The sequence below is a fragment of the Colossoma macropomum genome, unplaced genomic scaffold, assembly GCF_904425465.1.
Source record: "Colossoma macropomum unplaced genomic scaffold, Colossoma_macropomum, whole genome shotgun sequence".
In the NCBI taxonomy this organism is placed as follows: domain Eukaryota; kingdom Metazoa; phylum Chordata; class Actinopteri; order Characiformes; family Serrasalmidae; genus Colossoma; species Colossoma macropomum.
Window position 1 is genome coordinate 20096936 of NW_023494798.1, and position 144179 is coordinate 20241114.

Below are 144179 nucleotides of genomic sequence, written 5' to 3' on the forward strand. Positions count from 1 at the left end.
GTGAAAATGCGACTGTAAACAGGGCTGCAAATACATTTTCGTTTTGGCAGAGCTGGAGCACCATAATGAGGAAATACAATTGCAAATGGGCGTTTTTTTATTCCAGTCATACCATTAAGACATTAAAAATGAAGTGTCAAAAGGACTTTGCTTTTCCATATTTAATTTTCCAGTCATTATACACAGAAATGTAATTGAAAATACATGTTTTTTTGCATTTGAATTTGAATTGTGTCTTAAAAGATGCACACTCACATGGGAAGAATACAATTTAATGAGCACTTTCAAATATGATTTTGTATTTGAATTTGAAAAAAGTCCAGAATATGCTGCGATATGACTGGAAGGGGCATGGTTGTGCATTTTAACAGGCCCCTTGTTTTGCTGGCCCAGCAGACTTGCATGTGAATATACACGGCTAACAAATCAGGCAAAGTAAAGGAAAGCAGAAAGGCTAGTTTAATTCTAATAGTTGGACTAGTTTTAGTTTTATTCTTCTATTTGGACACATGCCCTGCGATAGACTGGTGACCTGTCCAGGGTGTCTCCTGCCTTCTGCCCATTGACCGCTGGGATAGGCTCCAGCTCCCACTGCTACCCAGGAGGATAAGCAGCTTAGAAAATGTGTGTGTGTGTGTCTACCTGGACACAGCCTAAGACAAAGCTGAGCTAATTGCTGTTACGGGCGCATAGCAGCATTTTCAACAGTGTTTTGGGGAATTCTCCCATCCTGTTGGCATCATCAATGTGCTCCGCTGTAAGCCCTACTGACAGTTTTCGTGAGCCATTGTATGTATAGCTTATAACCAATAAGATATTCTTACTAGAAGTACTGAATCTAGGGCTGGGAGTCAGTTCCAGGCATTTGGGAATCAAGAGTTTCCACACATTGTCATTTTAGTTATGTGTAATTCGTAACAAAAAGTGTCATACAATCAAACAGCATTGCGAATGCTGAAACATCTACCCACCCAAAAGCGCTGACAGAGGATTCTGTTTTGTTGATTTAGCTAGCATTAACTCCTCAGATGCTGCCTTGATAAGATCAAATAGATCATGTAATTAAAGTGATGTGTTACTGTGGATCCACTGAGGTGGGAACATAATAAGTTAATATGTTGTGGTCCCCTGGCATTCATAACATCAGTCATGATAGTGTATTAGGTACTTCTTGCATATTGTTTTTCGTTTTTCCAAATCTCTTCCTATGTCTTCATTTTTGGAGTCAAGAAAATCGAACAGTCATAACTGAATCTGTTTTGTCCACTGTTTATGTTTATAGTTGTATCTTTAGCTTGAAGACCTTTGAATTCTGTGTTCCCAGTGCTTATAGGTTATTTTAAATCACATGAAGTATATTAATATGAGCTACTTTTAGCTGGGTTGAGAGTTTAGGGTTTCATTTCGTCTTTGAGGGTTTCCCTTCTACATTGCTTTAAATTCTCAATTTTAATAATCCTACCCAAGGTTTGGACCCTGACCCCTAAACATACTCACTCACTCACTCACCCACTCACTCTCTTTTCCCCAGGTGTGCCTGCTTTCTGCCATCCGTCCTGTGGAATCAGAATCCTGACGTGTGTAATTGGGGGAGGAGCCTAGGTCTTAAAAGAAAGCTGAGAGAGAGGGGACTGCTGCTACATGTGTGCTGTGGTTTAGCTTGTTTGTGTTTTTCATCTCGTGTGGTAGGGGTGTGCATTTGTTTTAGGTGGTTTACCAGTACTCCTTCAACTTAGTATACATGAATTTGTCTCTTGTGTTGAAAGAGTTCTTTGATTTTGGCATTTTACCTGCACACTTATCTCTGTTTTACAAGAGATTGCAGCTTTTGTGTTAGGACTGTTTTAGTTGGAGGATTTATCAGCAAACTCCCTAACTCTGTTTACAGGGGCCTGTGTCTCTTGTGTTAGGGGTGTGCTTATGTTGGGAGTTCACCAGTGCACTCCCAACCTGGCTCCCAAGGCTACTTGATTATTTGTACCGCCTGGTGTTTCAAACAGGTAAGTGGGATGTGCCTATATATTTGCACCATGTAGGAGTCTGTTCAGTTCACTGAATCAGATGGCAGGCGAGTACTGTCCCTTTTCTTTTGGTTACTGGCCAGGGAAGTGTAGTGTATTCAGCTTTTGGTTCAGTTTTTGTGCCTGTAGCTTACTTTCTATTTAGTGTGGTCAAGCATGTTGTTTTCCTTTTCTTTTCTCTGGTGCCATGCGCAGTTTGATTCTTCCACTCTGAGTGCCATGGCACAGCACTGTTATGGCTGGTTTAAAAAAATGGCATCAGAAGCTCAATTTGTCTGTTCCCCATGCTTTTTATCCCTTTTTTGTCAGTTCAGTGTTTTAATGCGACATGTTACTGACCCCTCAGCGCCCTAGACAAAACATGGAATCATAAAATTTGGGGGCTCAATCGGGATTGCAACCCGGGACCTCTCTCACCCCAGTTGAGAATCATACCCCTAGACACTTGCAGAAAAGTTAATTAAGATGATAAATTGGTTTAGTGATAATCAGAATCAAATTGGTGTCCTGCAAGTTTAAATAAATACTTTCATTTTCACTCCTTCACAGGTGCAGATGGACCTTGGCTTTTTTTAACCATCAGTTCTTTTACTTCCACCCATCACCTGCACTTTTAAGGACAAACTGAGCAGTCACAGCTCCTCAACTGAACAGGTGTTGAGAAAGGAAACAGCAGTAGAACACAGACATCCCATTACTTTGCAGTCTCAAGGAGCCATAGAGAGGTACAGTCATACTCTAGACATGATGTACAAGGCCATCTAAAAGTAATGTCTTGTACGATGTGAAAAGGTCAGCTCTGGTCAGCTGCTAAGGAAAAGAGCAGATATTGAAAAAGAAGTTTGACAAACCAGCAGTGCAGAGACCTTTTGCAGTGGGAGATAAGGTACTGATGCTTATGAAGGGTGACAATCATGCTACCCCCTCCTGAGGATCTTATGCTGCTGAGATGGAGAGTGGGGACTGCGACAAAATGGTTAGCACTGCTGAATATAGAACTATCATGTGAACCATTTAGTCTGTAGTGCACATGAATATAAACTGAATTGTTACTGGCACTAATCAGACTGACTGACTGGATTATACAGCAAATGAAGGCCTTGATTATGCCTATCTAGTGATTACAGCAGAAGTTTGCATGTGGTACCTAGCAGCACTTTTGCATCTGTAGCAAGAAGCTGTTGCATATCTACTGCAGTACAGCCAAACATGGCCAGCAACCAAACTTGGTTTACTATTAATCATTTTCAGTTCGTATAAAATAAATGGTAATCTCTAATTTGATTCACCTACTGAATGGATATTGCTGACAGTTAAATAGCTGCTGATTAGTGCTGATCTTTCATGCAGCAGAAGAAATTAACCTCTGTCTCTTGTGCTTTAAAATAGATCGGCCAGTACTTCTGGTTATTAAAGGCTTATTGAAATGTGGGGATCAGTGCCAGCTCTTTACTGTTAATTAGCACTAGTTTATTCACAACAGATGTCCTTTAACTTTTACAAATTCAAAATAACTGGCTTGGAGAAATAAACACTGCAGTGCATATTCATGCCAGCAGTGTTACACTGTGTCCTAAGGTTTGTAGACACCTGCTCATCTGGGCTGTCTTATAAAATCAAAAGTATTAATGCATTTGTGGCCCCTTTGCTGCAGCAACAGCCTCTATTCTTCTGGGAAGACTTTACACTAGATGTTGGAACATTGCTGTGAGGATTTGATTGCATTTAGCCACAAGAACATAGTGAGGTCAGGTACTGATGTTGGATGAAATGCCTCTCTAGGTCAACCCAAAGGTATTCAGTGGTGCTCTCACTCCAGAGAGCAGTTCCACTGCTCTACAGCCCAATGCTGGGGGGCTTAATACCACTCTAGCCAGTGGTTTTCCTAGGACAGGGTGACTTTAGGCTCATGTGTGGCTGTTCCAGAGCATGCTGTTCAATTGCCAATGGTTTCTATGGAGATTATGCAAGCTGTGTGCTCAGTTGAACGCCTGTGTCAGCAATAGGTGCACCTCAAAATAGCAGATTTCACTGATTATCGCTGCATACTTTTGGAAGCAAATATGCAACTCTGCTTAAATTCTGAAGACAGGCCAGAAGCTGCTTGGTTAACTCCACTTATCTCCCAAATGCCTCCTTTTTCACTGTGTACGCTGTAAACAAAGCAATCTGCACTCTTATTCTTAGAAGGAGAAATTAAGCTGCCAGGGCATGTAATTCTGCAAGTTTAAGCATGTCTTCCCTCAGGCTATGGGAAAAAGTTTAATTTATTAGGCTTGGCTGAGTTTGTGTTCATTGTTGGCAAAAGATAGCTGTAGATGTCCTGACAACCTGACTGCTATAACAGAAGAACAAGTCTGATTTCTTAAAGGAAAGGGTGTTTCAGTGCCCTTGCATGCAGTGGTCGGAGATAGATAATGTCAAAGCCCCTAGGCAATTCAGCATTGTTTAGACCAAAATCTGATACTGAGATTACCTGCTAAACATGCCTTGTCCTCTCTGCCAGACTCTACATCTCATCTCTCTACATGTCAAATTACAAGTATGAATTGTAGACATATATTGAGTGGATCTGTGTGTGGCGAGGTGGTTTTGTAAACAACTTTTTGACTTGATTGTGCACACTTTATATTCATTGAAGTCCACTTCATGGGGAAGTTAATGTTCAATTCTGAGCTATGTGTATTCAGTCTTATCCTTCCTCTGCCTCCTCCTTTATTTCAGACTGCAAATGGGCTTCGTAATGAGCAACATGGATGTCAGTCTACAATGGGAATAATATATTTCATTTCTGAGTGAAGCACTCACCCAAGCGAGTCACTGATAATGCCTTGCTATAAACTGCCAGCGCCTTCCACCTTCTGAACTCAGTTTTGGAAACTTGGAAGCAGTTTTGAGGATTCATTGTAATGAAGAATACCACACCTCTCAAATGTTATGCACATTTTTTTAAAAAAATACAGATCGTCTAATGGGTATTTCCTTACGGTTTTAGTTTTGTTCCCTTTGCAGTCCATTCACAGTTGTAATCTATATTTTATGATTATGACATTTTGGCACCAAGTCGAGCTAACATTAAGTATTTTCTCTTTCCCTATAATCATCATAACTCTAACTTTACAACAATCTTGACCTTAACATTTGTACACTCAACAGTTTCCATAGATGAATGTTGTTTTTTTTTTTAAACAGGTCATTCCTCTGTATAATTTAAACAGAATTTTCCTGTTTCTGCATTTCACGGTCACTTCTCTGTATTTCCATGCATGCGTTACACACAGGATATTTCACCTGTTATTCTACTGCTTACCTCTGCAGCAGAGAGTGCACCAATCAAATGAGTCAGCATATACTACACTTACCCACAAATGTTAATGCTTTGCCCATAAACTAGGGGTGAAATGGGTTCAAGTACATAAAAGCCAACTAGCTAAGTTAGCTAATGTCAATTAACAGTGGCTAATTAGCCTCACTGAAAAACAACTGATGAGCATTTCCTGTTAAAGGAGGAAAATGTCATGAGAGAGAGAGACAGAGACACAGACAGACACAAATACTGAAATGAGAAAATTATTTAATTGTAAAGAATCTGTTTTATCTTTCATTTGTAATGATGGAGAGTTTACCCCAGGTACTGTTTCCAGTGTATCACAGTGCATCCAACAGTAAAGGAAGGCTCAAACATCTGTTATACAGTGATAGATACATGGTAGCACACAAAGTGCCGATTCTATACACTGTTTAGACATTTCTAAATTAAAGCAAACATCTTCATATGAAGAGATTTGTGAGATTAAGTGGTCTTTCTCTTCAGGGCCGCCATAATAACTCCTCTGGCAGCAGATTTCAGTGGCTATAAACTGTCATCAAATTCTCAAAATGGAGACACTCAGTTGCATAGGGTTATAGTGTTATCATGCTTATTGTAGTTGAACTCTCTGCAAGTCTTGTATTAATGCTCTGATATCATAATTAAGTTTTGGATGGAAATAAAATAGTTTAGATCTTAAATGCCCAACAGACAATTGTCCAATCATGGTATCTAGGTAGGTACAGCTGAGGAACTTCTCCCATTAGATAGGACTTCAGGAGCCGGACTGAGGGTCTTACTGGTTAGATTACCAACATAATTAGGAAGTGAAAGTGGATTCAACCAATCATGTTTTGATTTACAGTAGGTGGAATCAATTTTCTATAAAAAAAAACCTTCAGTCTAGGCCTTCTGGATACATCTCATCTAATCTTATGTGCTACGACCATTTCAAGAGTTTCTATCACTGCTGTATAGGCACTGAAAAGCTCTTAATATCCAGCTTTAAGTACTTTGCTCCTGATAAGTCTCATAGCCAAATCATCTGCATATCATCTTCTGTGTGGTGGTTTGCTGATGGGAATCCTCCATATCTACAAATTGTCTTGAACCTGTACTTTTGCTAGTTACACATGGCAGGAACCGTCAAAAAGCATTCCAAAATACTGTCACTTTTCCTTCCCCTTCTATCTCCTGCAGTCGAATTAGATCAGATTTGTCACTTCTAGCTATTCTGTCATCCTTAAATGGTTATTTTTAGCTGATGGTGAGAAGCACGTGGATGACAGCGCTGAGTGATTGGTGTGGGGTTCTCTTTGCCCTTTCTGCATGACTTCTCATTTTTCTGAGCACCATCTTGAACTCTGAGTTTCAGGCTAAACTGAAAGTGTTATTCCCTTGCTGAGAGAGATAAACCACCTGCCAGACTCAAATCTCTCCCCGGCAATTCCATCTTTCAGATTAGATTCTCTAGAATATGATCAGAAATCACTACAACTGTAGAATAGTTTTTGGAAACAGTGACAAAGCCTTCAAAAAAACTCATGCTGCAATACCACGACTGTTTTATTTATATTTACCAAGCTGTGCATTCATAAACCAAGAGATGACTGCTGAACATGAGGTGACTCTGAAAGAATAGACCTTTACAGCCTTACAGAAGACAGAATGAACAGATTTTTAAAGCCATAAACGGCCCATACACATACAGTGTTTAAGTAGAAAGCAAATACTGTAATGCCAAACACATTCAATGATGTTGAGGTCTGGACTCTGGAGAGGTCAGTCCATGGTTCTGAGAACACCAGCAGCTTCTTTGTTTGCACATTTTCTTTTTTGTCCATTTCTTTTCTTCAGTAACAGCTTCTTGACAGCTACACATCCTTCCAGACTTATAGTGTTGTTGTCTTCTCACAGTGGAAGGATGGACAAACACCTGTGGACTTAACCTATATCTTTGAAATATAACCTCTCAGATGGTGTACATTATATAAGATCTAGATGAATCAGGTGGAAAAGATGTGAAACAATCCGAAAAATAATAAAGTATGTGAAATGCTTAGAATAGATCCATGTGCTACTGTAGGTGTGTGTGTGGTGTGTTTGTGGATGAAAGGCCTTGCACAGCAGTGCAATATTGGTCTTTGGAAGTGTCTGATCTTCCCTTTAGCAGAGAGACACACGTACAGAAGTCTTTCCTGATATTCAGCATGTGAATCACTACTGTCTGTTATGTCACCATGTGATATTCATCTCAGTTTGAATTAGATAGATAAAGATGTTGAAAAGAGATTGATGTCTTCTGTTAGTCATGAAGGATGATTCACTGTCAGCTTTAAAACTCTTACTCTCATTTACTCTCATATTAACAGTGTGGGCTGCGTATTTACATGTCTCAATCTAACCCAAAGCTCTATATCTCTTATAGGTGCAGTGTACAGTTGTTCTCTCACTGTTTTTATGATGTGCTATGGACTAATCTGATGTGGTGTTTTTATCGACTAATCTAAAAATTAAGCAAGTATGAAAGAGCTTTCTGTTCAATTTATGTAATATTTCTCACTTTAAGACTGTTGTTAAAATATTGATTGTTGTTTTTACTTGTTTTAAGTAATTTTGTCTAACGCTTTTCTCTTATCAACACGATTTTGCATGTTTCAAGAGAGCTTTGCCTAATTTGTGACACAAGGCAGATAGTTTTGCTTCTTTGTCATAATTTCATGTTATAAGCAAAAATATCTGCCAACAGAATAACAACTTCACTAGAAAAAAGTTAAATAACCTTATCTAAAAGTGAGAAATAGATATATATTGACTAAAGATGAAATTTAAGATGAAATTTGCCAAAATATCATTTTGCAGTGTTTTAAAGCAGTTATTAAATATACTGATAGCCAGTGGAATAGGATGAAATGAACTTGTTTAAATGGCCTAAATCATAAACAGACTTTCCTCCTTTTTTAAATGAAAAAGTTTGATATACTGAGTAAGTTCCATTGATTTCTCATGCCATGCAGGCCATGTTTGAAAACTAATTTTAAGTTGTTACACTTGTACAGCCACTTATTGAGCTGAAAGAGGTTTGGCCCCACTCATTCACACAAGTTGTAAGTAGTTATAATCAGAATAGAGCTCATTAACATACATCAGTCTTAAAGGCACAGTAACAAAAACAGCCTGTAAGAAAAAAAAAAGTTGGAAATAAATTATGATTGTTTTTGGTACATAAAGCTCACACGGATGTCATATGTGAACTTAAGGGGAAAAAATACTAGATAAATGTAAGCAAGTACACTATATGGACAAAAGTATTGGGACACCTACACATTACACCTACAGGAGTTTTCATGACATCCCATTCTAAATCCACAGGCTTTAATAAGAGCTTTGTCCCCCTTTTGCAGCTACAGCAGCTTTCACTCTTCTGGCTTTCTACAAGATTTTGGACAGTGTGGAAATTTTTGCCTCGTTCATCCAGAAGAGCATTTGTGAGGTCAGAGACTGATGTTGGACGAGAGGGTCTGGCTCTCAATCTCCGTTCTAGTTCATCCCAAAGGTATTTGATGGGGTTAAAGTCAGGGCTCTGTGCAGGCCAGTCAAGTTTTCTACACCCAGCTCACCCAACCATGTCTTTATGGACCTTGCTTTGTGCACTGGGGGAGTCATACTGAAACAAAAAAAGGCCTTCCCCAAACTATTCCCACAAAGTTAGAAGCATACAATTTTCCAAAATATCTTGGTATGCTGACGCATTAAGATGTCCCTTCACTGGAACTAAGGGTCCTAGGCAAACCCCTAAAAAAACAACCCCATAGCATTACCCCTCCTCCACCAAACTTTACAGTTGGCACAATGCAGTCAGGCAGGTAATGTTCTCATGGCATTTGCCAAACCCAGACTCGTCCATCAGACTGCTAGATGGAGGAGCGTGATTCGTCAGTTCACACAAAGTGTTTTCACTGCTCCAGAGTCCAGTGTAAGCATGCTTTACATACCGCTTCATGGCTAAGCTGTTGTTGCTCCTAGCTGCTTCCATTTCACCGTAATAGCACTTACAGTTGACAGGGGCAGATCTAGCAGGACAGAAATTTTCACAAACTGACTTGTGGCAGAGGTGGCATCCTATGACAGCACCATGTTTAGCCACTAAACTCTTCTGTATGCCCCATTCTAATGCAAGTATTTGTCTAGCGAGATTGCAAGGGTATGTGCTTAATTTTATCCATCTGTTTAGCAATGGGTGTGGCTGAAACACCTGACTTCAATAGTTAGGAGGGGTGTCCCAATACATTTGTCCATATAGTTCATATCCCCATTAAAGTACAATGTTTCCAGTTATGTGCACATGATATTTTAATGCTCAGTTGCATTAATCCATTGCCATGTTGTTAATCATCGTATGCGTATTATTTTGTGATATTTAAAGCCACTGTTATGCAGACTCAACCCATAATTCAGGTTTGTGTTCGTGTTTGTTATTCTAGAAAAAGCATTTCGCTTTTGGCTTTATCTAGGCTGGCAGTCTTGTTCAGTCCTTTGAGAGGACTCCATGCAACGTGTCTGTGCTGATATCATCACCATACAGAGAGCACGGCTAAATCCCATTGCTCTTTATCAAAGTTCATCAGCTCACAAATAAGCACTTGTCTTTGACATCATGGCAGAGAGAGGAGGCAGAAAAGTGCAGGTAAACAAATGTGCTCTACCCTGTGCTGATGCTGTGAAGATGAGTTAATTTGGCTTCACGAGTAGAGTCTGTTTATTTCGTGATAAATTTAGGAATCCAAAGCTTTGTGTTTCCATAGCAGTGAAAGAGAATTGGGCTTCTATGCTTCTATGCCTATAGACTTTCAGTATTAATGGAAAAGGTGGGTGTTAAAAGCTGGCAAACAGTTATGGACGAGTTGGACTGAAACAGTTCACTCACTGATTTACAATGTGTATGTAACAGACTCGTGATCGCAGTCCAAGCAGCTTTTCTGCCCACGTCAATGAAAAAATTATATGAATGAAATGAATCTCTTTCTACCCTTTTTGTCTATACACTCTTTAAAAAGAGCTTCTTCAAGGGTTCTTTATTCAATGAAAGTGGTTCTGTATAGAATCATGAACACTCAAAGAACCATTTGCATGATTAAAGTGTTCTTTGCCTCATGAAACGTTCTTCAGATGGAGAATGTGCTGTAGATGGTTCTATATAGAACCTTTTTGAAATGAGTTTAATATAGCACCAAAAAGGGTTCCACTATTGTTAGAAGCCAAAGAACCCTTTGTGCCAAGAGTGTACTCTTAGCAAAAATGGTTCTATGACTTAGTGGAACCTTTATTTTGCCCTATATAGAACAATTTTGTGAAAGATTCTTTAAAGAATTCTATACAACAGGTTATAGAGAAGAACTATTTAACCATGCAAACTTTTTAAACTTATTAGTTGACCATTGCCTTTACTGAAGAACCCTTGAAGAACACCAGTGAAAGAAAAGAGTAAAGTTTCAGTAAAGGGTCCTGGCATAGAGCTGCCCCCTCTTTTCATTTCTAACGACTGACTGAAACCTGATTAGACTACTGCGCATATTCAGTCAGTGATGTATCCAGGACTTCCAGAAGGCCTAGAGTCATTTTTTTTTCCTTCAACATTGTTCTTATCCATTGTAAATCAAAATGTGATTGGTTGATTCCACTGTCAGCTTCTAATAAACGTTGGCAGTTTATTTAAAGCCTTCAGGTAAGTGAGACCTGGCTTGGCTATATCTACATGGATACCATGGAGAAAAAGAATCCTGATGGATAATTTTCCACTGGGCGCTTGAAGAATTTAACCCTTTTGTTTTTAAACAAAACTTTTAACCCTGAAGCTGCACCTTGTAAGACTTTGGGGATTTGGACACCTCCCTGGTGGAAATATGTATTTACATGCACCATGCAGAAAAGCGTTTTGTAACTTCAGTTGTGGATGAATCTAATTATTGTGAGCGTGTTGAAAGAGTATTCAAAGAGGACTCGGTCAAAACGTTGTGAAGTGAATTATCTACTAATCACCATATCTTCATTAGTGTAATGTTGACTTTACATTTGACCTAAACATGGAGCCAGACCTTCCTTTTGACTGTGTGTGTAACGTTAATGCATGAAGACACATGATGTGGTCCAAAAAACTCCTGCATCTATTTGTTTTTTTTCTCTTAACTCAGTAATGCTATTTCTTTGTTTTAACAAACAAATATTGCATAGTGCTGGTTTAACAGTGAAAGAAGAGTATTACTGCAGTACTTGCAGACTTTAATTTCAAACTTTAATTTCAACTTTTAATTTCATGTTTGCTTTTATTTCACAGAAATTATTAGGTCTTATCTGAAGGCCTAGATGGCCCTGAAGCTTCCCTACTGGAGTATAAACATATTTTTGGATGTATTTTTAACATTATTGAAGGATATTTAGATGTCAGACCTCAAAATTATTACACACACAGTTAATTCATTCTATGAATGAAATTCTGCAGTCACACTATAGTATATTTTTTCTTGGCCTGTTTGGAAGCCATTTTCCAAACATCAGCAGATTGTACTGAGGTTGGGCTCCTCTGTACCCCCCTGATGTTTGCTGTACCTTTTGCAGTCCATAATGTGACTCGCTGAGCTGAAGGTCACAGTGCCATCAGAATTCTAGTCCATGCAGCACTATAATACTCCCCCAGCCCACCCCCACATGCAAGCCCTTGGGGCTCTTTTCACTCACACTATTGTTTCAGGGACTTCTGTAAAAGAGAGGAGTAGGTGAAATGCACACAATTCATCAGTCGGAGACACTTCACTGACTCAGTCCACTCACAACCTGGTGTGAATACCATTGAGCAGAGCCAATGAGAAGAAAAGTGCAGTGAGACAGAGGATGAGAGACTGAGAGGAGAAAGACTGGTAATGATTTTGTCTAGTGGCATTTGGGAGTGGTGTGGTGAACGTATTGAAAACTTTCATTTTTGAGCATTGATCTGTTTTGTTTTCCCAAAATACATTGCACTCAATGGCTACTGTATTGAAACAGTTTGTAGGTTCTCCTTGCTGGTGTACAGTGGAGCTTATAGCCCAAAATGCTGTGTATCCATTTGTTACAATTTTGGATATAAGAAGTTTGAAAAGAATAACACATTTTATTTCTCTCATGAATGTGATATTAGTCATAATATAGCATTGGTATTTTATTGTATGTATGTAAAGTGCACTCAATGTTAGTCATGAAAAAAGAGATGGTGATACTGGTGATTAATACAATTTGGAATGTAACACTTCATTTGTTGTGCCAATGTAAAAAAGTGTTTTAACCAAAAATAACCTGGTAACGTCCAAATTGAGTTTATCAAACTTTTGATAGTGTGCTAACAAAATAATGATCTGTGTTATATATTCTATGAACTTATTTGAAGTTTAATTAAATCAAATTTAAGGTAACCGAGTTATGAATGTTTTTGCTTAAAACAATTTTTTACAGTGCATGGGCAGTTTGTGTTAGCCGTTCATCACTTTTCTATTTCTTCTCACAGATCTCTGGGCTGGATATTTTTGGGTGGTCAACTGAACAGTGACACTGACATGCAAAAACTCCAACGTGCTGCTGTGTCTGATACACTTGTAACAGCGCCATACACACTACTATGGCACTACCATGTACACTCACTGAGGACTTTATTAGGTCCATCTACCTTGTATCTACACTCATTGTCCATTTTATCAGCTCCACTTACTATATAGGTGCACTTTGTAGTTCTACAATTACAGACTGTAGTCCATCTGTTTCTTTGTGTAACTAGCTGGTATGAGTGGATCAGACACAGCTGTGCTGCTGGAGTTTTTAAACACTGTGTCCACTCTACTAGACACACCTACCTTATTGGTCTGCTTTGTAGATGTAAAGTCAGAGACAGTAGCTCTTCTATTGCTGCACAGTTTGTATTGGTCATCCTTTAGTCCTTTATCAGTGGTTGTTCTGTGGTGGTCCTAAGGGGGGTAGGTGTTTCTAATAAAGTGGACAGTACTTGTAATAGAAACAGCTCATGCGTCTGCACACCTGCATTTGAAGAATATTTATCCTTTTTTTATAAAGGCAATTTTTTACAGGCAAATATAAGAGCCTGTAGAAGAAGAAAACACCTACAGCCTCTTATGGATGACAAAAGCAATGTTATTTTTACATGGATGCTTTCAAATCAACTGATCTCAAGGAGAAATATGAAAACTGAGTTTTAACTTCAACACAGATGTTCCTCGATCTTGTGAAAAGGTTTTGTGAGACAATTTCCCTGAAGATTTAAGGGCAACACTTTACTTGAACCCTGTTATGTAACATTGATATAACCATGCCATAAACATGTCATGGCAGATGTCATATAATATGAGCTGTCATGACTAGTTTTGTTCAGTAACAGTTGTCATGATGTTTGCCACGCCAGCTTATGTCACATGCTAATTTTTAAAGTACACTCTAGTTAACTCTTAAAAAGCAGGGGGCGTAATCACAATACTCTTAACCTTTTTTCAGACTTCCACTTTCTCACACTTTAGTTTTGTTTTTGACATTTCTTACAAAAGTAAGCACTTTCTGTGAATAGAGGTCATTTCAGGCCTCAAAACTTTCTTTTTTTCTTTGGTGTTTGGACAAAGCATTAAAGTGCTTATCCTTCAGAAAATGTTGTTTTCCCACCTCAGGCTGTCAAATCAGGTATGACATATGATGTATGTGCTTTTTTGAACTGTACAGCATTTTCTCCAACCCTGTTACCAATTTTTAGGGAGATGTAAATGGCATTTAAAAGCCTGAGCCAACTGAATTCATTATTTTCAAGCAAGAAATAGATATTTATGGAAGGCTTTTACAACTTTTCAAATAAACAATCAAAAATGCAAAGCTTTCTTGTGTGTTCCATGTTTCTGTATATATTAATTCAAAGCCTTTTGAAAAAGCAGTGCATTTTTCTTATATTAGACATTTTAACTAATGAATCTCATATTGACACTTATGGAAAAATTATCTACAAAAATTAAATGATTTAAAACTATTTTCACCAAAAATGACTGAATAACAGATTTAAAACCTGGGTTGAAGTAACAGTGTTGAACACAGAGATCATATTCCCCACTAAGTTGATATGAATACAGTAAAAAAACAAAGTATGCAACACTAGAGCAGAAGGGAAAGTTGAAAAATCGCTTAATCAGAATGTTTTCACTAAAATAATTGTTTCATGTTGTTTGCATTTTATTTTCATTTTAAAATAATTGAAGGTTAAAAAATAATGCCCAAAAATTGAAGAAAAAAAGAAAAAAATTAAGGTGGGCACAGACAGTTTGTGTGTTTTGTGATCATTTAAATGCTAATTTTACTAGTTTTAAGTTAAAGTACAGGATGCTTCATCTTCATATAATAGAAAAAACAACAACAGTCACTTTATTGCTTTTGAAAATGTAGTGGGACATAAACTGAATTCATGGAAAGTGCCAGTTTTGTTACTTTGTGTTTACATTTCAGCTGTGTATGTTTTGAAGAGTTGCTTGGTAACAAACAACTGATTATCAATTTCAATTGAGTAGCTTTCCTAACCTTAGATAAGATGCTGTCATATTAGATATAATTGAATTTGTGAAAAATCGTATCTTGGCCTTACCAGATCTGTCATGACAACTCATAATAGCATATGACAACTGCTATAATATGTTTATGTAACACACACACACATATATAGTGATGTGGAGTTAGCATTGTTATGCTGTTTCTTCCATCATGCTAAACATGGTACATGTAGTGTTGCATTGATGCTCGTTTGCTGCTGGAGGGTTTTATATTCCTCACTTTTTGTTTTTGGTTGCTCCTCAATACAACAAAACCCTACATGAAACTGACAAACGGAGGCTGAAGTGTCAAGGGCCAGAATGAGGCTGGAGACACAGTTCATCTAAAGAAGGACTTGTTAATTAGTTCATTACTTATATCAGCTGTGTTTGGGAGCTGGGAAACTCTGTAGTGGTACTCCTAGGATTGAGGACCCTGAATAACTCATGCATCATAAGAAAGACAGTTACAGACCAGTTATAGAGAGCCAATAGATATTAACAACCAGTACAATGGTTTTCATCAAATACAATGGACTCATTGTTGTCCATAGACTTCTTAAAATGTGACTTGTGTACTGTTTTGACGTACATATCATGTATGTTGAAAATATTGCTGAGTATCACAGTGTTATATTTGGCCTACCTTTAGTTGGACTCTTTCCTCAACAATTTAGAAGACAAACTGAGTGGAGATTTTTGTTCTTGTTCAAATGAGGTCGTCCTGCTGAAGGCAGTGAATCACAGACTCTGCACAGAACTTTTATACTGACCTTTTTACACAAGTACAATAGAGCAAGCAGGGCTAGGCTTCCTTTGGAGGAGAAGCCTGTTAATCTGAAAGTAATCACGCTCTCTGTGGATTTCCCTGTGTTTAGTTCCGCTGTGTAATCTCCCTGTCTCGTGTATACTCATTACGTAACTCTGACCTTTGCACTGTAAAGACACAACATCTGTTCCTGAGGCTACAAACACACAGTAACTGAACCAAACACACCACCAACAACATACACACTCTGGGGAGAGAATGTATGGTCAAAATCAATGGTGTTTGTCTTTAGTAAATGCCAGGTCCATTTGGCCTTCACTGTTTTCTCTGCACAGCATGTACTGAATCACAATTAGAGTTATAGGACTTTGTGAAATGCAGCCTTGCTACCATCTGTATTACACCGACCAAATAACCATCTGGTAAGTTTGAGTGCTCAAGCTTTAATTTGCGAGTCTCGGATATCAGGGATGTTGGTGATGGACAGCGCTTTGGCAGGCTCTCTATGACATGAGGGGAGAGAGGTCGGAGAAGGATATTGCAGGGGTCCAGTTACTTGTGCTTTGTTCAAGTTTGCATACATTGTAAAAGAAAATATGCTCACTGTCATAAAATATCATAACTAGTAATTCTTTTTTTTATTTATTAATTTAATTTAATTCCATTTTCACCAGTTGAAAATGCCAGCTGCTCTTTACACTGTGGACCAATAGAAAGGTCCAAAATTTCTTGAAATAAATCTCTTTACATTAACATAGCTCAAAGTTAAGAACATTCTTTTCTTTCTATTATAAAGTTACCTTTTTGCAGTTACATAAGTTTCTTATGACAGCGACAGTATGGTTTCCTGGAGTCTAATACCAAGCTTGGTGTTTGAACTGTGCCTCTCTGGAGGCAAAAACAGGAACAGAAGCAAGTGTAGTAGTATATTTGGATCCTCCACAAATTCATGCTTGTCACTGGCAGTTTTATGCTTAGCAAGTAGCAGCCCCAGTGGTTTAGAACCTGCTTTAGAAGCCGTTGCTTTCCTAGCAAAACCTCTCTCTGTCACACCATTTACGCAATCCATCAGCTATACTTTATAAAATAATCATAAAAATAAAGGTTCCTAAAACATTCTTGGCTTGGTCATACAGTTCTCGGGACAAGCTTTAATTGGTGCAGAGCATTTGCATTATGTGGGGTTCCTTAAATGATAGAACCATCCTTCGAAAAGTCCATTAGGGCCCCAAGGTGGTTTTATATCATTGCTTCAGTATGTGCAAATGCAAATAATAAAAGCTATTTATAAATCTACTTTGACCTATTTTTAAGATATTGACTGTTCTACCTTACCAGCTTCACTGTTTTTGTATGTACATATAAGCTTATTCTGAAACGGATGCCTGGAACACATTTCTAAAAAGTTGGGACAGGGGCTAGAGCTGTTGTGAAATGCTTAGAGAACAACTTAACAGTTGATGCAGACATGGTTGAGTATAAAAGGAGCATCCAGAAGTGGCCTAGTCCTTTATGAGAAAGGATGGGTCAAGGCTTGACACACACCAAAAATGCTTCAGTGAACAATCCAACAGTTTAGGAATAACATTCCTCCATGAGCAATTGCAAGAATTTAATGTATTTCACCCTCTACACTGCATAATATCTTCAAAAGACTGAAGGAATCCATAGAAAAATCTCTGCAAGGCTGAAAACCACAATGGAATGTCTGTGACCTTGGAGCTTTCAGACAGCTCTGCATTAAAAACCGATGTGCGTCTGTAATGGATATCGCTACATGGGCTTGGGAACCGTTGTCATTAAACACTGTTCGTTGCTACATCCACAAATGCGAGTTAAGGCTGTGCTATGCACAGCAGAGGCCAGAAACATGTTGACTTCTCTGGGCTCAAGCTCATATGAAATAGACTGATACACAATGAATATCGTGTTCTCCAGGCCAAAGAAGAAAAGGATCGTCCAGATTGTTACCAGTGTACAGGTCAAAAGCCAGGGTCTGTCGTGGAATAGTGGTGTGTTAACGCCATATGCAACTTGTGCATCTGTTAAGGCACCATTAACACTGAAAGACATATACACACTTTGCATTAACATATGCTGCCATCTAGTTGACATCTTTTTCAGCAATGTCCATGTTTATCTCAAGATGACAATGCCAAGCCACATTCCGCACACACATTACCACATTACAACAGCATGGCTGCTTAATCAGAGAGTGTGGATGCTTGATTGGCCTACCTGTCCAGACCTGTCTCCCACTGGGATAATTAAACAATGGCAAAAAAAAATCCACTTTCCAAACTGGATCAATTGGATCAATTCAGTTCCCAGATGATTAGTAAGTATAGTTAAAAGCCAAGCTGATATAAAACAGCAGTAAACATGCTCCTGTCCCAACTTTTTTTTGTAATTTTTACAGGAATCATTTGACATGAGCATATCTATCTATCTATCTATCTATCTATCTATCTATCTATCTATCTATCTATCTATCGATGTTCGTGAAGTACATAGGGTAAAACATCAAATATCATATTTTTACACTGTTTTTATTGTGAATAAACCATCAGTTTATGTTTGTTGTCTAGTTTATAACAATTTGATCTACACTTCGTAGGTTTTTATTGAATAACAATTATTACGTGACAAGTTATTCCGAACTTTTGAACAGTAATGTAAATACTATACTAGCACACTGCCTGTGAGCACTCTGAGTACTTTGGAAAGCGAGATGGAGATGGATGCAGGAACAGCTGTGTGGCCGTGGCAACTCATGAATATTTGAGCAGGGACTCGATCTCTCATTGTAATTCTGGAGTACAGTAACATTGCTAAGTTTACACTCCTGCGAGCATGCACTGCCAGTGAAGGTGATATTGAAGTATAACTTTTCTCCTGCTCAGGAAAGACAAACCTGAAAACGATGCTGCTTTTCTCTGTGCACCCCTTCTCAAACCTGACAGGTGGGGGCACGCCTCACAAGGTTGTTAAGTTCACCATCCTTTGAAATGTGAAGAGAGGGCCACGGACACTCGAGCAGTTTACAGTTCGACTCAAAATAGCCTCTGGTTTCTCATTAGTGGTCATTTACACATGAAAAAAAGTGTGCACAGATATTTTTACAGTTTCTGAAACCCGGTAAATGAGTCAAACTGAACCAAATCCAGCAATTTTATAGTTGCAGTGACAACTGTTTTATGCAGCTTCAAACAAATCTTCCTCTCTGATTGGTCCACTTGGCAGGTCTTTTGAATATAAGTGTTCTATAGCACATCTGCTAAAGTGGCATGCCATATGCTGGTAAAGAGCCACATCTGCTCATTCAAATTCAAAGCAGAGTGTAGAAAGCCATAAAATCTAAACAAAATTCAAATGAACTGCAGTTGCAAGGTGCTTGCTGTGCTTTTTATTTTTTATTTGTATAAGCCTATGGCAGGGCATTTCCGAAGGCAATGATATCAAAGGCTTTGAAGAACAAAAACTTTGAGATAGATTCGGTCTCACTTAATGATTCTGGAAAATGTAATCTAATGAAAATCTTCATGCAAATGCAATCTTGATTTGTTCCACAGTTACAAGTGTATAAGCCTCATACAAATGTATTCACACAGCTTCCTTTATTTACGCATTTCATTTCTACATTTCTGTTGCTTTACCAGCCAGAATACCTAAATGGCATTATGAATGAGCACCAACAACTTTAATTACGGATTTCAAAATTGATTGGTCATGGTTCACTCCTCTCCGCCTAAAAATAATAGCATCGTGAAAAGTGTGGGCTTTACACAGTGAGAACATTTGCAGAGTGACTCATTCAAAGTCTGTGCCCAAAATGCCAGGACCAGATAGACCTGCATTCATTCAACAGATTTCCTTCTATTTTGTATCGCATGTAAAAGTAGCATTTTAAATTTAGATGAATTAATCATGAATCTCTGTCACAGTTGCAAAAAGACATCTGCGTAATTCAGCATCAACATGCAGAAAGGCATCAAACAAAAAAATCTGGTTGACAGACTTAAATGTGAATTTTCAGCATTGATTTAAAGTTCAAGTTTCTATGAATCTACCTCATATTGAGCTAATATCAATGTTTAAATAGGCTTTTCAAAGTTCAAGGTTTGTAAATCTTGTAGCAGACATTCTGATTATAGCTTTAAAGAAGCTTTGATCGTCAAGCACACGACTCCTCAGGTAATCTCAGGTTCATCTTGTTTTACACCTCGTCAATTATAAAGCGCTCAGTGTCTAGACCTCACTATTGCATTACTCCTTCAAGGACAGTGTGTGTCAAGAGGGAAACCAGGCTGTATGACAGCATGATATTTATACCTCTGTGGAAAGATGGATAGAAGCTACAGACAGATCAAATGTTCATGGTTTCTCTAGGGGAGAATATTTTGTGTTTGTGTGTGTGTTTATATATATATATATATATATATATAGTATGCGTACAGTTGGGGGGTTGGGGGCGGGGGTTGAGGTCAGGGCTCTCTGCAGGCCACTGGATTCCCCAAAACCAGGTTCTTCACATCATTTCTTTATGGATCTCGCTTTGTGCACAGGGGCACAGTCATCCTGGAACAGGAAAGGGCCTTCCCCAAACTGCTGACACAAAGTTGGAGGTATATAATTGTCTAAAATGTCTTTGCATGCAGTAGCATTGACATTACCCTTCCCTGGAACTAAGCGGCCTCAACCACACCCTGAAACACAGCTCCAGACCATTATCCCTCCTCCACCAAACTTTACTGCTGCCACTATGTATTCTCCTAGGTAGCGTTTTCCTGGCATCTGCCAAACCCTAACTGCCAGACAGTGAAGCGTGATTCTTCACTTCAGAGATCACATGGTATATCACTCCAGCCGATGCTTGGCATTGCACATAGTGATCTTGGGTTTGTGTGTAGCTGCTTGGTCATGGAAACCAACTTCATTATGCTCCCAATGGGCAGTGCTTGCGCTGATGTTTAAAAGGCAGCTTGGATCTCTGTAGTGAGCGATGCTAGAGAGGATAGACAGTACATGCCTCAACACTCGGCAGCCCTGCTCTGTGAATTTGCGTGGTCTACTGCTCTGTAGTTGAGTTGTTCTTGCCCTAGACACTTTTATTTCACAATTATAGCACTTAGAGTTGACAGAGGCAGATGTAGCGTGACAAAAATTTGACAAATTGACTTGTGACAAAGGTGGCATCCTATGACAGTGCCATGTTTAAAATTACTGAGCTCTTCAGTATTAATCATTCTGCTGCCAACGTTTGTCTATCGAGATTGCAAGGCTATGTGCTTGATTTTTTTGAGTTAGGCTGAAACACATGAACTCAATAATTTGGTGGGGTGTCCAATATATACATATATTATTATGACTACCTGCCTAATATGCTGTTAACCTTTCAGGACAAAGAACAATACATTTTTAAATAAGGTAATGACAAAAAGCTTTTATTCGAAGCAGTTTTGGACCATTTATTTTGGTATGTTCATCACGAGACCTTAACAATCTGTAAACAGCAACTGGTGTTTTCAAATTATGACAATAAAAAGAAAAAATGGAAAAACAAAAATGGAGGTAGAAGGTTTTGTTCTGCAGTGACATTATGCATGTGGATCTTATATTTAATCTTGTCAGAATGATATTCCATATGTGATATAGCCACGTTAGTGAAAGGGTTTATTTTTTTCCTCTGGCATTTCTTTCACTGGCAAATAGAATGTTGAAGGTCTTTGTGTTTGCAATGGAGACTGACGTTGACCTTAGCCACTGTTGTGGCCACCACTGACATTGATGGACAGCCATAAGCAACATTTCATAACAGTTCTCATTATAGAAGAGAGAACATTGCAAATACTGCTGTTTTTTGAACTAGGAATAGCAGCAGTCTTTGGGATTTGTGCTGCATAGACAGTAGTAATAGTAATAACCCTCCTCCCACGTCATGACCATCATAAAATGCTGCATCTCTTAAGTCCATAATCTCCTGCTGTTTCCCTTCTATCCATCTCTCTCTATCTCTCATTCACAGCTGCCTGCCTCTCTTCTTTTCCTCTCTTACTACACATCACTACAGATTTCCTGACTGCCTCTGATTGGTCTATGTGGGCAGGAGGAGATTAGGGGGCGGTCCCTCATCAGCTGGAGGGCAAGAGCGGAGGAAGGGAGGGAGAGAGAGGGGGAGAGAGGCAGAGGTGCTGTCTCTTTAAGAGTATTTTTAGGCTGGCAGTTAGCAGTGGTCAGTGGTGGGGAAAATAATCGTTAGTGGTGGCAGTGCAGTAGCAGTCTGTGAACATGGCCGAAGAGGACAAATCCACACTGATGGAGATGTGGATTTAACAGCTTCACAGCACAGTACACACCCTCACATTGCATAGCCTGGTGGTCTTAGGTGTGTTTTTCTTCACCCTTTCGCTCTTTGGGGAATAAATAAAGGTAAGTGAGCGTTATTCATAAATAATAATCGCCGTTTTCACTGAAATTGGAGTTATGTAGTGTACAAGTTAAAGAAAATAAAAGGTTTTAATAGGGGTTTGATTAAACTCAGTCCACCGTTCGATCCGATTCATGGGTTCATAATTCAATATTCTGACAATATCTGAAGTGAATTTCTGTAATAATCATGTTGTTGCACACCTGGAGTGAGATGTTATTTGAGGCTGATTGTTCGCAAGCTTTAGTTTTCATACAATGCAACTGCATTAGATGGCATACTAGTACAAAATGCAATAGAATGCATAGTGTCACAGTTTCGCAATATCACAATGTAATGATGCATTGCTACACCTTTTACATATATATATATATATATATATATATAAGGTGTAGCAAATGCATCATTATGTTGTGATACTGTATATAAATTTCATGATGAATGGACCAAAAGAAATGGCCCAAAATAATTTGGAAAAAATTCTGGTTCCATTGACTTATATTATAAGTAAATCATGTTTTTTGCTTCTCCTATAAAGTTGTCATTTTGGAGATACAAGGTTTTGTTCCGACAGCGGCTATATATATATATATATATATATATATATATATATATATTATATATATATATATATATATATATAAAACATATATATGGACAAAAGTATTGGGACATCTACACATTCCACCCACAGGAGCTTTCATGACATCACATTCTAAATTGGAACTAAACTTTGTTCTTCAAACTAGTGCTCAAGACTTCAGCTACATCTTTCAAAACAAGAAATTCTTGTTGTTTTTTACTGTGTTTGTGGCTCTACTCTGTTCTAATGATATACACACTAACTGCCTGTATCACGTATATTTTTAAGCAATGTGCTTAGATGCCTCTTGCACAGTTGTTGTGCTAGTCTATTTATTTTCTGCAGCCTATGTGAACTATATACAGGTATTGTTTCTGGATGGATTGCAGGCTGAGTTTTATACCTCAGGGCAGGTATTTAAATTTAATGAAACTGGCAAACAGTGTGTGATCGGGTTACTGGATAGATTACAACCTGACCCTCTGCTGTACTCTACACTCTTAAGCTGCGTGTATGTGTGTGTGTGCACACTATGAGATGTATAAGCTCTTGTACAGAGTGTGAAATTGGACTATCACAAGGCAAATTTAGGAACACACAGGGGTTCATAAATATTCTGGGTGTATGAGTACTGGCTGAGAAGACTGTGTGCGTGTGTGTATGTGCAGGCTAGTCCATCTGTTTTTGTATTTCTGTCTTGGAACAGGGACAGATTTGAATGTGAGGGCTGAATGATATTAGGGGAGAAAATCACATTGTGAAATTTTCTGTTTTTGTGATTATTGTTATTTAGTGCAGTTAAGTAACTTCTGACTCCTGGCAACCATTTGGATGGTGTTTCTAAATACTGCAAGATTTGGAAAAATAAAAAAGGAGTCAAAAATGTACCCAGGTTAACTGTTTTCTATTGGGGCTAATTTTAACACTAGCAGTGGAGACTGTGTGTTCAGTGGGGGGAATTTAGGCAGTAGTTCAATATTAAATATTTTATACTACTTTCTATTATTTCTACCATTAGACAAAATACATAAACACATGGGGTTTTTGCTCACAGGAAATGTGCAGGAAAAAAGTGTGATCATATGAAATGTCCGAGCATATGTGCCATTAAATGTCATATGTAATCACACATTATTCACGTGTTTACTTGTAAACATGTGACTTTTTGCAGTTCACATTTTACATGTGAAATTCATGTGTTTTTTCTTTAAGGATGCTCATTGTGACTGTGATATTCTTTCCATTATATTTAAAAACATATTAGTCAGATTGGTTCTCATTATTTTGATGAAAATTATTGGTTTGTTGGATCATGTGAATGCCTTGATTCGTCCAAAGAACACTGTGATTGGTCAGGATGCTTACAGCACATAATATTCCATTCAGTGACTGGTTAGATGGTAATTTGTGTAGTACACAGTTCTGTGATGTCAGTATTGCGATGGCAATGTCATGATAATGGCTATCTATTGTGTGGCGCTAATGCACAGCATCCATTCGTTTATTCGAGTATGTTTGTGTGTCTGTGTGTGTTTTAGAGAGAGGAGGAGAGAAAGACATGGTGACCGTAGAGACTAGATGACAAATGTCTCGAGGTTTATGCATGCTTGATGAAACAGTGTGTCAAGGCCAGTGGAGCGGCAGAGCTTTCAGACAGGAGAGTAGACATGGCCTTACATCCCCTGCAGCAAGTTTTATTGTTTTAGGTACCATACAAGTACAGTACAGTGCAGTTCTTACTTATAGATGCTCCAGTGAACAATATATATGTTATATATATATATATATATATATATATATATATATATAACTGTGTGTGTGTGTGTGTGTGTGTGTGTGTGTGTTTTACACTATATTCCCTATATAAAACTGTTCATATAGTGCACATCCTTACATACATGTTGTAAATGTACTGTAGCCTATACATTCATTAATTTAATCACAGTGGAATATAAATACATATATTCGTGTCAATCGTTCTCTGTATTTTTGGTGATATAAAAAACAGTTATATAAAACAAATGTGGAGAAAAAACATTTTGTTTAAATCTTCATCATTCTTTGTTTAAATCTTCATCATTGCAATTATGCAGATACTATGATAAATTCTCTTTTTAAAAATGAATTGCTATAGGTGACAGTAATATATGGAGACCCAGCAATAGAAGAATAAAAATAAGCAAATTACATTCAGAGACAGTTTAATCTCAGAGTTAAAATGTAGCTGTGTGATTCAGTTGAGTCAATTCTGGGAGGCAAGCCACTGCCACTGTAGGCCGGCAACCACCTTACAACCTTACTACCTCCACTCCTCCTCTTCTCTTATAAACTCTGATGAGTGCAAATGCTAACTGGTGTAAATGAGTCAACCTGCACAGCTAAATCCATCCTGGCATCTTCACTGACATTCACCAGAAGTATATCTGAAACTTTTAAATGTCAGGGAAGTTACAAAATGTTATAATTAAGTTATAGAAAAATAGACATGTGGAGTTGATGACAGGACTGTGAAATTTATAGGTTAAATTATACAGGAATGAATGATATTCATTCTTATATCATTATCATTTATCATTGTTGATAAATTACATCACATTATGTTACAATATGCTTTTGTGGTCATATCATGGATTAGGCCTGTGCCAGTCACAGAGTCTTCATATTCTTGCAACCATGTGGAAAATAATCATGGAGTATTTTATTTTCTTTGCTTAACCATGTCGTCCTGTAATTTTCTGATGGTCCCTTACTCTGAAGAGGACACAAGAGAAAACACAGTGATACCATTTTAGTTGAGTCTTAATATTTGTCAGATAAAAGAACACAATAAAGTGCATTTCAATAAAAGTTGGGGTTGTAATATACTTACATCTTCAATTTGGCCACAAAACTGTAATTAATCTAGTACAAAAGAAAGGAATTGCAGATGGCATACAATTTTACTATCTGTGAGATTGTTGCCACTTTGCTCAGCTCAGTCCAGCCCTTTGCTTCCTTCTCTGAAATCATTTTGCCTGCGATCATTTGAAATGATCCTTTTTGCCTGATGAATGAGAGGTGAGGCATTATTTTCACTCATACATTTAACTCATACAATTTCAGACATCAAGTTGTTTTTCAGTCTGAAATCTAACTGTGGAACCATGCTCTCTGGAGTGAAGGATCACGCTTCACTATGCCAGGAGAACGATATGTACTGGAATGCACAGTGCCTAAAGTTTGGCGGAGGAGTGGTAATGGTTAAGGGCTGTTTTTCAGGATTTGGGCCCCTTACTTCCAGTGAAGGGTAATTTTAATGTTACTGCATACAAACATATTTTACGCATATGCTTACAGCTTTGTGTCGACAGTTTTGGGAAGGCCCTTTGCTGTTCCACTGTATTCAAAGCGAGGTCAGTAAAGACGTGGTGTGAAAAGTTTGGTCTGGAGGAACTCCAGTGGCCCACACAGAGCCCTGACCTCAGCCCCACTGTACACCTTTGGCATGAACTGGAACATCAATTACGAGCCAGGCCATCTCCTCCAACATCAGTGTCTGACCTCACAAATGCTCTTTTGATTGAATGGGCACAAATTCCCACAGACACACTCCAAAATCTAGTTGAAAGCTTCCGAGGAGATTGGAAGCTGTTATATCCTCAAAGAGGTGGGCGGTGTGTGTGCAACTCCATAGTAATGCTCATGTATTTTCAGAATGACATGTCCAGCAAGCTCATATAGGTGTGATGGTCAGATGTCCACATACTTTCAGAATGTAGTCCATCTGTTTCTCTGCATATTTTTTTTTGTCCCCTTTCACCTTGTTTATCAACGGTCAGGACCCCCACAGAGCAGGTATTATTTGGGTAGTGGATCATTCTCAGCACTGCAGTGACACTGACGTGGTGGTGGTGTGTTAGTGTGTGTTGCGCTGATACAAGTGGATCAGACACAGCAGTACTACTGGAATTCACCCTCAATACATATCCTGACCTCTTCTTGATGCCCTCAGCCACCACACAGATCTGTTCAAATCTATCAGCAGTGCACCTGATTTCATTTATGGAATTGATTAGTCAAAGCCATTTGATGATAACTACAAATAATACTGGGCTGCCACTATAAGATTGTTGGAAAGGGTTAAACGAACACACTACTTACTATATTGATGCTATTTGTATCTATTCTAATATCAGTGTTTTTCTGCGCAAACAAACACTTACTGCCCAGTAAAATGACTCTTTTTACATATTATTTTCTCAGGTGCCTAAGAGTTTTGCACAGTACTGTGTTAGTGTTAACATGGTAAATTATTAACAGCACCAATTTTTTTAACGTTTGGACGCTCCTGTTCAAATGACATATTTGGTTGATTTTCTAAGTGAAAATAAGTAACATTATCCTCTCTTTATTTTAACGCACAATTACTGAATTGATATATTAGGAAAAAAATGAAATAAAATGTGGCCTATGGAAAAGTTAGAGCATGTTTTACAGTCTGTTTTTAAAAAATAAAAAATAAATGTTTTTGCCCTTTCAATTTTAATACCTGTTTACAAGAACCATTTCTTTGCTCCTGACACTGTAGGTTAACCCGGTTTGTCTCTGGTCAGGACATTTATGTCCTGAAAATGTATAAAAACAAAAACATACACACACACAGGCAAAGAGAGAGTGATTCCAGCTTCCTCCTGTTCACACAACCCCACGCGTGACGCAACAAATGACCATCATCGCCCACAGCCTCCCCCAGCACATGACACACATGCCAAGTAGGAGTGGGGCGTGTGGGGGCTTCATATCCTGCACGACTCACAGCCTCCTCACACACACACACACACACACTCACTCACGAGTAGTGTCGCAAAAGCACGTCTCTCTCTTTTACTCACGCTCTCTCTTTTAATGGCTTTCAGCATCCCTGCTCACTCGCAGCCTTACAATAGAGAGCAGCCTCCCTGTTCACATTCAAATGCTACTGCACCAAGAGCTGGCAGTGCCCTAAGCATGGCTGCTGCTTTGCCATTACACTGAGAGATGAAACTGAGCTCAGCTATGTTCGTGTGTATATAAACATGAGTACACACACAAGCAAATGCAGGATTTTCACTACAGGACCATAATCTGAGAGGATAGAGCACTCTCTCACAGCTTATGTAAGTAATGGCATATATTACATCATGAGATTTCTTTTGACTAAGGTCCAAATGGCTTTTCTGTAGCTGTGGCTATTTCAAACGCACTTAAAAAAGGCGATACAAAAAATTACATTAGTAAAAATAAAATACCCCACAAAATGGTTTCTTTAGAGTAATGTCATAGTAGAACTAGGTTTGGTTCCCTAAAAAATAATTCTTTAAATAACCATTTGTAATAAATGCGCCACGTAAATGTGAAAAGTTTAAAAGTTGAAGGATTTTACATCAATAACAATCATATCAGTAAATAACAATACAGTACAGAGGATCAGAATACAGCGGAAGAGAATAGACATGATGGCTACATGCACTTATAGTACTGTGCAAAAGTCATACACCACCCTTTGTTTGTTTCCAGTCAAAACAGATCAGTACAAAATAATAATTTTTCAGCATCAGGAAAAAAACAGAAACATATTTAATAGAAAATTACACAGAAGCCTCAATAACACATACAATATCAATATTTTCAGTATTTAGTGTGTCATTCATTCATTCATTTGTTCATTCATTCATTCACCCTTATTATTTTTTACTACAGCTTCTATTCTTTTTAAAAGAGACTTGCTTTCAGTTTTTCAAAGAAATCTTCAGGTACAAATTTCCACAACTCCAAAGTTCAGTCTTAGACGTTGGTTGCATTTTCTGTTTCTCACAATCCAAATAATCCCAAACACATTCAGTGATAAGGTCTTGACTCTGGGGTGGTCAGTCCATTGTTCTGAGAACACCAGCAGCTGCTTTTTTGGATTTGTAAATCTTCTCCTTCTTAGTAACAGCTTCTTGACAGCTACACTTCCTTTCAGATTCATAGTGTTGAGTTGTCTTCTCACAGTGGAAGGATGGACGGAAACACCTGTGGATTTTTTCAGATCTGAAGTAAGAGTGGAGCTTGATTTTCTGCTCTCTCTCAGAGATGAAGCTTTAAGTGTTGTTTATCTGATGGTGACAGTTTGGTCTACCAGGTCTGTTACAGTTGTTAGGAGTCCCATTTTCTCTATAATGTTTAATTTTTTTGGTGTTCCAAACTCCAGGTAATTCCAAACTGTTGTTTTATTGTTGTTGTTTTTTTTAAACTTATTTTCCATTGACTTTCTCCTTCCTTCTGCAATAGACTTGGTTATTACATACACCTATAGTACTGTACCACCCTTCATTAATTAATTTCCAGTAAAAAGAGTTAAATACACCCTTATTATGAATAATCTATGAATCCTGAAAAATGAATAACTGGAATAACTGGAAATTAAATAAATGAAAGGTGGTCTCTGACTTTTGCACAGTACTGTATACAATACAGTATAGCTCTGCATTTGCGGCAAATGTGTTAGCCAAAGCTTCTTTCAATTTGACAAGATTGAATGTGTGCTGGAAAGGAATACAGTAATGGTCTGATTTGTGCCCCCAGAGGGATACTACTTATGCAGACTGTAGCACACTTGCCAGACTGTTTGGACTGTTCTCGTTTTCGCATTGCAGGGTGACAGGCTCAAGCTCAGAGATCTCTGAATGTTTACTTTGATCTAATAGGCCTTTTAGGAGAAAAACTCATCTGGGCTGCGAGCCGACAGCCAAGAGCCACAAGCCAGGCACTCACCATCCAGTCCTCTTAGCCAGTATGCATCCACCAGTTGTCCACTGGGAGTTTGAGAGCTCTAAAGACATCCTCAGGGACAAAGAAACATGAATGTGTCCATAGGTGGTGTTTGATCCTGGCCTTTCCATGCCCTGTCATAGCGTTTGATCAAACAGATGAAAGATAAAAGACGAGTGCTGTCAGCCTCCTCAGGATTTTTCACAGATTAGCAGGCCTCTTGAAGGGTGTTTCCACTCAGGCTGGAGAAATGAAAATTATTCAAGACTGCAGCCAGTTTTGCTCTTTTTATCAAACATTGCACATGAAACATCAATGGTATGTTATGATTAATATAGTATAATGTTAGTATAATGTTTTTCACTATACATTAGCTATTTTTTGTTATAAATAGGTATACAGCATTTTGGAATAAAACTCTTCAATTATAATTGGATAATTGGAAAATATACTTATTTACTAACAGTACTTTGACATGGATGTGAAGTGGTTTGCTTGAGTTTCTGAAGAGGAATGTTTGAAGAACTGCAGAACATTCCTAAAAACAAAGATGTGATTGATCACATCATTGGGAAAATGGGAGCTCCAATTCAGCCAATGCCACATCTGTGGCCAGATGTTGAAAAGAGCATAATTGGCCTTTACTTTCTCTGGGTGGCTAGGACTGCCACCAATGGGATGCTGGCCAGTGTGTCTGTTATCTGACATAACAAAATTTAGACTTAGCATTCTCCTCCAAGCACGTTGAGGTGGTCAATGACGCTGCATTACCAGCAGTTCAATAAATTGAGGTGGCTTCACGTGTAGAGCATGCTAGTCCTCACCCTCCCAGCTTGGTAGCAATGCAATAGGGGGAGACTTAACTAGCAGGTGGAATTTAGCCACAATTAAACTGGGTGAGAAAAACTGGGTAAAAAAAAGGCACTAAATGGAGCCAAAAAGGGTTCTTTAAAGTGATGCCATGGAGGAACTTATTTTGCTTCCCTGAAGAACCTTTCAGTGGATCATTCTTTAAAGAATCTTTTTTGTAAATTAGACTCTAGAACCATATATCCAAACTAAGAACCAAAAGGAACAATGAGAACATTTCTTTTTAAGACTGTAGCTCAGGTTCAGTGTACTGTGTGTGTGTGTGTGTGTGTGTGTGTGTGTGTGTGTGTGTGTGTGTGTGTGTGTATTCTCAATAATGACTTTTCTCCATCTGTGGAGAAAAACTCACCACACAGCCTATGAGGGAGGCAGGATGTTGTTTGGAAGTGCTCAGATAATGTCAAAAGGCACAGTATAGTTCATGGCTTTTAATATATTGACCATTAGCTGAAGAAAGGCACTCATTAAATTTCTTTCAGGAACGTATCTGACTAATACCAGGCAAGATCATTCAAGCGTGGAGAAGCATGGCACCCTCCACTGGAAAAATGACTGGTGTTGTCTTCTCACACTATGTGTGCGAGAGAAGGAGAGAACTGATTTGTCATGCATCATTAACGTTCACTATAATCCTCAAGGTGAATTGGCTGAGGCCATTCCCACTTGCTCCGGCTTAAAACTTGGAGCAGGTGACCTTGGGAGAGGAAACGAATGAATAAATAAATCAATCAAACAACATAAAGAGTGCATCAAATGCTCAGCATCAAATCGCATAAAATGCTTTTACGGAATAAGATCATTTTCTTTTTTTCTTCTATTCGTAGTGTTATCTGAGCACACCAGACGCGATTTGGACGCCAAAAAGACATCAGCGTAAAATGCAATAAATTAAATATACTGATTAATAAGACTTGCCCGAGCAGTATAGCGTTCAATTTGCCCTGCTGATTATGAACGTATTCGCGTACAAAAGACGAATCGTTTAGTCCCTTTAACTTCAGTTTTCCTGGGGTGATGTGCTGATCACCTGTCATGTGTCTGAGCATGCGCTGTAGCGAGAGAATCCGAGACGCGGCACGTTTTCTGGCGTTATTTTCTTTTTTCACACCCGCATTCCGGCAAGACCCGCCCTGCTGCGCTACGATTGGCTAGTGGCTCGCACTCACAGGCGCTACGAGTGTGCGCCACTAGCCAATCCTGAGGGAGGAGGCCGGCTACTACTAGCCAATCCTGGCTCAGCAGGCGGGGCTTGTCGGAATGCGGGTGGGGGGAAAAATAACACGGCTTTTTTCGTAACCTCCATCCACTACGGACCTCAGACCAACCAACACCAGAACACAACCGCTCCAAATGGGCAAGTAACTAGGGATATCCATGAGGTAAGCGACTGTCTTCTGTGGAAATGTAGTCGAGTTTCTAGCATTTCACACCATATTTGCCGACAGCTTTACGGTAAAAGATGCTGTGCTTGAGGAACAGGGAAGCAGTAGGGATTTTAGACTGTCTGAATTGGATACTTCCCGTGTCGGTTAGCTTGCGGCTGTTGAGGGAAAGAGCTATAGGAAGCAGCCAGCCACAGTTAGTCTTCTATAAATGGTCAAGGGCAAAGGCACAACCACCAGGGTGAAGGAAACCTCAAATCTCAACGGCACAGTGGTAGCGTAAGCCATATTTCCATCTCTCTTGTTCGCTCTCTCGTAGCCAGCTCCCCGAGGAATCCCATCCATATTAATCGAAGTAGGCTTACATGGCAGGTCGTGACTGTAGCCTATCGCATGTCCAATACCGAGTTGATATATCAAAGCTTACAAGCAGGTTAATGTAGCCTTTGGATTTATAAGTTCAGTAGTACCCCATAAACAACTCGTGGTATCGTTTAATCGTTCCTAATGGTAAAAACGACACCGCACTTATTCAACCAAGACTTTGTCTTTAACGTGAGTTTGTGCTCGTACCTGCCTCGTACTGTGTGGAGCATCCTAATTAGCGTTGTGCACATGCATCTGTGGAGGGTTTCCTACCCGGATGTGCCCAAGGAAGGTCGACACGGAGTGTTTTAGATCGAATGTGTTTCTCTGCAGAGCCATTTTTCCTCTTCTGTCTGTTTCTAAGGTTTTAAACAAACAATATGAAAGAGAACCGAGCGGTTTGGTAGAACACTGTGGTCATAAAACTCAGATCATTTTTACAAAGCACACTGGAGGCGAACAACATGAGGTTAGGGCTGTGTGTAGATCAGATGTCTTAAATATAATACATTGTGGTAACATGAATGAAAGAAGCCGTGTAACACTACGTGTTGTGCCTGAACTGGAGGTGTGAAATGCGCTAAATTCTGAAAAAAAGACGTTTTCGTCGTAATATCTGTAGCGTTACATAGTTAGGACTGTGAATGACGGTGCATTCACTGCACGCCAGGTCCGGTTGTAGGTTGTCCGTTTTGTATTTCACGCTGAAAAGAAGACATCTGAATACGTTTCTGGCATGAGAAATGAAGAGACGTGATCAATGGCCCTGGTGTGGACCGCTGTCCAAGGTGCTGAAGGAAAACGTCGAAGCGCTCAGTGTATTAAATGGAGAGGCAGCCATCCTCTTCACAGATATTAGCCTCTAAAACAGAAGGTGCTGTTGCCTATTAAAGATCTGCCTTATGTGGCGTTATGTTTTATACGATATTGTACATATTTGTCATGTTTGTTTCTCATCCATATTAATCGAAGTAGGCTTACCTACAAACATGGTTTGTAAGTGCCTCACATGTTTGTCTTGTGAGGCACTACAATGCAAATGTAAGTAGTAAAGGTATAATTCCTTCGTGATTAATCATCAGTAGTACATCTACACATCACATTTTATATCTATCTATAACTATTACCTATTATTAATAATAATAATAATAGCAACAATATTAGTGCTGTTATTATAATTGTTGTTATTAGTTATTGCTGTGATTATTGGCATTAATCTTTATATTTATATATAAAGCTATTAAAGATGTCACTGTGCATCAACACACGTGCAGACTGCATCACTACATTACATAACACTAGAATAAAAAGATTTTTTTTTTAAAAATTGATATCTTGGTTAGAAGAACACATGATTGGTTCCTGACTTCTTGGTGTTCTCCAGCCATATCATTTATTTGTTCAATTCCATCAGGCGCACACCTGATTTAATGTAATGAAAGATTGATTAGTTGAAGCAGATATTGGATGATAACTGTAAATACTGGACTTCCTTAAGGTGAGGTTTGGAAATGGTTAAGCTAACACAGTGACAGACAGACAGACAGACAGACATAAAATGACTATGTATTTTTTTATTTGTATTTATTCTATTGTTAGTGTTCTTTGAACAGATGTTTGCTTACTGCGCAAATAAACAGTTCTTTTTTTATACATTATAGCATATATGTATATAAATGTGTATGGTTGTACATTTATGCCACATGTTGTACTAGATATTTTGAGAAATTGAGTTGTACTAGATATTTTGAGAAATTGAGTTGTACTAGATATTTGAGAAAAACTGTGCATGTCCCATTTTGGAAGGACATCGCATATACTTTGATATGTATATTGCTGTTGTCGGAAGAAAACCTTGTATCTCCAAAATAATAACTTTACAGGAGAAGGAAAAAAAAATACTTTATTTTTAATGTAAGTCAATGGAACCAGACTTTTTCCAAGTCATTTTGGGCCATTTCTTTTGGTCCATTCTTCATGAAATTTACACACAATGTAAAGGCCAACAGGTATTTTCAAATTATGTAAAAACTCAAAAATGACAAAAATGGAGATACAAGGTTTTCTTCCAACAGCAGCGATATGAGACTTGTTTTTTATTCATTTAGAGGGCTATCTTTTGTAGCTTTCTCACAGACAGGCATCATTCATGTGGTGGTTGAGTGGTTAATATGTACGGCATGGTTTAAAAAGAAATAAAAAATAAAAATAGTGCTAGCTTTTACCTTTGCCGTGCTCTTACTCTTACATCCTAAAAGATCCAAAGAGATTTTCATAATGGGATGTCGTTTTAGGCTTGTAATTTTGTACAAGGGCAGGAACTACAATTCCTTTTAAAGGGATCATTTTCACAGTATTAGAATTAAGTGTCTAGAATTTCAGTGGCTTTTCCATTTAGTTTGAAATGATCACCCTTTGGGGAAAACTAGTGGTGATTGAATAGTTTAAAATGGTCTAACAAGTCTCCCTCTCTCTCTCTCTCTCTCTCTCTCTTGTTCTCTCTCTCTCTCTCTCTCTCTCTCTTGTTCTCTCTCTCTCTCTCTCTCTCTCTCTCTCTCTCACTCTCTTTCACTCTCTCTTTCTCTTTCTCCCTTTCTCTCCTCCTCCCCTTTTCCTCTCTTTCCTCTTTATCTTTCTCCCAAGGGATGTAGTGGCAGATGAGAGAGATACATAAAATTGGAGAGAAACCCTCCCCTGGACTCCAAGAAAACTGGAGCAGTTACTATATTGATGCCCTCACTGCACCACCTACTGGCAGCTAGGGCCCCCCAGCCGTGAGCCCCCCATTCCAACCCCAACCCTCCCCTTTAACCAGCTCCTAGAACCCTCCAGACACCATGTTCTCTTCCAACTTCTTGAGTGGGGGGAACCCCCTGAGTGCCATGTCTTCTGCAGTAAACAAGTTCAGTCTGTTTGGGGATGAGCCTGATGAAAAGCAGCAGCAGCAGCAGGGTCCTCCGAAGCAGAAAGGTGCTGAACAGCAGGGGAACGGACAGCCTGCTTCACAAGGAACTCCAAAGCAAAGTAGGCAGCAGCCACAAGGAGCGGGTTCTGGTGTTCCTCAACAGCAAGAAATGGGCAGGGGTGGACCTCAGCAGGCTGCGGCTGGTAGGGGTGGTCCTCAGAAACAAGGAGTTGGTAGGGGAGGACCTCAGCAACAAGGAGCGGGCACGGGACGACCTCAGCAACAAGGAACGGGCAGGGGAGGATCTCCACAGCCTGGAAAGGGAAGGGGTGGACCTCAAGGACCTGCAGTCCACCAAGCAGAAAGACCTGCCGGCTCTGAAACGGGGGCAAAATCCTTCTGCCCAATCTGCAAAACCACAGAACTCAATTTAAAATCCAAGGAACCACCCAACCACAACACCTGCACACAGTGTAAATCAGTCGTCTGCAGCATGTGCGGGTTCAGTCCTCCAGATGCCGATGTAAGTAATCCATATGTTTTACTCATTTGTCAGCAAATGCCATTTCTCTCCCTGTGCAGTGGTGCATTAATGTACACATGCATTAACGGGATACATGCAGCCATGCACATACTGCTTGCTTTACCTACACTTAGAATTTAATTCTAACTAATTGTTGAAGTGGCTGGTCCTACAGCTTACAACTAGGGGCTACAGACTGTCTGCAAATAGTTAGTCTGAGAGAAATTAAATCAGTTTGAGCCTGGTCGCAAATCTGTAAACAATTCTGGCTCTCTGTAAAACTGTGCCACAGCTGCAGAGAAGAATAAAATGGCTGCATGGTTGTGGAGCTGTTCCGTGTGCATGCAGAGACATGTTCCATCTGTATAATTGTTCATTCTGATTCACATGCAAATATAATTAAGTCTACAGTGGAGATGAATCCGAACACAAGAATGATGAGCCCTTATTCACAATGTTAATTTAAAAAAAGAGCAGAAGATTTTTGGAGACTCAATGAAAAAGTTAATTTCTTGAATTGTAGGCCCATTGTTCAGCTATTAATTTTGAGACTTATTATTCAGTAAGTACATTACTGTGCAAATGTCAGAGACCACCCTTCATTTATTTAATTCCCAGTTAAAACGGCCATTAAGTCCAAGTTATTAATTCTTCTGTATTGGGGAAAAAAAGCAGAAAACCTATATTTAATGGAAAACGACACAGAAGCCACAGCAACTACATCTAATTTCAGTTTTCTTAGTAGTTTGTGTGTCCACCTCTTGCCTTTATTACAACTTCCATTCTTTTTGGGAGGCTTGCATTAAGTTTTTCAAAGTAATCTACAGGAATATTTTTCCACACATGCAAAGTTCAGTCTTAAAAGTTGGTTGCATTCTCTGCTTCTCACTATCCAGGTAACTCCAAACACATTCAATGATGCTGAGGTCTGAACTCTTGGGTGGTCAGTCCATTGTTCTGAGAACATCGGCAGCTTTTTTTTAATCTAGTTCCTTTTCTCAGCAACGGCTTCTTGACAGCTACACACCCTTTCAGCCCCATAGTGTTGAGTTGTCTTCTCACAGTAGAAGGACGGACAGAAACATTTGCAGATTTTTTTCAGATCTGAGGCAAAAAAGGAGCTTGATTTTCTCTCAGAGATCAAGCTTTAAGTACTGTTTATCTGATGGTAAAAGCTTTGGTGGTCTGCCTGGTCTTGCATGGTTATAAGGAGTTCCATTTCTCTATATTTTGTAATGTTTCAGTTTTGGAAACTCCTGTTTTTTCACTTATTTTCCTAGAACTTTCCTCTGCCTTAGACAAGAGGATTATCTCATATCCAATCTCCCCAGAAATACTCCTGAAAAATGAATAACTGACACTTTATGGTCATTTTGACTGCTAATTAAATAAATGATGGGTGACTTTTGCACAGTACAATAAATTGTACAATAAATTTATCACAATTACTATAAAACTAAAATGTACACTATGCAGTAATGTGAGTCAGGACATAAAATATGGGCCCACATACAGACCCTTGCAGTTTATTGGGTCAAAAAATGCTCACAGAGAAGCTTAGGCTACTTCAAGTAACACCTCCCTGTTGCAAAATGCTGTTCTCTTCTGTAGCTTTACTGGAACTGACATTACTGTATATTGTATTATATACAACAGATGTTAGTAAAACTTTACATTTAACCGTTGACAATACTGATTCTCACTGTTTCTCAAATTTGGCCAAATGATCCTAAGTGTTGATCCTAACAACACTTATCTCCAAAAATGTATGTAAAATGTATTTGTGCCTTCTTACCATATGTTTTTGCAACAACATGCCACTAGTTATTGGTTATTTCTGGGTGACATATTGCATTCTGAATTCATTTTATGTACTGTTGTATAGTATTTAGTGAGTTATAATTCAAAATGACCATCTACTCATGCGTCTTTGGGAGAAAAAAGCCCATTCAGCATTGCTGACTCTGATCAATGATTATAGAAAAAAAATCTCATAGAGCCTTTGAGACAGAAATGCTGAGTCTTCAGAAGCACCCAGTGTGGTGATTCTCTTCAGAGAGATGGGTGTCTTGTGTTCAGCATTCATTGAAACCAATGGAAGTACTGCATACTAATAGCACAAAAAATGAGTTTGCTCTGGTGACCCCCACATTCAGACAGGGGTGGGGAACTCTGGTCATGGACAGCTGGATTTAGTTTGACAGATGTTCTTGTTCGATCAAACCTCATCAGTTAAATGCCAGGTTTAGTTGCTGCACAAACTGTGTGGGACTCCAGCCCTCAGTTCCCCTGCCTTGAAATAGTGGAGCCTGCCACCTAAAGTTTTAAAACACACTCCCCAGTCTATACGGTCAATTTATGGAAAATGAGCTGTAAAAAATAGCCCTTTCTGAACGATGTCCCACTGATTCAGCCTAAAGCAGTTTGGCTTCACCCATTCATTTTGAAGTTATAAAAAAAGTTTCAGGACCAACTGCTTTTTAAATTAAGCACAGTACAGGGCAGCCAATCAGAACAGGTGTTGTGCAAAATAAATTATTTCTATTTGTGACACGTATACCCATGCAAATGTTATAAAGATGCAACTTAAGAAATGGTCCCCTTAAACTGAGAAGGACTTAAGTACAAACATGAAATCAATTTTAAAAATAAGAACAGGACTTAATATAATTCCAACAAATGTATTCTAATTTAAACAAACAAAACTGCATGAACTGTCTCAGAATTGTGGTGGTGGAATCTAGATATCTGAAATTATGTCATATTTTGTGTGTTGTGAATTTCGATGTGATCTATGTATTACTTCTTGCAGGCCAAGGAGTGGCTTTGCCTCAATTGCCAGATGCAAAGGGCGCTTGGAGGTGCAGAACCACCTGGACCCCCCATGATGAAACCACCATCTCAGCCCAGCAAAGCACCCTCACCATCCCTAACACAAAAGAAGGACGCTCCACAGAATAAAGTGTTACCCCCACCTGCCAATCAGCAAAACAAACCTTCAGAGGGCCAGAAAGCTCCAGAACAGTTCAGCTCATCTGCAGCAAAACAAGCCAGTGCTATTGCAACTCCACCTTCCCAACAAAAGCCATCCCAGCAGCAGACAGCAAAAGGTGGCCCCTCCCCTGCCAAGTCTGAACCACCACCAAAGGCCGAACCTCCTGAGGAGCAGTCTGGTTTCTTTGGTTTTGGTTTTGGTGGTGCTCGATCTCGGTCACCGTCTCCTCAGCCTGCTGTCTCTGCTGTTTCTGGGAAGGTTTTAGGTTTTGGCTCCTCATTTCTCAGCTCAGCATCTAATCTGATCTCATCAGCTGTTCAGGATGACCCTTCCACAACACCTCCAACTTCTCGTAAAGGCTCAGCTGTTTCGCAAACCTCTGCTAAGGCTGTCACCACACCTTCTGCATCCCGCAAAGGATCAGAACCTTCGAAGGAGTCTCCCAAGCCTCCTGCAACCCAGAAACAAGAAGAGATGAAACCAGAGCAAAAGAAGCCTGAAGAACCTCAGCCAACCAAAGCAACTGTAGCCCAAACAAAGAATCAAACAACCTCTTCTAAGCCTTCAAAACTAAATCCAGTAAGCCCAAAACCCATTCCCAAAGCCTGCCTGATCTGCAAAGTGAACCTCAAGAAAGATCCTCCTAACTACAGTGCCTGCACTGAGTGCAAAAGCACTGTGTGTAATCAGTGTGGTTTTAACCCAACGCCTCATCAGTCAGAGGTAAGTGAAACAGACAAACTGCATTGTGTATCTGTAAGTTCACATTACCGTTTCTACTGTGAGTTGTGGAGCAGGTCTGTTCAGAGAAACTGCAGAGGGGATATTCTTTATAAGCATCTTGGTTATGTGTTAAATGCTGAATGAATTTTCATTTTGGTTGACATGCAGGCAGTGTTTTAGAGGCTGACTATAAATGGCTGTCAGGGAGATAAAATGTGCCTTGATTCTAAATGACTTCTGTCTATTCTTTGCATACACGTGTAGGTATGAACACTTTCAGTTGTCACACTGCAGTTCATCTCCATTCATAATACTGGTCATAATATTGCCAATATATAAATGAAGTTGTGGAACGTTAAGAATATTACACTCAGATTTTTACGCAAACTTTTGGGCTATACTTATACAATAGTACCTAATTACCCTTATCTCTAGAAACTTTATCTGATATACTGTATATATGGTTAGTTAACTAGCAGTATGTAGTGTCTAGCATCTTAACATGAAAACGTCTAATTCTGCCATTTAATCTGTTCTTTTCTGATAATTGTGTGAGAAATCATGTGGGAAAGTGCTGTTGCATTTATTTGATATGTAAAGAATGTGATCTAACAAAGCTGAAAATTCACAAACTACATCTTTGAACTAGAAAATGCATGAAAAGGAATATGTCACACATTACTGTTAGTCTGTTTAGATAAATCAATAATATGCTCTTACTGAACTGAACTGCACTCTGAATGAATTCGCACCTCACTCTGAAAAAAAGCAGTGCATCCAGCAATAAAGGAAGCTTTGTGTGTCTTGTATACAGTGCTAGAAACACCATAGCACACAGAGAGCTCTGATACTACATACTGATACATTGTACTATACACAGCATGGACTATACTACTTCTATGCCCTGTAACTCCTCTGGTGGCAGATTTAAACAAATTTATGGCACCATCCCTGAGTTCTCAGAATGGACTTGATGGGGTTAATACCAGCCTGTGTCACTGTGCTGACAAGTAGCACAGTGTTAAACAGATGTCATGACCTGACATTCACTGTCAAATCTTGTAGGTCAAACACACCTTTTATGCCACTGAGGACAGAAGCTGCCACAGCTTATGCAGCGTTCCTTTTTTTGTAAAAATCTAGTAAGAGTTATACAACTGTTTATACATTCATACATGAAACAAATCTATTTTACAAATGAGTTTTGTAGGTTTTTCGAAAACAATAGTGAAATGGCTGGTTAAATAGTAGAATGTCAATGGTCATAGGTTAAAACAGTGCCATTGTTATGGTTCCAATAGTGTTCTCGAAATGTGAAACTCATTATTGCCTTTACTGTTTTTGTACAGGAGAATTTTGTAAGATGTAAACATTCAGAGTGGTTTGTGTGCCATTCTAGTGATACTAACCAAGTCAGAATTGAACAACTAGAAAGAAATCGGAGTTGGTTTCTATAAAATGAATTTCACATCAAACTACTCTGAAATGCTTTGTTTACATCTCAGTGACTAAACTGTAGTGAAATTTTGGTGGACTGTCCCTTAACATTTAAAAAACTATCAAAATGACATCTTCTGACAACATCTTTTCAACTTTTCAATTCAGTGCTTCCTCAGCTTAGACAATAAGGCATTCTAATTCACTGTTGTTAGTTATATAGACTGAGCACATCGGGGACTCACTTTGAAGTTATCTGAACAAGGCGTAGAAAATTCACAGGCTGTACTTTGCATTGGTTGGTTGATGCTATTGTTAAACATGTCACATCTCTTTTTTTGTACACACATGATGTTAATGGGCTAATTCTCCCTGTTGCTGAGTTTTGTATGTTAATTTTCTTGTTCAGACAGGACCTTATTCTAATATTTCAGTAGTGGAATTTAGAGAAGGAGAAAAGTGGATATATTTAAGGTGCAACAAATATAACTATCATGAGTTCTGCATCTAATTTCTGTACAGTTACACTTCAGAACTTAAATTAAGTCTAGTTGTGCACACCACATGCAATTCCCCATCGTTCCAGTGCAGTATCTTTGCTTGTTTGATTTGGAATGAGAGCATGCATGTATTTGAAACACACTACCCCTAATTCCTCTGTGATGGCACCGTAGAGGATACTGAGGCTACTGCTCCCTACAACATATGTAAAGTTCTAAGTGGGTCAGACGTTAAAGAAACATGGGAAGCTCTTTCTGTTGTGTCGGCCAAACTCACAGTCAGTACACTGCTGTCAAACCCACAGGAGACGAAAATCGAGCTGAGCACCGCAAGGGAGAAAAGCTAATGATGTCACTAAGTAGGCTTGAGTACAAAAAAAATTTAAAAAGGATCTTTGCTTCTCTTCTGAATTGAAATATAGCATTCTTTTGCCACAGCCTTGAAGAGTTTTATCCCAAAATGCTTTATATCTATTTGTAACCATTTTGGACATAAAGAGGTTTGAAAAGACTAACTGATCTAAATGCAGTTTTATTTCTCTAAAAAAGGTGGTATTAATCATAATATAGCATGTATACTTAATTTATGCATAAAGCCCACTCGCAACAACATACATTATTAAAAAAGAAAATTAAAGGGTACATATCTTACATTTTTCTTGCAATAGATTTTTTTTCCCCTGAATTCCAATTATGATATTTTCATTGCTTTATGCACCATGCCTAATTATTTTTACATGACCTGAGACTGTTTTTATTACTGTTTCTTTGAGATAGATATACGTAAATGACCCCTATTCTGATTGGCCGCCCTCTTTTTGGCCTCATTCAAAAAAGCAGTCCAGGCTGAAACACTTCTAACTTCAGAGTGAATGGGCAAGGCTAAATTGCTGTAGACTGAATATGCAGGTAAATGTCAATATATTGGCTTTTATGACATCAGAAAAGTAGTAAATTCAATTCATAAAAATATTTCTGTCTGAAAGAACAAATACACTCTTAAAGATAAATGCCAAAGCAGGTCAGGTTCTGCCAAATGCCAAATAAGGACCACTTTTGGTTCCCCAAGGAGCCTTTTAGTGTTTCAGTGTTTACAGTTTAGTTTTTAAATAACCATCCACTGAAAAGTTCCTTAGGGAGCCAAAAGTAATTTTTCTTTGGTATTGCTACAAAGAACCCTTTGTGGTACCTTTGTTTTTAAGGGCGTAGTACAAATATTTCAAAAATATGAAATTTCAAGGCAAAAGTGTCATTGATCAAAATATTTGCAGTTGATTAAAATAATCTGCAAATTATCCAAATTTACTAACACATGTATCAAGGCAATAGTGAATATGACAGTTTGATTCAAATAAGCATGTCATCTTTATTTAGTAAGTAAAGCTTGACATTGAATGCCCTTATTTTACTTAACTACATCTGAGGGAGAGCAATAGTAGTAATGAGTGTTTACATTTGAGTGGGGGCGGCGGCAGTAGCACGTGCTTGGCATTAGCTCAGAATGTGCTGTGGAGATGGAAGCACCCTAGGGGAGCCCCCAGCACCTACAGAGTCATCATCTGGCAGGCGGGAGCATGTTGGGCTGGACCTTAAATGGCCGTTTCACATTTTAGGGAGTCTAGAGCACAAAAGAGTTGACACTTGACGCTGTAATTGAATTCTCATGCTTTGGGCGCAGCTTGGCAAAGGACATTTCGAGGCTATTTGATCACATGTGCAGACACTGGTGATCAGTGAGAACATGGCAGGCAGACGATCAGTGCGTAGCCCAATAAGATCTAAAGAATCTAGGGCTCCTTTATAAGAGATCAAACACATAAGGTATAATTTACAGCTGTTGATCTTTTTATGTAAGTATAGATTTAAAAATCACTAAAATGTTCAAAGCATGAATAAAAATACAAAGATCACCTTCATCCATAACTACTGTTGTATAGAATGCCCTCTCACTCAGGATTTGCACTCAGTGATTAAACACATTGGGGTAATAATAGTAAAATGCAGCCAGGAGCATAAGATTATACTAGATTATTTTGCAAGCAATAAGTATACTTGTATCTACTTTACTACTACTTCAAATGATCTTTAACACTTATCTGCAATGTTGCTGCATTTGTATCCCTTTAGAAATAAATCTTATGTTTCTTTGTAATACTTCTCCAGGTGGATTCAGTTCCAATTTCTACATTTTATAAATGTTTATTGGCATCAGCAATGCATACATTTAAAAATATAGGATATTAGCATCGCCCCCAATTCCCATTAGTGCATCCTGTCTACTGCTTTGTTTAACTGAGGCAAAAAATGAAACATTAGGCTTCTCTAGTCCTTTATAACACCTTGTAAACAGTGTGCGAACATTGCAGTTAGCTTTCTTGAAGGTGGCTAAGCTGTACTCTAGGGATGGAGCATAAATATAAAAACACATTGAGACACAGTGAGGAAATTATTTAAAGCTTGGCTCAAAAGTGGTTTAATCAATATTGCTGTTTAGGTGCAGCTAAACAAAACAACATTCCAGGACACTTGGCAATTTATTTTACAAGGCCTTATGCTTGTGTTATACTATGTACATATTTAGATTTGGTTGTTACCAATTTAATAATAAAACTCTGCTGTCTGAAATGACAAGCAAAAAAAAGTTAGTTTTGGTAGAATAAATTTACCCAACAAAGAGGTATTCCTGTCTCCTGTGAACCAACACCTAACTTATATAACACCTTCAGAATGCAGGTGGCTAAATCAGACAAAAATGATGAAATGTGTCATTCAGACACAGAACACAGTGGAGCACAGGAAGTGGGTGCCTCATCTGAACAAAACCATCATTAGCTTCACAAAACATCTGGATTCAGTTGACTGTAGAATTTAGTGGAGTGAGTCTGACTGATTGCTCAGAATACTTATGAAATAGAAAGCAATGAATTCCACCATGTCATATGTTTATAATGCATTCTGGTCTACAGCTTACTCCCTGATGTAGGTGTATGGGTTGTTACAAGCATTTTCAAAGGCCTAACATCTAAAATTGAATCACTCAGCTTATATTTAAGTGTTTGTAAAAACAGTAGAGCCAGACGTATTGATTTTTCAGTTTTATTTTCCTGCGTGTAGCGTATAAACAAGTGGTGGTATGGTTCATTTTGGCTGTTATTAAGAAAAGAAGAATTAATTATATTCTGTTGTTCTGTTGTGGTATTGCTGCAGGAAAAACATTGGGTTTGTTTAAACTGCCAGACGCAAAGAGCGCTAAAAGGAGTAGAACCACAAGGACCTCCAACACTGAAACCCCAACCACAGCCCAGTGAAGCCACAACACAAAAGAAGGATTCCACTGCAGGTCAAACACATAAACAGTCCACAGCCCAACCTACAAAACCTAGTTCTGCCGACCAGACAGTTACTCCGAAAGAAACACTTAAACAACAGCCCAGTTCAACAGGAGCAAACCCACTGAATAAGCAGAAGCCTCCTGATCAGCAGACAACAAAAAGTGGCCCTCAAACTGCCAAGTCTGAACCATCATCAAAGGAAGAACCTCATCATGATGAGTCAAGTTTCTTTGGTTTTGGTTTTGGTGGTGCACGATCTCGATCACCATCTCCTCAGCCTGCTGTCTCTGCTGTTTCTGGGAAGGTCTTAGGCTTTGGTTCCTCCTTGTTCAGCTCAGCATCTAATCTGATCTCCTCAGCTGTTCAGGATGAGCCTTCCACCACACCAACAACCTCTCGTAAAGGGTCTACAGTGTCCCAAAGCTCTGCCAATACAACCAGTACACCTCCTGCATCACACAAAGTGTCCTCAACAGGGACAGAGACTAAACAACCAACTGCACAGAAAGAGAAGACAGACAGACAGTTAAATGATCAGAAGGCCAAGGCACCTTTATCTCAGTCAAAGATGCCAGAACTCTCCTCACATATGCCAAAAGTAGATAAAGATGCTCACTCTCTCCCTAAAGCTTGCCCACTCTGCAAAGCTGAGCTTAAGAAGGATCCTCCCAACTACAATATCTGCACTGAATGCAAAAAGACTGTTTGTAACCTTTGTGGATTCAACCCGATGCCTCACCAAACAGAGGTAATATTAACTGATACAATTCTATGAATGTTATGCTTTTCCTTAAAGTCATAAACAGGAATTTGCAAATCTCTTTCGTTTACACCATAGATGTGATATATTCTCATTTATTCTCGTAGACATTGTTTTGGTTTTACAGCTTCAGTGTAAGCTAAAGTAACAGAGGTTTTGCAATCTTGGCTTATGGCTTTAATGATTGTTTTGTAAAATGTGCAAGTCTTTGATAAATCATTGTTCAATTGTATTATTTTGACAAAAATATGTTGATTTAACCATATTTTAAGCTTTTTTTTCATTAAAATTCTAACATATTTTTCAGGTACTAGAATGGCTTTGCTTGAACTGTCAGACCCAGAGAGCCCTTGGTGATGAATTAATGATTCCCCCAAAGAATCCTGGCCCACCACAGTCTTTAGGAAAGGGGGATAAGGCTCCTTCATCACAACAGATCGGAGCTTCTGTAGTGGACTCTACAAAGAAAACAGCTAATCCTAAAGCAACAGCTCCACAGGAAGACAAGAAAGTTGATGTCGTTCAGAAATTACAAGACCAGCAAACTAAGGCACTGAATGGAACACCCCCTGTACACAAACCTCAGTGGCAAGAAACTGACAAACCCCATGTGGACAGTCAAAGACAGCCAAAGACAGTCAAATCAGAAACCCAGGAGGAGTCAGGATTTTTTGGCTTTGGTTTTGGTGGTGCTCGATCTCGATCGCCGTCTCCTCAGCCTGCTGTCTCTGCTGTTTCTGGGAAAGTTCTAGGCTTTGGCTCTTCCTTCTTCAGCTCAGCATCTAATCTGATCTCATCAGCTGTTCAGGATGAGCCTTCCACAGTGCCACCAACTTCTCGTAAGGGTTCATCAGTCTCCCAGACATCACCCAAAATAACACCACCCACTTCCCGCAAGGTTTCCTCAGTTTCACAGACATCTCACAAGCCTGGATCTCCAGCCTCCACGCCAGCTGCTTCCCGCAAAGGGTCTGAAGCTTCCCAGGATGTAATGAGAATGCCATATTCAAAAGAGACCAAACCACCCTCTGATCAACAGTCAGGAGAAAAGAAAGCCCAGCAAGTACAGCCATCCAAAACTCCATCCACACAAGCAAACAGGGATCAACCATTGATAGAGTCTGCAGCAGTTGAGAAGTCAGCTCAGCATCTTCCTAAAACCTGTCCACTTTGCAAAGCAGAGATCAAAAAAGACTCTCCTAACTACAGCATGTGCACTGAATGCAAGAGCACTGTATGCAATCTCTGTGGATTCAATCCTATGCCACATCAAACAGGGGTAAATATGTTTTAATAATTTACAGAGGGACACAGTACTGTGTAAAAGTCAGAGACCACCCTTCAATTCATTTAATCTCCAGTCAAGACTGCCATTAAGTACAGGCTATTCATTTTATCAGCATCAGGAAAAAACAGAAAACTTATATTTAATAGAAAATTAAACAGAAGCCTCAACAACTAAATATAATTTTTTTCTCAGTGTTCAGTGTGTCCACCTTTTGCCTTTATTACAGTGTCCGAACTTACTTTCTTTTGGTTCATTTCCTTTAAGCAATAGAATGCACAAAAGTATAAAAAGGCCAACTTGAATACTGATAGATTTTATATTATACGTAGTGTTAGCTTTTGTGTATTTTTTGTTAAATATATGTTTACCTTTCATTCCAGACCATGAAAAATGATTGACTTGTATTTAATGGCCGTTTTAACTGGACATTGAATAAATGACAGGGTAGTCGCTGACATTGGAATAGTATGTATGTTGAATTAACTGTATAAATATTATACCAGAGCCTTTCTGTGGTTACATGTCACTTTTGTTAAACAGAAAAAAATCACTAACAACACCACAGTTATCAGTATTATGTTCTTGTAGTTCTCAGAACCAATTTATTATAAGAACCTCATATATATCATATATTCTAAATATATGTATTCATGCAAGGCCTGTTAACAATTAATCAATTTGGTTTAACTGCAGGTAAAGGAGTGGCTTTGCCTGAAATGCCAGACACAGCGAGCGTCAGAAGCATTATCTGTACAGTCTCAACAACAGGCTAAGAAAATTCCTCCACCATCTCCTCAACAAAAGAAGGCTGCTACATCAGAAGGCCCTCAGAAGAAAGAAGAAGGTCTTCCTGATGAAACCATTAAAAAAGGCCAGAAAACTGCTGCTGTAAAAAAAACAGCAGACACATATGCTGTAATACAGGAGAAGCAGCTGAATCCTACTCCCACACAACAGCCCAATCAGCAGCTGCCAATTAAACAACAGGATGCTGAAAAGCCTCAAAGTCAGACATCGAAAAATGGGCCCTCTCCTGCTAAAGCTGACCCTTCTCAAGAAAGCTCAGGCTTTTTTGGCTTTGGTGGTGCTCGATCTCGATCACCATCTCCTCAGCCTGCTGTCTCTGCTGTTTCTGGGAAGGTTCTAGGTTTTGGCTCCTCTTTGTTCAGCTCAGCATCTAATCTGATCTCATCAGCCGTTCAGGACGAGCCTTCTACAACACCACCAACTTCTCGTAAAGGTTCACAGGTCTCTCAGAGCTCCATTAAGACAACCACCCCACCTTCCTCCCGCAAAGGCTCTGGAGTTTCTCAGACATCTCTCAAAACCACCATACCACCCCCGACTTCACAGAAGGGATCTGAAACATCTGAAGACTCTCAGAAAAAACAAACAGGTCATATTAAATCACAGACTAAACAGAACCAAGAAGACATTACACATGAGAAGACAAAACCAGTAATCCATCAGGGAAAAGAGTCCTCTCAAGGAGCTGAATCCAAGCCAGAGCTATCAAAATTGAAGGAATCCTCTCAGCTTATTCCCAAAGACTGTCCGCTCTGCAAGCTGGAGATCAAGAAGGAACCTTCCAACTACAACACATGCACTCATTGCAAAAACATCGTGTGCATACAGTGTGGATTCAATCCCACTCCACACCAAACAGAGGTAAGAAGGCCATATATACTAAATAGTGATACACCAAAATGAAAATTCTTGGCTGAAATCCATTTTAGAACAACCTGGGTTGAAAACTGAAAACCAAAAAAGCTGACAATAATTAAAAACAGTTTACATAAAATGAACATACCAAACTTACTTATTTACAAGAAATCTAGAAAAATCTCTGCAAGGCCAAAAACCACAGCTCAATGCCTGTGGCCTTCGATCCCTCAGATGTCACTGCATTAAATGCTGGCAAGCTTCTATGATGGATATCATCACATGGGCTCGGGAACACTTTAACAAATCGTTTTCAGTAAACAGTGTTCATTGCTGTGTCTACAAATGCAAATTAAGACTGTACTGTGCACAGCAGAAGTCGTATGTCAACAATGTCTAGAAACAAAGCCGACTTCTCTGGGCTGTGTGTGAAATAGACTGATGCATAGTGGAAACATGCATTGTGATCTAACAAGAAAACCTTTCAGATTCTTGATGGAAATAATGGGCCAAAGAAGTTAAGGACCATCCTGATTGTTACCAGTGCAAGGTTTTAAAATCAGGATCTGTCATAGTATAGTGGTGTAGTAGTAACTAGCACATCTGAAAGCACCATTAACTCAAAAATGTATACACATTTTGGAGCACCAGGGGCTGCCATTTAGACGCTGTCTTTTTCTGGGATGTACATGCTTATTTCAGCATGACAACACCAAGAAATATTATAATAATACCAATAATAATTTACCAATAAACTTCTCACTTTTAAAATCTTTAACTAACAACCTGTGTTGGTTCCATAGGTGAAGGAGTGGCTCTGTTTGAACTGCCAAATGCAGCGAGCACCAGGACCTCCTCCTGCGCAGCCTAAGCTACAGGTTACAAAAGTACCGCCACCAGTATCACCCCAGAAGAAAGAGGCTTCAGCTCCAGAAAAGGATAAGAAACCAATTGCTCATGGGAAACCAGAAGACAAACAAGTTGAAGCAGACAAAAAGCAGCCTTTGAACACCCATAATACAAAACCGTCCGCTCAAGACCAGCTTCCTAAGCCCCAGCAGACAAAAGATGCCATCTCTGAACGTCCTAAAGAGGAATCAGGCTTCTTTGGCTTTGGTTTTGGTGCTCGATCTCGGTCACCATCTCCCCAGCCTGCTGTTTCTGGAAAAGTATTAGGTTTTGGATCCTCTATCCTCAGCTCAGCATCTAATCTAATATCTTCAACTGTCCAGGATGGGCCATCTACTACACCCTCAACTTCACGCAAGAATTCTACAGTTTCTCAAACATCAGAAAAGACTACACCAACACCTCCCACCTCTCGCAAAGGTTCTGAAGCTTCTCAGCCATCTTGCAAGCCCACTGCCTTACCACCTGTTTCCCATGGGGTACCTACCCAGGAATCTCAAAAGATGAATCCTAAGAACGTAACAAAACCACCAAATGAACAGAATCAAAAGGAAAACTTAGAAGAGAAGAAACCAGAGGTCAGAAAACCTTCACCAACACCAGAAACAATTGCAAAGGATACACATACAACAAAAACAGATACAACAAAAGCAGTAGAATCTACTCAGCCTCTTCCCAAAGTCTGCCCGCTTTGCAAGGTGGAAATCAAGAAGGATTCACCCAACTACAATGTCTGCACTGAGTGCAAGAATGTAGTTTGTAACCTTTGTGGATTTAACCCAGCACCTGACCAGACAGAGGTAAGGACATTTGAATGTTAATATTTATCTTCTATTATGGCTTCAGTGGGTTTTTTTTTAGTGGAAGTATTGATTCATGTTCCCTGTTGATTGATTAAACTCATACCCAACTCATGATTTGAGTCCAGTCAAGAAATGCTCTTTGTTGAAACTTCTCTGCATAGTTCCAGTAAAGAGTTCCTTACATAATGGTAGAATATTAAAATTCCCATAATGGCTCAAAGCAGAATGCATTTTATGTGAGCATATTCCTAAATCATATTCATTGTCATTACAGGTGAAAGTGTGGCTATGTCTGAATTGTCAGATGCAGCGAGCATCCGGACCTCCTAAGCCAGCTCAACCAACCAAAGCACCTTCCCCAGCATCACCACAGAAGGATGTTCAAGCTCAAGGTTCCCTGCAAAAGTCCCCTCAACCACAGGAATCAAAAGGCACTCCTCTAGAGCAAGGATCAACAGTAGATGCCACAAAGCAAGATCAGAAACTTCATGTTGCTGGGAAACCAGATGATAAATCCCTTGGTGCCCAGTCCCAGAAACCCACTTCTACTCGTTCATCACCAAAGCCTTCTCCTGCAAAATCTCCTCCACCACCAAAGGCTGAGCCTGCAAAGGAGGAGTCGGGTTTCTTTGGTTTTGGTTTTGGTGGTACACGATCTAGGTCACCATCGCCTCAAACTGCTGCTTCTGCCGTTTCTGGAAAGCTTCTAGGTTTTAGCTCATCAATCATCAGCTCTGCATCTAATCTGATTACTTCAGCTGCCCAGGATGAGCCCTCTACAACACCACCAACATCCCGTAAGGGCTCTACTGTTTCACAAACATCTATAAAGACTGCACCAACGCCACCAGATTCTCGGAAGGACTCAGTTCTGCAAACGTCTCCAAAACTTGCCTCCTCTGATGAGACAAAAGCATCTGCTACTCAGAAAAAGGAAGAAAAGAAACCTGCAGATGAAGCACAAAAGGCTCAGTCTGCCAAAGCACCATCTGCTCCAGTGAAAGGGGATGAAAATTCATCAAAACTTCCAAAAATGTGTCCACTTTGCAAGGAAAAATTCAAAGAACACCCTCCAAACTATAACACTTGCACTTCCTGCAAAGCCACTGTGTGTAACCTGTGTGGATTCAACCCCATGCCACATCAAACAGAAGTAAGAGAATTATTAATGATATTAATAATAATAATAGTAGTAGTTGTAGTAGTAGTAGTAGTAGTATTTTTCAATAATATAAAATTGACAATATTATGTGGTGTCAAACTGCTGTAGTGATTTTTCTTTCCTTTGTCATATGAAATGATGCACCATATTCTCATTTTCTAGCCTAAGCCTTAGGCTAAGTAGTATTTTTCCTGTTCTTACAATGCCTTACTACCATTAGTTTTTTGTGCCCCACAGGTAAAGGAATGGCTGTGTTTGAATTGTCAAATGCAACAAGCACCAGGACCCCTCCCTGCACAACAAGACGCGAACAAAGTATCTCTACCAGCACCAAAGAAAGAGGCTCCAACTGCAGGTCCTACACAGAAAGCAAGCCCCTCAGGAGGTGCCACAGAGAAAGATCAGAAACCTGCTGCATCAGAAAAACCAGATGCCAAACCGATTTCTGCAGAACCCCAGAAACCCACTACTGCTTCTGCAGAACAGAAGCCCTCCATTGCCGAATCTGTTCCACCACAAAAACCTGAACTTACCGAAGAGCAGTCTGGCTTCTTTGGTTTCGGCTTTGGTGGAGCACGATCTCGATCACCATCTCCTCACTCTGCTGCCTCTGCTGTTTCCGGGAAGGTTCTGGGCTTTGGTTCGTCCTTCCTTAGCTCTGCATCTAATCTGATCTCATCAGCCGTTCAGGATGAGTCTTCTACTACACCACCAACGTCTCGTAAGGGTTCTACAATTTCTCAAAATCCTGAAAAAAATGTTCCAACGCCACCTTCTTCTCGAAAGGCATCTGTAGCACAGAAGCAAGAAGAAAAGAAAGAAGCAGAAAATAAATCAGAAGACCATGTGGCAAAGGCTCCAGTTTCTCTCATGAAGAAGGATACACCTCCCTTAGAGATTCCCAAAGCTTGTCCACTCTGCATGGTGGACCTCAAGAAGGATCCACCCAACTATAACACGTGTACTGAATGTAACAACACTGTGTGTAACCTTTGTGGATTCAGCACTATTCCACAGAAAACTGAGGTAAGAGGCAATACTTAGCACAAAAATCTTTAAGGTTGTCTTTTTGTGAAGAGACTTAAAAAGTTAGGTAAGTCAGATATAAGTTATATAATTATATATGGTTATATAAAAGTTATATATTGTTTTAATCTAATAAAAATAAATAACAATAATAAAGAAAGTATCAAACAGCCATGTGTCTTGAGCATTTTAGGCAAAACAAGGCAAGTTTATTTATATAATAGTGTATCTGTTTACTGCTTTGATTTCTAATCTGTTTGCTTCTTTATATAATATAGTAATTAATGTTTTTAAATAGGTGTAGGAAAAAACCTAGCATGTAGGATAATCACATACTGATATCATAATATCCTATTTGTATTAAAGCCACAATCAAAATCTTAAGAAAAACCATGAATCGTTAGGGTTACGGACAACTAGGCATTTGTTACTGTTAAAGAAAAAGGAATTTGTACCATATTTAGAAATTAACACATTTGTTTCATATTATGAAATTATGAAACATGTCAAAATTGTCTCTTTTTTGGCAAAGTTTAACTAGTCAAGATACTTTGTTTTGCAAATTTTGTACTAATACTCAAGTAACTGTCAGTATTTTCACCAATACTCTCTTTCATGGCGGCACAGGTGAAGGAGTGGCTGTGTTTGAACTGCCAGATGAAGAGAGCACCAGGACCTCCTCCTGCACAGCCACAACCACTGGCTAACAAAGTGTCTCCACCAGCATCACCACAGAAGAAGGAAGCTCCAACTCCAGGTGTTCCACAGAAAAAGCAAAGTCTTCCAGTAGATGCTACAAAAACAGATCAGAGGCCAACTGTGACTGAGAAACCAGAAGACAAAACTATTCCAGTGGAGAAATCCACTGCTGTTCCCTCAACACAACAGCCTGCTCCAGAGGGTCAGAAAGCACCAGAACAGTCTATCTCAATTACAGCAAAACAAGCCAGTACTACTGCAACACCTTCACAACAAAAACCATCCCAACAACAGACAGCAAAAGGTGGCCCGTCCCCTGCCAAGTCTGAACCACCTCCAAAAGCTGAACCTCCAAAGGAGGAATCAGGTTTCTTTGGTTTTGGTGGTGCTCGATCTCGGTCACCGTCTCCTCAGACTGCTGTTTCTGCTGTTTCCGGAAAGGTTCTAGGTTTTGGATCTTCTTTTCTCAGCTCTGCATCTAATTTGATCTCATCAGCTGTTCAGGATGAACCTTCCACCACACCTCCAACCTCTCGGAAAGGTTCTACAATATCTCAAAGTTCTGTAAAAAATGCTCCGACACCACCTCCCTCCCGAAAGGGATCTGTAGCACAGAAAAATGAGGAAAAGAAAGAACCACAACATAAATCCGAAGAGCAGTTGACAAAGGCACCAGTTTCTCAAATGAAAAAGGATGAGCCTCCCTCAGAGCCTCTTGGAGATTGTCCACTCTGCAAGGTTCAGTTTAAGAAGGATCCATCTAACCATAACACCTGCACAGAATGCAAGAACACTGTGTGTAATCTTTGTGGATTCAGCCCTATGCCACAACAAACTGAGGTAAGACACCATATTTAGCATAAAGGTACTTGCTGTAACAGATTTTTCCTGCGACAGGTAATTAGTGATGGACATTTTTGGGGGTTCATTTTAATATATATATATATACAGTTGATGTTTCATCTCTTGTTACACGTAGAGTGCTTCATTAAGAGTGGTGGTGTTGTGCATTCTATTTGTGACTTACAATGAGGGTGAAGAGCTAACACAGCTGACTAACCTTGGAAAAAATAAGGGAAAGCTTATTTATTGTCACAGTATCTGCCTTTGCAATACTGTTGTTGTAGATGATTGCAATATGCATGTTTTAAGGACATTTTTATGAATTGAACCATTCATATGATCCAACAAACAGAAATAATTTTGGTTACAATTATGTAAGCCAGTCATTATTTGTGCCCTAATAAAGAGTTTTTAATGTATAACAAGTCATTTAAGAATTGTAATGTGGTATTCTGTCCATATCATGTAGCTCTAATGTAAATAGACACTGCCTAATGTTTTATATGAGTTATGTAATTTTTTTCTGTAATTTGTTTACAAATACATATTAGCTAACACAATGAGTGTCATACACTCTGAAATTAAAATTAAATAGATGCTGGGTGCTGTTATCATGTAGTATTACGTAAGCCCTCACTCTAACCATGATCCATTATGGAGGAGAAATATCTTAATAAAAACTAGTATTTGTCTCAGTTCAGTTTTATCACATGCTTTTAAATGTTAAGTCTATGGGGCTGATTGCCTTTTAGGTTTCACTCAGTTCTTCCACCTAATGTCATTTTTGACATTATTCTATTATATCTGATTAGATGCTTGTACAGCAGGTCTTACTATGTTGTCTACTTCCTTACACTGAGCAACTTAATACATGAATTATTCGATCCATTCTCAGTTTTTTTTTACCAGTACTCTCTTTAATGGCTGCACAGGTGAAGGAGTGGCTATGTTTGAACTGTCAGATAAAGAGAGCACCAGGACCTCCTCCTGCACAGCCTCAATCACAGGCTGACAAATTACCTCCACCAGTATCACCACAGAAGAAGGAGGCTCCAACTCCAGGTGTTCCACAAAAGAAGCCAAGTCTTCCAGTTGATGCAACAATGAAAGATCAGAAACCACCTACAGCTGGGAAAAAGGAGGACAAACCTAATCCAGATGAGTCCCAGAAATCCACTGCTGTTCCCTCAACACAACAGCCTGCTCCTGCCACACCTGCTGTCCCACAAAAAGTTGAACCTCCAAAGATGGAGTCAGGTTTCTTTGGTTTTGGTGGTGCTCGATCTCGGTCACCGTCTCCTCAAGCTGCTGCTTCTGCTGTTTCCGGAAAGGTTCTAGGTTTTGGATCTTCTTTTCTTAGCTCTGCATCTAATTTGATCTCATCAGCTGTTCAGGATGAACCTTCCACCACACCTCCAACCTCTCGGAAAGATTCTACAATATCTCAAAGTTCTGTAAAAAATGCTCCGACACCACCTCGCTCCCAAAAGGGATCTGTAGCACAGAAAAACGAGGAAAAGAAAGAACCAAAACATACATCTGAAGAGCAGTTGACAAAGGCACCAGTCTTTCAAATGAAAAAGGATGAGCCTCCCTCAGAGCCTCTTGGAGATTGTCCACTCTGCAAGGTTCAGTTTAAGAAGGATCCACCTAACTATAACACCTGCACAGAATGCAAGAACACTGTGTGTAATCTTTGTGGATTCAGCCCTATGCCACAACAAACTGAGGTAAGACACCATATTTAGCATAAAGGTACTTGCTGTAACAGATTTTTCCTGCAACAGGTAATTAGTGATGGACATTTTTGGGGGTTCATTTTAATATATATATACAGTTGATGTTGCATCTCTTGTTACACGTAGAGTGCTTCATTAAGAGTGGTGGTGTTGTGCATTCTATTTGTGACTTACAATGAGGGTGAAGAGCTAACACAGCTGACTAACCTTGGAAAAAATAAGGGAAAGCTTATTTATTGTCACAGTATCTGCCTTTGCAATACAGTTGTTGTAGATGATTGCAATATGCATGTTTTAAGGACATTTTTATGAATTGAACCATTCATATGATCCAACAAACAGAAATAATTTTGGTTACAATTATGTAAGCCAGTCATTATTTGTGCCCTAATAAAGAGTTTTTAATGTATAACAAGTCATTTAAGAATTGTAATGTGGTATTCTGTCCATATCATGTAGCTCTAATGTAAATAGACACTGCCTAATGTTTTATATGAGTTATGTAATTTTTTTCTGTAATTTGTTTACAAATACATATTAGCTAACACAATGAGTGTCATACACTCTGAAATTAAAATTAAATAGATGCTGGGTGCTGTTATCATGTAGTATTACGTAAGCCCTCACTCTAACCATGATCCATTATGGAGGAGAAATATCTTAATAAAAACTAGTATTTGTCTCAGTTCAGTTTTATCACATGCTTTTAAATGTTAAGTCTATGGGTCTGATTGCCTTTTAGGTTTCACTCAGTTCTTCCACCTAATGTCATTTTTGACATTATTCTATTATATCTGATTAGACGCTTGTACAGCAGGTCTTACTATGTTGTCTACTTCCTTACACTGAGCAACTTAATACATGAATTATTTGATCCATTCTCAGTTTTTTTACCAGTACTCTCTTTAATGGCTGCACAGGTGAAGGAGTGGCTATGTTTGAACTGTCAGATAAAGAGAGCACCAGGACCTCCTCCTGCACAGCCTCAATCACAGGCTGACAAATTACCTCCACCAGTATCACCACAGAAGAAGGAGGCTCCAACTCCAGGTGTTCCACAAAAGAAGCCAAGTCTTCCAGTTGATGCAACAATGAAAGATCAGAAACCACCTACAGCTGGGAAAAAGGAGGACAAACCTAATCCAGATGAGTCCCAGAAATCCACTGCTGTTCCCTCAACACAACAGCCTGCTCCTGCCACACCTGCTGTCCCACAAAAAGTTGAACCTCCAAAGATGGAGTCAGGTTTCTTTGGTTTTGGTGGTGCTCGATCTCGGTCACCGTCTCCTCAAGCTGCTGCTTCTGCTGTTTCCGGAAAGGTTCTAGGTTTTGGATCTTCTTTTCTCAGCTCTGCATCTAATTTGATCTCATCAGCTGTCCAAGATGAGCCTTCCACCACACCTCCAACCTCACGTAAAGGTTCTACAGTTTCCGCAAAAATCACTCCAACACCACCTGCTTCTCGCAAGACATCTGTAGCACAGAAAAAAGAAGAAAAGAAAGAAATGGAAATGAAATCAGAGTACCAGTCAAAGGTGTCAACTTCTGCTGTGAAAAAAGATGAGCCCATAAAACAGTGTCCACTCTGCAAGGTGGATATCAAGAAGGATCCACCCAACTATAACACCTGCACTGAATGCAAGAATGTTGTGTGTAATCTTTGTGGGTTCAGCCCTATGCCACAAGAAACTGAGGCAAGTTATTTAACCTGAAGAGCTTCATAACAATTCTTATTTCTTGTGAATGAACCATTAACCCTGAAGAAGTAGATAATTAAATAAGATCCTTGGAACAGATTTTTTTTTAGAAAAAAAACAGACAAAAAAGCAAATCTGATTGCACATTTCTTAATTGTAAAGCCATAATGCAATCACACAATAAATGTAAGAACATCTTATCCAAAAATAAAAATAATTCAAAATAAAATATAAAAAAGCTAAATAAATAAAACAACAAATACTGATTTGCACTATATTTTTCTGCATCTTTGTTTTGTGATATATAATCAGTAACATTTATTTTATGCTACTGTGAAAATGTACATTTACATGTAATAAACTACAGTTGTTAGTACTTTCAGTATAAATCAATATAGTTAATTATTATTATTAACCACTATTTTATGCACTGACAGGTGAAGGAGTGGCTGTGTTTGAATTGCCAGATGAAGCGAGCACCAGGTGCTCCCCCTCTACAGCCTCAGCAAGAACCAACTAAAGTGCCTCCACCAGCATCACCACAGAAGAAAAAGGCTTCTCCTGTTGGGAAACTAGACACTCAAACAGACACCAAGAAACCCATTTCTACTCCCACATCACTACAGCCCTCCACTGCTGAATCCGCACCACCATCCAAATCTGAAGCTTCAAAGGAAGAGTCAAGTTTCTTTAGTTTTGGTTTTGGTGGTCCTCGTTCTCGACCACCATCTCCTCAGCCTGCTGCTTCTGCTGTTTCTGGAAAGGTTCTAGGTTTTGGGTCCTCTATCTTTAGCACAGCATCTAATCTGATCTCTTCAGCTGTTCATGATGAGGCCTCTACAACACCTCCACCTTCTCGTAAAGATTCCACAGCATCTATGAAGACACCATCTTCTCCTGCTTCTCGGAAAGGATCTGCAGAGCCTGAAAAAATCCCACAAGGTACAAAAACCAAAATTTCAGCTGAAGAGACAAAGACTTCAACTACAAAGAAAGAACAGGAGAAAAAACTAGATGAAATAGTAGCAGATGACTCTACAAAAGTGATGGCACCTTCTAAAGCACAGCATGCAGCCTGTCCAATCTGTAAGCAGGAGCTTAATGTTGACTCAAATGAAGTACCCAACTACAATACATGCACAGATTGCAAGAACACTGTGTGTAACCTCTGTGGATTTAACCCCGTTCCTCATCAGGCTGAGGTAAGATATTTGACAATTTGCTTTCTCAATATGTTTTTTTATTACTGTCTTAGGATGTTGAATCAACTGGTTCTTAAAAAAGTTTAGGAGTATGAATTGTACATTAAAAGCTATAGAGCCATGTTTTGCTCATTAAAATCTTCTTATTGTTCTGATAATACAGGTTTTTGAATGGCTTTGCCTAAACTGTCAAACACAGAGAGCATTAAAGGGAATGGAACCTCCAGTTACAAAGCCACAGGCAGAACCAGACACTCTCTCCACCTCAGTACAGCCTCCAAAAAGTGTAACACCTAAAACCAATGCTGGTGAAACCAATAAGAAGGAGCTAACTCAGGTTCAGGAACCTCCAAAAGATGTATCTGCTTCAGCTATGCTAGATGAGAATAAAGCCCCAGTTCCACCCTGTGTCCAAAAAGAGAACATTTTGATTACAGACACGAAAAAAGTAGAAGAAGCTTTACCCAAGGTTGAAGATAAAACAGCTGAGAAGAAAGAATCACAGGTTCAGGGGGTTTCAGGACAGAGGCCATCTTCTGAAACAGTGCCTGTAAAGGAGGATCAAAAGGCTGCAGGTCCTCAGAAACCTATAATTGAGCAGGAAGCTGTTGGGCAAACAGCAGATACAGGAGCAGAAAAGGGCAGAGTTCTGGAAAAACCTGAGAAACCTCAAACCAAACCTTCACCACGAGAACAAGAAACTTTGAAGCAGGAGTCAGGATTCTTTGGGTTTGGCTTTGGCAGTGCTAAATCTCAGCCTGCACCATCCAAGCCTTCTGAGACAAGCACTGGGAAGCTTTATGGTAGTTTGACAGAGACACCCTCAGCACAGTCTGTCTCTGCTGTTTCTGGGAAGGTTCTAGGTTTTGGATCCTCCATCCTCAGCTCAGCATCTAATCTGATCTCATCAGCCGTTCAGGATGAGTCTTCTACAACACCACCAAGTTCCCGTAAGGGCTCTTCAGTTTCCCAGACATCTGTCAAAACTCCCACACCACCTACATCTCGTAGAGGTTCTGCAGTTTCCCAAACCTCTGTCAAGACACCACCAACTTCTCGAAAAGGTTCTGCAGCTTCCCAGGCCTCCCTAAGAATGCCTCCTGCTAGAGATACCAAATCATCTGGTGCACAGAAGTTAGAAGAGAAAAAACCAGATCAGAAGTCAGACGTCAAATTAGATGGGACACCAGAAGCTACCAAGCCTTCTGCTCCTTTGCAGCCAGCTACTAAACCAATCCAGTCCAGCTGTCCTATTTGCAAAGTAGAGCTAAACATAGGCTCTGTGGATCCACCTAATTTCAACATCTGCACTGAATGCAAGAACAGTGTGTGCAGTCAATGTGGATTTAATCCCATGCCTGATCAGACAAAGGTGAGAAATAACCTACTCTTTATCCTCACACTACATACATACATGACACTTTGAAAATTCAGACTAAGAAAAAAATGCTTGTGCATTAATAAGCACTCACATGAATGATATTTTTTTTGTTTATCTCTGTACTTGTGCGCTCCAAGTGCACTTTAATTCCATTGACTGAGTTAGTCAAGTGCACTCAGATTACTCAAGTACATGGACAGAAAAGCAGCTTCATTTAACAGTTTAACAGTTACTAATCTATTCAGTGTGAGCAGGCACCCCTAAGCAATAAGAAGGAAACAACAAAAACTATTATTAACGGCATACTGTTGAAATAAATAAATATTGTTCATGTGAATTCAGTCTTCACACTTTTCACACTTTTGAGATTCATGCTAATTCACTGAGCTACTTGTATGGATTCTGGGTAAAGTTATATTTGCATGCAGGAACCCACAGACAGACCGTGAGCACAAAATCTGTTAAGATTTGATACCTGTCTATTGACCACATGAAGGTCTTTTTTCTATGTAAACCTTATTTGATGTTTATTTTGAACCACAACACTTTCCCCCATATTTTTGCCTTTGGTTTGCAAGATAACATACAAGAGCTTAGCCAGTGTTCATTCTTATGTAACACATATATACATATACACACAGTGCATGATAGTTGTGGATTTTGACAAAGCTATTCCAATGACCATAGAAATAAGAAGTATGGCTTGTATAAAGTTCATAAAGTATACAACTATTATAGGAAGTGAACACAGTTTTCCTCACCTGATGAACTGTAGTAATGTATCTCCAGTTCAAATGTATTGTCAATATTTTCTTTAATCAGTTTTTGGCACAAACTAGATAAAGAAATAACATAAAAATAACAACTGCTCTAAAATTATTATAGGTGAAGGAGTGGCTTTGCCTGAATTGCCAGATGCAGCAAACTGTAGGAGCAACAGAACCACCAAGAACTCCCATGCAGAAACTGACGTCTTCTGAAAAGGATAGCCAAGCACCACCTGCAGCGCACACTTTACCTGAACCCAAACCTGGCGTTTCATCCCCTACACCTGCCAGTGAAATAAATTTCCCGTTCCCATCACCATCAAAGAAAGACATCCCAGCTCCAAGCACTGCGCAAACAAGTACAGACTTAAAGCAACCACCAAGTAAAGAGCTCCCCCAACAAAAGGCCCCAGCCCAGGAGAAGCCTACAAAACCTCAGCCAGAAATTGCCAAAGGTACTGCCTCACCAATCAAATCTGCTCCACCACCTCAAGCTGAAGCTCCAAAGCAGGAATCAAGCTTCTTTGGATTCGGATTTGGTAAATCTCAACCTACTCCTGCTAAGACATCTGATTCTATGACTGGGAAACTCTTTGGCTTTGGTGGATTGACTGAGACAACATCACGGTCGCCCTCACCACAATCGGTGGCTAATGTTTCTGGCAAGGTTTTGGGATTTGGATCCTCCATCTTTAGCTCTGCATCTAATCTGATTTCATCAGCTGTTCAGGATGAGCATGCTTCATCTCCGCCAACCTCACGCAAAGGTTCTACAATATCTCAATCCTCTGGCAAGACTTCAACACCACCTACCTCTCGCAAGGGTTCTGCAGCCTCTCAGGCCTCCCTCAAGACGCCTCAAGGAGAACCCAAAGCTCCTGCATTCAAGAAACCAGATGAGAAGAAGACAGAGGAACCTCATCTGACCAAGGCACTACCAGTTACTGCTAAGCAAGAAGATAGTACACAGCCTGATAAAGTGGCAGCACCCTCTGAGCCTCCTTCCAAAGCAACCCCATCCATCTGCCCACTCTGTAAAGTGGAGCTTAATGTGGGCTCAAAGGACCCTCCCAACTACAATACCTGTACTGAGTGCAAGGATGTGGTGTGTAATCTCTGTGGATTTAATCCCATGCCTCACCTTGCAGAGGTAAGTGCTTTTCTTGGTGACTACTTATTAATTTTGAGTGGAATTCTGTTTCTTTTTTAAAGGAAGTATCGTAATGTTTGAAGTTGACCATCTCCTGATTCGGACCATGTAGTATGTGAAATATGGAGCAGCAACATTCAAGTCCCTGCTGTCCAACGTTTACATAGCGCTAGAGGGGGAGAAAAGCCTGGTGCTGAAACCCCCAAATACAAACTTGATTTAGATCATCATAGTCCTGTCCTGCATACCTTGAATCAGGAAGTGTGCAGTACTGATACTCTCTGGATCTAAAAGCTCATGAAGAAGCTCTCTAGAGAATGGTGGCAAATAACCTAGACCATTTATTTTCAGTTCTAAAATGCCAGTTTCAAGTTGTTAACACTTTTCAAAATATTTTACCAGCAGTTCTTTGTTTGAGGGAACAGCTTAATCAAACACAGTTTAATAAGATACAATTGTAGCAAGATCTCATTGCAATCTTGGGAATGCTGATACTAAAATGGCATATGCATACCTAAATTTGACAGTCTAAATTTTAGAACAAGCAGTTTATTTGCAAATTTGCATTGCCTCAAGAGTGTGACCATTTTTTCTTGCTTCTACTTGCTGTTGTCTTGATTTTTCACATAGAAATGACCAGTGGCCTGATTATTTCACCTATTATCTCCAGTTGTTGTGTTCTTCATTGGTGATCTTTTGAGCCTAAGCAAGGAAAGACTTTGAGTGAAGGCAGCCTTAACTGAATGATGTATTGTCGGCTCTGTGGAGGCTTTAGCTTCGGAGTATATCATAATGACTAATAGGCAGAAGCTTTGACTTCCTCAGGTTCATAGTGCCGTCAGACAGAAAATCTGGACTGTTGGGCTTCTCCCTTGTGTGGCTCATAACCTCCATTATGCCCACTCATACTCCAGATGGCTCTCACCATACCACTGTGGCTTTACTTAGGACTTTAAAAAAGCTTATGGTGAGGGCAGGGGGCCAGTAAAAGCATTAGTGGTCAGCAGGGACGGCTGAGTGATTGGCATTCTTTTAAGTGCAGCCAATAGCAGCCAGTGTCATGGCTGTCAACAAAGTCCTGCAAAGCAGTGAAATGATTTTGAACTTCCAAAGCCATACAGTTAGTTGACAGTGCCCTTCCAGACATTTAGACTGAGTTGTCTCTGGAAATAAGCAATAATAATAATTTCACACCAGAAGCAGTACGCGTGCTGCATGAGACACGCTCCTATATTTATCGGTGTAGTCTTTGACGCATGCCATTAGGCATGCCATTACAGACATAAACAGGAAAGCGATGCAGTTTTCATGCTGTAATGTTCAATCTAGGCTAATACACACACGAACAAATGTAGTTTTGACTCTTTGACAAGGTGATAGATAACCCATAAGTAGTTTAATACTGTGAACCCACAAGCATCTCCCTCTCTTTGTATAGCTGTACATTACATGGTGAGAAAGCTAGCAACAATAAATGGATGATACAGACATTTGTATTATGTGAAAAAGCAACGCAAACAGAACATGCTGCTGCCTTGTGGTTGTGTCTGGTGTGAAATAACGAGCGTTGCAAAGTGGTTCTGGTTTACCACACGCACATTGCATCTGATGTGAAATTGCAAATGCATTCTGCAAGTGAAGCACGAAACTGCCATAGGTCAGAGTTGCCCTCCGTTGGCTTTGTATTGTACAATACTGCAAGTATTCATCTTTCTTAAGGGCAATTTCCACAGCTGTGGTCGTCTGAGTGTCTGAAGGCTACACCAACTCTGTAGCCTACAAGAATGATGTAGATCATGCAATTGTTACTTCTTGTTGTTACTATTTAAAATGAGTTTATTAATTTGTTGATATTTTGCTGTCATATATCATTTATATACCAATTGTTAAGGACATCTGGCACAGTGTGGAGGGAGCACCTAATCTGTGTGAGTGGTATTTATTAGCGATGGCACAATACCACATTTTCTTTCCCAAGTTGATGCCAATATTAAAGCCTTAGGTATCGACCAGTACCAATCCTCATATTTTTTCTTTTTTTTTCTAAAAAAAAACAGCTATTTTTATGTGAAGCACTTCACTTCAGATGAGTAAAATAGGCCAATCATGCTCAAAAACTCTGCTACAGCATAGGAAGAAATACATGCTATTTAAAGTGCTATTTCAGGCTAGATTTGTTGCAGAATCATATTTGTTCTTTTTTCCCCCTCCGACATCCAACCCAGCATTTGCTACTGAAAACAACCCAATACCGATACTTGGTATCAGATTGGTGTCAGTTGTAGTATTTATGAGAGATCAGTGCTGAGTGCTGACCATGCTGAAAGAGTCTCTGGGTTTGGACTGGATGTGCCATTATGCAACAGGCTGTGCGAAGATGGCCACAGCTGCAGTACAGCAGTGAGAGGGAGACTCTATTAAAGTGATTGAGGGTTGTGCAACAGCATTAATGTGATAGGATCTGCAGTGGCTGGGATGGGTGGTGGCTGTATGATAGGCCAGTAAGCGGAAGTGAGGTTGAGTAATCAGGCATCTCTCTTGTGCGTGTATGTGTGTTTATGTGTGAACTATTGGAGTAAAGCCCTTGCCCCATCTGCTTGCAGCTTGCACCACAGCCTGTTCTTCGACAACTACAGCCTCATCCACCCTATTCTGTCAGTCACGCTAACAGCAAACATACACAAACACACAGATGTTCTGGGAAAATGTGGCTTCTATTGCATTTTAACTAGTCCTGTTTATTCTACATGGCTGAGTTGGTGTTGTAGTTGATATCAGAATATTGCTCTGTACTGGCAAGTCTAGTACCTTTGTTTTTATGTTCTGAAACACCAAAATAAATTTACACACATTTATACCATGTCTTTCAAACAAAATGCTGCACACTATTTTCAAAGCTTCAATAAATACTTTATTTTGGGATTATTTAGTGAAATTTTGGTAGGCCAGCCACTCCTGGGAAGGTTCACTACTGTTTCAAGTTTTCTCCATTTGTGGATAATGGCCCTCACTGTGGTTTGCTGGAGTCCCAGAGCCTAATGGTTTTGTAACCTTTTCCAGGCTAATAGATTTCAATCACTTAGTTTTGCATCTGTATTTGAATCTCTTTAGAACGTGGCATCATGTGCTGCTTTTTGAGACCATCTAGCCTGCTTCACATTGCCAGACAGGTTCTATTTAAGAGATGTTTAGATTCAGTAGGTCTGGCAGTAATCATGTCTGAGTGTGGATAGTGACATTGAACACAATAATCAGTTGAATCTGGTTAACTGGTTGATTTAGTAGCTAAGGGAGCAATTACATAGGGCCATTTTTCTTCAATAATTGAAATCATCATTTAAAAACAGCATTTTGTGTTTACTTGTGTTATCTTTGTCTGATATTAAAATTAATTTGATGATCTAAAACATTCAAGTGTGATAAATATGCAGAAAATAGAAGAAGCTAGGAAGGGGCAAATACTTTTTCACAGCACTGTATTAGATGAGAACTTAAAATAACACTGAGTTGCTGCAAGTAGAGTGTTGGAAATGGTAAAACAAAGACACTGCCATATGTAAAAATCAACTTTTGTATTATTATTACTTGTATTTATTCTAATATGATTTTTTTTCTGAGCAAATAAATGCTTTAATCATTCAAGTCTTGATACACTAAATTCAGTGCAAACCAATGTACTGCCTTTTGGCTCTTCTCATGGGATTTGTAGGGGCAGGTTCTGTTGAAAAAATAACAAAACACTACAAGTCAAACCAGTCAAAACAGAAAAGATCCATGCGAACAGTTCAAACAGCTTCAATTTTTAAGCAGTCTGAACATTTTATTTCTCACATTGTAATGTTTAATTTTGAAAAATAAATTTGCACAATTAGCTCATATACATAAAGTATATTTCTGCAGTGTTAGGCAGCATGCAGTCCCAAGTAAATGTTCAGTTCAGTTTAAAGCCTGTTGCAGAGCCAGTTATGAATACATTAAGGTACTGTCTAGTGCAGACAAAAAAGGAAAAAATGGATAAAGGATTAAAAACTGATGTAGTTAAGGTCACTTTCTGAACTAATATGGAATATTACTTGTAAACTCTTAACCCAGACACTCTTTCAGAGTGTTTGAGCCTTCTATTGATTTTGGTTCTTCTTCCATCCAAATCCATCTTCGTCCTCCCAGAGGGAAAAACTAGGCTATATCTAGAGCACTTTCCTCTCCCCTTTTATTTGTATCCAGTTGACCAAAGTGTCTGAGCTGAGCATTCCCTGAAAAGAGGTCGCGTTTGTGTAGAAATAGAAATAGCAGTTTTCTTTTGGTGGAGATGCAGTGCTGTTTTCTTTTGTAATGACGTGGGCATGTGTGACTTATCACAGGGTCTTGGCATTTCTTTGATCTCTCGTTTTCACCCAGTAAACACACACTCCATTTGTGACGTCGATGGGACAGTTCAGTGAAGCAGTGAACCTATAAATGACAGCGTGCTTCTACATATCACTTCCACGATAGCTGAAGGCATAACTTCAAAGGCCAGTGTTTGCTGCTGAGATACAAATGTGATGTGCTGTGTTCACATTATCCGGCACACCGCTAGCCAAAAATAGCAGCTGATTTAATCTACCCCAGCTAGAATCTCAGTATGGGCTTGGAGGGAACTGTCATCAGTCTCAAGGGGTTTGTGTATATATTTGGATCGTCCTTTGTAATTCAACCAGTGCCTGACAATACACCGTGTTCTTATTACCAGGTATACACATTCTAAAATACAATAAATATTTTTTTAAATATTTATATATATTTTTTAGATTTATACTAAACATTCCCAACATTTTCAAGATTCCCATTATTTTTACTGTACTATAGAGGTTTATTTATTATAAATATAGTGACCAGCACTGTATACACTGAGATGAAGTTACATATTTAAATATATGAAATTCGAAAAATGATTAATAGAGTAATGAAATTTGAAATTTGAGGGGAGAATGAGGCCTGAAACTCCTTCTCCTTCCATTCTAACTCACTGTAAATTCCCATCTGCACCCTTCCATTTCCTGTGACAAAGTTTTCACAATCCCCACCACCACCATCCCATCTCTTCTTTGTTCTTCAGTCCTGTGTCAGCCCTACCACCTGTCCAAACGGTGGTGTCCTGCTTTATAGCTCCAGGCAGAAGCCGTCCAGACCTCCAGTCCAAGTTCTCAGAGGTCTCTCCCCTCCCACAATCACAGTCTCCCCTTATACTCCCACCATACACACAAAATATCTATAAGGGAAATGATACTTTTAACCTGGCAGACCTGGCAGACCACTAAAACTGCCCCCCTTGAATAAACAGTACTTTCATCTTTGAGAAAAATGAATAATTTCACATCATTGAATGTTTTTGGGAGCACTTGGATCATGAGAAGCAGAAAATGCAACCAACTTCTAAGACTGAACTTTTGGAGGTGTGTAAAATATCCCTGCAGATTTCTTTGAAAAAATGAAAGCAAGTCTCCTGAAAAGAATGGAATCTGTAATGAAAATAATAATAGTAAAGGGTGGACACTAAATACTGAAAAAATACACGTGGTCTGCCATTTCTTGACATGAAATGAATTATTTGCACTTTGCCGTTTTGACTGGAAATGAAACGATAAAAGGTTGGTCTGACTTTGGCACTGTACTGTACGCCATATTTAAGAGACTGTCACAGCATGCAGAATCCATTGATGTCATGCAAATGTACTCAATGCTGTTTACTCAAACCTTTAATGTGTACCACAGATCCTAACAGTTATTGAGGTATGTTTGTGTCAGACTGAAAGGTTGGTCTTTTCAGTGAAACTCAGTGGTGCACAGAATGGATATTTTTAGAGAGACTTGAGAACTGTGTGTGCCTGTTGCCAGTAGCCACTTAGTCCATTTATGCCAGTGTTCTACCATAGCCTTTTCTGTGTGTTTGCTCTTGTGTGTGCGGTTGTGTTTCTTTCTTGTGTTTAGTGCAGTAATGTGATCATCGCAGTGTACTGTTCAGTTGTAATGAGAGGACTGTGTGCTAGCTCATGAATAATGAGTGTGTTTGATGGAGAGACGATGAGAGCAGGTAATGCTGGCTAATGTAGGGTCATTAACATAAGCAAATATCATTGAACCATTTTGAGAGTGCATGGAATTAAGAATATGTTTCACTCTTAAGGTCAGTCTGTGAGTGTGATCTGCCCATTTTCGCTAAAGAAGGTAATCTGTGTTACATTGTCATAAATCATAAGCTTTGAATAAATCTGAAGCTGAGGGTGCAGATGTTTGTCAGAAAGGTATAAGCAGGCTAACAAGCTGTCAGACTAGATTTGATTATAGAAATATTCCCTGAGCTTTTACAGAGCCCACTGCATACAAAATCCTAATCTTTAACCTGCAGTTATTGTGGCTGTCTTAATGACATTTGTAGCGCGTTTCCCAGCATCTAAGATTGCCCTCATTTACAGAGACCTGCATGAAGTGCAGAGACATTTCACGCACTGGAATACAAACGGCAACTGTTGCAGAGGAGATAAGGAAAGTCCCTTAAAGGAGACAGTGGGTGTATAAATAGCCTCATGCAAGTCAGAAGAAAGTGAGTGGGGAAGAGACTGAAGTAAAAATGAAAAAGAAGTGCTATGTATATATGTTCTCTTTCCCACTGCCATGAGCAGTAAGACCAAAAGCAAGGACAATCAGTCACTACTAATTCATAATATTTTTTTGACTACCCTGAATTCTGTCTTATTCAAGGCCAACACTCCTAATGACTTATGATTTATTCTGCTGTAGGCTGAATAAATGTGTTAATGACATTACAAAAACAGTGAATTCAACATGAGTGTTTTTTGCAGTTTAGTTTCCATATATGGAACATCTGTACAGGGTACATTTTTGTTATGTTAACAAAGTTTCATACTACAGACACTTTTAAATGAGGGAAATCTGTTTTTCTATTATATGGACCCTTTAAATTGAAATAGTAACATGAGTGCTGCTAAAGCAAGAACAGTCCTTAGTGTCTGCAGATGGTCTTTAAAGTCTTGTCATCTAGCTTTTAGCACACTGAATTTGAAAGAGAATCAGAGATTATCTTCAGTGTACTATTTCTACAGTCCCAATTCCACATTCTTCTGAAGTGTTATCACACGAGAGACTAGTGAATCTTGAATTAGCTTGGAAAAAATAATTTGCTTTTCTCTCTGTCTCTGCTGTTTATCAGAGTGAAGGAAATGATTTCCCTCTGTGTCCAAAGAGCTGATAACTCTGCTTATTTCAAATTAGTAGGTCAAGACTGTCTATTATCATTGGACCTGATTTATAGTTATAGGGACACTGCGGGGGCTTTTGAAAGCGCACTGTATTAGACAGCTACATCTGTTGCCAGAGGCATCTGCCAGGAAATCGATAAGATGCCAGGCTGGATTCTGCAAGGCTGGAGACTCTGATATACAGTACAGTATAGGCATTTATTCCATCTACCACTCAAGTGATGTTCAGTGAAAATCTGCCCCAATTCACTTGCGCAGGCTCACTGATGAAAGAGCTGAGATGCAATGTAGGCAGGTGCTTTATTCTGTCTGGAAGGTGCTCTGAGATATCTAAGAACATTATGCAAAGGCAGAGCGCGTCGGAGTTAAATGCGCTTTTAACGAGAGTTATGCTTCTTTGTAGTTGTCAAAGCCAGATTGCTGTTGGTATCCATGCATACGCACGCTCATTCGGAGGAGATTGCACTTTGAGCATTAGCAGAGGAGGAGGCAGAAGAAGGAGCATGATTCTAATGAGTCTAGGCAACACGAATTGCTGCAAGGAATACTTGTATTTCTTAGTAGATGAAAAGCAGTAGTAACTATTAGAGAATCAAATTCTCTTTCCGTGTTTTCAAATTGATTACTTTATAATACTATGGAAAGATATCAGTAACTGCCTTTTGTTCTTATGGACTTTCAACATTGTGTCTCCCAGTAATTGTTAGTAAAGGGACTGGCCTGGCAGAACCATTTTTTCTTTCAGCCATCATTAGGATGCCACTCGTCTTGTGATCCTCATAACAGTTTTCAAATTGCCCTGATAAAGTGTCCCTTTCTTGTTGCAAATAAGACTTTTTTCATCACTCTGTGTAAACAGATCACAGTGTTTTGAAAGGTCAGATAACTCTTCTTGTCACCCAGACTACATTGTCTTGCTGTGGTGCTCTAAAGAGGCTTATCACCGCTGAATGCCAGTATATCTTGCACAGGAGTTAATCATGGAAAATGAAAGCCCTCGTGAGACCGGTCCTCAGGCCTGTTGGTCCTTATAGCTTGTCCACTAATAGAAGAGGACAAGCATGGTGTCCTGCCAGAGATGTGATTCAGAACCAGCTGCATGGATGCTACTGATTTGGAACAGTGATGATGCTAACAACACAGCAGATGGCCAGACGATAAACAGTGATACCAGTATTGTACACAGTTTGGTTTATTTGTTTGTTCTATGTTTGTATGTCTGAGGCACAACAAGAGATCCTCTGAGGTGGGAAAGGAGAGCACTCAAAACACAGTATTATTATTTTCTCATTATTTTTTTCTCCAGTATTGGGAAAGTTACTTCAAAAAAGTAAGAGGCATTAATAGTTACTGTAACTCAGAGTTACTACACATAACTGCATTGGAGTAACCTGTTATATCACCTGTAAAGTTACTTTTGGGTTATTCAGTCAGTACTGTACTAAATTGTACTAAATTTTGTACACGCTGTAATTTGTGAATGGTGTTGTTTCAGCAGTTCAGTTATTGTAATAGAATCTGGAGAACACAAAAGTATGAATCACTTTCAGTGTCTTGCAGTGTAAGTAAAGGTCTGAACCTTTTGAAATATTTCTTGGATCTTAGAAAACTTGTTTCAGAAGTGATCTCCTAAAGTAAAGTAAGCTGAGTCTATTCTAGATCTCTTACTGTGAAATCAGTGTTTCTAATCCCCATAATTATCCTCAGTTTGCATTTTTGCTATGCATAAAAGCACAAACAGGTCCCGTCCAAATTAGCTTTGTTTGTATTACATAGGAACAGGGGAGCTCTGGGAATTTGAGTTTTTATTCGTAGTTGAAACTCATGTGTGTTATACTCTCTTTTTGCCTTATTGTGTAGGGTGTGCACCCTCATGACAGAAAATACAAGAAACTCTGTGAAAGACTGACATTACGTTTGTGATGTTCTCTGTTTTGGAAGTCTGTTGAGACTTTAGATCATGCCAAAACCTTTAACTTTAGAGTCCATTTCCAGGTCCGAGAGTTTTCTGTGTTTGTGCCTTATTGAGTACCACTACATTTTATGTCTTTTCATTCAACTTAAGGTAAATCTCATTCATTAGTGTCATAATGTTGACAGGACACAGAGTGGTTCAAGGCTTTGTTGATCATACAGTGAGAGTTATAAGTATAACTGTGTATCAGAATAACTGTGAAAACTAATATAAGGCTTTATAATGACATTACAAAGTGGCATGCATAAACCCTGAGAACAGCAATGGGCAAGTACAAATGCATACAAAAGCAATTAGAGCTATCTCAGAAATTTTAAAAGCTTTATTAAAATGTATGTTGTATTTTGTCAAGTGAATAATTTTAAAACTGTTTTTTAACCTGTTTTGCCAAGGAGGAAGGACCAACACACTGATGCATAAAACATGTGCACAATAATGCACAAAATTGTGTTTTACTGAAAGTGCTATATATTTAGTATACTTTTTGTAAAAACCTTTCTGTTAAAATCCTTGTGTATCTTGAAATTACATCATAGCCATCAAGCTAAACTGCAGTCAATGATTTATACCCAAGGTCCTTTTCATTTGGGGACAATTGAAATCTAGTGATTTTCAAATTTGATGAAATTTGAAATTTTTACTGTCTGTCCATACTTGCTTCCAAACCAAACACTGAGAACAGAAATCACTCAAATATAAAATACTTTTGAATAGGGACCACACTTGCAACAAAGAAAAAAGAAGTGTCTTGGGTGAAAGAAGCCCCAGCCTGGGCCAAAGGTAGCCAATTAGCTAGTAAACTCATGAGCTAGTGTGCTTTGTTTTAGAATTGTTTTAGAAAATGTATTGCATAAAGTTAGATAAGTGTGTGTGAACTGATTGTGTGTGTACCCGACCTTACCTGTAACCCTAAACTTACCCCTTTATTTTGAAGAAACAACTTACAGTAGCTAACACTGTTGAGGACTAAGCATAACCCTTATCTTACCATTTTACCTAGCAATAATGTGAGATACCTCATCGACACTTAGCTAGATAGTTAGTTGGTTATCATCCCTCCAAGCCTCAGCCTTTCGCAGCCCAGGGCTTGGTCTTTGGTACTGCAGCTGGACACTACTGGCCTTTACTTGTTCAGTTCTTATTAGATAGCATAGTGTTTCATTTTGGGAAGCTCACTTTTGAATTTAATACTGGCATCAGACCAGAGTTTATAGTCTGAAATGTATTCATGTCTGCTCCTAATCTAGAAATAAAGTACTTAGTACATTAAGTACTAAGTAATAGTTTACCAAATGAGTTCAGAGTTCAAAGTGTAAATAAGTGCAAGGGATACAGTGTACTCCTGAAAATGGAAATTTGACCTGTTTGTTATTGAGACGCTCAGCAATGACCAAGTCAGACCCCAGTTGTGTTGTCTGGAATTTCACTGTAATTTAGACATGTGCAATGAAGAGGCTTTTCTTTCTTAATATTCGTGTTTGCAACCACTTAACAAATCATCTACTATTCTGATGGAATTCCATCACATTATTTCTGCAGGATGCATTTGCCATTTTTTAAATCAGATCTGAGAGGCTGTTAATGTTAAATGCCATGGTAATCTCAATACAAATAGAAAACTTTGAAAAGCTTTCAGAAGCTGTATTGAGAGAGAGAGCTGGTTTAAGCATGCAGTAAGCGCTGGGTAATCCAAATCTATCTGGATCATATTCCATGTATTCAGTCACACTATTGCTGTGCTGATCAATTACCATACCAGCATACTTCCTTGGAATTTGAGGATTTTATAAAAAAAATGATGAAAAACATAATACACTTGGTGCATTGTATTATGAGAGCAAGTCTCAAGTCAACATGTGTGCTTGTGAACGATGATCTCTAATCACATGAGTGCTTAAGTTAGTTTCATGTGGACAAACGGAATAGCTGATTTGTGTGTTGTAATTTTGTTTTCCTACATCCGATCACTTTCCTTCTCTGATATTAAAGAGACATATTTTATTGATGGATCTGCTGGTCAGAATATTGATCACTGTTCATTATAATTTCAGTACACAGACAATGTTTCCCAAAACTCTTGCATTAAAGGCTGAGGATTTCCTGTGCGTAGAGTTGTAAACAATATTTTAGATTACTTTATTTGTTTTCCTGAAATTTGAGTTCGTTTTATTTGTCAGAATAATTACCACTTTTGGCACATCATTACAATAGTAGATTTGATCTGTTTTTCAGCTTGTCTAGCTAACCTGACCATGTGACAAATATGGATCAGGCATTTTGATGCAGGTTATGGTTATGGTGTATGTGTGGGTTTTATTGCTGTGACTATAACAAAAGTTTTGGAAGAAGCCTACATTAGAGAAAAGGTAAATAAATTGAGGTAAATAAATGGCTATGAATGTACAGCACCAGAATGCTGACACTTAATGTGTCTAAATGTCTTTTATAAGGAATAAAGTTTGCTATGTTCTTTCATTTAAATTTATATTATAGCAGGTAATAAACATAAATGATTTTGATTTTTTTTTACACAGGCTGAGTGGCTGTGTTTGAATTGCCAGACTCAAAGGGCCTTAGCTGGGAAGATGGGAGACATAGGACAAATGTCTACACTGTCTACACAGCAAGTCAAAACTTCAGTGAATGTGCAGGCCACTGAAACCACCCTTGGGCCAACTATCCCTAAAGTACCTCCAGTAGGTGCAGGAACTGCTCTCGCTGCTCCTGCTTCTGTGCAGACTACAGATGCTCCAGTGCATGAGACTGTGGACAAGACACCTGAAGTGAAAATTGAAAGTCAGCGGCCAGCAGATAAAGAGGAGAAAAGAAGATCAGAGGAACAAAGACAGGCCGGAAGCTTTCAGTTTGCGTATAAGCCTATCCAAAATGAAGAGGTTGTGGTTGAGGTTGAGAGTAATCCTACTACACCTTGTGAACTTGACGGCACAGTGTTGTCAGTATTGGGGGATGAGACTAGGACCTTGAAGGTTGACAAACAAGGACAGGACATCTTTTCAGTTTCTCCTGAGTCATATAGCTCAGCTGAGGAAGAGCTTAAAGAAATTCACAGAGCTAGTGAGTCCTCACTGAGAAAAACTGCATCAGAACTAGTGTATATCAAGGATCCAGTGAGTATAAAGCAGCATCCTGCATGTGTGGAGAACAGCAGTGAGAGTGAACCATCACCACATCTCCAAAGGAGAAGGAAACTAAGCGCTGCATCATCTAGCAGTGAAGACTTTAAACTAGACAGCCCAGATTCTGGAGATGAAGAGTTCATACGGAGACAGCTAATGCAAATGAGCGCAGATGAGGGTTTATCACCAAAAGATGAGGAAAACTACATCAGGAAAGAGATCAGAGAAAAGGAGCAGCAAGTGCAACATGAAGCCAGAGAGGCAGAAAGGGAAACTACTGAGACTAAACTCAAACAAATCCTAAAGAAATCAAGTGTGGAGCTTGAAGAGAGTGCTGATAAAAGCCTGACATCTCAGGATCAGGATGTTCAAAGCATGCATGTCATACCTATTTCAGAAACTATAGAAGAGACAGTGACAGTGATGGTCTTGAATGACAATGAAAAAGAAAGAATCACAGACAATAACAGTGCTGTAGCCATTTCTGCACAACAGAGCATTTCTATTAGACAGATTACTGAAGAGGAGAGTTTGATTGAAGACTCTGAAGATAGGTCAAAAGGTGATGGATCCTCCAGTATTCAGGCATCCAGCGTCACACCAGGAACCACATCACCTACATCTGCGTCTTCATTTGATGAAGAAAGTGATAGCAGTCCAAGTCACAAGAAGGCAAGTGCAGAGGGCAAACAGCAAATGAAAGTCAAGCATAGGCAAGGACAAGCCCTTCCAACTATAGAGGACTCCTCTGAGGGAGAAGAGATGCAGGATAAAGGTTATCAGCTTTTGGAACATGAACAACAAAGTGAGAGTGAACAGCAGCTTAAAAAGACTTCCCAAAAATCCAAAAAAGATGAATTACATGCACAGAGAAGACTTGATTATCTACCCAGTAACACCTCTACAGTGGGAGTTATATCTCAAACTGAGGATGAATGGCAAGTTTTAGAGGTTAAAACACAAGACTTATACTCTTTCTCTAACATCTCACCAAGTATTGAGTCTGAACCAGAGAATGCCTATACTCACTTGCTGCCAGAAGAGAAACCATTAAAGAGTGCAGAAGAAACATATGAAGAAATGATGGAAAAAGCCCAAGCACTCAGAGCTATGACAAAGAAAGTCACTCCACCTGAGATTGAGCCACTCTATGGAGGAATGCTGATAGAGGACTATGCTTATGAGTCACTAGTGGAGGAACCAGCACAGGCTGCAGCAGTTGAAAGCAGTTTTACTGAGGATCAATATCTTAGTAAAGTGACTGTACAAGACACTGTAAGAAAGCTTAGAACACCAGAAGAAGCCTACGAGGAGATGCAGAAGAAGAGAGAGCTCATGCTAGAAGGACAGACAGTTGAACATGAACATGTAGACAGAGCAGCTCCTCAGACAGACTTTTTTGGACCTGCTGCTACTGATACTTGCTATGTGACTATATCAGGATATGATCAACGTTCTGTATGCAAAGAGGTAGAATCCCAGCTGAATGTCGAACCTGCAAATGAAGAAGTGTTGAAGAAGCAAAAAGAAGTTCTGACACCTGGAACAAGTCCTACACAGTCAAGTCCATTGTCTCCAGTATCCCCTTTATCTTCATCTGAGCCTTCATATGATTCCCCTGAAGTGATACTAATTCCCTCAAGCGGTGAGGAGGACAATATTAAGGATGAATATGTAACTGAACCTATTGAATGTGCTATGCAGCCTTACATTTCTGAGTCACCTCCTGAAGACTTATCTGTGAAGAAAGCTCTCTATCCTATCCCTGACCTGAAAATTACTCAGTGTTCTTCTGGTGAAGATGACGCTGGGGATGAAGATAGCAGTATACAAGAACATGAAATAGCTGTGTCAACTGACACTACTCAGGGTGTTTACAGTTCTGTTAAAACAGAACCCTCAGCACAGACACAGTCAGTAGAGATGGAACCCATATCTGTTGTGTGTGAAGTTCCTCAAACAAAGCCTGTGCTAGAAAATGTTTCATTTTGGGATTCAACGCCATCTCCTCTGTCTCCACAAACTTCATCTCCAGATTCAGCAACGCCATCACTTACAGATCAGACTCCAGATTCAGGCATCATTCCAGAAACCCCTATTGTTACAGAAAGTTCAAGAGCTGTTGTACCTGACTTTGCTCCAGTTATAATTACGATGCCAGATTCTGTCGCTGAGCCAGCTCCCCAAATCTCAGTGGTAAAAGCCCATCCTATTGCAGTTTCCCTTCAAGAAAGGGCATCTCTACCACAAGTCACAGCAGTGGCAACAGCTCCTTCCCCACCAGAGGTTTCTAAACCACCTTTAGCTCCAAAACCAATCACAATTTCTGCTGCAGCAGACATTTCTGTTTCTAAACCACCACTAAGTTCAAAACCAACTTCAGCACCTAAAACAGCTGAAGTCTCTGATACTAAACCACCATTAGCTCTAAAACAAAGCCCACCTCCTATGCTAGCTGAAGTTCCTGTTTCTAAACCACCTCTAGCTCCAAAACCAACACCAAAGCCATTGCCTACCTCTGAAGCCATTATTGTTAAAATACCAGATGGAGTGGTATCACCTGTGCTAGATTCAGTTTTGCAGACTGTAGTTTCAAAATCTGTCCTGGAACCTTCTCCAACTTTGCCAACATCATGCACAGATTCATTGCATGAGCAAATTCATATTTCTGTCTCAATACAAGCCTCTGTGGATGCTGCAGGGTCTACAGTACTAGCTTCCTCAAGTGCATCTGTGTCTCCAGCACAAGCCCCAATCCCATATGTAACACCAGCTCCTATAGAGCATCCAGCTCCAGTACCATTTTTAGAGCCAATCTCATCTCCTGGGTCCACTACAGAATCTTCATCCCCAGCCATTGTTCAAGTTTCACCAGCTGCTCCAGTTATTGTCCTAATGCCAGACCTAGTTACTTCACCTTCCCAATCTCCAGTTCATACTGCAAATATTCTAGCCCCTAAACCTGTTCCAACAACCTCAGCAGTAGAACAAGCCCCTGTTTCTGTTCCAACATCCATATCAGAATCCATCCCAACATACCCTACCACTACAGCTCAACTGATCTCTGTTCCATCACACGTTTCAGTTCCTTCATGCTCGGCATCCATGGAGCATGCCTCCATTTGTCCTCCTATATCAGAACCAACAGGACTAACTACTCATTATGAGCCATCAGTACCACTATCATCAGTTCCACCTGCTATTCCTGCTGCAGACAGAACAGTTATGCCCCCAGACACAGATTCTACTCAAATTTCAATCCTTAGTCAAAATGCAGACAGTTCGCATGTAGCAACTCCTTCACCACCTATTGCTGGACAAACCAGAATTCATGCAGATTATACTGCTACAAAAGAAGTCCCTGTCATTACTTCTGCACTAACTACAGCTGCTGCCTTTGTAGATTTACCTTCTCAACCCACTCAATCGGTGGTACTGGACATACAGTCAAGGATAGGGAATATTCAACCTACAGTAGATGCCTCTGATAGAGTAACATCACAGTCTCAGATTGTGACTCCTGCTATGCAGACAAGACAAGGTCATTTTGTCATCATTTTGCCAAACTTTGAAAATATGTCTGTGATGAATCAAACAGCGCAAGATATTGTCAATAATGCCATGGCAGCAGCAAACTCTATTGAAGAAGGCAGAAGTCATCCTGTGGTAGTGAGTTTATCTCCTGTAATCAGTACAGATGCTGCTCAATTTGTATCAAGTATGGGACTGACAGCTGGCCTAGCAACGCAGTCAACTTTTGTGTCAACAAAACCTGAACCTCAAGTGACATCTGTCTCTCATGAAAGAGCAGAAAGGCCCATCATTGAATTTCCACCACCTCCTGCAGCTTCACCACCAGCCCTGCCACCTGATACTTTACCTAATCCAGCTGTTAGTCAACATTCATTTCCCATTCTCTCATCTGTCAGGGCTACTCCTTCTGAGTCTCTTACAAGTATGGCCAGTGCAGCACCAAGTGCAATAGTAAAACAAACTGTAGCCCCAGTACATAAACCACCACCTCCAGTTCCACCCAAACCAGTTTGTATACCAGCTGGTCTAGTGTTTAGCCACAGGTCAAGAGAGAGTGTAAAGCCACCAGTTGTTCCTGAACCCACAGTTGCTCAAACCGGTCGAGCTGCAACATTACCAAGAACAAGAGAACCCCCCAATGCCCTTTCGCTCAGTTTGACTGCCCCTGTTGATAGTAAACACAGCATTTCATCACCAAAATCACCCTTGTCACCTCGGTTTGCTAAAACTCTTGAGACATACGTGGTGATAACATTGCCATCAGAACCAGGGTCACCGGTAGAAGGAATTACAACCCAAGCTCCAATACGAAGATCATCTCTACCAACTCCTAAGCAACAGGCTCCTGCTGTTGCACCGAGAGTGTTTTCCCCACCTGCAGTATCTGCACCACTTACTGTAGTTCCAGCACCAGTAGTAGCTGCACCACCAAAAGTAATATCAGCCCCAATGGTGACACCACCACATGTGATGGTTCCAGTACAAACTGTGCATGTCTCACCAGTTGTAGCAGTGCCACCAGAGACTGGCCCAATTGTTTCAGTATCAAAAGCAGTAGCACCAGTACTGGCATATGTGCCACAACCAGGGACTGTTGGGCCACCAATCATGAGGGAAATGATGATTACTGCTACACCACCTGTGACCACAACGGTATACACTGCACCAATAGTAGTTTCAGCACCAACTGTGACATCACCACATGCATTTTTTGCAACACCAAATGTGGCTGAAGTACCAGCTGTCACCGCAGAACCAACAATAAATACTGTGTCAACAGTGATCTCTGCACCAACAGTGTATGCTACACCTCCTATTGCAGCACCATTAGCCATGGTTTCTGAATCAGTGCTACCTGCAACACTACTGACAGAAGCAACTATAGAGTTGAAACCAGCAGCCTTTACAGGATCTCCTACCCCAACACCTGCAATGGAACCGATGGTTCCTGTTGATGTAATGCAAGAGCCTGAAAGACAACCCATGCAAACAGTTTGCTCTGCTCCTATAACAATTACCCAACTCCCATTATCCACAGATAGTCAGACTGTACAAGGGTTGGAGATGGAGGAAGTATTAATTGTGTCTGCTTCAGAAGAGGCTATATCTGCAATAGGTCCATCATCAGTTGCGGTAACACAAATTCAGCAACACCAAACAATTTTCGAACCACAACAAGAGGAACCAGCAGTCTATGCTGCAACAGTTATGCCAACTGTGCCAGTAACATTTACCCAGTTCACAAAGTCAGTAGAGAGTCAAGAAATAAGAGGGCCTGATAAAGTTGTGTCAAGTATGAGCCAGGTGTATTCTGCAATTTCAAAAACGGAACAGCATCCTGATACCATACCTAATGTTGTTACCCAGGTTGTCACAACTGAAGTCCAGAGGACTACTACTGTGTCAGTTGTCCAAGAAAGAATACCTGTAGAACCTGTGCCAGACCATGCCAGTATGACAGTCATAGTCCAGCCAGAAATGACAAAAACACAAACAAAGCCTATACAGAATGGAAAGATGCACTATCCTGGTGATGTCATAGATCTCACAACATTGAAGGTCAATGTTACAATGACTGACAAAGGAATGGATCTGACAGCCCCTGAGTCAAGTCGACAGTCCTTCTCAAGTGATTCAAGTGGTCGACAGACAACTGCCGTGCAGCCAGAAATTGTAAATTTAAGTGCTGAGATAACTCCTGCTACAACACTGTCTGTTGTGACAGATAATATCACAATTGTTACCTGCACTGCTACAATTACATACAAGGATAACATGGTTGATAAGCCCCTCAACTTAGAAAGTGCCACTTCAATGCCTCTGTCTCTTACAAGTTATAAACCTTACGAGCCACTGGCACAAATAGTATACAGACCAGTAAATTCACAACCAAAACCCACAACCAGTACAGAGATCCCCATCAACCTATCTTGTGGGACTACTGAAACAACTGCACCTTCTTTACCTGTGGCCCCAGTAACCTGTACAAAGGCTGGTGTACCTATTCATACTGAGCCATCAGCTGTTGAAGCTATAGATCTAACTACATCAAAGCCAATGAAAGCCATGGTGGCTCTGTCTTCTTCCTCTGGCGTAGTTACAACTGTTGTTGAGGACGATGTAGCACCTGTAGATTTGACAGCAGGTAGGAGAACAGTGTGCTGTGATGTCCTGTATAGGCTTCCATTCACAGGCAGCTGTAGAACACAGCCTCCAGTGACCACACAACCAGATAACCAATTGGGTTTTAAAGATGATCACTATGAGTACGATAATGCCACAGCCCTTGGAATTAAAGACCTCAGTAAAATGGTGGTCTCTATGTCGGACATGGAAACTGGGCTGTTCCCTTATGAGAACAAGAATGGATTTGCCTACCAGAATGGGGCATCAGATGGGGCAATTGATTTGACATCAGCAAAAATGTCAACAGGTCAGTATTTTGTTATTTTCACCATTCTTTCTTTGTGTAAATGCATAATGTTGTTTTTCTATTTTTTTTTTTCAGTCACTGATAATTTTCATTCATTTGCCTTTTCTTCTTTTTTTACACAGATGCATGCATGTGCCTTCGTGTTCTCCCTCAATGTTTTGGCTTTGCGTCGTGCTAGTGTGACAAGAATCACAAGATTTTTGCATGCTCTCTGGTTTCCTTTGTGTAGTCCTTTTGTCAGAAACTGCATGGCCTCAGTATACAGTGCATGCAGAACTAGCTGATTTATTTGACTAAAGTGTACATTTTCCAATCACTACAGATGAAGCCCTGGACTACTCAAAGAAAGGCACGTTGTCATTTTCCACCACTCAAGGAACATCCTTTGGGCTAAATAGTGTACTAAGATCATCTAATGGAGTTGTATACTCATCTATTTCTGCACCCATTCCATCCACATATGCAATTACAACTCAGCCAGGCTCAATATTCAGTACAACATACAACAGTCTCAGCAGTATAACTGAGCCATTTTCAACACTTCAGAACCAGCCTTCACCATATGATTTCATACACACCACTGGAACCAACCAGTCAATATTTATGGACTCTGATCCATCCAAGGATATCCTGCCTTCTGCCTTAGCCAACCTCCTTCCTTCATTAACAGCCTTCCCAGAACTGTATTCTGACGCTACCCTTGAGGCCATAGCAGCCTCACTGGATGCCCTGGTCTCCCCAAATTTCCCTGCCTTGGATGACAGTAAGAGCCAGCAGTATCAGGCTGAGCGTGAGTTTTTGCAGTTAGAGAAGCTGAAGCAGCTGTGTCTTGCTGAGGAGCTTGAATGGGAAAGGCAGGAGATACAGCGCTACCGTGAGCAAGAACAGCTTATTGTCCAAAAGGAATTAGAAGAACTTCAGAGCATGAAACATCAGCTCTTAATGCAGCAGGAGGAAGAACGCAAGGCCCATTTCATTCTTCAACAGGAGACCTTTGCCCAGCAGCAATTACAACTTGAGCAAATCCACCAGCTACAGCAACAACTACAGCAACAGCTAGAAGAGCAGAAAGTATATCCATATGGTTTTGAGCCAAACGAAGAGATGTCTCAACCCAGTGGCTCAGGCATCATTTTAGATGCCCAGTACTCTAAAGCAGATAATGGCCAGTACTGGCCCGTGAAGGATGACAATTCTACATCATCGGCAGTGACTGTCCATGACCCTTTAACTGGTGGGGATTGGTACACTGCTGGTAGTTTAACCTTACCTAAATTAGAAGGTGTTCTTAAAGATTCAGAGAATTCTAAGAAACTGCCCTCCACAGCAAAGCAAGCCAATGAGGAAAGTGTAGGGTTAAGTGGTAAGAAAATAGCAGAAAGTGGAGTTCAGACAGATGAGGAGGATGAGGTGGAAAAGCCTTACCCTGGCCGGAGAAGGAGGAGTAGGAGAAGTGTAGATAGTTGTATGCAAACTGATGATGAGGATCAGGATGAATGGGATGTCCCTGTTAGGAGCAGGCGGAGGTCTCGCTCAAGCAGATATGCTGATGGTGAACGAGGTAAAGGCTCAAAAGTATCCAGCATTGCAGTCCAAACTGTGGCTGAGATCTCTGTTCAGACCGATCATTCAGGAACCATAAAGAGGTCCCCTGTCAGGGCTCAAATAGATACCACAGTAGACCTACACCGAGGAGGGCAAACAGAAAGTGACTCAGATGTTACATCTGACAAAGATAAGAGACACTCAACTCCCATTGAAATTGGTGTCAGCACGCATCTAAAAGCAGATGGTGTTGGGATCTCATCAGTACCCAAATCTCCGAAGGTATTGTATTCTCCAGTTTCACCTGTGTCTCCTGCAAAGGGCTCACAGAAGATGCTAACAGCTGAACCATCAAGACAACCAAGTAGCCCTAGATCCCTGAAGGCCTCACAACGATCTCTGTCTGACCCCAAGTCTCTGAGTCCCACCACCGATGACAGAATCATGTACCAGTATGCAGACACCTATTCTGTAAGTATTACTGAAATTAATTTTGAAAAGTTATAACTTTACTGTTTTCATTATTGATAATATGTCTGCTTCTGCATTGATAGTTTGCATGAAGGGCTACTTTTAGAGTATAGCTTTTAACAAGTTCTCTTTTGTGAAATTCAGATTTACATTTCACAGCAGATGAACTGAACCTGATTAATAAAACATTTTAGATAAAATAAAGAAATATAAAGTTTTCAGAATAAACAAAAAACAAATATGTTTTTCATCTGCAGAGCAAGAGCTCACAGAGTGGTACCCCTGTAGGCTCTCAGAAGAAAGTAAAGCGCACTCTTCCCCATCCACCACCAGAAGAGGATACTATTGTTGGCCCTTCTGGATACTGTACTGGATCTGCTCGAAGAAGAATGTGCAGGAACACCACCATGGCTCGAGCCAAAATCCTACAAGATATTGACAAAGAACTGGATTTGGTAGAGAGAGAGTCTTCTAAACTTCGTAAGAAGCAAGCAGAGCTAGATGAGGAGGAGAAAGAGATAGATGCCAAACTGAGATATCTTGAGATGGGCATTAATCGAAGGAAGGAGGCTTTACTGAAAGAGAGAGAGAAGAGGGAGAGGGCTTACTTGCAAGGTGTAGCTGAGGAGCGTGACTATATGTCCGATAGTGAGGTCAGCAACATTAGAGAAGCACGAGGTAATGGCCTTGGACTAGAGCGGCCACGAACTGCCCCTCAGTCGGAGTTCAACCAGTTCATCCCACCACAGACTGAAGCTGATTCTCAGTACGCACAACTTGGAAGCCCATACTCCCACTATCAGTATGCCTCTCAAACTGGGACACCAAGTCATTTTTCCCAGCAGAACCTGTACCAACAGCAATCCCTTTATCACCAACAAGTGTCCCCCTACCAGACCCAGTCAATGTACTCATCAGTGCCTACACTCAATCAACAATCCCAACAAACTGGTTATGACCATGCCTCACAGCTCCTTTTGATGCAACAGAAAAGCCGCCAGACTACACTGTCTGACTTGGAGCCAAAGATAACAACAAACTATGAGGTGATACGGAATCAGCCTCTCTTGATTGTTCCCACATCTACAGAGAGTGCCTATGGTGTCTCACATCTTGGGGGTAAATATGGTAACCTAGACTTGAGAATGGGTCTGGAAGAAAGAGGCAGTATGGCAAGCAGCCCCATGTCCAGCATATCAGCAGAGTCATTCTATGCAGACATTGACCATCACAATGCCAGAAACTATGTTATGATCGATGACATAGGGGAGCTGACCAAGGGCTCTGCAGGACTGAGCTCCAGCTTCAATATCCCTGATAAAGATATGAGTAAGACCGACCGCTTGCTCAGGGCTGCTGAAGTTCGTCGGACAGCAGATGTGACTGACTTCCTTGCACCTCTTCAAGCTGCCTCCAGACTGCATTCATACGGTAAGCCAGATGAGGACTCAATGGAGGAGCCGTACGAGTTAAAACTGCTAAAGCAGCAAATCAAGCAAGAGTTCAGGAGGGGCACAGATGGCTTGGAACAACTCACAGGTCTGCCTCATTACCTCCATGCTGACAGTTTCAGACATTTCCCTAAGTCTGAGAAATATAGCATTGGAAGGCTCACTTTAGAAAAACAAGCAGCTAAACAGCTTCCAGCCTCAGTTCTATATCAGAAACAGTTAAAGAATAAGAGAGCACTAATTGACCCTAAAATTACAAAATTTTCCCCCATACAAGAGAGCAGGGACCTGGAACCTGATTACAGTGGGTTTTTGGCATCCACTGGCTCAGCAGTGGGTGGACTGTCCAGCAGGGCGAGGCTCCTACAGGATGAAATCACTTTTGGTCTGAGGAAGAACATAGCTGAGCAGCAGAAGTACCTGGGCTCCACACTAAGCACTAACCTGACTCAGTCACTGACCCTTGGTCAGTCTCTTAATCTTGGCCCCGCCTTGAGATCATCCCTTCAAGACGATGGCACTTACCCCAGTGGTACCCGGTCCAGACCTTCTTCAAGGCCTTCCTCTGTGTATGGACTTGATTTATCCATCAAAAGAGACCTTTCCAGTTCTTCACTAAGGTTAAAGACAGAGGGTGAAAGCATGGATTCCCAGTTTGGCGTGGCAAGGGCAAAGCCGACTAGTCTGCCCATCAGCCAGAGCAGGGGCCGTATCCCAATTGTGGCACAGAACTCAGAAGAAGAGAGTCCACTGAGCCCTGTGGGGCAACCCATGGGTATGGCAAGGGCATCTGCAGGTCCACTTCCACCTATCTCTGCTGACTCTCGGGATCAGTTTGGTTCCAGTCACTCTTTACCAGAAGTACAGCAGCATATGAGAGAAGAATCACGAACGCGCGGCTATGATCGAGATATAGCCTTCATTATGGATGATCTACAGGGAGCTATGTCAGACAGCGAAGGTAAATTTGCTCGGAGACTTACTTTGAACACAGCCTTGATTGACATGTGTCTCATGCATGACCCTGATTGTGTGCATATACATGTGTGTAAGTTCTAATTTTTCACACCTGTTTGTCTTTCTGTAATTATTTTCTTGCACTTGTTTAGAAGTACATAGTGCATTGTTGTACATGTGCATGATAGTCTCTTCATTTTCAGTTTCTTTTAGTCTTATACATAATATATTAATATGTATAAAAATTTTCATATTTAAATGCTTAGTCACTGTTTTAGTTCTTTTGCATGCTACTCACATTGCTTATTTTGCTGAACACTTTCCTCTCTCGTTCAAGTAGTTGCTTATAACAAGTATGCAAATAGGGTTCTGTCTTTTATATAAAATGGTCATCAGTCATTTTCTGTGATTGTATACCAGGTGCCTCCATAAATCCTCAGGGATATGTAGAGTGTTCAGAAGGGAATGCTTTCTGCTTATAATATAATATTCCATTGCAGTACTAAAATGAGAATGTAGATACTGTAGTTAAGGTAGATGTTGTAATAATTAAACAGCACTTAGCACTTACTTTGGAGATCTGCTTAAAAAATGTGTCGACATGTTATGAAAAGGCATACTGTATAGTCATTTAAACAACTCTGGAATTCATATCAGCCAATTTTGTTTAGTTTCAGTTGTCTCTCTAGGATAGTATAAGAAAATGTGTATTCAGTTTTGGTATGCCTCATCTTGGCTAGCTGGCATTAAGTACATGCTAACACAATGGTGTAAATTAAGCCTGTCACCACTTCTCCTGGTCAGTTATCATCTATCTATCACTAATATGATAATCAGGTATGGCCTGAAAAAGGTTTGAAAACATAAATAACAATTTGTGACATAGTAAAAAAATGTAATGATAATAAACATTTCAATGTCAAATGTTTTGGAGGCACTACATGCAGTTTCCTAATAAATTACTGTTTGAAGTTATCTGCACTTTAATTATTCCTTTCAATGCATGTTAATGCTTTCCAGACACTGATTAAGCTTAATCTAAAGATTGACTTCTAGTTGAGAATTCCAGTAGACAGTGTAATTTCATCAAAACTAAGCTTACAGTGTTCCTGGAAAACAGTCCATAATTTTTGAACAGTGATAAAAGTGCTTGCTATTTACTGCATGGCTTTTTGAGTGATCATTAAACTGAATGTTGTGTTGGGACTGCAGTTTGTCTTGGAACTATATTTTATTCTCTGCATGTGAGTTTCTACAGTACATATTATTGTACATGATGCCTCTTGATGTTTAAGTGCACTTCAGTTATAACATTTAGGTCAGGAACAGTGTACTATGTAAATAATTGTTTTAGTTAATCCTTCAGTGTACAGTGTCATTGATTTGCTGTATTTCTTAAAAGGACAGTTGAGTAAAATTTTCCTCAGTGGGAAGCTATGCAGGGATTTGTCAATGAAACTGCTGTGCAGTCTAGAGCTAAGTGAAGTCTGTGTCTCACGTACTGGCCCTTAACTCTGAAGGAGTTCATTTAACTGTAGTTGTAGTACTTACTGTATCAGAGTTGGATTTATTTAGCCATAAGATATAGTCCTGGAGCATGAAATACTGTCAGCATTACATTATACAGATCTACCCAAAGCAGTTTTAAGAATGTGAATATGCTTTGGTTTGCAGCACTAAATGAGCCCATGATGGTTTTGCACAGAAGTGACCCCAGGCTCCTCCATGAGGGTATCAGACACGGTAGAATATCATTGTAGTTGTATTCTATAAATCAACCATTTACCTGCTTAAATGTTGAATGCAACTATAACACCGTCTGTCACCGCTAACACCATTAGCCTATTTAAAAATGCCCAAAACCACTCATCATTTCAGCAAACTAATATTGACAGCCAATTAACTAACATATAATATCTGTACCTCTTTGAAAAACTTTAGGGATGTATCAGTTTGGCAGCTATAGTAAACATTCCAATGTTTCAAAGAAGGCTGTTTTTACATACATTATAGCAAAAGGGGCTGGCATGAATTAATTGAACAGTTGGGTTTACTTGTCTTTGCCTTAATTGTTAGCATAAATTGTGGTGTATTTTTACTACGAGTGTGCTATAAAGTTGCTTTGTACTGTTAAGAGACATCAAAATTTAGCTGTGCAATCTGTCTGTAGTATCTTTATATGACCTGCAGTTGATTGATTTATCAATCAATTTTCTGCAAAACATACAACTTTGAGTTATGCAGTCATGCCAGCTCTAATAAAAAAACATTTAACATCCTGGCAGGATGCTGCTGGGTGCACTGGCCCTTTGCATTCAGTATCACTGCATGTGTACAAAAGGAACCGAACAGTACAGTACTGTCAAAGTATGTGTACTATGCTATCACATAGGTAGTCTTTACTGTGGGTAAACAACCATTTCAAAACAGCCTTATCTAAAGCTGTTGCAGTTTTTTTGTACAAAACCACTGAAATGCAATGTTTACATCACAGCAGGACGTCCTAGCTGGAAGGTAGAAGGTGAGAGTTATTGCACAATGGCATTCAAAATCCCATTAAACATAAATCAACTCGTCCCATGCGTGCCATAGTCTTGACTGATGGGCATATCTCTGTGGTGCACCTCAGCCCCATCCCTGATTCATGTTCATATACTGCACTAGGTAACTCACATGACCTGATCATATCCACAAGGACACATGCATATCTACATGCCTACATATGTGTTTTACCATGATAATGGCATGTTGGAACGCCAGATCTCGGTGTGTTGAGGTTTCAGTTCAGTCCATCGAAGGGTCATAAGTTCACAGCATGATCAATGCATCCTCACACAAGTGAAGGAGTGAACATACTGCAGGTTTAGTATGACTCAGTAAGGTTCTTTATTATAAGACAGACTGCTCTCATCTCAGGCCACTTGGCTTGAATTCAAGAAATAACTGACCATAGTTGAAACTTTGCAGAGGTGGGTAGAGGAACCTAAATCCATACACAATAAAAGAAGTTTTATTACTTCAGTAAAATAATGACTCAAGTAGAAGTGTTTTTCCAAAAAACAGCTTGAGTAGAAGTACAAAAAGTATCAGGTCCAAAAACGTATGCAAACTTAAGTACTGAGCAGCGGATGTTCAGCCACATCTGTCACCACAAGAACTGAAGTTTGTTAGACGCTGTTCCTCATTTGATATAGATGCTCTAAAATAATGAAACCTTAAAAGTCAGAGGTGTGACTGCTCACAAATTACCACAAGTGGTGTCTCCAAAGTACATAACCTAAAGAAATTGGTAGCTAAAAGTTAACAATTAAAATGTAACAAAATAAAAAGCAGATTACTTTCCTCACAAATGTAATTGAGTAATAATGAAAGTAGTGGCGAAAGTTTCAGTGTTTCATTTCAATTTGGCAACATGTGTAGCCATTAGACAGAGCCTTAACAGACGGAGTGCTCAGAGAAAGAAGCGCAATGACGAGGAGAGAGGGTGCTTAATCTACTTAAATCAAATCAAATGCCTTTAGAGCAGGCATGTCAAACTGGGGACTCTGCAGAGATTTGCATTTCCCCTCATCTAACGCTCTGAATTCAGTTCATGATGGCCTTGTTAATTAGCTGAAGAGCTGAATCAGGTGTGCCCAGAAGGACTGGAGCCTGACACGTGCTTTAGAGTTAGACTCAACTGGACATTTTAACATCTGGCTGGCAGTACCAACCAGGCACCGCACAACAGAGCTCAAAACCGGACACCTGGCAACCCTAGATAGACATACTTGGGTGCCACGCGCTTTTTTCTAGATTTAATGATGTAAATAAGTCTGCTAGACCTACTAAACTAGATAACTAGCTATTGCTAACAAGTCTACAGCATCTCTTTGATCCAGGAGAGAGCTACAGGAAGGTAAGAAGCTGGCAGTGTCTTATATTATCACAGATTGTCTACTTAGTTTACCTCACCTTTAAACATCCTTGACAAGCTTGAACATTAGAGAAATGGTGCTGCTCAGCCTGATACAGTACAAGATCATGAAAGCTGCTGACTGTGTACAGACTGCATTTCCCATGAGTCCGAGCAAAAGGATGGAAAGACGTTGCCTTTTGGTCAGATGTAACAATCAAAAGCAAGCACAACACACTCTTACAAAGCAAAGTTCGGGCGTGTTGAGAGTGAAGTTTGCCTAGGTTTGAAAATAACTATTTCTATGAAAGTACAAATTCATTAGAGTTTTTGTTCAGTGCACGTGTTGGACAAAATGTACCTAATTACTACCAGAGACTTTATAAAAGGACCTTTTATAAAATTGTTATTTCCAGTCCTAAAATCTGTATTGGGGGAGTAAGAACTCTTTTTGTTTGGTTGGCTGACAACCTAATTTCTTAACTAGAACTTGGCTGGTCAGCTAGCGAACAGGCTAAAAGATAGCCAACAGCCTAAACAACTCCATCATTAATATCACAGGCCTGAAATAAAGAACTTACGATATGACTAAGTGTAAAACTGCAATACAAACAGACAGGTGAATCCTAAACGGCTCTGTACACTCTAAATAGTGTGCAATAGAGGTTTTAAAATTCTACTGCACTATTTGTCGAGTAAGGATGCACTTTTGGGATACAGGAGCCAGTATTTAAATTCCTATGTAGTGCACTATGTAGGGAGCAGGGAACCATTTGGGATTCAGCTCCAGCACAAGAAGAGGGGCGCAGTTAGCTTGGCGCTAAATAAGACTTGCGCTTCTTCTCCCCATTCAGCAATCCATGGTTGCTTGGCTATGAATGATTGAACCATACTCTGAAGGAACTACGTTTCTTGGCATACAATACATGTTTATGTCGATTATTATTAATAATTTTATGCTGGCCGCTGTTTTATGAAAGGGGGGTTTAGAAAACCATTCCCTGTGATAAAATTGCAGTAAGTTAGCGCAGCGTCTCATGGTTTATTGCTTTAATTACTAGCTACCCACCTCTGAAACCAGGGTTTGCCACCTGCAGCTTATATAGTGGAGAACGGGGCACAGACTAACACATTGTTTTTTGCTAAATAATTTTAAAAATATTTGAGAGAGATTTTTATTTTGTACAAGCAAAGTGCAAATCTTTGCTGAAATTGAAAAAATGAACTTTGTTTCTAACAACCTGTCATTTAGGAATAATTCAGCCAAAAGCAGAGTGAGTGTAAATGTTACAACTTTTTTGGGTGTTGACAGAGTTGGATGTAACAGAACACGTGTTTAGAATACAGAAATTAATCTGTATTCAGTCGAAGTTACATTTTGTAAAGGCAGTATTCAGTTACCTTTTTTTAAGAGAATACTTTTAGAGTACTTACTAAATTAAAAATAAATCTTCAAAAGAAACTCGATTAGTGCTTGTTTATGAATTATTTTAGAATCAACATGTAGCAAACATGCTTGTTAGAAGAATTCTAAAGACCTCAATTAACAGCTGTTTTGCAAACACTGAAGTTCCTGCTAAAGCCTAAGTAGACTGATAAATCTATGTAACAGGCCAGTTATTAATCTCAGCGTTACTGAGCTCTTTTGAGGGATGATGAAACTAATAAACTTTCCAGTACTGGACATGTTTGCAAGTGGTAGGTTTAGCAACAGTGTTGTACTAGACTTCTGCTGGGGGGGATTGTGGGAGCAGCAGCAGACTGGAGCAGGCACAGAGAGAGGAAAAAAGTTTTACTATTTTTTAAATGATAAGGATTTTTTCATAAAACATTTTAACAGAATACTTACATGAAGAAAACTGCCAAATAACAGTGAGGAACAGTGTGAATTAAGTGAAGAAAATGTTTTTCCCATCTGCCTTACCAAGATGTATTCTAAATATTTTCTGAATGTGTTACTTTTTATGTACTGTAACAGAACACATTTAAGAAGTGTGTTCACATACATATAAATTAATGATTAATAAAAAAGCTCTGTAAAATACAGTGCATTTATGTTTACATGTAGTGTGCAGTATGAATCTTCCAGACTGTACTGTTATGAACTATATGAGGAAATACAGACTTCTCTAATTGTTTACTTTACGAGGCCTAATTGAAACAGAGGTTTAAAACTAAGCCCAACGTGTGGAGGCTGTGAGTTATTTATCTGCTTTAATGCTTCACACTGGTGCTGTAACAGCCTCCAAGAGAGCAATAAAAATGATACAGGTGTGAATTCTGTGAACTCAGTAATAATGGGAAAAAAAAGCCTGCACAATGGAAAGTGTTGCTTTTATGGTACAAAACGGTCTTCAAAGTGAATTTTGAGAAATATTTGTCTAAATGCTGTCAAAATCCACAGATGCCATGGGAAATACAAATAGATGACCAAGTGCACATTCTACTTGAATCTGTTCAACTACATAAAATATTGATTTTACCCCATGTCAGGTTGTGCCCCGCTCTCCCTTATGACAAGATATATCAGATATGCAGCAATTACATAATAACAATAATAGTTTATCTGTCAGTTTAACGATTATCAGCTGTTATCTGACTTTAAACACCTGACATGTGTCTGGTTTTATGGGCTAGAATGATTTTCACAAACTGTCTTTATAGAAGTGAACAAGCAGTTACATGATAAATTTGGTGTAATGTAGGTAGTGGAGTGTGAAAGAGGCACTTCTGCAGTGATGTAGTGCTGTAGAGTGTTTTGTTCTTTAACAGCATTGTGCTCATTAGCTGTACAGTAAAAGGCCAGCACACAGTGTTGATGAGACACTGGAGCTTATCAGTGTTAATCTAGTGAAGTGTGGATAAGGCATCTCATTCTCGTTGTTTGTGTGTCTGCCGTGGTTTGAAGCCACAGCAGCTCTCTGTCCCACTATCAGCGCATGATGTGTGGACAAGCCCTGTGTGAGAAACACAGTTTGCATGCAAAGACACGCCTGCCCTGTACATATACCTTTGCTTGTGTCTCAGTCCATTGCTCTTATGACCCACACCTCTTACCATGACTGTTCCTTGTAAGGTTAGCCCACCTGGTTGAATTATCACCTAACAAGTGCTGCTGCGAAGGCCAGCACCAGCTTTTAAACCACATCCACCTAGAATAAACCTCTTAATAGTCTTCTCAGAGGTGGTAAGGAGGGGTGGAGAAAAGCAGACGGAATGGGACACAGATCCAAATTTAATCAGTTTAGTGGTACAATTGTTACTCTCCTCTCCCTTGAAGCCTACCATCTGCAACATGAAGAGACTGACTGGTTTGATAAACCTCGTGAGGGCCGTGGTGGACCACAATCAGGGCAGGACAGGAGACAGGTGAGGTGTTACAATCATACATACAGTAAAAACCACAGGGCTGAGTTAAGTCCTACATTCAAGATGAATTCAGAATGAAGGATGTTTAGACTGAAATGACTTTTGTTACAGTTACAGTCAAGGTTTGTAAAGAGGACTTTACATCACGTCAAATGTGACTCTCATAACAAATGCATAGGTTTCTATTCAGTACCTATAAAAAATTGGAATATATTGAAAATGCAATACAACATATGTGACAACATATTCCAAATTACACAGTTTTTATATGGGTAGTGAAGATGACACAACTGTTTCACCTGTGTTCTTTCTATTGTATATATGTAATTATACAATACATTTTTCATAATAAGTGTATCGTTCTGCTGAACAGACTGCCAAGTAATGATTTGCCTCACTGCAGCTAACTGTTGCTATGTTTCTACTTTAGCACGTACAAAAACAGAAAAATGATAGATAACTTTTAAGATAATATTTGACCTGCAGCCCATTTAGTGAGGACCCGTTTAATAAACAACTGTTATTATCTGTCATTGTTGTTTTACGTTTATTGCTGGTCAATGTTAGACTTTTGTAAATGTATATATAAAATAATGTTTTTTGGGTGACACTTTATTTTGAGTGGTCCTTTTAGATGAAACAAACACAAAATGGATTCTCAAAACATATGAGGGCTGGGATTAGGTTTTGGGTTGAGGTTAAGGTTAGGGTTAGGATTAGGGCCGGGGTTAGGGTTAGGTTTTGTGTAATGTTGGGTAAGGTTAATGAAGTAACATATCAAGTAATGTATCAACAGCACGTCTGCAAGATATTTACTTCAATGTATTTAGATGATTCACTATCGCAACTTCACGGACATGTTGTTGATGTGTTACTGATTATCTGTTAAGAGTTTATAAATCATCTACAAAGGACCACTCCAAATGAAGAGGTACTGTATTTGATACTCACTTCATTAGCATTTTGATTTTGTATGCTGTGTTGCAGGTGAAAGCTGTACATTATCCTTTCCCCCACACTCGCATCAAACTGCAGAGGGACCCTAAAGACCACACTGTCTCAGGTATACTTTACACTATTCTTTGTACTCAGTTTTCAATAGCTACAACTTAGTGCTAAGACCTAAAATTATAAATCGGATGCACAGATTGAGACACAACCGTCTGCTGTTGCTTTGCCAAACACAGCAACAATAGAAATGAGAAAATAACAGAACAGAAAACTGTACACTTACTAGTTTTCTATCCTGATTACATAATACTGTTACATGTTACTACCAAAGTCTGACTGTTAAATTATGCAGAAATGTTGAACTATTAGCAGACTTCCCTATAAAACCACGATCTAGTGAGTAGCCTTTGAAGTATATTTTGTCAATGTGTCATACATCCAAAACGCAAAACTATTAACAAGCTGTTTGCATGCCATGTTTAGGGAGCGGGTTGGGCATCCGAGTGGTGGGAGGAAAGGAGATTCCGGGTTCTAATGGAGAGATTGGAGCATACATCGCTAAAGTGTCGGCCGGAGGCTTTGCTGAGCGGACAGGGAAGGTTGTAGAAGGTGAGATTTTTACATTAATGTGACGGCCATGGCTGAGGGAAAAAGACCAGGACCAGTGCTCCTCATAATAGCTGTTCAGTTGTTCTTTTTGGTTCTTTTATATATCAACTGCAGTGCCTTGTGTAATTATTATAATAGCACACTTTGACAAACATTATTGGCCCCATTTCAGGCAGATGTAGCTTTAAGCAGGCAATTCTCGTTTCTGACTAGTGTGCACTATGGCTGTGCTGTCCCCATGGACTGTAGCTAACTCAGCATCTCCTGTCACTCTAGATAAGCCCGTCTCATAGATACGGAGCTGAACTGAGCATGCTATGGCCTTTGGGACAGTGATGGAGAGCCCTTGGTGCTTGGGTTATTATTTTAGAGGCTTATCAACACCAAGAGTCACCTTTAATGCTATCATTTTCATCATAAGATTACAGAGCTAAAGTATTTTTTCCGCAACAGTGAATAAATGCAATAATGTTTTCTTATCTACAAAAATGATTGCATGTTTAGTTGCTGTTAAGATCCGCATACTGTTAAGACCTGCAAGGCTTTTAATATACTCTCCATTTAATGCACAGCATTTTGATATGTTATTTTGTCTTTGCAGTATTTGAGCTCTGATGTGTTTTAGATTACTGAAGCATGTGGTGTTCATCTTTAAAGTCATTTCCCCTGTTGTAATGTGATAGCACCTCCTGCAGTAAAGGCATCAGACTACAGGTCAACCCACTGATATTAGTATAAGGGAGAGGAAAAAACAAAAAATCAGTTGTGCTCATTGCTTAGGACTCTCCCAAAATACATGTAGGGGAAATTCATATTTAATTTGTTCCACCTGATTTTGAAGACATAATGTAACTCATTCTTTAGAGCAGTGAAACATTTTGTCTGAATTGCCATGAAGGGCCAAGGGCCAGTAGTTTAGACCATGGCAGACATGTGAATGATGTTCTTCTGTGTCTTAGCTCCTGAACAGCTTCGTAAGCAAAAGGCCTATCTGAAGACTCACTTTCATTTATGTAAGTGCTGAGGAGTTGGCCCTGGGAGTGCTTTGCAGTGTTTCTTTCTCAGCTCTTTTTCTTTCACTCATTTATTTGTCTGTGTTCTTTCCTGGCGCACACTTTCCTCTAATTGAATAGGGTGTCTTTTTAGGGAGGCCAATTTAAAAGGAATGCAATTGCTGTGTGTATGTGTGCTCCTTTGTTCTAGATGATGGACAGTTTTTTTTCTTGTCTCTTTGCATTTTTAAATTGCTAAATGCTACGTTTCAAGAAAGTGTTTAATATCCACTGTCAGCAAAGTTCGTCTAAAGGGTTTATAAGGTTCTATAAATGGATACACATAGTTTTGGTGTGACATTTCAGCACTTAGGACCACAGGCAGAGGTGGGTAACATGACGCAAATAAAATATACTTGAAGACATTTTCTATAATGCATGTTATGTATCGCAATATTAAGCTTTTCTGGAACCTGTAGTGCCACATATAAAAAAATGCACAGTGTTTTACTACACATGACTACATCCAATTAAACTGGACCATTTATGCTCTTTTGGGGTGCACACTCAAAAACAAGAACTGACACAAACAGGAACCGACAGAACTTGCAGTTCTAGTTGTAGTTCATTTTCCACGTGCTTAGACAGCTGGAACTGTCATCATAACTGAGCTTTACAATTTCATTGTCTTTTTGGTCATTTTATGAAGGGTCATCCCTATGTTCCTAGGGCCTTACAGTGCTGTAAAAAAGTATTTGCCCCTCACACAATTTCTTCTATTTTTGCTAATTTGTCACATTTAAATGTTTCAGATCATTCAACTAATTTCAATATAAGATAAAGAAGAGTAAATAAAAATGCAGCTTTTAAATGATCATTTTATTTACTGAAGATAAAGATTTATTCAAAACTTAAATCACCCATGTGAAGGAGTAGTTGCCCGCTCTTCGTCGCAAAATTGATTTAATTCAGTGGAGTGTTTTCTAGAATGAACTGCCCATTTAAGTTCAAATTCAAGTTAGGTCTTAGACTCAGCCACTCCAAAACTCGCTTGCATGTGTGCTTCAGATCATTGTCCGTCTGCATAACCCAAATGCACTTGAGCTGTAGGTAACATACTGACGGGGGGGACATTCTCCGTCAGAATTTTGATAGAGAACAGAATTCATGGTTCCATCTATTATGACATACCATGTTTAACCTTAATTGGTTGCATCAATTATGACATACCATGTTTGACTGTTGGTATGATGTTCTTATGGTGGAATGCGATGTTAGCTTACGCCAGATGCAATGAGATCCATGTCTTTCAAAATGTTTTGACTCGTCAGTCCACAGAAAATTATCCCAAAAAGTCTTGGGGGTCATGTAGATGTTTTTTTGGCAAATGCGAGATGAGTCCTGCAGTTTTTTAGAAGTTCATCTGGGTTTTTTGTGACCTCCTGCATGAGTCGTCAGTGCACTCTTGGTGAAATTTTGATAGGCCAGCCACTTCTAGGAAGGTTCACCACTGTTCCATGTTTTCTCTGTTTGTGGATAATGTCTCTCACCATGTTTCGCTGGAGTCCCAGAGCCTTAGCCATGGCTCTGTGAACCTTCCCAAGCTGATAGATTTCAGTGACTTTGTTTCACATCTGTATTTGAATCTCTTTAGAACGTGGCATCATGTGCTGCTTTTTCTAGCCTGCTTCACATTGCCAGACAGGTTCTATTTAAGAGATGTTTAGATTCAGTAGGTCTGGCAGTAATCACGCCTGAGTGTGGATAGTGAAACTAAACCCAATAGTCAAATTTAGTTAACTGGTTGATTTAGTAGCTGGGGGGCTTTTTCACATAGAGCCCAGTAGGGCTGAACAGCATTTTTCCTTCAGTGAATGAAATCATCACTTAAAAAAAGTATTTTGTGTCCATATTGGTTGTCTTTGTCTAATATTAAAAGTAATTTGATGATATGAAACATTCAAGTGTGACAAAAATCCAGAAAATAGAAGTTATTGGGAAGGGGGCAATACTTTTTTCCCAGCACTGTATGTTCCCCATGCCATTCACTTTCTCACTGAAATTGGTTGAAAACAGCCTTACATTTCCAGGGCCCGATGTTCCCTTATTAAAATTTTCTAGAAGAAACTCTGTGTTCCCATGGCCTCATGTTTCAGCCCCAAGTTGCCTTAGTTAAATTTACTCAAATCATTCAGGAGCAGAGTATTCCCAGATATCATTATGATCTGATGCTACGTTCATTTCATCTGTTACTTATTTCAAAACTATGACATTCGTTTTGCTATGTTTAAACTAGGCTTCATGTAGTGAACTATTCCAACTGTTTGGTACTTTACACTGTTTACTGGCTAATTAGCTAGCTAAGAACTACAGAACTAGCAACAACAAAAATGTTAATATACCACACTTAAACAAGACAAAGCAGTTATTCAAAAATATATACATTCTTCACTTTGACTTCTCAAAGTATTATAAAGTTTGCTTATCTAGCTGAGTAGCTGACTAAGGCTGGCCTAGCCGAGGGCAGGTGTGTTCCTAATGAAAAATATGTGCAGTATACTGCACTGTTCTGCTGACTCACAAAATGTCTACATTTGCACAGACTCGTGTGGAATCAAGCAAAGCTTATATTTTTTCCACTTAAGAGAGTGAGCTGACACATTAGCTATACTATAGCTTAACACTAGATGTGTTAATATCAAATTGTACACAGAATCATGTTTGACATCAAACAAAGCTGATCTTTTCCTCTGTTGAGTGTGAATATATGAGCAAAAATACTTATTCTGTGGAGGCTAGAATAAACACTAATGACGTTATCACTAGCTTCCTAACTGGCTTATGTCACCAAATGAAACTCTCTACAAAGTAACCATTCTAAAAGCAGTAATGGACACAAAATAAGTACAAATGAATAAATAGACAATAGATGATAAATACAGAACAAACTAGAGACACAGAAGTGTACTGGTGCATAGAAAGTGTGTATACATATGTGCAAAATGTGTCAGACTTGAGTATATACTAAAGCCATAAAACTGGAACCTTCTGTACTGGATCGATGGCCAATTGAAAAAGCATAGTACTCATTTTCTGGTCCCAAAGGTTCCAGTGTTTCAGACATTGTCAGTATTCAAACTTGTGATCTCCCAACAAAAGTGTGAGACCTTAAACAGTTATGCCTGCTTGGCAGCCCCAGGTAAAGCTCTTTGTAATGAGACGTTTAGTCAGTCAGCGCTCTTTTAGTACTGCCAGTATGCTCAGAAAAGTTTATGGAGAAATAATTATGAATGACGTCATGGTCATATACCCACCCCTAACCACACACTTTATCTCTGTCTTCCTGTATGCACTGAAAAGCTTTTTGAAGGTAGATACTTTGCAGCACTAATGCAGAGTCTGTCTGTAAATGTAACTTAATGAATGTATTTCTCCCCCACCTCTCTCCATTCCTCTGTGGTGGCTGTGTTGTGCGCACTGCAGGAATGCAGGTCCTGGAGTGGAACGGAATCCCTCTGATAGGGAAGACCTATGAGGAGGTGCAGAGCATCGTGGGTCAGCAGCAGAGTGGAGATGTAGAGATATGTGTGCGCCTGTGAGTTGGTCTCTTTTTTTTGTCTATACACAAAACTATGAGTCAAATTTATCATCATTATTTGCAACAAATAAACCTGCTAGAACTCTAACACTGAACTCCAATACAAATTTGACATTAATTTGATAAGCCTAATGCACATCCTACGCTGATTAAAGCTTCAAAACAGAGTACCCCCCAGACTACACAGTGCAAGGGCAAATTTGCACACAACAAACTGATGCTATAGCTATAACTGACTGCACTGTAACTCTAATATAGTCTTCTCAAAATGATTAATTTAATATTATAGTTCTGTATGATTTAAAAAGTAAACCCCCCCCTCCAAAATATCACAAAATAAAAATCTATCAGTCATATTTTTTACCATACCTATCTGTACTGATGGCCATAATATTGTCGCATTTTTTTAATATGCATTTTTTCTGCATCATTTGAGTGCAGCAGCTGCCTTTTACATTGTGTCAAAATGTCAAGATAAAAAATCCTTGGAAAAAATCTCTTTATATTAACTTACAATAAAAGTAAAGAATGTATTTCTCCTTTGAAGTTATCACTTTGGATATTTTGGAGATGTTTGGCCAGCAATGATACGTATATTAAAAACGTAAATGACTGGTTGTGTGTGTTAACTGACTGTTGTTTTAATGTGTTGTTTGTAGAGACCTGAACATGCTCTCAGATTCAGAGCATCCACAGCAGCTGGAGCTGCAGTCTCAGCTAAAGGCCGGTAAGGCTTTCTTCACCGTCACTGAATGCAGATGTCTTGCTTTCTCTAACACAAACACATTTTGAGATATTATTGTTTTCCCTTCAGTGCACAGTAGCCTTTCAATCTGTTATTTATTTTGTCTTTGCAATAAGTGAGCGCTGATCTGCTTTTAGATTACTGCAGCATCTGGTGTTCATCTTAAAAGTTATTTCCGCAGTTGTAGTGTGATACTGCAGTAAAGGTGCTGGGCTGCAGATCAGCTCAGTGATAATAATATCAGAGGAAGCAGAAATAGAAAATAGATTGTTTCCCTCATACAGAAACACACACACACACACACACACACACACACTACCGTTCAAAACTATGGAATCAATATAAAGCCAATGTATTTTCAGATATGTGCAGATAAATGCCTAAAAGGATTATAATAATGCTAGTCCTGTACAATTTAACATGTTTTTTAAATAATTAGTTGGACACTAGGAAGCTATAAATAACATTTAAGACATGCTAGATGTGTCCAGAATGATATTTCAAAAGTGGAGATCAAATCTTGACAGATAACTTGACAAAAATGTAATAGAAATAGATAATTACAGTATAATATTCATCACTTTTATTCACTTGCTGTTCACTTAATTCTTGAAATGTTTAATAAACCATTTAAAATACATTTAGATTAATAGTCCATAATATTTAAATCCACGTTGTATAAGTTCTTACTGTGTGTAAAATATCAAAAATCATTAATATAACAAGGGATTTTAAACTTTTTAATGGTCATGCAAATCCCTGCATTTTCAGTAGAAGCTGTCTTCAGAAAGCTCTTTATCTCATGAACGGTAACTTCATAGGAGAAGAGAAGCATTCCTAACTACTTAAACTTAAAGCTTAAACTTACTTAAACTTAAGCTTATACAGTAGTTACATGTCTTAGCACTTGTCATCCAGTAACTATAATAAATTATTTGCATGTGAGTCCATATAATGGGCTCCTTAGGGTTAAATGGAGTTAACATCTATTAATAAAAAAACACACAGTTTCCATCGGCTCATTCAATATGAAATGTTTTCATGATGTAAAGGCTGGTAATGTTTTCATTTTTGCAAGAAATAATACTAAAAAATGAAGTCAGGAGATATTCTCATGACCATGAGACCTGATTTTACTAGGTATGCCAAGTAAAAAACTTTGTCTATCTCAGGTGTTTTTGTGGTTATTTATTTATTTATTTATTTATTTATTTATTTATATTTGTTCTACATTTTTTAATCCAGCTGCAGCCCTTTACATTGTGTCAATATATGCTGCAAACCTGCCTCCCTCTATGGATCTATTGCAGAATAAAAATGTTTTTTCCTCCTGTAGCTGACCGCCAGCGTTCTCCAGGTGTGGACCCTAAGCAGTTGGCTGCAGAGCTGCAGAAGGTGTCTCAGCAGCAGGCTCCTGCCTCCGTGCTGGCTGCTCTGGAGAAGGCAGGACACCTGCATTCAGCCACAGCATCCGCTGCCTCCAGCGCAGTGCCCAGCCCCGGCCAGCCTGGATCCCCCTCCGTCAACAAGAAACGCCACAGCAGCAAGGTACTGCGGTGTGTCTGAGTGTGTGGGTGTGTGAGTCTGTGTGCACACTTGTAGGTGTGTGTGACCATACGACTGTCTTTGAAGTTGAAGGTTAGAAGTGATTAGACTCTGATGAAGCAGGTCAGTAGCTGTAGGTGGTACGCTGCTGCTTTTCTTCCTTATCTTCATGTTTACTGTAAGTAATTATGCATTCTGACTGCAGCAGTGTCGTCTGTTGTGGTCAAAAACATGGCATATTAATTAAAGGACACTGAACAGTGTATTTGTGTATGTGTCTATGTATGTGTGCATAATTTTTCATCTCTATCTCATTTTATTACAAATGCAAGTGATAAGTGGCATTTATTTTGTGTATGTGTTTATTTTCAGTCTGCAGAGGCTCTGAAACCACAGCCACATCCAATCACTGGTGAAATACAAGTGAGTCCACATGTCTTCATATACCTCACACACATTTTGATTGTTTGTGTTAACCCCTTAAACAGCAAGTTTGTTGTTCAGTTATTAATCTGAAACCTTGTTGTTCAGTAACTACTATAAATTATCCTGTAACTACTATAAAACTAGTCATGTAGTTATGAAAGTGAGTAGACATGTTGGGTGACATACAGGTCCTAATTGCTCTGCGTTTGCATGTTGGCATCAAAAAAAAAATTATTCCATTCTTCCTCATAGTGCTATGAGACCAACAGTGGCATGAAGCCTTGAAAACATTGCCATGGTGACAGCATCACCAGCAAAAATTGATAATTATCAGAGAAGAGCTTTAACAGTGTCAATTGTTTATTAAAGTGGAAAAGATGAATAGATATACTCTTCATATTTTGTTGTGTAATACTGGGTCTGTCTGGACTTCAATAAGGAAACACTTGATATCCATGGCTCCAAAAAAATCAATATCTGTTGTTTCCAGCAGTTAAATGCACAATTTGGAAAAATTAAACTCTTCTGTTCTGCTGCCTTTCTGTCGCTGCTCCACTGAAAACAATGGATGGGCCAGTTTGTCATCTCAAATCAAGATTGGATGTGCCTGGTCATGAAACATAATTCATCATAACACTGAAAGCCAGCATTCCAGCTGTTTCATCAAAATGTAATGACTTTTGCTCGTCTAGGAAAATGTTTTCTGATTTTTGGTTACATCATCTAGAACTGGCGGGCAGGGAAAAATTATATTAACCAATAATATTTTGTTTTACCTCCCCCTCCCACCACCACCTATCATCGAGCGACGCTACCTCCCTGATACCCTGTTTCATTCACAATAGGGAGGAAAATGCATTATGACGCTGACTTTAAGGGGTTGATTGTATTTAAATGTTTTATCTATCTGTGATACAAAGTTCGGATAGGAAGATAAAGTTTCTATAAATGTAATCACACAAACGTAGAAGTGAACTTCATGATTTTGTAATCTAATTGATGTGGCACAACAAACAGCTCATAAGCTGACAGTGTAATGGTCTTTCCAAATCACAGAACAAAATATAGGTGATGCTGTATGTGGGATCATATTCTATGTTTCTTTCTCGTAGCTCCAAATCAATTACGACAAGAATATGGGTAATTTGATCGTCCATGTTCTACAAGCAAGAAACCTTGCCCCGAGAGATAACAATGGATATTCAGATCCTTTTGTTAAGGTGTATCTTCTGCCCGGGAGGAGGTGAGTACAACGTGAGGGTGCGGCTGTGTGTGTGGGTATAGGTGTGGTTGTGGGTGGGAGTGTAGGTGGGTGTGTTTGGGTGTGTGGGTGTGTAAGAGAGAGAGAGAGAGAGAGAGAGAGAGAGAGAGAGAGAGTAAGGGTGAGAGAGAGATATTTTCTGTGTTTAGGCTGTCTCTGATTTACTGGTGTGGTGTGGAGTGTGGGTGTGCGTGCTTATGTCTGTGCAGTTTTATGTTTTATGGCTGAACCTTTAATTATTTTGATGTCTAATATAATTTTTAAATTATTGATTGTTTTCTGTTGATCTAACCCACTGCCCGTCAGTACACTACAGTTTAAAAGTTTGGAATTACTTGCCATATGAGCATTTTTTGTTACTTTATATACAGTAATAATTTATGCTAAATATTACATATTCAGCAAAAAAATATTTTCAGAAGTTATATTCAATATTTCAGAAATTCTATGAACAAATATGTATATATATATATATATATATATATATATATATATATATATATATATTATAGTATGATAAATATTCTTTTAATACAAATCCATTTTTGTCAAGTTATCTGTCTTTAGATTTGATGTCCACTTTTAAACTACTCTGGATATTAATTTTTAGTATCATTAATTTTCTTGGAAGGGGTATCTTTCACAATTTCTGAATAATTCAATCCTAGAGATGTAAATAAAGTAAATCAAAGTGGTTTGATGTAAAATGGTTAATTGTAGAGACACTCAACACAAATGTAGGGATTTATTTAAAACATATCTATAACTGGAGTAACATTCTGTTAGGTTGCTTTTAAAGGCATTAAATACTTCAGATGTTTAGCTTCTATCACCATCGCTTTGAACAGATCTGACTTTGTAAGTTTCTCTAGAACAGATTATTTCATATCAAACCACTCTGAATTTTACCATTTAATTATGCAGAAATGTAGTAAAATTGGCAGGTTCCCCCTTTAATGCTAAACATCTTTCTCTGTCTTTTAGTCTTTTACCACTCTTGATTATTCTGGACGCATCTAAAATTTCTTTATTTTTTATTTATAGCTTTCAAGCTTCCTACAAGGCATATTAGGACCATTTTATAAGTGTATCTGCAACCAGATTGGTTTTATTTTATTAAAAATATGACTCTAAGCTTTTGATACCAAAACAGTGATACCAAACGTTTGAACTGCAGTGTATGTTTTGTTTCCTTTTCACCCCCTCTGGTCAAGTGACCTAGTGTAATATTTCTCAGAGGAAATACTGTCTTTCTACAAACGTTTTACATACAAAGCTTCCAAAGTTCATTACACATTAGTACAAAGAAAAATGAATTACAATGTACTGATGTGACTGAAACTACACAAGCAGAGGTGGTTAGTTTTGTTCACTCAGTTACATGTACTTTAGTAAAATGTTGATAGATTTGTACTTTTTTGTGTGTTTTCCGATTATGATGCTTTTACCTCTGTTCCAATATGTTTTTAAAGAAAGCACTACTTTTTATTCAGTTCTATTTTTGTCATTTAGTTAGTAATTCCTTTTTTTTTGCATTGTTTAGTTTAGTCTGAGAGTACGTCAGAAAGCGTGGAATAGAGCAGAAAATGGATTTTCCACTGCAGTTCAGTTAGTCACTCAGTACTATTTAAGAGGTTAATTCTAATTTTAATGGTAGAAATGTGCATTTATACAGTTTGAAGGCTGTCAAAATAAGGTTTACCATCTCTAGAAGTTAATAAGAGATTCTTGACGCAAGCTCTTAAATGGCCACGGCCCTCCGGCAGACCCAAAGCTTTATTACACACTTCTATAACCTAAGAATAGCTCACCTAGTTTGCATTAAAGTCCGTGTAGTTACTGAATAGTAAGCCTTAGTATGTAATAAGCCTGGGATTTTAAGAAGTTAATACATTTGTACTTCTATTCAAGCTGTTATCTGTAAAAGTACTTTTACTGAAACATTAGGACTTCTAGTTTTAACAGGAGTTTAGGCTACTCTACCCACCTTTGTACACAGCTGTAACACTGTAGTGGCTTCTTGGAAGGCAGAAGTGGAGTTGCCTGTTTATCTGCTTAGCCTTAACTCTCCATGCACTCCATTCAGCCGTTGAGCTTTAGCGTCTCTGCTTGAAACCCATGGAGTCAACAAGCAGCAAAATCAATATGGCCTCCTCCGGTGTCGGGCGTGTAATGGTATATCTGCTATCTCCTAATGGCCGTATCTGGAGTGTTTATGAGATTAGACTGCATTACCTGGCCAGCCTCTCCTCTATCTGATACCAGCAGCCAGGCTAAAGATGCTTCATTATGTGTGTGTTTCCACGTACACACTTTGGAGTGTTCATGCTGACAGTTTCCCTTCCTCTGTTTCCTCTGTATGTTGTTGTTATGTATGTTTTTTTTTATTTTTTTTTAATTTCTCTTTATTTTGTCTGCTTTTCTTGGATTCTCTGACTGTTTTCTGTGTGTCTGTCTGCTTTTGCATTCCTAACAAATCTCTGGATTGGTTCAGCCAAGTCATGGTTGTCCAGAACGCAAGGTAGCGTGGCGCTTCTCCTCTCTGTCATTTGCTTTCGTTCCCTTGTGTGGGTGCGTGCGTGTGCGTGATTTTGTGTTGGGTCCTGCGTTCATTACTGAACTGTCATTCATCTGAGTGTTGATTGCTGAGCCTGTGTTTTGCTGTGTCATTTGAGATGTCTCATCAAAGCTACCTCACAACCATCTCTACCTCTGAGTATTCAGATATGCTAGTTGAGTTTGGCATTTTGATACATAAAACATAAATTAGAAATTGTTTTATAAATCATTAATTAGAAATCTTAAAACACTGTTCTCAAGGCAAGTGTTTTGAGGATAACCGCTCTATTCACAGCCCACTGTAGTTGCTTTTGATGTTCATTTTGCAGTTCTCACATGTGAGCTTTGCACTGATAATTCAGCTGTTCTCTATAATTGCATGTGGGAGGCTTAGTTTCTTGTAATGTAGTGATGTCATTATCATCATCTGCAATCAGTAGCAGTACTTCCATGACTATTGCCTCATTGAAGCATTATCCTCTCACATCTGTATCTACTTTAATGAATAAACACATAGAATCTTTTGAAACTGTTTGAATACACCTTGTATTGTTTGTATAGCAGATGTGTATATTATAGTCAATGTGATTAATCTTACAAAATTGATGTACTTGTGCTAATTTGAATACTTTTTTAAATTACACTCCACAGTTTACAATCCATTTAGTAGAGTAAGCTTGAATGGGTATTGTGTATAAATAAATACATGAATAAATTAATAAATATTTTGATTTTGTCTTTTGCCTAATGTTTTGTGTCCTATCTCCACATAATGACATGGCAGTGCTGAGAACAAGAGAAGGACTAAATATGTGCAGAAGACCCAGAACCCTGAGTGGAACCAGACCGTCATCTATAAAAATATTCACCTGGAACAGGTACGCATGGTTATGGATATATGCGATACCACTGATTTCTTTTTAATGCAGTACTGTCTGATACTAAGGCCAATATTCTGATACCAAATACTTATATTGATGCTGATGTTTCTTGTGCACCTAATAAGAAAAAATTCTTATGATTGCTACAGTGAAAATCAGTAAATGTAGATATCAAACTATTTGAAAGACTTGCATTAGTTTTAACCTTGATATTAACTTCTAGAGATGGTAAACCTTTTATTTGTAGCCTTGAAACTGTATAAATGCACATTTCTACCATTAAAATTATGAGCAAAACAGTTTATCCAGCTTTGATTTTCTTTTTTCCTTTGGTAATCATATTATTTACGTCATACAGAATCAGAAATTTATTGTACTTTACTTGACTGTTAAAGTTAAACAACTAAATAGTCTCTTGCACAATTAAAGTCACATGCAAACTCAATCAAAGGCAGAGAGAGAGAGAGAGAGAGAGAGAGAGAGAGAGAGAGCAGAGTCAGGCTGCATTCTGTAATTAAGCAAAAAAACTCTCTGATGATGCATTTTTCAGTCTATTACACTCCAAATGCTGCAGCTTTAATGTTTATTCTACACTCAAATTGAATGATGATCTGATTATTTCAGCACCACACTTTTTAAATTCAGGTGCATGACTCTTGTCATGAGACAAAATAATTTCACATAAATCACTATTGCTGTGCTCAAGCTCCACCACCTGCAGTCCATTCTGATTAATGTTTAGGCCAGTAAGTCTTAAAATAAAAAGCAAAGTGAAAGACAACTATGTTTATGGGGGCACCTGTACTAAATGAGATTTCCTGAATCCAAGCCTTATGCAGCTGTGTGTCCCCCCTCCAACAAAATTGTATTCTATTTAGGTAAACCATACGGGTTCATACAGATGGTAAATCAATGGTCAGAGTATTTAGCAGCATGAAGTAACCATTACAGCAGAGCATTCACTCTACCTCGTTGTGCGACTGACTGTGAGAAGTGGAGGGGAGCAGGTCGAAGGAAAAAAGTTCTCATCCCTCAAAATTATTTACTAGTCTTTTTTAAATGTTTTAAGCCTCAAACACATTTTCAATTTCATTAAAACACATGATATCACAAGGATCAATTCACAACAGAGATAACAATAATATTACTGTGAAGCGTTAGAAAAGATTTTACATAAATGAATTAGAAGGGTTTTTTGTTTTGTGGTGTGTGCTGCAGTGGAACTAGTCTCGCTTTTGCACAGAGACAAATTAGCATAATCATGGGCAGCGTCATTTTTACACTGATATGAATATGGTCAGATGTTTTAATTAAAACAGTACTTTCAAATGTACTGGAACCCAACTGATTGCCAAGAAAAAACGAGAAAGATCTCCTGATCTTTGAGATTTGTAACAAGTCATTTTGAATGACCAAATGAGAATGTATGGAGTAAAAAGTATGTATTTTTCTTGGAAATGTAGTTGAGTAAAAGTACAAGTATTCAGTTTCAATAATACTGGAGGAAATTACAAATCTTGCAAAATAATAGTAGTGAAGTACATCCATCCACCATTATAATTCCTCAAGTATTTTCCACCCCTAATTACTGTAGGGTTTGGTAATCTTAGAAAAAGCAACCCAGTTAAGCAGTATTGTTAAAACAGCTGGGAAAATGATTGGTAAACAGTAGAGCTGTTGTCTGACCTGTATAACAGAGCTATAGCTGTACTGAGTGATGCCAGCTGTGCACTTTGTGAAGAGTTTTAGCCTCTCCCCTCGGGCTGAAGTTTTAAAGCACTAGTGCCCAAAATGTAATTTCTGTAAGAGCTTCTTTGTTCCAGTGGCAGTTAGTCAGCTGAACAAAGCCAGTCCTACTGAGTCTCCTTTTGAATGATTGAGTGTTTCTATGTATTTTTTATTTTTGTTTATTATTCTATTCTAAATCATTGGTATTGAAAATATTGATACTTTAGTATTGATCTGGCCTAGTTTTAGGTGGAAGCGTTGAACCTACAAGCTGGACACATTACTGTATTAATTTCTCATCCTGTCCCTTAGATCCATTTATTCTGTGACTGCTTCTTCATCTGGTCCCAAAGCTCCTGGTGATGAATGTGTTAGTAATTCTTCCCTACAAGATTGTGTCATTCCAGTTCATCTGAGACGTTCTTCAAATCCTGAAATCCTAATTCAAATGCACACACATATACACACGCACCCCCATCAGTGTATTATTGAGTGCAGAGCTTAACTGACAAGCGTGACGGTGCGGCTTAATTTACCCAGGATGTTACTTGATTGAAAGCTCTGCAGAATCTGCGCTCGCACCCTGTAGTTTCTAATATAAACTCGTGGAATTGTTTCTCCATTTGCAGAGTTTTTTGTTTTGCTCTGCAAAGTTTGAAGATGCCAGATGAGTGATGTTGATGTGAGAAGTGTTTTGGGGGGCGCAATGTCAGCGCTGTGACTAATGTAATGTGTGATTTTGTTTCTCTCTCAGCTGAAGAGGAAAACCCTGGAGGTGACAGTGTGGGATTATGACAGATACTCCACCAACGATTTCCTGGGAGAAGTGAGTGTTTGCTGGCATTATGATTCAACGTGCCAAAACACTTTTGGTGGAGAGAGACTTCATTATTTGCTTGATTCGATAGAACATGGACTTTATCTGCGTGAACCTCCTGCTCTACAACTTCAAACAGCTTTCATATGCATGAGTCCTTCAGATGATGACCAAAAAAACGTGTTTGGGCAACTAATCTCTGACTATGTTAGCTTTGTGGTGGTGCATGTTGAGGAACTATGGGGTGTTTGTTTTGCAGGTGCTGATTGATCTGTCTAACACAGCTCAGTTGGATAACATGCCTCGCTGGCACCCCCTAAAGGAGCAGAGTGAAAGCATACACCACGGCAGGGGTCATCCTCCACAGGGGGGTGGACCTGGTGGCCAAGGAGGCCAGGGAGGCCAGGGAGGCCAGGGAGGCCAAGGGGGTCAGGGTGGTCCTGGGGGATCAGGAGGGCCTGGGGGTACAGGAGGACAACCAGGCAGTGAACAGTCCCCCAAGACCTCTGTCATCAAGAGCAGGAGCCACGGCATCTTCCCTGATCCTGCTAAAGGTAGTCTAAGATCAGTTAACTTCCCAGTTCTAACATTACAACTAGGGCTGGGCATTTTAACTATTGTTACTATCTGAATATCAGTGTGGTCAACTATTCTAAATATTTTATGGTGTCATGACTGAAAAAGGGAAACAGGAGGTTTAACATATATTTTTGCATGCAGCTTGCATAAGAACTGACATTGCCTGATGATGATTTAATTTATTGACGTTGAAAGTGTGAATTAACACACTACCCATTGGCCTACAGAAGATAACTTGGCATTGCACAATTAACACTCAAATTTACCCTCTTTTAATTTGCAATATCTATTTGGACGCCTCCATTTCACTTAATGTGATGCATGCTGTGTCTCAGTTGTTCACTGATCACCCGCAGGTGCATACTGAGTACTAATCTTAATAATATTTTAGAAGTTTAGTGCAAATATATTAATGTACTGGACGATTTGTACTAATTTTGTACTTAGTTTTGAAGTGATGTTACGCAGTGGTGAATCATGACTGTCATAGGTCAAAAAATATAAATTCAAATTTCTGATGTGCTAATTTCTAAATGTGTTTGCGTTAAGCTAATGGTGGTGTATATACATATTTTTTGGCCATTATACTTTAAACACAGACATTTGAAGTTTGTAAAAGACATTCCATAAGTTTAGTTTTCCTTTTCTAACAACTGACTGAAGTGTTTTGGTTAGGCTACCACCCGTATTCAGTCAGTGATTTAACTGGGTCATCCAGAATGCCTGAAGTGATGTTTTGTATTCATGAGTAAAAAAAATACATTATTATTATTATTGTTGTTGTTGTTCTTGTTGTTATTATATTATTATTATTATTATTATTATTATTATTATAATTATTATTGTTATTCCCACCCATTGTAATTCAGAACATGATTGTTTGATTCCACTGTCACTTTCTAATTATATTCATAGTTAATCTAACATCCAAAGCCTTCTATCCAGCTCCTGAATTAGGCATACCCTTTTTTTCCAACCTAAATTTATAGAGAACAATGAAATAAGAACTTTATTACAGGACTTTCTGAGTTTAAAAACAACATTCCTGATGGTTCTGTTAAATAAAAATAAACAAAAAAAATGAAGACATGTATTTTTAGTTCCTAGAAAACATTAGGCCTAACAAGAAGGCTATGAGGAATCCCCACTGATGTTATGCTCTGCCACTGTACATCATATAAAGCTGTGCCCTTATAGACTGGCTGCTTTGGAATGACCACCAAATAAAAACAAAAAAATATTTGGTCACAGGCTTTAGACTTTTGAGCCTTTGGAGGACAGCTCCACACAGCTTTAATGTTTTCAAAATTTTGAAAAAGTTGTATCAATAAGTTGTTCTTCTCCTGCTACACATTGTATGTTGAGACAACAGTGCCATACTCTTATCAATGCCATATTCAAAAAGTAACCAATTCTAAGTATGCATATTACATTTTTTCATATGCTCAAATTTGCCACTTGTACAAGTATATATACAGCACACTATATCTGGGTGTCCAATCTTATCCGCAAAGGGCTGTTGAGGCTGAAGGTTTTCATTTCAACAAAGCAGGAGCTCACAGTTGTTTAAAGGCTGAGGCCAACTGATTAAACGAATAGAATCAGGTGTGCTCCTGCTTGTTGGGAATGATAACCTGCAGACTGAACCCCTGTACTATATACTCAAAATCCACCTTGAATTATCCAAATGGGACACAGCATCAGTGTCAGCTTATTATATCCTTATGTTTTCTGGGTTTATGCCACAAGCTCAGTCAGAGCCTATAAAAATACAAGACAATACGCAATTTTCATTTACTTCCTTAACTATTTCATTATCTTGCCTTATCCAAATACCCAATGAAACAAGTGAATCCTAAGATGAGCTTGGATGTCTGTGATTATTGGATATCTTCAAATTACTATGCAAATTCCTAATTACAACACAAATTATTGCTGTTTAGACACTCAGGTCCCCACCATAGAGAAGTCGCACAGCAGTCCCGGCAGCTCCAAGTCTTCCTCTGAGGGTCACCTGCGCTCGCACGGCCCCTCCCGGAGTCAGAGCAAAAGCAGCGTCACACAGGCTCACCTGGAGGACGCCGGTAACGCCATCGCTGCGGCCGAGGCAGCAGTGCAGCAGGCCCGCCTCCAGCCAAGTAACCTTTACTTCTACACATGAGTGCACAGCTTATCTCTACTGTATCTATCTCTGTCTTTCCTCCTGTTCTCTCACTCTCCCTCTCTTTCTTTGCCTGTCCCTCATGTCCTTACCTATCTGTTTAATCTCTTTTATTTTTCATTTTTTTCTGTTGGATGTCCTTCATTTAAAATCCCTAGCCAGATAAATAACCTCTATTAAACTCCCCTAGTGGATATGAAAAGAGAATATTTAAAATTTGCTCAGGAATAAAAATCTATTCTTCAGCATAAGACAAGAAGGCCAATAATCATTCAAAGTGTCATAAAAAATGCTTCTTAAACTTCAAAATAGACAATCTTTTAATACAATCTCAAATGAAATTCAGTTCAGTTCAGTTCAAAAAGTTGGATCTTTACCTGTAAAATCCTCTAAAATTAAATTTCACTTTTAACAAAGCCCACAAGTGTCCAGTCGTTCAAACTAAAACATCTGTTAACCTCCCCCTCTTCATGCTAATATCATAAACGCGCCTCGGGCAAGTTTAAACGCCAGTGAGTGAGCCATAAAAGACTTTATATCCCTGATAAAAATGAGCCCCAACAGTACTGCAACTCTGATTTCCAGAGGAAAATAGTGCAGGATTTTCAGATCAGAGATAATTTAGCGTTTGTTGCATGTATAAACCCCTCAGTATGTGGCAGTGGAAGTGCTTTTCCATGTAGCAGTATTCACCTCAGTTCTCAAGTGTATACTTCTGTCATTGCACCAGCATTGCAACATGTTCATTTGCAGTGGAATGTTATACTGAACATTTTTTAGAAACCCTGTACACGTTAATGCCACAGCATGCCAGCTCCACTCTCCCCAAATACCCCATGCTGATGAAACCTCTACCCAGATCAAACCCATATTTTTTGTTAGCATGACTGTGGTGTGTAAAAGTCATAAGCTGGTTTCATGTGAGAACAACCACACGCTATGGAAAAGTCCAACTCGGTACTGATCAGTCAACTTCTACCAGCCAATGAGAGCACATGTTTGAAGTCAGCTGACCATCAAGGGAGGAGCACTACTGAGGAGGTGAGACACATGACTCCTCCCTAGTCCAAATTAAACATGGCTAATAATTCAGTCAACACATGCATATATTTTTATAGTTTTATCAGTTATGTAATACAGCTGAAAGAGGGGGAAGACATAATTATCAGTCACAAAACCTAAAATTAATATTTAAAAATCTTTGTTTAACCTACTTTTAGTTCTGCAAAGAACTCTCAAAATATATACAATTTAATTCCAAAGTTATATTTTAAACTCTATTCCTTTCTCACCCTGTGTAACGTAACATGGCTGTCAGAAGAAAACCTCATATCTTTAAAATGGTCATTTTCAGGAGAAGGAATAAGGATTTGTAACTTTTAATGTAATTTAAAAGGCCTATATCTTACATCTTTAATGCATTTTATTTTTCCTCTGAGAGCCACTTATAATGTTTATGTGGTTTTATGAACCAAAAACAAAAATAATTCATTTTTACATGACCATTTCCAACCTCGCCATATCCCTGAGAATTAAACAAGCTGTTTTTGTTACTGTGCCTTTAAGACTGAGATATGTAGATAAGCTTTGTTCTGATTGGCTGGCCTGTGTTGTGGCTTATTCATAAATCTCTCAGAGATGAAACACTATTTATAACTTCAGTGTATATAACTTCAATAGTCATGGCTAAACTGCTGCAGGCTGAGTAGGGAATGCATGTAAATGTGTTGGTTTTTGTGACATCACAAAAACAATAAAATAAATAAATAAATAAATAAAATAAATAAATACATAAACAAATAAAATGGAGTTACGGGGTTTTGATATAATAGCGATAAAATATTGCTTTGTGTGTAAATGCATTCCATTTTGTTATGGCATTAGTTCCAAATGAAAAGAGCGTTGCTAATTGCTCTCTCTCTCTCTCTCTCTCTCTCTCTCTCTCTCTCTCTCTCTTTCTCTTTCTCTCTCTTCTCTTTCCTTTTGCTGTCTCCTCACATTTGCAGATAGAGCTGGACACAGGCTGAATGACGGAGATGATTATACCCTGGATAGTGAAGATGGCACAGGCACTAATGCATTGGACAGTGCTATCTTTCAGGTCCCTCAGCTGTGAGTGCACTCTTTCATCTTATTCCCTGTTCAGTTCATTATTCATTAGCCAACAAGATACATTCATCCATTAGGTGCATCAGTTGTTCAGCATGTCTGAAGTTTGTGCGACTTTGCTGATGTATTGATGTTTCTTTGTCCATCAGGAAGACCATTCCGAACGGTTTGGATAAGAGAGGCTCTGACTCTCTGAAGAACCTGTCTGACTCTGAAAGTAAGGCTCGTACCTTTCATTACCAGCCATTCCTGTCTTCAGTCAACAGATGGTGTCATATTGTCACTATTGTCACTGTCATATCACAACCGTGTATCTCTGGGCTCTCGAGTGGTGCAACTATCTGTCGATCATGAGAAGATGATACCCCAGTGATGCTATAGCCATCCGTGGGCAGGAGTCCAAGAGAGCACAATTGGCCTCGCTCTCTCTGGGTGGGTAGGATGGCCCCCCTTCTCCCCCCAGCACAATGCTAGTCAGTGCAGGTGGTGTGCGTTCTCGTCCAGGCGCGTTCAGCTGTCCAGTGAAGTTGCGTTAGTGGCATTTCGAAAAGATGCAGTGACTGGCTTCTCATGACTTGGAGGAAACTTGTGTTTGCCTTCGTCCTTCTAATGCTGGTGATATCATGAGACTGGGGAGTCCCACCTAGTGAGTATAATTTAAGACAAGTAAACTGGGAAGAAAACTAGGAGAAAAATCCTTTAAAAAAAAGGGTGCATCTCCATTTTGTTTATTTTTATTTTTTCTACATCATTTGAGCACAGCATAAATCATATTAATGATGAATAGAATGAAAGAAATGGTCCAAAATGACTTGTTGACTGGACTTTTGGATTCTCTGAGAGTCTTTGAGTGATTTCTGATATGCCTGTATTTTTTCTGCTGAGGCACTCAAAGGCCCATTCCCCACATTTTGTTGTCATTCATTTTTCCACTGGCATCCACTTATAGCATTTGTGTGGGTTTATGTCCCAAAAACAGTCATAATTCATTTTTGCATGATCATTTTCCAGCCTCTCCTTCTCCCTTAGAATAACCCATTCATGTCCAACAACTAAATGTAGTATGTTAAAGAAAAATTCTCTGAACTTTGTCTGATTGCTCTAAAGGGTTAAAGTTTGCAGTACCCATTTGTTATTTATAATAAGAGATATTATCATTTTTTCCCCAATCAAATTTGGATTTTCATTATTTTGATAAAAGTCAGTGACTCACGTTTTAGCCATATGGTTAAGTTAATTTGAAATATCTTCAGATTTGTGCTCAGGTGAGGTTAGAGAATTTATGGACCAGAAGAAATATAACAGCTACAAACAGCTGGTTTTGTTTAAGACTGATGTATGTGAATTATCTTTGTTCAGACTGGGTGCTCTGTATTGTGCCTCATTTGGAAATCAATCTGGGCTGCAACATTTACAACTTCAATAAGTAAACGGGCAGGGCTAAACTACTATAAACCGAATAGGCAGATAAATGTAAAGGAAGGAACCATATCATGGAAAACCAGGAAAGAGTCTGATGTAATATGTGAACAAACATACAACGCCACACAAACATCAGACGTGGACATCAGGGAAAACAGAAAATGCAAGAATATGTCACAAATGTAGCTAACCCTTTAATTTAGGTTAAACCTCCATAAATGGACTGTGTGGAACGCGGAGTGAAGGGTACAACTGAATTTAACTGAATTTACATATGTCAGCAAACTCTTATTAAAAACAAGGGGAAAAAATCATTTTTCCATTATATGCATCTGTTAACTGAAGATATTCTACACCTGCCTAAACCGTGGACCAAATGTGTAAAGTGAACACATAAGGTCGTAATAGTATGCAAAAGAATGATGTTCAGGATTTCTCATCTCACACCGGGAGCGTTACTGTAATTGACTTAGCGGAAAATGGGAAAATTCTAATCTGATTCCTCCCTGTGTGTAATACAGTAGAATGATTTAGGAGAGGCACCTGATGCAGGAGGGTGTTGGCGCAGGCCGTTTGCCCCTGAGGTTGAATTAGCACTTGTCTAAAAGCTGTTTATGAGGCTGGGAGCCTGTCGGCCTAAAGGATACAACAGTCTCCACCTTCTGTTCTACCATAACCGTGTCACTGCTCCATTCTTCTGAATTATTCATCACAGCAGGGTGTGTATGCGTGTGTGTGTGTGTCAAGAGAAGCTCCACAAAGGAGACAGGCTCCAGTCAGGCAGACAGTAGGCTGCAACCTTGCTTAGACAGACCAAGACTTTTTGAAAAATATCCTTTGAAAGCATATGGAAAGGTTCCTTTAAAATCTATAAGAATTACATTGTGTTGATATAGGAAAAAGAATTTGTGTTACTCTTCTTAAAAACCTACATAAAACTACATAAAAATGTTTTTAAAATTATTTTTTAGTATTTAGTTTTTTTTTAACATGCATCACTTTATAAAGTTTCTACTTAAAGTGTGCGTATTTTGTATTTGCTCTGTATGCTTTTATACTATAATACAGTTCCTATCCACTAGAGGTCACTGAGGTGTTTTATTTCATGAATATGTTGGGCAATGTATAGCGGTTGTGGACAAAGTATCCAATTGAGTACTTGAGTGAAAGTAATACTCTTGGTGAAATATTATGTATGGAAATTATGGAAAATCTAATTTTTACTTTACAGAAACTTGCAGTATGTAGTGGAGTACAGAGTAGGATATTTTACTGTGAAATGTAGTGGAGTGAAAGTAAAAGTCTCAAAAAAATAAAAATACTTTAACAAAGTACAGCTATTTTATGTATGGTAATGAAGTAGTTGTTATCGTCCACCACTGGTGTACAGTGATAAGCCTTGCAGTCCTATAGGAAGAGAAGCATTTCATAAACAAACAGAAGGTATATTGGGATTTATATTAATGACATTTGAAATCTTTTTATTATGTCCATACGCTGTGATCCAGATGTACTGTGCATTGCCAAATCATATTGACCTTCTCATTACCTTTATGAATTATGGATTAGATAAGAACCAAATGATGGGAGAGATCAAGGTGGCTCTGAAGAGGGAGATGAAGACTGAAGGAGAGCAGCTGGTCCTTGAGATTCTACAGTGCAGAAACATCACTTACAAGTTCAAATCTCCAGACCATCTGCCTGGTAATGGAACAATCCCTAATGCCCACATCACAACCCAGAGACTGAGGCAGTTTATATGAGTGACACTATATAAGGCCCAGTCAGGGCTTCCTAAAACAGCATAAGGACCATTTAGGATTTGCACTGTGCTCACTAACAAAACATATGGTAAACTCAAGTGTACTCATACCTGGCCAGTCAAGAATCACTACAACATGCCGGCCAGTTTTCAGGACTGCAGCTACACAGGTTTTCAAAGAGTAACATCTCTTAATACACCATTCAGTCTGTACCTTTACCATGTTCCATGTTAGAACTCTCAGCTAGTCCTGGGGCAGATGTGCCACACTGCCTCATCTATTCCCTACTGGGACTTCAAAGTGAAAGTTCAAATAAGAGTTAGTTACTTTACGAATTAGACGTACAAGGCTTAAATATAAGAGAAAACGTGATAGTTATGTGCTAAAACTATTATAACTATGATATCTTCTCATTCAGACTTGTATGTGAAGCTGTATGTGGTTAACGTGGCAACACAGAAGCGGATCATAAAGAAAAAGACCAGAGTGTGCCGTCATGACAGAGAGCCATCCTTCAACGAGACGTTCCGCTTCAGCCTCAACCCGGCTGGTCACTCCATTCAGGTGAGAAAGGCTGAGAATGATAGAGACACAATAGCACCACCATGTATTCATAAAAAAAACATATACAGAATTATCAGTGCTATTTCTTACACCATTTACACCAGCTGCCCTTTGAACTGTGTGAATATTTAATGACAAATTGACCTGTACAAATGGTCCAGAATTACTTGGAATAAAACCTTGTTACATTAACGTGCATTAAAAGTTCCTACTGTTCTTTCTTTCTCTTACAATGTTACCATTTTGGAGATTAAACATTTTTTGTGACAGTATACTATTATATTCACCACACAGAAAGTATTCCATATTCTGTACTCTTAAGCACAAAAATAAAGGTTCCTAAAGGGTTTTTGCCTTTAATGTACAATTCTAGGTAATTGGTGTAGAAACTTTACATTATGTGGAAGATCTTTAAACTTTAAAAAACGTTTTCACACTTGCACATCTTGGTTATAAAAATACTTATTTACCAAAATGGGTAATGTTTTCTTTTACAGTCCTCTAAGTTCTTGGTAAATGGGTAAGTGTGAAGTACAAACTCCAGGATGCCAGATAATTATTTTGGATGATATGATGGTACGTTCCAAGACAGTGTAATTAATCTACAACAGGTTCCAGGTATTCATTGGAAACGTGCAGAACAAATGTCTAAGTGCTGTTATTATTTTAGATAAAATGGTGGTAAGCACTAGAAAGTCAAACTAAATTACTGACTGAATTATTGAATTGCCTGAAAGCCAGACAAAGTACATAGTAAAATATCTCATAAATAGATAATTATATGGAGTAACAAATTGGTACAAGCAAAGTTGTACTAAATTTCACTGAAATTTCACACGTTTAAACCAGAAAAGGAAACTGGAAAATCTAAAAGTGGAAAAGCACCATGTAGGTTTAAAGGGTAAAAAGACACAAGAGTCGTATACAGTATGTAGCTGTTTGTTATCTAGAAACGACACTGAATCCGGGCTGTTAAAAAAAGTAAGGATTCTTACTGTGGTTTAACTGGGTCCTCACCATAACGTTTGATGTCTTTTTCAGGCTGAAAGTTTTATTACACACTTCTATAACTTTAGAATATCTCAGCCAAGTCCCTGTAGTTGGTAAATAATAAGCCTTAGTATGTAATAAGCCTGGGATTGTAAGGAATTAAACATGTGACATTACAATTAAATTTAGTACATCTTCATTTTTACTTATCACTTTTTTTGTAATTATGACATATTTTACTGTATCTAGAACCTGGTGTTTCAACGTAATGTCATTTAACGTTTCTAGCACCTACCTATCATTTTATTATTCCACACATATTCCACACCAGTGAATACCTAAAACCTGTTTGGCATTTCAGTGTAGTTCAGTTGGAACTTTTCATCATGTTACCCAAAATAATTAGCTAGTACTTTAGAGTTATTACTATGCATTTGCTGAAATTATGTAAGAAAAGAAAACATTACCAAACAAGTGTTTTATGGCGGAACCAAAAGTGGTTCTTTTATGGCATCACTGGAACCTCTTTTAGCACCTTTATTTTTAAGAGTGTAGATGTAAATGTATGATGTTCTTATAACACTGTTCATAGTATTTAACGTATAGACCACAGTCCTAATATTCCAAATCTGTCTCTGCACTGCAAACACACACAGCTGTTCCTGGTGTCTAATGGAGGGAAGTTCATGAAGAAGACTCTGATTGGTGAGGCCTACATCTGGTTGGACAAGGTGGACATGCGAAAACGAGCAGTGAGCTGGCACAAACTAGTGGCCAGTTCTCCTCACACACAGCCCTGATCTCCATCAGCCAACACTGCCATCAGAGCAGAGAGAGCTACAGGCGCCCACACTGATAAACTGGTGTATAATGAAGTAGGTGAAATAGGGGAGGGAACAAAGATGGAGGTGTTTCAGTAGATACGTATTCTCTGTGTCAAGGGGGATGTCATCAAGTCATCTTACTGAAAAGTACCGTTTTTACTGGTATTCAGACCCTCTGTCAGAGCATAAAAATGCTTTCTCTACTCTTGCATCACTATGTTAAGAAAAAACATCAAATATTTACCTCCCAACTCTTTCTCTTGGCCAAAGCCATCTCCCTAGCACCATATCTGCCGTTAAATTCATGTGAAAAAGAGTAGACTTATAGATGTGCTATTACAGATGATCTAACCTCTTTTAGCAACTCTGTCATTATCCATTTAAAGTCTTTACTTCATGTTTTGTCATGTTTGTCAATGTTTTCTGCTATGTTAATACAGCATAGTAGAATAGAACACATCTTCTCCTAAATGGAAGTCTTGTGATGACAAGATGCCTTTATCGAGAGAAGCTGTTTCATGATATATTATAAATGTATGACAATACATTTTGTACAGCCAGTTTACAGAAGTCTTTATATATAGATGGCTAAAAAATCAAATTGTGCAGAACTGACTATATAAAGAATTATCAGTAGCAGAGTTTGTGATCTTTTTCAGAGAATCTAGTCTCCTGTTTCCTCACTCAGTCCACTCTATATTTTATATATGATGACATTTATCATATCAGATTATGTTATATAAATATATATGGTGAGAAGATAAGACAATCTTAGCTCAGATGTAGTGACTGTTTCATTTGGTGAATACAGTGTGAACCTTCAGCATAAATCCATTAAGCACATATACTCCATGAGTCTTTAGTATCTTAATCTGAGTGCTTCATCCACATTTTAGCAACCTGTTCATCTGACTTTTTTGCAGTATTTCTTTTTGTCTGTGGGCCTTGATTTCATCAACTTGGACTTGATTCCCTTAAGCAGCTGCAATGATGGATAGAAACCACTGCTGAGGATAGTGATTTTTCTGGGGTGCTTTTACGTTTTGAACACACTTAGTTGTTAGAGACCTTGAACTATGGATGCTCTGCGTCTCTGTCTTTGAAAGTCTTGAGTCCTCGAGTGGTTTTCCAAGATGCCACAGGGACGACTACATGGAGTCAAATGCGCAGTATGATTGTATGTGACCATATTTTTGATTTAAGCATCTTGGAGTAATTGTCATGTAAATGTTCAGATGTTGTCAGTTGTGCTCTCTGTTTTGTGATGAAGTTCTGTGTTCAAACAAAATATGCAATGAAGAAAAAAATAAGAGAAAAAAATAATAAGATGCAGATCTCTTCACTTCGACAGGGGCGTTCTGCAAGGCTAAATAATTGGCACTATTGGAATCTGGTTGCTGTTTGTATTTATTTCAAATGGTGCAAGGTGTCTGTCTATAATTGGTGTCACTGCCCATTTGTGGTGCAGTTTAAAGCTGTTCTAGTCCTTTTTTGTTTTGCTTTCGGAATGATTGTTTGTTGCCGGTCTGTTCATGTCTGTTTTACTACCAGAGATTCAATGTCCCAAACATATTCACTGCCACTTTACCCTGCACCATATCAGTGTAGAAGATGCATAAAAGTTCAAGTATAGTAGTCTGGTGTGTTGGTCATCAGAACACGAAACGCACCAGATGATGACCGTCGACTCGGTCCGTCGACAGTCTTTGGACTGAAGACATGGAGGAATTACTATATAGACATACAGATCTCCTTAAAGCAACAGTGTTTCTGTATTAACATCAGTGGATTTCTTTGCACATGGAAAAAAGGTCATATTTAATACGTTGTACAGACAGTGTACAGATATCACTTGTGCTTGAACAAAGAAGTCTTCATGTGGTGAATAAAGGGTTGCTGTCACAGTGAGATGAACTAACATGTGCCAACCTAATATCCTAACCAAATCCACTGGTTCAGTTTGGGTAATTCTATGCAACATAAATTATGTCTGGATGCATCTTTCTTAATGTGTGCTATCAATGAGAGTTTGTCTGAATAAATATGTACCTTTTAAAGATGATTTTACTTTTAATGAACATAGATATAAAAGATCTAAAACAGAACATTATAGCATAGTTTTTTGTTTGTTTTTTTTTAACTTGCTGTTATGACACAGTACATGTTGAGCTTATGCACTTTATTTATAAGTTACTGTTCCAATGTTGTGTTTGACTTTCCATCAAAACTATGAGAAAGTTATTGCTACATGGAATACAGTGACATTTGCTGGAAAACAGCAACTCTTCATCAGAAGCACTGAAATACATTTCAGCCTTGTTGGTGCTCTACAACTATAAGGGCCCACTTTTGATGGCCAATGGATTCTCACAATCAATACCATGAGTTCTACGTCTATAGCATTCCGCCTCTAATATAGTGCTGTGTATCTTGTTTCCAATCAATGCTGTGTCCCCTTTAAATAATGACAGAAATAATGGCTTCACTCATATGGCCGTTGTCTCCTCTCTGTTATTTCAATGTAATGTTAGCCTGATTTGTTATGCTGTATTCCTGGGAACTTAACATCTAAGATGAATCTGATGTATTCAGTTGCAGTAAACAGTGTGAATGTGATTTGATTATTTTTGATTATGTAAATACATAAGATATTTTCTATAAGAGGTTTGAATATTTATTTGGTCTGACACTGAGCATGTAAGTGCGATCTCAAGGTCAAAGTCCTGTCTGTACATATGTATTTGTCTAGCTATGTGAGCAAATCATCCATCCGATTGACTGAAGAATGTCAATCAACCCATTTCAACCCCTCCAATGAAAACAGTGGCATCTCGCAGAATTAAGACGAGAAGGTTAAAAAAAAAACACAAAAATTCTTTTCAACTTCAGTGGTTGTCAAAGAATTTCTAGGTTTTACATGGATGTTGCATGTTTCGCTAGATGTTTGTTGATATTTTTGCCTCCAGATTCTGTTTCAAAAGAGGGAAATTGAATAGATTTATCTGAAGATGTATGCTGACTGTAAAAATGCTTGTAAAATGAGTCTTGTTTTTCACTTTGTGTAAAAATGAGAAATTTAATGTTATGGTTTTGTGGTTGTCCACAGGATGTCATGGAATTATGCAAATTGTGCTGTAGAAAAAAAAATAATAAAATGTTTCCCTGAGTCTAAATAATAAATATTAAAGAAGAGATTCTATTCCAAATGTGAAAACGTGTCATGTCTGTTTTATTTGTTTATTTGCATATGGCATGGGAGGTGCTGTAAGTTGGTTAGTTTCAACAAAAAGTCAGGCTCTACTAGACCCACTGGTGATTTAACAAACTATACCTTTAAAATTAAATGGCTTGGAATTTCTTTTCTAGAGATGGCCCTCTCCCTATATACACAGTATATCAAGGAATAAAGCAGAAAATATATACTCATTGTGCTTAATTAGGAGCACTAAACTAATACTTGGTAGAGCCTCCAGTACTTGGTATAGCTTCCAGTCTTCAACTGTCCAGGTTTTGGTGAGCCTGTGCCCTCAGCTTTATGGTCTTGGCTGACAGAAGAGGAACCTGATGTGGTCTTCTGCTGTTGTAGCCCATCTTGCTCAAAGTTTGATATTTTGTGCATTCTGTGATGCTTTTCTACTCACCACAATTGTACAATTGAGTGGTTATCTGAGTTACCATAGCATTTCTGTCAGCTTGAACCAGTCTGGCAAATTTCTTTTGACCTCTCTCATCAACAAGGCGTTTCCGGCGTTAGGTGTGCAGGTGTTCCCGATAAAGTGCTTGTTGAGTGTATGCAACAGATTTACAAATTACTTCAAACCCTCCAACACAAAATATAACATCAAATTTATCAGAATTTGTGTGTCTATACTTTACTTTTATCACAACGTCCATTCTTTTCTGGAGACTTGCTTTCAGTTTTTCAAGGATTCTGCAGGGATATTTTTCCACACCTCCAAAGTTCTGTCTTACAAGTTGGTTGTTTTTTCTGCGTCTCACAGCAGTTGCTTAGATAATTCAGGAGCCATACATGCTTTCTCATTCTTTTGGTATTAAGCTATATTTGTTTCGTGTGAGTGTTCTGTGATTGTTACTGTCTAACCAGGTCCAAAAGTTCCGCATCTTTCCTGCATAAATATAATTCAAGTGATGACCTCCATTTTCAGACCAATATGAACTCATCTAGATGTACTACTTGGATAATAGACCCTCAGAGAAAAGCCAATTTAAATTAACACATTTAATAAATAATAAATCATTTCAAGTAAATATTTTCAGTTTAATTACCTCTAAACTGTTCCCCTGAATTTAAGGACTTGCAGAAAGATCTGCATTTGCAACATTGTTCCAACAGAGGGCACCAGCTGAACAAAGCAAAGCCTAGTCTAATGAGTCAAGCTCACCATCAAATCCTCAGGATATTTTTTTTGACCGTTTAGACTTCATCTTACAAAAATGGCTAGAACAAAAAAATGTAATCTCATAATCAGTGTCTTGACAAATAAAGCTATTTTACCTGGTGACTTGTGTGTTGTTTGTTATATGTACTGCTTAAAATGCACTGCATGTTTCATTGTGAAACATCATTCTGTGCTAAGATTATGATTACTTCAGAGAAATATATCAATGCTGGAAAGGAAACAAATGCATAATGTCTCCATTCAGCTAGTCAACATTCAGGCAGAGATAGAAAATCATCACTCTAGGCCACACTATTCACATTTGGCTATGCTAATGCTACATCTGACCATCACAGTAGCAGATATAGTTCAATGACCAGAACAGCAGTAGGGCTTAGTGCTAAGACTGTAATATAAGCGTGTGAGATAGCACTGTTTGTGAACATCCATTCTCTTCCTGGGTAATGCAGGCAGGGCGCGTTGCCATGGCGATCCAGTGTAGGAGGGTTGCAGGGCCCAGGGGACTGGTGTAGCTTGGATTTCAGGATGTGGTAGTGAGTGAGTGAATGAGTGTGTGTATTTGTGTGTATTTGTGTGTGTGCATGGGCAAGTCTACAAAAAAACAATAATTTGATACATTTGATTGTAATAACTGATGTAGATGCTGTATAATGAGAGATTATTTCTCCCAATCCACACAAAACATCTACTCATGATTATGAGGTTTGAAGACTACTGCTTGAACCTCCTAATGTAGCCCTTAGCAACAATAAAAAGACTTTTATAGCATGTTATTTACCCTATGCTTATCAAATAAAGAATGACTGTGCAAATGTTGTGCTTAATTAGATTCCTCTTATACCATCCCAAGAGTAACTGGTGCCTTTGTTCTTGCTTTTAAAGCATTGTGCAAAAGACAACCTTTCATTTATTTAATTTCCAGTCAAAACAGCCATTATGTACAAGATATTGTTTTTCAGGATTAGGAAAAAAAGTGAACAGAAAAGAAATTTAACAGAAAATTGCACAGAATTCTTGTCAACTAAATAGAACATCAAATCAAATTTTCAGCATTTAATATGCCCACTGTTTACCTTCCGTTCTTTTCAGGAGACTTGATTTCAGTTTTTCATACCTCCAAAGTTCAGTCTTAGTAACTGGTTGCACTTTTTGCTCCACACAATCCAAGTAATCCTAAACTTTCAATGACGTTGAGGTCTGGACTCTGGGCTAACCAGTCCATTTTGTTGAGAACACCAGTAGCTTCTTGTTTGATTTGCAAATTTTCCTTTTTTATGACTATTTCTTTTTCTCAGTAACAGCTTCTTGACCACTACACATTTTGTCAGACTCATAGTGCTGAGTTGTCTTCTCACGGTGGAAGGATGGACAGAAACACATTGATTTGTTCAGATCTGAAGCAAGAGAGGAGCTTGATTCTCTGCTCTCTCTCAAAGATGAAAGCGTTAAGTACTGTTTATCTGATGGAGATGGTCTTGATGGTCTAGCAGGTCTTGCACGGTTCTTAGGAGTCCCAGTTTCTCTGTATCTGTATTTTTTAACTCACTGCTTTGACTGGAAATGAAAGAAATGAAGGGTGTTGTCTGACTTCTGCCCAGTACTGTATGTACAATGCTTTAGAAGCCATAGCAGCATGGCTACACATCAGACTGACAGTAACAGTTACCTATGACTTTACACTCCAGTATGGTTGGCTGCAGCCTCTGTAGCACGTGCTTAATGAGCTTGCTCATTAAGCTCTCCTGAATGGCCTAAGGTCAAGCCACAGGCATATTCACACCTGCACTGAACTCACAACACCTTTGCAGGACAGAGATTTGTTGGATGTTTCAGCCATCGGCCCATCAGACCCGGATCAGACCCGTTTCCCAAATGAAGTTCAGATGAACCGTGGGCCTCGGTGAGCTTTAATCACTGCCTGCAGCCCGAGTTCTGCTAGTGAAAAAAAGAGGTCACAACAACAGTCTTTATTAAACATCTATAGGGAATTTTAATGAGAGGGCTTGTTTTGATGATGTGATGCCTTTTTTTCTCTCCCGAGCTTCTTTTCATTTAGCTGCACGCTGGCCTTGGGCTTTTATCATGCTCTGATATTGTCCTCCCTCCTTAACCGCCGCTGGGTCACGCTGTGTGTCTCTCCTGCTCAGAAAAAGGAGTGAGCCGCTCCTCTTTTCGTGCCTATGAAATCCTTGGCTCTTTTTGAGAGCGGTCGATGGGACGGTGCTAATGGAATGGCATAGAGAGAGAACAATAGAGCAGAAAAATGAGCAGAACTCTGTGTGCCTGTACCATTAGTCCACTACCTTTCCCTCAATGGAGCAAGAGATAGCGCTCCATTCGTCCCTGTGTTATGGCCTTGCTCTTTCATTCCCCATTCTCACCCTCGCTTTCTCTCTCTCTCCCTCTCTCTCTCTCTCTCTTTCTCCACCGCGCAACCCCTTTGCCACAGCCGTTGTCGAGGACCACAGAGCCAGTGAGTGGTTGCTAGGTAACGGGTGAAAGCCGAAATCCCTCGGCAGCTCGTTCCCTCTGCCCCGACCTGCCTCCATGCTCACTCACTGTTTAACTTTTATCTCATCAGAAGGAAAGTGTCTCTCCCTTCTCAGAGAACAAGACATTTCAGCAGAGAGGGCAGCACCAGGGGCCATTCTTTGAAGATATTAGGTAATGTCCTGCAAAGTAACATGCAGAAATATATGCACCCACCACTTGCTGACTGAAGGATTTTTGAATTCTTTGTTCTGGAGAGCACAGATTTTGAAAGAGCAAACAAATGGAAATGTGCATTTTACGAGGGGCGGGTGATATGCAAAGCTTGGCTGTAGAGGGGATTCAAGGGGATGCCATCCCCCCCATAAAGAAAAGGATAAAACTGATGTAAAACTACAGTTCTCCCAGTTCCATCCCTTTTGATTATCTCCATGTTATTTCTGATAAAAGTCAAAAGTCTAACATCTATAGCAGAGGTCTTAAAATCCAGACCTTGAGTCCAGTGTCTAGCCCTGGATTTTGTAATCATGATAGCCACTCAGTTACATTAATAGTTCACCTAACTACCAGAGAATCCAAAATCCAGAACTGAAAATGGGATTTAAGGTCTGGATTTAATACATAGAATAATGTATTTAGTATTGATATAAAAAAATGGACACTCTACACACAGAATAAGATGTATGCAAATGATGTTTTCTTGCAGTAAAAATGTTTTTGAAAAAAAAAAACAACCTCATTGAACTCACCATCTTCTCAATACCGCTGGTTTTTATTGTGATCCCATGCAAAAGCCAGTATTCCAGTACTAATAACAAACTGAATACTGTTAAAAATCTTTGCGTACACACTAAAGGAAAAAACTTTGTGGAATTTAAGCCTGCAAATGCCTGATCATATAAAGAAATATTTAAAAACAAGAGAATATAAACTGATTAAAATAACTTAATATCATGATTATATTATTCAGTATAAGATACAAAGTTTCACTTTCAGCAAAACAACAAATTAAAATGGCTTGGCTAAAGAAAACACTTGCTATCAGTATTTGTACTCAAGGATCAATGCACAAAAGAAAGCATCAGAATTGAAAGTATCAGTACAGTCAATACAATTCAGTATTGATCTGCACATCATTATATTTTACTCCTAGGGCCCCAGAGGACAGGCTTCATAGTGGTGGACTTATCCTTCACTGGGGCTGATGCTTTAGGCAAACATACAATATAAATGTATACATTATACAATATAAATGTTTACATACTATGGGAACAGCTGCTCTCTAGAAACACAGACATCAGAAATAAAGGAAAAAATGTGAAGATTGCAGGGTAAACTGTAACTCTTCTTCAGCTTACTGTGCACCAGCAATTATCTAGTGATATCTGAGCAGTGGACATGTGACTAGAATCCCAATTAGCAGCTGTGCAAATATGCTGTCAGTATAAGAAATTAGCATGATTGGGAGAAATGTATACATGAATGTATTTGGCCAACAGTGGGCAAGCACATCCACGGCAATGGCAGCAGATAGACAGATGATTCCAATGAGGGGCTTTCCACAGTGAGTGTTTTCCTCTTGGACCTGAACATTGTGAAGCCATGTAACAGTAAACTCACTGCAGTTAAGGCCGGTGATAAGGGATTGCAGATCAAAATGACGGTATTGGCTAATATTTTATGTCTCAGTGCTAATTAAACTACATAGTTTAGCTATTCTAAATGTTTAGAGACCTGTACATGGTGGATGTGCCCAACCCTAACCAAAAAATCCTAAATCTGGCAATCTAGCTAACCCTGTACATCAGGTCTGCCCAATTCTGGTTCTGGAGGTCTACCACCCTGTACAGTTTAGCTTCAACACTAATCTAACACACCTGATCCAGGTAATAAAGGCCTTCAGATGTATCTGAACATTAGAGCCAGGTGTGTTGGATGTAAACCCTCCAGGGTGGTAGATCTCCAGGACCAGCTAAGTAAGAATTGAGTTGATCAACTTTAAAATTCTGATTTTGTGAAACAAACCCAGTTCACTGCAGGAACAGCGTGGTCTAAAGGAGACAGAAGGCATTATCGCTGAATCTCTGTAAAGCTTCATACTGTGCTTGGAGGTGGTCAAATAATAGAAGCTGTTGACATTTGAGAAGACACTCCCATCATTTCCAGTGGGGGTAAAGAAGTGGAAGACTACTCTGTGTCGAACTAAAGATGTGTTAAGGACAACTACCACGGGTACGCCTTTGTCCAACTGTCTATGAAACTGACTCGTCATGTACACAGCATTGTCATATGCCACCACATTAACCAAATTCTTTCTGGTCCTTTCTTGTGGAAAAAGTTTGGATTTTTACCTTATTTATCCATTATTTTAATGGGTCTACCCTACAACCATATGTTGTTAATCATATCGCTGCTGTCGGAACAAAACCTTGTATATTTTTTTCAGTTTTTGGCATAATTTGAAAGTACCTTTTGGACAAATTTCTTGATGAATGCACTAAAAGAAATGACCCAAAATGACTGGTATCATTAACGTACATGAAAAGTAAAGCATGTTTGTTCCTTCTCCTGTAAAGTTATCATTTTGGACACACGAGGTTTTGTTCCGACAGCAGCGATATGCACATATCATTTTGTCAGGCACTCGCATAAAATGTTAGATAAAATGTTTTTCACTGCTGATTTGATGGTTTTGTGTAAACATTTTTTGTGTGTATTTTTATATGGTTAATTATTTGGCAAGCTATTTACAATGTGTTTTCATTACAGTTTAATGGACAGGTGGTATTTGCTTAATTGTACAACTGTAACCCACTACAGTTTAGTGCACATCCATAATTGATTTCAGGTGTGTGGTAATTGGATGGCATCTCCTGAGTAGAGCAGGAGAGAGAGAGAGAGAGAGAGAGAGAGAGAGAGAGAGAGAGAGAGAGAGTGAAAAGGAAGATAGAGGAGAAAAAGGAAAAGGATAAACAAAAAAGAGAGAGAAAAAGAGAAATAAGGAGAGGGAGGGAGAGAAAGAGAGCCAACAAAAGATGAGGGAAAGGAAAACAAGAGAGAGAAAAAGATGAGAAAAAAGGGAGAGAAAGAGAGAGATAATAACACAAGAGTGAGAAAAGGGAAAGTGGAAGAAGAGGAGAGTGAAAGATAAAGGAAAAGGAGAAAAGGGTAAGATAAGAGAAAAAGAGAGAAAGTGAGAGGGAGAAGAGAAGGGGAGGAAGAGGGACAGAAAATAAAGCAAGAGTGAGAAAGAAGGCAGAAGGAAGAAAGATAGAGATGACAAAGACGGAGACAGAAAGGAAGAGAAAGAGCAAGAGAGAGAGAGAGAGAAAGAGAAAGAGTAAAAGGCTAAGAGAAAGAATGAAAAAGAGAAATGAGAGAGAATGAAAAAGAGAAACAAAAGAGTGAGAAAAATGAAAGAGAGAGGGGGGGTGAAAGGCACAGCAAAAGAATGAAAAGAGAGGGGATGAGAGAAAGAAAGCACTAAAGAGAGAGAGAGAGAGACAAAGAAAAACAAATGGGGAGAGAGAGATGTTTGTGTGGGTGTGTGTGAGAGAGATGTTATGTATATTTTGTTATATTTAATAATAATATTGAATCACCTATCAAATTGCATATAAAGCATTCTAGAGTCTGGAGGAACAGACAGAGAGAGAAAGAGAGAGAGAGAAAGAGTGAGAGAGAGAGAGAGAGAGAGAGAGAGAGAGAGAGAGAGAGAGAGAGAGAGATGGCAGCCAATAGGTGTGAGTGTATGAGTGGAATAGAGATGAGGAGGAGATAAGAGGGCGGAACAGAGGGACACACTCCTCACACTTGCTCCGATCACACTGCTGCTCATCGCTTCCACTCCAGACTGGGAAGGAGGGATGAGCTGTGTGAGCTGTGTGAGCTGGGGTCCGGTGTGTGTGACGGAAAGCCGTGAGCAGACAGTGCGTGCTGAGTCCCGGTAAGCGGCGGGCCGTTCAACATGAGCGTGTAGCGCGGTTCGCCCTGCACTCGCTCACTGTAGCCTGATGACGGCTAATCCGATTATCTAGGAGGGCAGCAGACGCCTCGGCTCTGGAGACAGAAGTAGCGCGCAGTGGACCGAAGTGCTGGAGATTCAGCGACATTCAGCTGCCACAACCATGAACCCCCACACCGTCACCCTGCTGCTTTTTACAGTCTTTTCAACGCTGCCCACTTCGTGTCCGTCTCAGTTTCCAACCTCGCTCATGTGAGTACTGAAATCCTGCTGGTGCAGCCTTTATTTACGCTCGTGTAAGTGCGACGCCTCTGACGGGGAAAAGTGCTTCTGTGCTTCCGTGAAAACTGTTCAACACTTTTTCTGGCATAATTCAGTCGCTGAGACGTCAGCAGAGTTATTCATAATGATCTGATGTGAAATAGTTAAGTGTAGAGAAACTTATCGACAGGGGTGGTGATAGGAACCAGTACGGAGGTCCAGAGAGACCATGAGGTAGTTATCATTTTCTGGACTGTTATCTCGAGATAACAACTTATTTTCTCGTGATCTCTAGATAACAAAAGTTGTTTTCCTGATATCACAACTTAGGAGTTAGTTGTGATATCGAGAAAACAACTTTTTTTGTTATCTTGAGATCACAAGACAGTTAAATCGTGATCGTAAGATAACAGTCCAGAAAATTATAACTACCTCATGGCCTCTCTGGACCTCTGTCAACCAGGGGTCACAATGTCTACAACACACATTTTATTTGTTATACAATAATGAGCGGTGAACTATATGTATAATGTATAAAAACTCAGGTTTTTGATAAAATTAAAACTGAGGTAAATCTGGAACAAATAACTTTTCGTTCAGGACTGTTTTGTCCTACAATGCCCTGCACATATATATCTGGATTGCAAGGCTTTTAAAAATATGTTTTAGACCAAAACCTTCTCTCTAAACTATCACCAAACAGTGTCTCAAGCATCGGGCAACATATCCATTACCATTTCATTAGCTTTCTGTGCTTGAGCCTTTGGATGCATTGACAAGGATGGCTGGTCCAGCACAGTTTGTTGATTTCCTTGCTCAAACAAACCTGATTCATCCTATCTGTTAACTGCCAGATATGTTTAGTGGGTGTGTTTGAATAGAGGAGCTTTCAAACTGTGCTGGACACTGGCCCTTCAGCACTGGAGTTGTGCACCCCTGCATTAAGCACTTCTGATGTCTGGTTCCTATCACCACTGCTGTGAACAATTCTGACTCTGCAAGTTTCTGTAGAACAGAGCATTCCACACAAAATCACTCTGAATGACTTACATTTTTACACAATTTAATTAAGCAGCAAGTTTGAAAAAAAAAATAAAATCAGTAGTGTTCCCCTGTAGCCCCAGTGTCTGGAAGCTTCACTGACCATATAATGGTGGTGGTGGTATCATGAGAAGTGTTTCATGAATCTTTCCCTCATAGTCTTGAGCTTTATTCTCTTTTATACAAAGGCAGTTTTTAAGTGATTTTTTCATCTTTCTTTATTAGATGCTGTTGTGCGGCAGGAGTGTGTAAAAGTGAACTAGCTTTGGCTCTCTTGCCCATGTTTTTGGTGAAAGTCCTGTCCAGCTGTTCTGGGTGTTACTCAGGGTGTTGTATGGCTCATGTATGGCTCAGAGTGAGAGTGAAAGAGAGAGTGAATTGATAAATGAAGGACAGAATGTGTGGTACATTTAGAAGATTTCTCATATACACTATTTGACCAAAAGTTTGTAGGCATCTGCTTATCAATCATTTCCTTTGAAATCAAAGGTGTTAAAGGGACTTTGTCCCCCTTTACTGCAGTAACAGCCTCTACTCTCCTGGGAGGGCTTTACACTAGATCTTGGAACATTGATGTGACGACTTGATTGCCTTCAGCCTAAAGAGCATTGGTGAGGTCAGCTACAGATGTTGGATGATTATTTCTGGGTCGCAGATGCCATTCCAACTCGTCCCAAGATGTAGTGGACAGTGCCCCATCACTCCAGAGCACAGCCAAGTACTGGGGGGCTTACCCCTGTGGCTCACACTTGGCATTGGGCCCAGTCTATTGGCACTGCTTTTCTATGGAGATTACACAAGATGAATGTGCAAAGTTAAGCACTTGTTTCAGCAATGGGTGCACCTTAGCTACCTTGAATGAGTGTCTGGATACTTTTGGACACATAGAGTAAATGGAATTTGACTGGGCCTGTATAACAGGGTTGAGTCCAAAAAAAAGAAGAACATAAACAAGCGCACAATCAAGGCTTGAACCATGGCTTTGGTGCAGTGTTTGGTTTAATCTGCCTTCATCAACCAGTCTGATGAGAGGTAATTAGTGGCCATGATCTTGTGTGTATTTATGTGTGTCTTTTTCACTGTGTGTCTCTCAGGTCAGAAGCGCACATTGTTGTTAGTCCTGCTTGTTGCAGGTGCTGCTGTTGGTGCAGACGCTGGCTCTGTAATGATCTATTATTAGTGTTGAGGTGAGATGAGAGCGGCACTCCTGAGGGAGGCCCCGGGCTGGAGCAGGTAATTATTCCCCTGATGAACAGGCCTGCCAGGGAATCCAGCTTCACACTCTCCCAGCCATAGACACACACACTCAACTAGGACATGCTCATCCACAGCCCACTTATTACAACAAAAACACTGCACGTCCCACCTGGACGGAGACAAAAAATGCACAAAGACCTTAAGGACGGGTGATATGACGATTTTAATAAAATTATTTGGCATGATAAACTTTTCTGAGCTATTGTGTGTGCTATCAGTGCTTACACAACACTGACCAACTGCTTGTTTAAATAAAAAAGGGGTTAATCCCTCAAAAATTCAGTAACTACATTGAGTTCAAAGCAAACTGGCTGAGCTTAGGCTTAGGTTATAGAAGTGTGTAATAAACTTAGGGGCTGCTGCTGGGCACTGTCCATTTAAAGGAGCTCTCAAGTGGTTAAACCTGTTGTTGGGTGATCGCACAGTTACAGTAACAAATCTGCGATCACATTTGTCATCATTTCCACTGTCAAGTGATCCGTAGCATACCTGAGTAAACATGTTGAATTTGCTGGCTCATCTTGCTGGGGTACCGAGTGTATTAACCCGGAACATAGGGGTTGAGGTAGAAATAGTGCAGACCATTGATTTGGTCAAACACAACCCTCACAGAGTCATGACACATCATCATTTGGGCCAGAATCTGTTACTGTCTGTGATTCCGCATGAAACTAAGTGCCAAGTCAAACTCCTCAATTGTTGCTGCTGTTGTTTGTAGTGTTGGGGTTAATGCAGTACAAAGTAACACATTACTTTTTCCCGTAACAGTGCAGTGTAACACATTACAGTTTAAGTGCTTGTAAACACATTACAGTTACTCACTTAAAGAGCTTATATCCTACATTTTTCTTGTACCTTATTTTTCCCTTGAGGTCCACTTGTAACATTTGTGTGGTTTTATATGCCAAAAATAGTCATAAATCATTTTCACATGACCATTTTCCAACCTCTGTTTATTCCTTAAAATTAAACAGGCTGTTTTTGGTACAGAGCCTTCAAGGCCATTATAAGATAAATGAGCTCTGTTCTGATTGGTTGCTTTGTATTGTGCCTCATTCAAAAAACATTCAGAGCTGAAACACTGCTTAGAAATTCAGTGGGAATGGATGTGGCTAAACTGCTGTAGGCTGAATAGGTGGATAGATGTAAATGTGTTGGTTCCCATGACATCACAGAAACGGTGAATTCAAAACTTGCTGTTTTTGCAGCTTAGTTTCCATATATGGACTGTATGGACTTGGAAGTGAATGGTACATTTTGAAACTTTACCAATGTTTGAATATGACGTCAAATTTGGTTCTCCGTGATATGATAAGAATTTAGTTATTTGCATTACTTATTTGTCTCTAATAGAACAATATTAATAAAGTGCGATGCAGTTAAATCTCTAAATTTCCGCTCTTTATTATGTGTGTATGTCTTTGCATGTAATATGCACATGCATGTGTTGCCTGCAACAGCTGACTGCACTACTTAAATAGTGAATGTGAGCAGCGCAGTGTGAGCACGAGAGGAGCCGCGAACTCAGTGAACAGTCTGTCGAAGCAGATATGAAAGTGATGGATAAAGATCCCCATGCTGAAGAAGACTGAGCTCACATTCTCACCTAAACAGGCCACACTTTTCATTTAGTAACAGCTCTGTAAGCTTTTTTTACATTTTATTTATAAAAGTTATATTCTGAGGCAGCTGTTTTTAGACCGTTTTCACTGGATAATTTCTCCTGTTTCAAAAAGCATCAGCTGTTTATAATTTTAAGCAGCATAACCAGTGGTGTCTTGTCGAAAGACAGGGATGCTCACTGTGATTGGCTGTTTCTTTCTAAATAATTTAGTGAAAGGACTGTTGAGTTTTTTCCCCTGTGCTGTTCAGTTTTTGCAGTTGTGGATGGGCTTTAAAGCAAGATAGAGGTAAAGATGAGTGGTAGATTACTTTTACATGAAGTAATGAGTAATGTAATCCCATTACAGTTTGAAGTAATGAGTAATGAGTAATGAGTAATGTAATCCCATTACAGTTTGAAGTAATTAGTCATTTGTAATGGATTACCCTGCTGAAAAAATAGACTGTTAGAACCATCAGTATTAAATCCTAAAGGTTCTATGCTTTTTTCAGCAGGGTACTTAAAATAGAAGTGTAAAATGAATAATATACAGACATTTTAACATATTAGTTTAGTGTCGCCTAAACGTTCTGCTTTTCTGGAGTACAATAAATACATCATCATATATCAGTTTGAAGCATCAGTCAAACACAAATACCTATAAACCATGCTAATATTGTTTTAAAGCAAAAATCTGCAGATACCGATATGATTCCAATATCGTGCACGTCTATATTGAATGCTAGAGTATTGAATTGTTTACCATAGAACAGTATTGAAAAAGCATTGAACTTTTGATAAAGTGTGCTAAACAAATTGTTTGAAAAGGCATGATACCATTTTTTCTTTTCCATCTGTGTCTACTTTTCCAATACGGATACTGAAGTCTTGAGTGTATAAAAAAGCTTTAAAATTAGCTATTTCTAATTGAAGCACTTCACTTAAGATGAGCAACTACTAAGACGCTACTACCACAGGAAGAAACACACAGCTAACAACATGACATCACAGCACTTAAAGACATTTTCAGAGCACACGATATGCATCACCATATTTCTTTTTCTAAGGTTAATAGAATAGAACCAGCTGCATTTAAAAATGCTAGCAAAAACAATTATATTTATTCAATATTTCACATACTGCACTAAATCCAGTTAAAAAAGCCTAATTATGTTCATAATAAAGCATGGTAGGTTAGTGTTCTTTCAAGGGTACGTATGATGGAAATCTGAATTTCCCTTGCTTATTATATATCGCTGCTGTTGGAGCAAAACCTTGTATCTCCAAAATGGTAACTTTACAGAAGGAAAAAACATACTCTACTTTTAATGTAAGTCAATAAAACCAGTTTTTCCAGGTAATTTGGGGCCATTTCTTTCATCATGAAATTTGCACACAATGTAAAGGCAAGAGGTTCTTTCAAATTATGTCAAAAACTGAGACGTGAGGTTTTGCTCCGACAGAACAGAGCACTTTTAACACATATCAGTCTTAGCGGTACAGTAATAAAAAAAGCCTGTTTAATTGTAAGGGATAAAGACAGTTTGGAAAATGGTCATGTAAAAATTAATTATGACCAGTTTTGGTACATAAAACCTCAAGAAGAAAAATGTAGTATATGGGCCCTTTAAGTAGTGATAGAATCCACTTTGTGATGTAATGGGATGTAGTTTTCCCAATAAGTATTAAATATAATAATTTTTCATGCTTGTAAGTATAGGTTTCTGCTGTTTCATGCCAGATTTGTTACAGAAGCTGGTGATCAGGCTACACTGATTGAGACAGAGGAGGGATGAGTTTTGAGCCGAGGGTATATAGTCTCCATGATTGACGGCTCGGGCTGTATCTTTAGATAGACGTAGGTGGATGCTGTCATTCTGTTTCCCTTCATCGGGATGCAGCCTTTGGTTCCTGGAGGCATTAGAAGTGTCTATATGCGCACGCACATTCTTTACCGAAGTCTGTTGTGTCTTCTTTTGTTTATCTTGTTGTGGACTGCTGTGTGTTTACTGATATCCATTAGCAGGTTCATCACAAACAGTAACTTCACCTAGACATGTTCTCACGAGGCTGTTTACAGTGATATACCATGTTCGGCCTGTTTTCATAAATAAAATTAACACAGTTTATCCGAATCTGCTTACGTGAGCATTTTTATGTGCCTCAGCAGCAACTGCAATGGTAGTTTTGCTGTTTTAATCTAGTGCTTAGAGATGTTTTTCCTAAGGAAAAAAGGCTGGAGTCACTCTTCTCCTCCCTGCTCAGCTGAGCTGTAATCCTCATGCTGTAAAGGGATTAAATGGCTTATTATAGAGGAGCTCAGGGAAAGTCAGAATGCTGAATGGACCTGAAAGTGTATGTGAATGAAACTTCATGTTCACTGGATTAAACTCATTATGGTCATTGATGAATTCTGAGCATAAAAGGCTTTTCTTCAAAACCACTGTGGCCTTGTTCTGTGATGGAGTACTGCATTTATCCCGTGTAGAATTATTAGGAGACTGATTTATGATAAACATGCACACACACACACAGACCCAGTAAAGACTTCAATTTGAAGTGTTTTTTGTTTCAGATGGACAGTTTGGGAGAGTGTGTGGGGCAGTTTTGTACACACTTAAAAAAGATGGTTCTTCAAGGGTTCTTAAGTAAAGAAAATGGTTCTGTATAGAACCTTGAACACTCAAACCCTTTGCATGACTAAAGAGTTCTTTGCATCGTGAGAATGTTCTTCAGGTTGATATAGAACATGTTGTAAATGGTTCTATATAGAACACATCTTCTAAGCCGTTTATCCTTCTGGGTCACGGGGGGAGCTGGAGCCTATCCCAGCAGTCACTGGGTGGAAGGCAGGATACACCCTGGACAGGTCACCAGTCCATCGCAGGGCAGACAGTCAGACATGTACATTCACACACACACTCACACCTAGGGGCAATTTAGCATGTCCAACTAGCCTGACCACATGTCTTTGGACTGTGGGAGGAAACCGGAGAACCCGGAGGAAACCCACGCAGACACAGGGAGAACATACAAACTCCACACAGAAAGGACCCTGGTCGCCCAGCCGGGGAATCGAACCCAGGGCCTTCTTGCTGTGAGGTGACAGCGCTACTCTGTATAGAACCTCTTTGAAAAGAGTTCTAATTAGCACCAAAAATGTTTCTTCTACGGTTACAAGATTGACATTGTAACAATATAAGAATCCTTTTTGGTGCTATACAGAACCCTTTTCAAAAAGGTTCTGTATAAAACTGCATACAACACATTCTCCATCAATCTGAAGAGCCTTTTCATGATGCAAAGAAATCTTTAATCATGCACATGGTTCCTTGAGTGTTCAAGGTTCTATATAGAACCATTTTCTTAACTAAAGACCCTTTTTTTTTAAGAGTGTAGGTGATATATGGGTCAGAGGCAGCTGAAGTCCTTGGAGTGTGTCTGCGTGAATAAAACAGTTTTCGCCTTCCGAAGCCCGAACATGCCCACAGTTAATGTTAGTAATGAGTTCTTTTTTCCCCTTTAAACTCAGAACATCAAACCATGGGCTGCTTTTCTAATGAAGAGGAATAAAGAGAGAAATTGGCCATTAATGCAGAGTTCGATTATTAGCAGACTCTTTCAGCAGACTCGCAAAAACAGCCCAGATTGCATTAGAACATTTCAGACACTGTGTCCAGATAATGCTCTAATTATATCAGTGCAGCATGGGCAGAGACTATAGAAATATTAGACACTGTAGAAATAACTAGAACTTTCAAAAAGGGTCCAACCAATATGAACATTTCATTACCGATACTTATTAACCAATAACACCAATAATTTTATACGGTCAACCCTTTCATTCATTGTGTCCACATATGGTGTAGTTCTGTAACTGTTCATATAATTTATGCATGAAAGGGTTCAAAGTAGTTTTAAACATTGCATTACTGATTGATATTATTGTCAGGTGCAGTGAATTGCCACAAATGATTGACACTTCCATATATGTGTTAGGACTGTGTTGTATATCACACTGACAGAAATAAAGGTATGAAACTGTCACTGGGGCAGTACCCCTCTTGTTGCTGGGGTGGTATCCTCAAGGGTACATCTCAGTACCTGTAGTCAGGGAACATAATTGTAACATAATGCAATGAAATTATATTTTCTAAGTTGTATTGACTCCACACACCCCGTCTCGTCTCCAGGCTTTTAATTTTATTCTTTTGTTTTTAAACATTAAAAGATACAAATATATACTTTTCCACTCGATAGAACATATTTAAGGTACACAGTTGGACCCTAAAACCACTGTTGTACCTTGAAGGAAACATTGACATCATTTGTACCTTGAGAAATGAAAAGTGTACCTGCACAGAACTGTTATTTCTAACAGTGCAGTGTGTTTATTTAGCTTGCTTAGTGTGAGCTGCAGGTGAAGAGGTCAAGTAATGATGTAACTGTTTTTTGGTGCCTGTTACAAAAAAGACCAATAATCTAACAATTCAGCCCAAAAAATCTACCATTGAGCAATTAAATTTATGATTGCTTTCCTAATAGTCAATTTTTAAAAACTCAAATAAACTGCAGGCATTCACAAAATCTTAAATAATAGCTGTATTGTTGTTGGAGTGGAACAGTATTCTTAGCACTTTTATTGGCTGCTGTCTGTTCAGCCTGTATTGCTATAGTAAAGGTAAAAATTGGTCACAGCTGGCATAAGACCATCAAACCACTAAAATCCTCAGAAATGACCATATTGATGGCCATATTGATGGAGATTTTGGTGACTTGGTTACCAACCAATTGATACACTGGCCACTCCCACTTGAAAACGTATGGCATAATGCATAACATCCTTCTGTCCGTTAGATGTTGAAATATTTTGTGGGATATCAGATGCTTGCTGTCAAATAAAGCTCTCCCACAGTGCAAACAGGCACAACATGGGCTGGATAAGCGCCCACTGAGCAATCCAGCGCTGTTTATTATGAAGCACTGGTGAGTTGCCCTCCATTAGCAGTCAGTCAGTGAGCTGGTGTGGTGCTTTGGAGCTTCTATTTCCTGAGGAGCGCTGAGGAGATGATGGGGCTGCTGAGTGTGCTCCACAGGAGACGGATTCACACCTTTTCTTTGAACTCTGCCATTCATCACTCTTCTGTCTCTCTTCCTGGCTTTCGAGAATGAGGGAAGTGCTGAAGGGTGCCATTAGCTTGTGTTGGAAAGCTTGGAGTGTTTTTCCTGTTTTTTTTTTTTTCTTTGAAAGAAGCTTTTACAAAAAGCAAAACAAAAATCCTCCATTCTGTGGTGTGAGCATCCTGTTGAATGTTCACGCAGAGTGTGTTGTGGGTGTATTGTCAGTTCAAGGCATTCATGAGCTGAACATTAGGTGGGCTTTGTCAAGACTTAAAACATGCTTTTTCACGTTGCTGTTTTGAAACATCTGAGATGTGTAAATAGGATGGCCATGTTGCTGTGTCATGTTTTGAAATTGTCTTGTTTTTTTTTGTTTTGTACTAAAAAAAAAGGTTAAACTAATATTTAGATGTTCAATTATTCATATGAAATAATAATAATAACTAATAATTGTTTAATCAGCTTAAATAATCTCCATTGCCAGTAGAATGGGATGCCCTCGAGCAACCAGACACAAGCTTATGCCAACCGTCAGCTAGAGAAAGACAAAGCCCCCAGTATAGGGCTGTGGAGCAGTGGAACTGGGTTCTCTTGAGTGATAGAGCACAACTGAATACCTGTGGGATGAGTTGGAGTGACATTTATGATCCAGAACATCAGTATTTGACCTCTCCAGTGCTCTTGTGGCTACAATCAAACCCTTACAGCAATGTTCCACCATTTAGTGTATATCCTTCTCAGAAGAGTAGAGGATGTCACTGCGATTCCCTATTAATACCCTTCATTTTGACATAGTAGTAGCCTATGTTGAATTTATTCAACTTAAAATTATCCATTTCCATGTGAATAAAATATACACCAACAGTCTTGTCTGCAGTTTACAATTGTGGTGATATATTTTTTAAAGGTGGAAATGATGTTCATATTTAAGTAAATTCAGTGCATCACTGTTTTCAGTGCAGAAGTGAGAAAAGAGCAGGTATTTGGATATGCTGGGACATACAGTGTATATAATGTAGTTATAACTGAAGTTTGAGGGGAGGAGCATGGCTGAAACCCCTCCTTCTTTCAACTGAGATTGGATGCACATGGAAAAAATGTAACTTTTTGTAACAAAGATATCAGATTAGCTGGTCCAGAGCATTCTGCACATAATGAAAATACTTCTCACAAAGTTTGAGTGCCTTTGTAATATACTGGGCAACATAAAGGCAAATAAAAAAGAAAAAGGGTCATGAAGGCTAAAGTCAGTAATCTACCCATGTTGGACTAAACAGATTCAGTAATCTGTACACGCATCATCAAGAACTTTTCATTCATTGCCATATTAATATTTTGAACACAACCCGTGTGTGTGTGTGAGTGTGTGTGTGATTGTTATTCTGCTGAGCATTGCGAGGTCTTGGCCTCCCTAGACAGCGCAGAGCCAATCTGAGGTGTCTGAATGGGGCTGCTGAACTTTTGCCTCTTTAGCACTTTGATGTGAACAACAGCCATTTGGTCCATCGCTGCAAATACATCAAGCAAGCAAACAGAGCGTGTGTGTGTGAGAGAGAGTAAGAGGGACATACACGCTCCTTTCTACGTGGAGTCAATGCCTGTGCTTGGTTGAAGGAGCAATGTTTTGACCTCCTCCTCCTGAGTGCAGCAAAGTACAGGGATGAGCCATAATCAGGTTTGATCCCAGTCTTGCCACTCGCTGTCCAAGGCTGTGAGACCCAGCTGCTGCTGTTCTCATTCGGACTGAATGTGCGGTGTCTTTTCTCACTACTTCTGTATAAGAGGAATTCCATTCCTAAACGCTTTAAAGGTCACTTGTTACAAATGAGTGTGCAGCATTATGGAATGAAACATTTCATATATATCCTGCCCATCAAAAGTTTGACCTTGCCTGGGGCTGAACGATTTGAGGAAATATCCTAATTACGATTTTCCTGACCAATATTGAGATTGGAATTTAAGTGCGATTATTCACCAAGATGACCAGCGCATGCATTTTTTTGTGTATGACTTGTGGCTTGAACGCTGCCCTACCTTATGAGGTTGAATTTCCTTTGTTAAGGCAGTGTTGAATAATGTCAGATATTTCAGCCCTTGCAATTTGAAAATTTCACTCGTTCAAATTACAATTTCAATTTAAAAACAATTAACCATACAGCCATAATATTGTTATATTTATCATATTTATTTCCTTCTACGTTACTTTCTCAAATCTAGACAGATTTGTAGAACTAGAAAGGACAAGGAAAATAAAAACAGTGGTCCTTTCGGTAGTTTGTATATAAAGAAATCACCACAATCCTTGCCTTTGAACAAGACAGCCAGTTATGCTGACTTACATTATGAATGACTGATGCTGTTTAAATATTCATCAGTAGAAACAGTTGTGTTAAAATAAAACGTTTGAGTTAAATGTAAAGCTCACAGGGCTATTCCTGAATGAAAATTAAGTCTGGTCTGTTTAGGTGAGGTTGGGTTTTTCTCTTCTTCACCACTGGGATTTTCACCCAGTAGTTTCACATTAGCATGATTAAACATCTCGACAGATTTTTCACCAACTTTACAGCACTTCCCATGCTTGTGTTGTGCAGTCAGCCATCACAGGTAGTGCATGTACATGTGCATGCAAATTACATTCAAAGACAAACACATGATATTTATATGTACAGAAAATGTACAATTTAAAACCATCACACGTAATTGCTCTAGAAACATATGAGTAACACAAGTCTTGAAATTCTTATTAAGTCAGTAACTGTAAAGTGATCACAAGAATTTGTACTACAACTTATACTACCTTACTACACGGAAAAGTAATCATATTACTGTAACGTGTTACTTTGTACCATGTTGTCCCTCAACACTGGTTGTAGTGTGAGAAGAGATTGCGTCAGGGACTGTAGGAGAAAAGACCACTCTAAGAACAATGGACTTGTGGGTGGCTTCTGCTTCAAGCCACAAGGCCGGACCCCCCCTTCATAAACCGAGGCAGAGTCTTAGAAATAAAAGTACCACAAAGGCTTCTTGCCATAGAAGAACCACATCAGTTCCCTGAATTTTCATGTTTGATAAAGAGATATATGTGTGTGTGTGTGTGTGTGTGTGTGTGTGTGTGTGTGTGTGTGTGTGTGTGTGTGTGTGTGAATCACCTTTTAAAGGTTTAAAGAACCTTTATGTAAAGGTTCTGTATCAATTTAAGGGATCTTCTTAGAACCTTTAAATTATGTGATAGTTCTTTAAACTTTGCTAGATGTTCTTCTCACTCACACATTTCTTTTACAAAATGTTTCTCCATCCTTTAAAAGTTTTTTTAGGGAGCCAAAAGTGGATCTTCTCTTGCAAAAAAATCTTTGTGTAGTCCTAGAGTGTAGGACCAAGAGATAGGAGTGAGGAACAGGGAGGTGATGGGCAGCTGGTTGGGTGAGAAAACTTTGTCACCAGAAATAGAAAATAGTGATAGAAATTTGTAGAATGTTATAGAAGCAGCAGGTGAAGCTTTAAGTGTGGTTTTCCACCCAAACTTCAGTTATTTCTAGACACACAGCTATTTGCTAGTATACTTTTGCAACACTTCATGTTCACCACAGCGTCTCTCACTATGAGGGGAAGGTTTTAAATATTTTTTTTTTACCAAGCTGTTGTTAAAATTGCACTGAAGATCTTTGGGCCTAAAAGTTGGTGTAAACACCTGAAAGGTTTGAGTGATGATGAGTGTTGACATCACAACAAGAGGATGAAAGTGCTTTACATTATTCTCAAAGTAGCACAAATATTGCATACATATTTATATATGTAATGTATTTAATAAGTTAAGAGTTTGCATTAAACACACTCCCTTATATTAAAACATATTTTGAAAAGCTGTTTGTCCCCAAATTTTTGAGAGGTTATGTATGTAGGGGTGGGTGACATGGCAAAAAATATTTCACAGCACTTGAAGACATTTTCACAATACATCATATAAATCACAATATTTGTGTTTTAAAACTACTATCAAAAAGTATAAATGATTTTTCTTCAACATGTTACATACTGTGGCACAGTGAATCCAGTTATAAAGGATTATTTATGCTCCCTTTCTAATCAAGCAGTTGTTTAGTGTTCTTGAAGTAGTGACGATATCCATGATATGCTCAGTAAAGCATATTGTGACATAATTTCTCAAGATAACAATAAAATATTGTCAAATTGCCCTCCTCTACATGTATTTAAGTCTTTGTTTGTGTATATATCTTCACATTACTCTCTTTCTGTGCAGGATAAAGGAATGGGTGGATCAGATGCAGCAGGAACTGGTCACTCTGGCAGACACGGCCAGCGCGGGAAGGAGTCTAGCACAGGTTTGAAACCAATTAAATATCAAACCACAGCACTCATTACACACACACACACACACACACACACACACACACACACATACACACACACACATGTTTGAAGCTTGAGCCCTAACCTCACGTTACAGCTCTGAAATGTGTCTGAAAGTAGTGAAATTTTCAGCGCCGGCGCGAGACGGTTTAAAACTTTAACACACTTGCTGCCTGTGATGTTAGATATAAGCAGTAAACTGAATCAGTTGCCAGCCTGGTCCTGAAGACAAATTTGCACTGGCAGAAAATCCTTTTGCTTCCTCAGATGCACTGTAGTCTTAAGATGGTCTTAGACATGTTCACGCAGTAACATGTCTTTGTCTGTACAGCCTTACAGTGCTATTAAAACTACAGAGCTTTTGGAAAATTCTCCCCAGTACATTTAACCCATAGTAGTCTAGCCTTTTCAACTCCTTGGGACCACTGGTGGTTTCAAAACACACTTTGTCATATTCTTCATAACTTTCATTTTTCATAAGCTACATTCAAAAGGTGGGTGTCGTATGAGAGCTGTAACTCTCTTCTTTCCAGTCAAACAGATGGGTAATGTAATATGCCCTTATAAAAAAAAAGAAGCTGAACTCACAATTTTTTTTTGTCTACTGAAAGTCGACCCATTTTTCCACATATCTGGGCTATAAACTATAAACAGATGGCGTCTCTTCAGTGATCTGCTCTGTAAAAATTATTTTTATAAAATAATACAAAGAGCATCTAAGATTTTTGGCTTTCGGCAGTAAATCGTAAGCATGTAGCAATATGTGTATGATCAAAAAACACATTTTCTGTTAATTTGAGGGGAGCTTGAAAAAAATAAATAAAATAAAAATTTACATTTATTTCCTGCAGTTACTGAATAATTTGCCTTATGATTTGGTCATGTAAATTCAGATGGAAAAACCAAAATATACCCTGCTGAATAAGAGGCTAGAGTTACAGAAAGTTTGCCAAGATATAAAGGAGGATTTTTTTTTCTTTTTGCAAAACAAGACTTCAACAAA

At 39.1% G+C, this 144179-nt stretch overlaps 2 protein-coding genes across 3 annotated transcripts in view; both read left to right on the forward strand.

Annotated features, from left to right (window-relative positions):
* Positions 1 to 45637: 45637 nt before the first annotated feature.
* pclob (piccolo presynaptic cytomatrix protein b) lies at positions 45638 to 119045 on the forward strand. Its single transcript, XM_036584782.1, has 34 exons — positions 45638 to 46336; positions 47255 to 48229; positions 49027 to 49932; positions 50210 to 50932; positions 51335 to 52123; positions 52751 to 53662; positions 54598 to 55395; positions 56325 to 57098; positions 57539 to 58303; positions 58467 to 59675; positions 60570 to 61601; positions 73370 to 76525; positions 77504 to 80438; positions 80761 to 82454; positions 82712 to 84866; positions 86537 to 86605; positions 92038 to 92126; positions 93114 to 93189; positions 93561 to 93686; positions 98162 to 98273; positions 98936 to 99003; positions 100358 to 100569; positions 100939 to 100989; positions 102105 to 102235; positions 104748 to 104774; positions 105597 to 105690; positions 108176 to 108247; positions 108498 to 108792; positions 110761 to 110955; positions 112985 to 113090; positions 113237 to 113304; positions 116079 to 116213; positions 116691 to 116836; positions 118483 to 119045. Exons 1-34 carry the CDS (start codon positions 45638 to 45640, stop codon positions 118624 to 118626), a joined length of 21738 nt encoding a protein of 7245 aa, XP_036440675.1. The 3' UTR covers positions 118627 to 119045.
* A 10276-nt stretch (positions 119046 to 129321) lies between these two features.
* Positions 129322 to 144179, forward strand: part of LOC118817770 (voltage-dependent calcium channel subunit alpha-2/delta-1) — a 130514-nt gene continuing 115656 nt past the window's right edge. The window contains exons 1-2 of one of the 2 annotated variants that reach the window (XM_036584684.1): positions 129322 to 129777; positions 143067 to 143148. In XM_036584684.1, the coding sequence (XP_036440577.1) occupies positions 129689 to 129777; positions 143067 to 143148 (171 nt within the window). In that variant the 5' untranslated portion in view covers positions 129322 to 129688. The remainder of the gene's footprint in view (positions 129778 to 143066; positions 143149 to 144179) is intronic. The other variant, XM_036584683.1, reaches the window with a different exon arrangement.

What these genes read in the sequence shown, in the direction of transcription:
- pclob (XM_036584782.1), top strand. Translation starts at nt 45,638, where the DNA reads ATGATTCCCCCAAAGAATCCTGGCCCACCACAGTCTTTAGGAAAGGGG. An exon ending in AGTATGCAGACACCTATTCT is followed by an intron (nt 82,455 to 82,711) that starts GTAAGTATTACT and finishes TTTCATCTGCAG; the next exon opens with AGCAAGAGCTCACAGAGTGG. An exon ending in CAGGGCAGGACAGGAGACAG is followed by an intron (nt 92,127 to 93,113) that starts GTGAGGTGTTAC and finishes GCTGTGTTGCAG; the next exon opens with GTGAAAGCTGTACATTATCC.